Genomic DNA, 118,583 nt, shown 5'->3' on the forward strand with positions numbered 1-118,583 from the left:
ATTACTGTGCTTTGAAAAAAAACTGTTAGTGAGAATAAACGGTTGGGCTGTGAGAATAAACGGTTGGGAAATAAATCAGCAGAGTGTTTGGTTAACTTTTTTGTAAAAGTGCTTTTGGAAAAAAAAAACAGTTTGATAGTAGATCTTTTTCATTAAAAGAGTATTATAGCTCCGTGTGCTTTGAAAAAAAACTAGTTTTCCAAAGCTGCAAATAACAGCTTCAACTTTTTCCTTTGATTTCAGCTTATTCTCACAGCAGTTTCCAAAATAAGTTTTTTTTTTTTCAGTTTACCAAATATCTAAAACTCTCATGGGTGCTTTTTTTTTTAAGCACCTCACTCCTAAACCACCCCTAAGTATGTTCTATATAAACAGGGAAGCCATGTGTTGTTACTCCGTGTGAACCTGGCATACTAGTCTTTTATATGCATCGTTTTCTTAACAAGTTGAAACAAACGTAACATGTTAAGCTAACGAAATCTTGTGACTGTTTTTGAGGAGTTAATCTCAAAATCTTTCATGTGCTGGTAAAATTGATGGAAGGAACATTTGAGTCCACTGCAATGTCGATAAGACTTCTGAGTTGTTTCGGGACCCCTTCTATGATTGTATTGTATATCTCTCCGCCGCCGTGTGCGGATAACAGTGAGCTCCCTTTCAGCCATCTGGGTGGCCGCAGCTGTATAAACGTAGGCCTCCCTTTCAGCCTTTGAGGTGGCCAAGTGCGCAGATCTTGGGGGCTCCACCACCCGATTTTTATTCCTCGACAACGGGTGACGGGACTCTCTCGCACAAAAACACTCACATTGTCCTGCTCAATGGGACTCCGACACGTAGCGTTCGGCATGTGTTGCTGGGCCTCGTGGCGTCAACATCTCATAGCTGGCCTAGATTTATTTAGATTTTGATGGCGACGGCCACGGACCCAAATGCTACCCTGAAAATTAAGGAACAAGAAAAAGGGAAAGAAAGTGAAGGGGGTGTGATTGTTAGTGCATCCTTTCTTAATTAAGAGAAATCGGAGAAAAATAAAAACGTTAAATCCTCGCCTGTTTTATATACGTTGGGAGAAATTTGCACGCAATTGGAAATTTATGTTTGTATCGTATTGATTACGTGACAGTTTTGTGTTTGAAAACACGCACGTGAATACATTTCTTGCTGACCGCCAACAAATTCCCCTCGCATCATACTAAGTATTTATAGGTATGATATTTCTTGAGTTTCAAATGCATGCATTCTAAGTCGATACATATATGATGGTCAAATTTTAATCCAATGGTTTGAGTCACTTAGAATGGATCGCAGATAAAAGTCTAATAGTTGAAAAGAATTGATGCAACTAATAAACGTTATGTCTCTACTTTTTTTTGTAGAGAGTACATAAATTCAAGTTTTATGCGTAATAATTATTGAATAACTTATCATGTGACCGAAAGCATCAAACTAAGAAAGTAAAAATTGTAAGATGCTCGTGTATATATTTGATCACTAATATTTGATAGGTGACCAATCTTCTAGATTCGTATCATTATCGATTCTAAATTCTGATAATATGATTCTAATTAGTAGGTGTTGTCAACTGCAAAATTATAAAATTCCACTTTCAATTGGTTGGTCTTATGAAAATTTAAATACTACTCAAATCTTAGGAAACTATGTTCCTTCTTGCTTCCCAGCAAATTCTTTGATCCAATTTTCTAAGGGCTTGGATTTAGTTTTGTTCCCCTTCTCAATCTCTGACCTAATTGCATTCTTTTGAAGGGAGGGGTGAAAATTCGTTGGGTGAGTTCATTATTTGGTTTCCATCTTTAACATATTCACCATTAAATGGGGTTTCAATCTAGTAATGCATTGTCATGTATAAGTTTTTGTAGTTACATTACTAGAATAGAACATCAAATGACGGAAAACTCGTTCTATATAAGTTGTCGTTTACAAACACACACAAACTTTTATGCTTTTTGATTAATCATGTTTCTCTCGTATCACTGTGACAAACGTCTTAGAGCTTATTTGAATGTGTTTTTAAAATGACTGAAAGCGCTTTTGATTAAAATGTTTTTAGAATTAATCATTAGTAAAAATACAAGTAAATTCTCGAAAAGCATTTAAAGTGCTTCATGAAAGAAGTACATAACTAGTGCTTCTTGCATAAAACACTTCAAGTGCTTTTGGAATCCAAAAACATTTTATCTAAAAACGCTTTCAGTCATTTTAAAAGCACATCAAAACAAGCCATTATTAGTTTGCCCCAAAGTTCTAAAAGACAGCAGACGCTAATCGGGCGGTGGACTAGGCATGACCTAGGCGAACTAGACGAATTTAATTAAACTATTATATATAGTATAAATAAGTGTTTGTTTATATTAAAAAAATACATAATTGTATTGGGATACATAAATTAAAAATAGAATGATATATAGATTAGAAAATATTGACAACATGAAGAACCAGAATAGAATGAGTGTTCATCCATGTATTCAACAAGTCTCTTACAATTTATTAAAAAAAAATGCAACATGAAGGTTGTATATTTTCTTTCTAAGTGAGTTGTGACATAAGTGGATGCTTATGCAGTTCTAGGTGTGTTAGGCGAGCGGATCGACGGGCTAGGCAGGTAATTAAGCAGGTCTAAGTGTCTTATCTTAATTTTCAAACTTTTAGAGATTAAAGAGGACCGTTTCAAACGCTTAAAAATTAATTAGGACAGTGGTCAACCATCTAGATTCTAAACGGGAAATTTTAGAACAATTTGCCGAACATATCATTGCTTGCATATTATACTATGAGGAGCAGCACCAATCATGATAAAAACGCATTAGGGATTTTGACTCAAACCATATTAAATTAAACCAATGGTCTGATCTGATGGTTACAGCTGAAAACCACGTCGCTGCTTGGGATGAAAAGTCAGAAGATCGATGATTCATAGACTTGAAAACTTCTATTCAACCTGGTATTGCAAAACCATGGATGGAATATTTCAATGTGGATCGTGCGGATCGTTTTGTTATGCAAAATTGCAAAGGGGGATGCATATTTGTAGCCATCAGCACAGTGCATAGGGGTCGTGACTCAAATGTCACATGCAATATTTCCTATAAGTCATTCTGGTTCGAGGTTGTGGATATGTTTTGGAGGTTGACACTGGTTGTGAGAGTGATCAATCTCCTCTAAACTTTTTAGTCACCAAACAGTAAAGAAATCTAAAATAACGTATTTTTTTTGGGCCAAAAAGTATTCGGATTAGATTAGATCAAGAGTTCGATTATTTTTTATCAATCGAGAAGATGTGTTGTATTTTGCAAAGGTATAGTTAAAAGCACATTCTCTGGTTTATCTTAGACGATTAAGAATTTGAGACAAAAAGAATTTAGGTTTTATTAGACAAAGCATATGTTCCGATTCTATAAAATAAAACCATGCAGATAAATTAGAAACATAAGTCAGACAACTACATGCTTTCAAGGGGAAGCTTTCTGATCTCCATTTTAATTGGAAATGGAATTTTAGCAGGAAAATCTCTTTGGAATAAGATGTTGACAAATGAATAGAGCCAATAGAACTACATAAACAACGGGCTCGATGGAAATTCAACCCATTGAGTCCGGGCTAACTCATTTTGGCCCATGTTGCGTATAAAATGATGACGCTCAACTAATCCACACTAGCACCTTGAGAGTTGGCCCCTTTTAGAATTGGGTGAAATCGAATTTGGGTTGCTCTTATTGTAGCACTTTCAAGTAAGCCTAACAAACGGGTCATGTTGCTCATTTTCTTGTTGTATTCGTTATTTTAACTGGTCGTGTCGTGTTAAACTCGTTAGGTAACATGTTCTTATCAAGTGACTTGATAACGATCGATTCGTTAACATGTCGTTTAATTTTCTGTCAGGTTAACGGGTCATGCAAAAACGTGACATGCTAATGTCTAGATTTGAAAAAGGGTATCTTATAGGGTCTTAATGGGAAAAGAAAAATCCACATAAAGAAAGTAACAAAATTCTAAAATGGGAAAATAAAAATCCAGCTTTCGACTCAAAAGGAAGAAATCAGGTCCGGTTTTATATTAGGCGAGCCTGAGCATGCCAAATAGGGCTAGACCGAAATTGACCCATTGGGCCTGCAACTCTTAATAAGCAAGTGACCCTCCTCCGCTACCGTCGGCGGAAATAAATTACCATTTTTTTAGCATGAATTTTTGAAATATCATATGAACTTTACGTTTTTTTTTTTTTATTTGTCATATGAGCTTTGAATTTTTAAGCAATTTTTTTATATAAATTGTCAAAAATTGTTAATTTTTCATCTCACTCGAACTAAGTCTTCTATCCAAAATAAGCAACGTGCTTTGCACAATTTATCTATGCAGTCTCGATAATTTTTGTTTACGGAATTTATTACTCTTGCTTAATATTTTCTATATACTTGGGTAAAAACTTATTTAATTTTGTAGTATAATACAGTGTTTTTCATTTTTAATATATAAGTGTATGATTAAATATGCCACTTAATATTATGGTTTAGTAGTATTCATCTTCACTTATAAGCGAGCGGTTTAGGTTCTATTATCGTCAAAGGTGAATTTGAATCATTATTGCTAGCAATTGTGAGACTTGGCTAACTCTGACACATTGCGACCTGGAAAGGTCGAAACATGTTGGGCATCACCGTGAGTTGACGTAACCATAACGATAAGTGATGCAAAAAGTGAATAAGATTAAAACTAATTAGAACTAAACAGTGAAAGAGTATGCAATCGTGGGTTGAACCCACTATGATTATTCAGAGCGTAATAGACATTGAGACTACATAAGAGTAGTCAAAACAGCCAAAGTACACTTATTTCATAATAGTGATAAGTTCGTACGTCTAAAACAGAAGGAAATGTCAGAACTGCCGGGATTCCTCGTGTGCCACAAAGAGTACAGCTATCTAGGTCTTGTAGGGGCGAAAAACAAAGTTGAGTGGGTCAGCAAAACAATGCTTATAAGAAAACCTTTAACTTTGAAAATACTGACCCCTCGCCGTGAAACAAGTATGGTTTCCTTAAAACATACTACTCAGGTATATAAACAACAATTTGATAATATTATAGCAGTACTATAACCAGGAATATGCCAAGTAATGATGTATCAAATGCCACAGTAATAATCATGTGATAATCAAGTATAACTAAGTGCTCATCCATCTAAGCTGACACACAAGTTCGAACACATAGTTTTTGACACGAACAGGATTGGGTGTAATCAATATGTTATAATACTATGATCAAGTGAAGGCTGGTGCAGAAGCACGGTCACAAACAAGTCAGATTGCCTAATACAATCTACTCGACATGACTGGCACCTAACTTGGATCTAAGGTGAGCGAACGGTGCGATGTGCACATACACGTGAAGAACTGGCCCTGACCTTGGGGCGAGTACTAACACCAAGGTGCAGCAAGATGAGCATGTACACAAGTATGTATGAATATCATGACAGTAATATATCAGCTATATAGCAGCATTTATCACCATATATATCACAATAACGATACTTGGCAATATAAGCGTAAAAGTGAAGTAAATACGCATTTATGGAAATTATAAATATGTATAGGTATAAAACAACTGCCCACTCACAAGTACGTTGCTGGGTCGTAGCCCCCGAGCCTATCTTGGTCTCGTAAATCCTCGGGATAAGTTTCCCCTATATGTGAAATAACTAAAACAACATTAATTAAAGCACATAACGGAAACCTAAATAAAACCCCCATAGTTTGCTCAAACCTAGGGTTTAAATATATGAAATTGATCTACTCGACGATACGAACACACACGTGTCGACCACATGCCAGCTGGAGGTCGGACGCGTCATCACGCGCTGCCCAAAGGGGCTGCACAGATTTGTCATGCGTGCCCACGCGTTAGCGAGTATAGGTGTACTCTCCATCCTCATGATTTTCTGCAGTTTTGCAGAGTTTTGGGCCAACTTCCAGAGCTTCTAACAAGCTCGATTCTCAACCAAAAACACTTCTACAAAAGAAAAATTAAAGCTAGGAATATGATGTATCGATCCCAATTCACATAAAGTTCGAATATGGTCCATGTTATTAAAAAATTTGGCCTGAAAGTGGCCAAATGACCACGGTTGTAAATTTCCAGAAAACTGAAATTTTCTTCCTAACTTCTAGAGTTGATTTCTAACTCGATACTTAACTAAACTTGGTGATTCAAAAGCCATTTTCAAGTTAAGAGTGTAGAGAACAAATTTATACCTAGTAGGATTCCAGTTGTGGTCGAGGTTGACTGGAAAAATGGGTTGAAAGTGACCAAATGGTCACAGTCCTTGACTGAAAAACGTGCAAGTTTTTCTTCTTCTCGAGTTTTCTGGGTAAAACCATACGTTCAAAACACAAACAAGAGATCAATACCAACCCATAGAATTGAAATGAAGGTTCTAAGGGTTTCTTGAGACTTACCTAAGCCATGAATGGCCTGAAAATCATTATATAGAACTCGCTGAGTCGAACCTTCCGAGTTGGTGAGTCAAAACCTGTCTACACCAGATTTCAAGGACATGGTTGTGATCGTGGGACTGAGATGAACACAATGGTGTAGTTGGTTTGTCACATTTGTGTGTTTTGATATGTTTTTGTGAAGGTTGCAGAGAGGAAGAGGGAGCTCGACGAGGGAGATAGAGAGAGAGGAGAGAGTTCTTCTTTCCTTTATTTTTTCCTTTTTCTGATTGGTGACAGAAATGAGGGAGAGCATGTGATGTGATTGGTTGCTAGAGTGTAGGGATAGATGAGATTGGTTGAGTAAATAATGGCGGGGATGCACGGGTAGGATAAAAAAGGAATTCAAATAATATGATTTTAGATTTCCTACAGTAAAAGGAAATCGAAATCTATCTGAAGTAGATATTTTTACACTTTAAAATCTATGCCGACTCGAACTAGCGTGTACAATTTAAATGCGGTAACGATAAATAAAAAGGAAAGTGATAAGAATAAATCCACGTCACTTGCCAATAAGGGCATAATCGTCAAATTACATACTCAGAGAGAAATTACATATAAAAATTAGGGACGGGTCGTCACAAACACCCTTACTCTCGTAATACATGTAATATTGTTTGTTAAGTAAAAACCTAATAATAAGGGAGTAGAGAAATTAAAAAGTGAAAAAGTAAGGCCTGTAACCACTATTTCAAAGAACCAATAGGATTTGAGAATGCCTAATCTCCATGTCTTGCTTTTTCCCTACCCATCTTCTCAGCAAAAACCAAACGTTAAATGGTTTAATGAGAAGGGCATCTCTCCTTGTATATACCCCTTCAACAACACACAAACCAAATAATAATATTAAGGAATTACAATATAAAAAACAAAAGCTTTTATTTTTAGATTTTAGAAACTGTGCTTAATTTAATTTGAAACCAATAATTTTAAAAGTAAATTGTAGCTATGGTCCCTTAACTTTAACTTAATTGGAACAATGGTTCATCAACTAAAAATTCATTACCATTGGTCCCTCAACTCATCAAAACGTCCCTCAACTTTAATTCAACTGGAGAAATTATCCCTTAACTTTAACTCAATTGTAGCAATGATCATTTCAACATAACTTGTTTTTGATAAAAATTTTGACGTAGTTGATGAAAAAGACCATAGTTACACACTTTGATGAGTTGAGGGACCCTAATTATATAAATTGTTATTCCAACATAACTTATTTTGACAAAATTTTGACGAAATTAATGAAAAGAACTATAGCTACACATTTTGATAAATTGAGGGACCAATGGTAATGAATTTTTAGTTGATGGACTATTGCTCAAATTTGATTAAAGTTGAGGGACAATTGCTATAATTTACTCTAATTTAACTTTAGTTTGGACAAACTTCTTAAATTTGTGTCATGTTACTGAGTTAAATAATACAACTATGCATCACGTAGAAAAAACTAGATGATAATATTAAGTTAACTAACAATCCAAAAAAAATGAAAGAAGAAAACCTATTACTTTTGTGTATTATAAATGGTACTTATTTTAATTTGAAAATAGTAATTTTAACATTAGTTTAGACAATTTTTATGAGTTTGTGGAGTTTCTAAGAAATCCGAAGCCACTGAGCTCCCAAAAGGTCTCGTGTTATAGGAGGTGAGCATGTACATACAAGGTACATCACCCCCTTTCCGTTGGTCAATATGGGGAGTTACAATGCATCATTAGAACAAACTAGATAATAGTATTAAGTCAAATAACAGTCTTAAAAAGTTACTTAGTATTACGGTCTAGTGGTATTCCTCTTCATTTGTAAGTGAGAGGTCTTGGGTTCGATTCTCGCCTAAGATGAATTTGAACCACATTATTGGTAGTTCATTGTGAGGCTTAGCCTATCCCTTTCCCTTTAGTGTAGATAATATCATTTGTTAAAAAAAAAAAAGTCCAAAAGAAAAAAAAAATTGCATTAAATAATACAACCATGCATCATTTAGTCTAAAATACTGCTAAAAACATAGAAAAATTTGACAGTAATCGTCAGTGTATTCGTGCGCGACTCCGAAACGGAATCAATCGAGGTGGGATCAATGCATGCTGCAGTGGGCGATGAAACCCCATTTTTTGGAGCTGTGGCAACCTTTAATGGTGGAGTTGAGGTAGCTACTCGGACTCCCAGTTGAATAATCTCAGAGACGGAGTAATTCAGTTTGCAAATAACTTATGAAGAACTAGATGCTCATTTTGTGGAAGAAAAAGGTATGAAGAAAAAACTTCGCTAACATCTGTTAGAGGCAAGAGGGCAAGCATTAACACAACAAAAATGTTGCTTTTTCGTGACTGAAAGTCACGAGTTCGAGTCATGAAAATAATTTCTTTACAAAGCAAATGTAATGTAGCATACGATAGACATTTCCCCTTGACCCTTGCAAAGCGGGAAGTTTTTTTTTTATTTTTGGAAACTAGCGGGAAGTTTTGTTGGCTTGAGATTGTCTTGTAATGTCCATTAGGGGCAGGAGCTGGAAAAAGAAAAATAGAGGGTTGGGTGTTAGGTTTTGGTTCCAGTCCATGGTTGTTTTTTTTGTTTTGTTTTGTTTTGTTTTTTTTTTTTGTAAACTTGGGTACCAGACCAGAGGGATGGGCAAAATACCCGCGGTTACCCGCTCATTTAAATTTCACGGTTATGGGTATAACCGTTTACCCGTGAAATTTAAATGGGGTGGTTATGTGTATTAACCAATGTTATAAACGGGTGACCGTTTATCCATTTATTTTATATATGTAATGTTGAATATTTTAAAAAATAAAATTTTATATATATGCGGATGTTTGACAGGGAATGGGAAGTTGTGTTATTAACCCAACAATCACATCTCTTCAAGTTGAATGTTGTATCTTTTGATTGTTGCCGAAAAGTCATGCTTCATGGTTAACAAGTGTAATCCTTCTCCTAACCATGTTCTCTATCAGACAAAACTTAAATCAATGCTATTGACTATGGTGCATGGTTTATATAGCTAATTATAATATAATGTAGCTCATACTACTTTATAAACGGGTATTAAACGGTAAATGGGTAAATGGGTTAAAAAGGGTAAATGGGTAAATGGGTTAAAAAAGGTAAATGGGTAAATGAGTATTAAACGGTTACAGTTAAATGGGTAAATGGGTTAAAAAGGTTAAATGGGTAAATGGGTATTAAACGGTTACAGTTAAATGAGTATGCTGTTATGGGTATGGTTAACCGTTTATAAACAGTTATGGGTATGGGTATAACCGCTTAGGCAATTACCCAAATGGTAAACGGTTATGCGGGTATGAGCATAAACGGTTATGGGTAAATAACCGTGGTTACCTGCTCGCCATAACCGTTGCCCATCCTTAGTACCAGTCCATGGGTTTTTAACATTTAGGTTTGTTGTATGTAATTTTTCGTCCCTTTCATTAAATTTTTGTTTTAATGCTTTTGGTTAAGAAAAGTCTATAGAAATTATTTTCATTAAAGCTCTTTTAAATATATTTGAAAATTAAAATTCAATGGGATAACAATACAAAAATTAATTTGTAGTAGATTTTGAAAAAATAGAAAATGTTGGATCAGAAATTTAAAAGTTTTTAAATCTTGATAGGCTGTCACATCCCGGCCCGGTCCACCACATCCCGAGCCTGTTCCACCACGGTAGCACGATATTATTCGCTTTGGACTTACTATTCCCTTATGGTTTTGTTTTTGAGAACTCACGAGCAACTTCTCAGTGGGTCACCCATCCTGGGAGTGCTCTAGCCTCCTTCTTGCTTAACTTCGGAGTTCCTACGGAACCCGAAGCCAGTGAGTTCCCAAAAGGCCTCGTGCTAGGTAGGGATGAGAATATACATTTAAAGATCACTCCCTTGGCCGATGTGGGATGTTACATAGGCAACTTCAATATTCATCCAAATGTTTTCAAATATATTAGGATTGTGATAAAAAAATTCAATGACGGAATGAAATTCTAATCCATCATGCACCCATAAATTCGGACTTGGATTGTCTGCCCTCCCCATCCCATACCCTTCCCATGCTTTCCTATTTTTGTGGTCACAGTTAAGCCATGTCAAGATTTTATATTTCCATTACATTTTGTCTTATTATTTCTATAAAAAAAATCAATATAAAATGTTGACGTAACTTAACCGTGACCACAAAATATAGGAGGGCATGGGATGGGAAAGGCAGACAATCCAAGTCCCATAAATTCATGGTAAACCAATTTAATTAGGAATTCTGGAATCCAAAATTAAATTCATGTAACTCTCGTTTGAGTTTGACCAAAAATTGATTTATCATGTCCCCACATAAAAAAACAAATAAATAAATGAGAATATTTTTTATAATCATTTTTTAAAATCCGCTTTGTGAATAGACACAATTTCAAATTTAAACTCATCCGACCGTAATATGTGGAGCCACTCGTAGTAGAGAAATTTTCTATTGTGATCGGAACACGAGTAGTATATCATGTATTTTTACGTAAGTGATGAGAAATTTACTTTTTAACATACAAATCTATCATTTGTATAATGACATGTGATGTACCACCTAGTATATCGATCACAATGAAAAATCACTCCTCGTGGCGAGGAAAAATGCACTCAAATAAATTACCAAAAAGAAAAATTGAAGGGAAAATCCTTGTCAATTTCCGGGAGCTTTGGTTTTTTGACTCGGCATCTCATATATTTCCACGGTCAACTAAACCTATATTCTCATCTTCCCACCGCTCCCAAACCCCCTCCATTAAGAACCCGCCACTCCACTCACCGGGTTCAAACCCAAAACCCATGACCCTGCGTTGACCCCTTTTCTTTCCCGCCATCCAATCAGAAAAGCCGCATCACAAAAGGGTAAACAAAACCCTTGTCGCTAAGCAAAGCAGTACACTTCTACTGTTAATCGCTCTGTGTATATATATGTGTGTATATATGTTTTGTTTGTACAAAGTTTTGTGCTTTCTGGAAGAACAGAAGGCAATGTAGGCGATCAGAGATCAGGAGTCTTCAAAACCCTACATAACATTGCAGTTAATTGCTTCTGTTGATTTTGACTGCTGGGTAATCGGTATTTAAGGTAAATTCTTTCAGTCTTTGATGTTTCCCATCAGTGAAAGTTTTGATCTTTGGATGTTTGTGCGTCTGGTAGAAGTGTTTTCAATTGTTTGGCTTTTTTTTTCTCTTGATACTGGGAGGAGGAGAATTGAATTCGGACCTCGGACGCTGGGTTGAATGCTCTTAACCAACTGGGTTACGATCCCCTTGCCAACTGTTTAACCTTTAAATTATTGATTTTTGGGGGTTTATTGCTTATTTTCCAATTGGGTTTATGCTTATTTATTATTTAGTGATTTGTATTGTATGTACTTTTAGTAGATTGCTTGGATACTCAGGGCTGTGTAGGTTTAGCAAATGTAGAGAGAAATTAGCAAACAGTTCTCAAAATTCAGATTATGTTGGTTTCCAGAAGGGTATTTACTATTTGTTTGATTGATTGAATCTTGCCGGGAATTTAGTATTCGGACCTTGTACTCCGCTTATGTTATTAGTGCTGGAAGCCATTTTGTTCTAGAGATTTGACATTCTCTTATGTGAAACAGTAGTGAATAATGAGTGCCCAAAGTGCATTGGATAACACCCTCAGGGAAATACTACATGTTGTCCAACCCTTGCCCAAGGATTGGACAGCACGGTCGCAAATCATTCATGAGTTACGAGAAGCCATTGAATCCATGGAATGTTTAAGAGGTGATATGTGTAACAGTTTCATGGTTCTACATTTCTACTGTTCGTCGTTGATTCACTATAAATGCTCATTCAGCCTACCTATTTTTAACGAGCTGCAGTTTGTAATGAGGAAAAGAATAACACAAATTTGGTTTTGACATAATTGGCATATTAACAGGTGCAACTGTGGAGCCATTTGGGTCATTTGTGTCTAATCTTTTCACAAGATGGGGGGACCTGGATGTTTCAATTGAGTTTACCAATGGTTCATTTGTTTCATCTAATGGAAAAAAGCAGAAACAGCGTTTACTGGGAGATGTTATGAATGCTTTGAGACAGAAAGGTAGGATTGTTGTTTTATCTTTATTAATTGTTTATATTTTTATTTTCAGGCCTCCTTACTTAAGCATATATCCTAATCATCTCTAGGAAACTTAATGCGTTAATTAAAAGAATATGTTGGCACAATTGAGAAATATTTCCTGGTAATGGCAACAAATTATGCATAGGGGTTGGTCTTGGACTGTCATTTATGTATAGGTTTCCTGAGTATGAAAAAGAAACAAGGAGTGTGTGTATATGTCCGTATATCTGTATTTGGGGAGTTTTGTTTGTTTAATTACAGCCTCTCCAATTTAATTTTGAACGAATATTCATATTCAGGTGGATGGAGGAAGTACCAATTGATACCCAATGCAAGAGTTCCCATTTTAAAGGTTGAAAGTCATATCCAAAACGTCTCCTGTGATATTTCAATCGATAATCTGAAATGTCAAGTGAAGTCCAAACTCTTGCTCTGGATCAGTGAGATGGATACACGCTTCCGCGACATGGTTTTACTGGTATAGTGATACTGCAGATTAGAATTCGCTTTCTAAAGGAGAAGTGTATGTATCTGACATAATCTTCTAGCTTTTGTAGGTAAAGGAATGGGCAAAAGCACACAAAATAAATAATCCAAGAGCCGGGACTTTCAATTCATACTCTCTCACGTTGCTTGTGCTATTCCATTTTCAGGTAATCTTAAATCCTCATTTCTGCCTTCTGGTGTTGATTTGAAAGTAATTTAAATTGTGAGGGATTATTTAGACTGTTTTCGCTGCACTTTAGTATATCTATGATGGTTGATATCAACCTAAATTGCTGGAGGTGGATTAGCAGCAAATTCTGTAATCTTTAAGATGGTTCAGTCTCTTGTCACTTCCATCATCTGTTATCAATATATATGATTAAGTTGTGTCTTGTGTGTAATATATGCTCCTAATTTTAGCTTATTATATTTCTCATTTGTAAATTTTCTTTTTCAGACATGTTCACCCGCAATTTTGCCACCTCTTAATGATATATATCCTGGAAATATCATTGATGATCTTAAAGGTACTTTTCATCTCTCAACCGGTGACCCCATTTTCTATATTAATTGGCCGTTCGTTGTTGGTGAAATTTGAATAGAAGTTGTTCTGATGGACGGTTGTGTGTACAATATGAGAGTAGTCTTCTCCCTTTGATGTCGTCGTTGAAGAAGTACTGGTTTGTTAGTTGAATTATTGTAGTTTCAGATTGCTCTTCTATGCAGCAAACTAAAACAACCAAAAGAAGTTCTTAGTTGTAGACAAACCAAATTATAATTTCAATCTTTTAATTGCTCTGTTCCTTAAGTTGCACCGACATAGTCCTTCTACTCAGAGTAGGGACGATTTGGGTAAGAATTAGAGCCAGTGTATGTTCTCTTATTAGTAAGTTTGCATATGCTTTAGATAATCCACTGCGGTGAGATTGTCGAGTTAACTCTTATCTTCTTTTTTCTAGTTATCTCTAGTGTATACTGTTAGTTCATACATTTTTTACAATATTGTACGAGAAGTATTATTGAGGGTCTTTTAAACCACGTTGATTTAGTGTTTTGTAGTATTTTAATAAGAATTTGTTTGAGCATACATAATGGTACCTAAAATGCGTCGGACAGAGAATTTGTAGATCTGATTAGAACAAATATCTTATTACTTATGCTATATGCAGGCTTGAGGGTTGATACAGAGAGACACATCGCAGAAACATGTGGTGCAAATATAGAAAGGATAAAAAGAGCATACAGCATGAGACCAAAAAACAGAAGTTCTTTGTCTGAGCTTTTAGTCTCATTCCTTGGGAAGGTATTTTCTACATTCACAAATAACTTGAATACATTCACCTCTCCCAGACCCTGCGTAAAGCGGGAGCCTTGTGCACTGGGTACGACCTTTTACAAATAACTTGAATCGTAGTTTGTCGTGTTTTTAATAGAGATTGGTATGCTCAAGAATTCCACTCCTGAAGAATTTGCCTTACCCTTTCCTCAGGAACGTTTGGTTAGACATTTTTCAATTTGATGATGGTTTTTTCATAAATTTGCAGTTTTCTGACATTAGTACGAGGGCTTCAGAGTTTGGAATTTGCACTTATACCGGACAATGGCACGCCATAGAAAGCAATACGAGATGGTTGCCGAAAACTTCTTATTCCCTATTTGTAAATCCATCCCTCTCTCTTTATCTTTTTTAGGACTTGATGATGGCCTTTTTGTTAATGATATTTATTGCTGTAACCACTGCTGATTTTGCCACTGGAATTGGTGCATGGATAGATTGAAGATCCTTTTGAGCAGCCAGAAAACATTGCCAGGGCTGTTAGGACCGGTGAACTGACAAGGATATCAGGAGCATTTGCGATGAGCCACCACAGACTTATCTCAACCAATCACAGTTCATTTTCTAACATGCCTGATCAGAGGTCTCTTCTTGCCACCCTAGTCCGACCACAAACTTTACATCTTATTGTAGGACCACCTGTTAGGAATCCGGTATACAATCCTGAGCACCGCCAACCAACTCAGCCACAATGGTTCAGGGCTGAGAGCTCACGTTGGCGAACACCAACCAGCAATAATGGCGCTCGAAAACCAACTCATCCTCAGGTGAACCAACTGGTGCCCTCACCTTCACCAGTGCAACCTCTTCTGGTGCCCATGCTAGTGCACTCACGCTCACAAGTGCAACCTCCTCGGGCGCACAAGCTAGTGTACTCACCCTCACAAGTGCAACCTCAATTGCAGACGACGGAGCCAAAATGGTCTGACAACAGGTCAACCACGGGGCCAAAACAGTATCGCAACGGGTCAACCACCAAAAAACCTCCTCCGCAAACACACCAAGATCGACCACAGCAAATGTGGAGACCAAGATCTGATACAAGCTGAATGTGTGATGTGAGTTTTTCCATTCAAACATGCGTTGCCTGGCTTTTGGTTGATAAGTAAGAAACATTTCAAGTATGCAAGTTGGATCGTCACGGCTGGTTCGATGCAACCTAGAATTCAAGTGAGAAACAAGTGATCGAGTCTTTGTTCTTTTGTTTTATCGACTGAAAGATTACGCTGGTCCGAAGATTCCCTCGGATTGGTTTAGGGTTCATCAGTCACTCTCCTGCACAAATGAAATGTGCATGATATGTGTGTATAAGAGAATATTGATGTTTGGTGTAGAGTATGACTTAAAGAAGCAAACGGGTTGCTTCTGCTCAATTTCTCTACCTACCATTTTCAGGGATGTTTGGACCCGAGAAATTACTTTTCCGCACCTATTTCAGCACACCCTTATTTATTTATACGTCTATTGATTTTCGTTAGACATAAACAAATGCGCGTGTGAAAATCACTTCCAGACGGACCCTTTTTTTTCTTTGCTGTCACCCTTTCACTATCTAAAGAGCTTCACTGAATGAGTTTCTTTCATCTCTGTAAAGATGTCAATTAGAAATGAATTTTAAAAATCATGATAAAATCATAATCTAAAAATTGAAGTTCTTGTATATTGATACGACCAACATTTACAACATGCATAAAAAAATTGAAATTCTTGAATACATAAATCATAATCTAAACTCACGACTATGACGATTCTGTGTGTCAAGTACCAACTCCAATCCTCATTATCCGCCCCGGACGGAGTTTTGATCTGAGGTTGCCCTACCCAATCTCTGCTACTCCAATCTACAACACAATCAAAAGAATTCTATCAATCTCTCTCAGTACACTTGCACCGAGTCTGTCCGATCCATTGCATCGTCAAATGATGGTTTTAGACAATCTGGTTTGTTCGTTTACCCCTCCAGAAAATTAGTAAGATACAATCTGGTATCATGTCCCAATGCTTCAACTATGCAAGAGGCGTTTTTCGCCAATAAAGAGTCTATAACTTGCATGAGGCCCCTCAGATGTGTCTCGTAAATTGACGCGCCAGCCCATGGCATTTCCGATTGCTTGAAGTTCATCCATGACAGAAATTGAGTCACGGATGTATGCACGACCACCAGGTCTTAGCATCCGGTCCATCTCAAGCATGATTGTGGAGATATCACATCTGTTATAAATGTATGAATCAAATCAGGCTTTACAGAAAGAACAAAAAAGGTGTAAAACCGCCACTTTACCCCCAATGCATCTCACTCCCACCCCCAAGAACAAACATCAAATTAATGGAATGAAAACTTTAAATCAAACAATCAAGCATCATCATGGTGTTAAAACTCAACCTCAAGCCAATGGAACAAAAAGAAAGAATGTATGTAGGATGATCCCGACAAACCAAATGTAATTCTGCATTTCATTTCTTTTCCGGTCATGATTAACTATTACTGAACAAGAGAGAGCCTTTCCATTTTCCCAACCTTTATATTAACAACTTATCAGAAGTTAAATCCAACACTGTTCTAGAGTACTTTGTTTCAAATTAATCATAACTACTAATATTTTGAATATTGGTTCTCGGTAAAATGTAACTCCCCTAATTAAGCAAATATTCTTGTGCGGTACCATCTAAAGCACACAAGGACAAGATAGTGATGGGAAATATATAAAAATCATTAAATAATGAAAATTTTCAGATTGGAGGGTAAGAGAAAGAAGAGAAGGGGAGAGATCACCTTTTTTTCTCAATAGAGAAAAGGCTGGCTGCATGCAATAAATCGTATGTCCGTGGGTATGTATCAAATGGTTCACACCTGATACATATAATGCTAATGAATAACTTTTAAACCAACTGAACTTATTATAAGCAGAAAACAAAGAAAAACAGTTGGTAATGTACCAGTCATGCATTACTCCAATGAGTCCACGGTCATATATAACAGGTAATGTGTTGGGGCCGCTAACAGGAACCACATTCATAACCCAGCAATTTAAATCATGTTCAATTAGTGCAGCTGCAAATCTGCCCACCAATTAAGAGACCAGAAGCAATGAGAAAAATTTAGCAAAAAAATAGAAACGGAAGACCAGGAGAGCACAAGATAAATACATTACCCTCCAAAGCCAGCTCTCATGTCCATTACGTTTCTTAATCTAAACTTCTTCCATTTTAAACCACGAACATAACCTCCAACTAACTCATGGCAATATCTGGATTCTGCTTTAAATAGCTCCTTTCTGGATATAAAGGCATCAATTTGTATGCTCTGAAGCCTATCAGGGGGAGTTTGCAAACGGTCCGGCCATGCTGTGACATTTGTTCCATAACCATTTTCAGGAAGTCTTGTGATGCATGCCTTCAGATCAACATACCTGACTCATCATACAATAAATACCGTAACCTTATAGAACAAGAGGCAAGTCCTCTACGTGCACATGAAAGCTCTTTTGAAATAAAACAATACAATTATCCGCAGAAATAAACTTAAACTATGAAACTAGACCTCAAAGAAATGGTATTTCATTCAGAACTAAAAACAAAATATAAAAGGGAGTCCAACATTTTCAAAGAGTTCTTTACAGGTTTATTCCAAATTTATCTCCAATTAAAAGTATGTATGGCTTTAATGCAAAGGAAGGTGGTAGGAGGGAAAACAGTTGGTATGCATTTAATTAATATCTGAGTTTGATGAACAACCTATCTTACTTCAGAAAATTATCAAACATTGTTAAGAGAGGAATCACGGACATACCAAACTTTGTCTGGGTCATCACTTGGATCACATAATGGAGGTTTGGTTCCTTCATCCCGATTCAGATAGCAGCTGTTGTTAACTGGCTTTTTCCATATTGCAACATAGCCCTGCTTTGACACCAATTCCCAGCAAAGCCGCGTGGTGAGGTTAAGCATCTCTGGAAAAGGAAAAAAAGAAAAAAGATTTTATTTTTCCCAGGCCCAGACATGATTGCTAAACCAACATAGAGGATATACTCTTGTCGGGTCATGGACCAAAAATTAGGTTGCTTCTATTAAACCAGTGATGTTATCAAACAAGAAGTTAGTACACAAGGTTTAATTGTTTCCCAGGTCCAGATATGATTACTAAACCCTTGTGCCCACTTCTCTTCTTGATCCTTCCACATTCTTGAAACTGGGGACAGAGTCATATATTATGCCTAAAGGACAGCTAGACTGGAAATTTTCGTGTGCACCAAACAGCATTGTTTAACGAAGATGGTGCTTTGCTGCAGTGGCGGAAAGCAATCGTGTGCACCAAACAGCGTTGTTGTTGTTGTTGTTGTTGTACAGTCAAACAGAAATGATAGGTTATAGTTTTTTGTGGGATAGAGAATTGATTAAGTGGAGGCACAAAATGTTGTTTTGCTCTCGATTCATCTGGGTCAGGAAATGCTAATACAAAAACTGCAGAACTTTCAAACACTAACCAGCAAGCAATACACTAAAGTTTCACCAAACAAATCTTTCGCAGTAATACCTTGCCACTGCTCCTCTAGAACTTCTTCGTGCTTATAAACTGGCTGTGCTGCCCAAGCGAAGTATCCTCCTGCCCTGAGCATCCTATTAACCTCAAGCAACAATATGCCATCTTCAAAACAAAGAAGTGAACGAGGTAAAGAACACACAATCAGAAGATATCCCCCTACCTAAGTGACCATCATGTAACTAAGGCAGTTCACTGGAAAATAAAAAGTTAAATATAAGTTTTGCATACCATCACGAGTCCAGTTAATCCTACATCGTGAGCAATGTATCAGGTCAAATGCCTGACTTGGGTACAATAAACGGTGAGTTGCAAATGCTGCTACCATTGCAGGCACACCGCGCTCAAGAGCAAATTGAATCTGGTTCTCATGGACGTCTTTAGGTGCAACTGACATAGTAAGGACATCTCGCGACAGCAGATACGCACCAAAACTCGCAACACCACATCCGACATCCAAAACAACTCGGACATGCTGACCGAAGGTGATGTCTGGGACCGCCTGCACGATTTATACTATGATCATCAGAAAAAACAAGATATAACAGTAATCGAAAGCTCAAATTACACATTTCCCAATCACGTCGAAATTAAACAGTATTAACCTTAGAAATATCAGTCAAGTAACCATCTGCTCCATGTATAAACTGTGTACCACCTCCCGGAAACTTAAACTTGTTCTTCTGTCTGATAATCCAATTCTGACCCCCTTTATCTTCCACTAATTTTGTATGAGGTACGTTGAAGAACCAAACCTGCAATGAAGTGACATTTTCATTAACAAAGTTCGAAAAGATTAATGCTTTAATCTCCAAAACAAACACATACATAATAAAAACTTTAAAATCTCCGAAATTACCTCATCCCGGCTTTTAGGCCATGGAATTGGGCTCTTGTAGCTCTTGGGCGCCGGAACCAAGCAATTCAAACCCCGACCAGCCTCCGGGCAATGCCGCTCAAACCGCTCGCCTTTCGCCGTGGATTTCAGCCTCTTAACCACCTCCACATTATCCAAACAAGGTATGTACTCGCTCATACTCTTCGGGCAGAGCTCGAACCTCTCCACACTCACCCGACCCGACCCGCTCCCCTCACTCTCCGCCACAGTCCCGTTCTGGCCGCCCCAATTCTCCACCACCTCATCGGGATCGAAATCCCCGACCTCGAACTCGTCAGACATGGTGCCGTTCTCGTCGACGATCCCGAACCTCTGGACCACATCGGGCGGCGGCGGAGACGGAAGCAACGGGGGTGGAGCTAGGGTTTCGTTTATGAGGGCGGAGAGATTGAAAGGCTTGTCTAGGTTGGGCGAGACGGAGACGGCGGAGGGTGCTCGGCTCGTGGTGGTGGTGAAGAAGAGTAGCTGCTGGGACCCATCGGACCAGTGCTTCCCGAAGTAGAAGAAGGTGACTGCCATCATCACAATTCCGCAAACTTTCAGGATCAACGGGATTCGCAGCCAATCGCCATTGCCCAAAATTGTCATGATTTAATTTTTGGGATAATTAGTTTAATTCGATTGGGCGGAATCGGAAGCGAAGAACGCCGTCGAAGCGAAACGAGACGCTGCGTTTTGGTGGGTTGAGGAATCGGAATTGGGGTGGTCTGAGAGTGAGAGTAGCGAGGATCTGAAGGTTGAGTGTCGGTGCGGTGTGGCCGAGGAAGAAGACGGACACTGTTTGACTGCTTGCTATTGTCACCGTCACCGACGGAGGTGTAAAATTATTTTGTGGAGGGAGTGTGAGATGGTGACACGTGTGCATTTGGAAGGAGGAAAAAAAGGATTTGGATCCTCTCCTAAGCTAATGGAGGGAATCATCCTGACCAGTTATCATGGGCCGTTTGATTTTTATCCAACGGCTACAAACAGGGGATCCTTTTAAAGTTATAATAATTATAGCCGTTGGATTTTTATCCAACTGCTCATGATAACTGGTCAGGAGGATCCTCTCCATTAGCTCAGGAGAGGATCCAAATCCAGAAAAAAATCCAAACAAACTGTAAAAACAGATTAGTTTTGCACTTTTTATGTTAATCATCTTCCTAATGTTAAATAAGCAAGGTGATGAACGCTAGGGCTGGCATTTTAAACCCGATCTGACCCAACCCGACCCATTAAAACTAATATTTAGGTAAGTGCTTAACGGATTGGGTTGTTAACGGGTCATTTTGGGTCAACCAGCGAAACTCGTTAGCACCCGTTAAGAAGGACTTTTGTGTAATTTCATAGTTGGAATAGAAAACCTAGCTCTCTCTGTTCTTTCACGTTCGAAACCGACTGAGTGGTTGCCATTCTCTCCCTCATCTTCATCCTCAAAGTTGGCTGTCGTTCACTAAGTTCTGCCACCCTCTCTTCGATATGTTCTGATTCCCTTTCACCTTTTCTTTCATGGTGCTTTATGTGTGTGATTGTGCTTTTGTTCTCTTCCTTCGCAAGTTAAATAGAGAGAGATCTTCCCACTTCTTCATCCCATCACACACTCGATTCATACACACACAGATACATACGTTATTCTTCTATCATGGGTTTGATGGCGATTGAGGAGGAGAAGCAGGCGGCGGCCAAGCCCTTCGACGAATTGGGTTCTGATTATTCTGCAACCTATAGTTTCTTTTGCCTTTTGCCTTTTATGGGTCCTTTGTTGTTCACAAAATCAAGAATTGGTGGAGATAGATAGGGAATTTAAGAGAGAGATGCTCTTCTTGTTACTGATAAATTAGAAAGTGAATGATTGATTTTAATGCCATGGCTTTTCAGTTAATTGTATTTAAATGTATATGCGAAGGAGTTTTCTCACTTTAGATCATTGTGAACCCAACTCGTGATTAAACAGTAGTCCTACAAGTCTACCGTCTTGATTAATAAAGATAGGAACAGAGGAGGAGTAGTTGCTTTACATGTTTATCCAAATGATATAGTTCTTTGATCACCTTGTAGAAATTTTGTACTTATAATCTCATTTCACCTTGTAGGTTTATATATATGAATAAAACCAAGTTTGTAGGTAATTAATGTTGAATTCATATTACTTCTTTCATTCATGTATCTAAAAAAGGCCTAGATTTAATTGAAAAGGTGCAAAAGAAACCGTAGGCTGCAGAAGTGTTAGTGCTATATTTCTGTGAAGTCAATCATTAATTCACTCTAGCATGAGAGGTGTTCGTGCACGGGTCTTCCTGACTTTTTAACCCATTTTCTCATACTTATTGTTATTTATCGTCGATGTTCGTGAGTGCATCAAATATACAAAGTGTTCAAAAGGGAGAAAAAATAAGTGTTTTGCTTGCGTTGCACAAGTAGGGCTGGCAGGTAGTAAAAGTGGGTTGAGACAAGATGTGCCTACTAGATGGAATTCAACATATACAATGTTGGATAGTGCTATTTTCTATCATCGTGCTTTTCTCAATTTGACACTTGTTGATTCTAATTTTAGTTCATGTCCTTCATTGGAAGAGTGGGATAAAATATAGAAGATTTCCAATTTCCTGGGGTATTTTTATGAAGTTACTTGCTTATTTTCCAGAACAAATTACCTTACATCAAATTTGTTTTTCCCAAAAGTGTTCAAAGTCCATTATTGTATTCAAGATGCCATGAAAGATTGTGATGATTTCATGAGACGGATGGGGAATTATATGAATTTGAAGTTTGAAAAATATTGGTCAGAGTATAGTTTGATCCTTGCCGTTGAAGTGATTCTTGATCCTCGCTATAAATTGGAATTTGTAGAGTGGGGTTATAACAAGCTTTATGGTAAGGATTCCAGAGAGTTGAAGGATGTTAGTGGCACATTGTTTTCACTCTATGGTCGTTACATAGACAAGTTCTCTCATCTTCTTGTATCCAACCCAGTCAATCAAACTCCTACTCAAATAAAAGTTGGAGACAAACTTTTTGAGGTAGTATTTATATTTGTTATTCCTGTTTTTATACTTTTTATATGCATCTTTATATTGTTCGTTGACGTCATTGTTTCTATTTTGTTTTTATATGTAGGAATTTGATAATATTTACCTAGATGGGTCAACTTCAAATGAAAAAACTAAATTACATCTATATCTTGAAGAAAATAGACTTGATAGAAAACAAGAGTTGGATATTCTTTCATGGTGGAAACTGGAGCAATTTCGTTATCCCGTACTTTCTCGTATGGCTTCTGATGTGTTAACAATTCCCATCTCAACTGTTGCCTCAGAATCAGCATTTAGTATTAATGGTAGGGTGCTTGATCAATATCGAAGTTCTTTGTTGCATGAAACCGTTCAAGCCTTGCTATGTACTAGAGACTGGCTTTTTGGCAAAGGAGGTAAATTTTATATTACTTTGTATTTTTTTTCTTACATAATAGATTATAATCGTTTTCCTTTTTTAACTTTTATGTTTAGCTTCAGAGAAAGAGGGAGCTGACTTGGAAGAACTCATTGAATAAATTTTTGACATGAGCCTTAACGAAAACTCAAGACAATGCTCCAATAGTATTAGTCTTGATTAAGCATGGTATGTATTTTCACTTGTTCTTTTAAAGATATTTTATGTGATGTTTAATAATTAGGATGGATTGTGCAAGAGTAATGTCTGATTTTGTATACTTGCTCATTGCTCTTGATTTTTTGGGTGTGTTGTGGATTTTTGGGTCTTCGATATGCAAATTCTTTCTTGAAGTAGCGATATAATTGGGTGGTACATCTTGGTGATGTTGAATACGGCATTGCCCCTTGACGTATAACTATGCTTCACATTTTGTAAAACCCTTATGGAGTTCTATTAATTAGTTGATTTGGAAGATTGTAGTATGATATATATATATATATATATATAAAATACATCTTGGTGATGTATATACCTCAATTATGAGACCCAAAGTCACAAATCTTAAGGTCACAATTTGCATTGAGAAGTAGGTTACTCGGTTTCAGGTCGCGGTGCAAAACATTTGCAGAGTGTATGTACTTCAATCCCCGCAGATATATATATATATAATGTTTGTAATTTTGGGTAAAAGATGTGTAATTTGTATTGGAATGTAAAATGTTAAAGAAAAAACAAAAAAAAATTGTTAACGGGTGACTTATTAGGCTTAACGGGTTGGGTTTGGGTCATTCGTTAGCTTAACGGGTTCGGTTCGGGTGACCTGTTAAATTAACGGATCGGGTTGAACCCAACCCAAACCCAATAAACCCGTCCCGTTTACAGGTCTAATGAACGCCACCTTCACTTAAGGACGGTGAGAAAAAAAAAATCCCAAATAAATAAACAAATTTAAGATTTTGAGCAAATAAATAATCATCTAAATATCCATCACGTTGAATAAATGTTAAGGGGACTATCTAAAAGTATGACCCACGTTAGACTATTTGCCACCTTATGTTTTTGGCATAATGTTATATAATGTTGGCATGATAATCATTAAACTATGAGATGATAGAGAGTTCATAGAATGTTTCACTTTGAGATAGTTCCCTTGATATTCCTCATGTTTCGAATGCAATGTACTTAATTTTTAATTTTGTGTGTGTTGTTCCAACTCTTGACATCCAGTCCTTTGAAACTGATCCACTTCCATTTCTACTTTACGTAAGTGGGTTTAGACTTTTTCCAACTAGTCTAGGGCCCTCTTGGGTAGCCGTTAGATTTGACGACAATCTGCTAGTTATATCGCGAATCTTTTAGATAAACCTTTTAAATAATTAGAAGGCCTAGTATTTTGTGATGTGTGATTTGTTCGAGTTCAAATAACATGCATATGAAATGAAATTTTGATTCTTTATTCGTAAATCAAAGCTCAAAAAGATGGTTGTTCATAAAGTCTCTTTCGTCGAATTCACCTCTCCCACGCCCAATCCTAGACTAGAACAGGAACGAATCTTTCAATTGCACACATGTTGGTTCGTAGCATTATTTGTGTCCATGATACACGTGATTAGTGAAGATAATTGGCGCTAATTTCGTGTAATTATGTTGCTAATTAACCAAATTAATACACACTACTTTCAATCTATCTTCTTCAAGTCTATTCCGACACGTCAACCGAACCGAAAGATCTATAAATTCGAATCGAGCCCCAACCCATTTGGCCCGTCAGATGGTAAAACGACCCGCCTAACCCCAGAAACGACGCCACCAACTTCCCCCTTAGTCTTCTCGAATCTTCGTCTCTTCCGGCGTCGCATCGTTTCTCCTCCCAATTCGCCCCCCAAAACCCAAAATTAGGGTTTACCTTACCCAATTCTTCCTCCCAATTCGCCCAATTTACATGCTATGCCAAGGCCGCGCCATGTCCGATCGGACTTGTAGGGTTTCAGCTCGGACCGGGCTGTCCGATGCCGCCGATTCGCAAACATTATAGAGGAGCGAAATCGGGTGAATCCATGGGGAATTCGAAGCCTGGGTCCGACCAAGAGTCGTGCTCGAAATCGATCAGCGAGACCGTGAACGGGTCGCACCGGTTCACGATAAAGGGGTATTCGTTGGCCAAAGGTATGGGCGCTGGGAAGTACCTGATGAGCGATACGTTCGCAGTGGGCGGATACGATTGGGCAATTTACTTTTACCCCGACGGTAAAAACCCGGAGGATAGCAACGCCTACGTCTCGGTTTTCATTGCTTTGGTTAGTGAGGGTACGGATGTGAGGGCTTTGTTCGAGCTGACGTTGGTGGACCAGACGGATAGTGGGAAGGACAAGGTACACAGTCACTTTGATCGCGCGCTCGAGGGCGGACCGTACACGCTGAAGTACAGAGGCAGTATGTGGTATGTGTTTTAATGGGTTAATTGGCGGGTTTTTGTGCCGTAAAGTTTTGATTTTTATGATAAAATTGAGTGCATTCCTGTTGAATTGTGGGTTAGGGATAGGTTTTAATGTGTTTTATATGAAAGAATGGTAATTTAGCAGCTTGGTGATCAATTGGGTAATTTGGATTTGAAGGTGACTGGTATGGGTGTTGAATTGGGGAATGTAAAGATGAATATTGTGTTTTTTCAGTGGGTCTGTATGTGATTACGCTAGATAAGCATGCTTCTTGTTATATTGGGGGCTTTTCGCTTAAGTGGTAGAGAGCTCTGCAGCATAGGTGTCCAGTCCTTAGGCTTGCTTTGAATAAATGAGAGAGTTAAAAATTAAAATGCATAAAACTGTAGGAAAAAACTTCAATGGATACTAATTTTGTTAGGTATATCATTGTTTAGACTGATGTATGAATTTGTATGTTCATCCAAATCTTAAAATGAATCATTCTACTTCGGTTTTCTTTTCACATTGTTATTAGTAAAACTTTGAATTGTACATTTATTTAATAAATCACTTGGAAAATCAACACATCTAAAGAACACAGGCTGATTTAGATTGGGATTTTTTTTCTCCGTAGAAAATGTAAAACAGAACCAGAGATTGAATTCAGGGGTCTGATTGAGACCCGAGACACACCACTTTAGAAATGTTATTTATAGATAAATTATTTTGTTCGATGATTATTATTCAGATTAAACATTATATTTTGGAAAAACCTAACATTTCATTATCTGTGTCTACACTATTGTTTAACAGAAGACTACTTGTCAACTGTTTTTGCAAAGTTCTAATTTGAGAAGTTCATCATTTATCGTTTATCAGACTGTCTATAGATTCCTTGCAGTTTCTGTAACCTATTTTCCAATTTTGGTTCAGCTTACTAATTTGCGAATATTGGGAGTTTATGTTCAGGTAGGAACCCTCTGCAAGTTTCTGTAATTAGATTTACTCTTGTCATTTCAGGGGTTACAAGAAATTCTTCAGAAGATCACTCCTAGAAACTTCTGAGTTCCTTAAGGATGATTGCCTTGTATTGAACTGCACTGTTGGAGTTGTAAGAACTCGCCTTGAGCAACCAAAACAATTTACAATCACTGTTCCATCGTCAGACATGGGACGAGACCTGAAGGACTTTCTAGATTCTGAAGCTGGTTGTGACATAGTTTTTCAGGTTGGTGATGAACAGTTTAAGGCTCACAAGTTGATACTTGCTGCTAGGTCTCGTGTATTTAGAGCGCAGTTTTATGGACTTGTCGGGGATTGTAACGTACATAAAGTAGTTGTGGAGGATGTTGAGCCCTTCATCTTTAAGGTAATGCTTCATGATCTTGTTGCTTCCACTTGTTACCATCTGAAACTAATAGAAAACGATTCTAGTGCATGATGTGCGTTAACATTTGTGCACTTCTATGTCTCTCCATAATTGACATTCACCTTTTACTCTGTTATTAGTAGTCAAAAGTTTCTTCTTGAATTCAGTTATCAAATGAACAAATAAGAAATCTTGGGATGATGAAAAAGCGTGGCAGATGCTAGTTTTATTTTGTAGATTGGTAGCTATCAAGACCAAGTAATAATGATAATAATTACAAGTTCTCATATAATGTATAGAGTTGTTAAATTCACGTAAATATAAACACTTATTTATAGGTTAAAAAGATTTATCTGGGAAAGTGATCTATGTTTCTTTCATGTTCCCTTTAGCACTTAAACTACAGTGCATGTCGGGGTCTGCTTTTTTGGCGGTATAATTATTACAGGAAGCCCCTAATATGAATTAGGAGTCATCTTAAGGTTTGAGTTTACTACTGTTGATGTTCGAGCGACGACAGACATAATCAAATGTGATAAATCAAAAGGAGATGACGGCTTGTCTGTATTCAGATTCAACAAGTAATTAAGGGTACATGTGGAAGTTGATTGCTTAGAACTGAGCTCTAATAAGTGAAAATTTGAGCCAGTTTGAGCTTGTTTCAGTAACGTGTAACTGTGAATATTACACCGGTCCATTTGTCTTTGTTTCATTAGTTGAGATTTAGACTAGAAGTTCGATTCCAATATTCACAATGATTCCTGGCAGATGATGCTTTTTTACCGTAGTGGCGGAAAGCAATGATGCCTATTCACCTTGGTGCGGGTTTGATCCTACCGATCCCCATCCCCGTACTAACAATTTAACCCACTAATGCAATCATGTGTAAAAAGAAAAAAAAAAAAAACGACCTTTCCTGATAAGTTTTATCCGTATGGTTTTATTTATGTATGCTCTTATTTTGAACACGTTTAATGAATTTAATAGAGATCTTGTCCTTTTTTTATTTCCAGGCAATGCTTCTCTTTATTTACACAGACAAATTTCCTGATATACATGAAGTTATGGGCTCATCACCTTTGTGCACATTCACTGTCATGGTGCAGCATCTGTTGGCAGCTGCAGACCTGTATAATCTAGATCGACTGAAATTGTTGTGTGAATCAAAGTTGTGTAAAGAAATCACTACTGAAACAGTGGCGACTACACTTGCTCTTGCCGAACAGCATCAATGTCGACAGCTCAAGGATGTCTGTCTTAAATTTGCGGCAAATCCGTCAAACTTGGGAGGTGGGTGTTACCCATAGATTCTGATGCTGCAAGGTTTCAGGTTATATCAGTTTTGAATTTTCTGTTTCTTAGTAGTCTCAAGTATCCTTGATGCAGTACCATGCATGCCTGCCTCATCATACATGTTGCAGATGTCCTTATCATTCTCTATGGTTTCAGGATGTCAATAAGGATGTTCCCTTAAAATTTATGATAATTCCATTTGGGACGGTGGGACCTCTGGTCAGCCTTTCCGTCTGGGTCCTCTGGTCAGCCTATGGTGACAACTTGATATCTGGCTGATCGAGGGGCAGCATTCTGAGAATGGTATAGTAGGATTTCTATTTTGGCTGATTGTATATAGGTTCTTCCCCTATACGTTCTTTCTCCATTAAGTTAAAGAAAGGAAAGAATTACAAGGAATTTCACTGTTTCTCTCTCTAATGGTAGAAGAGTGATTCAAAGAGTTGGACCTGCATGAGATTGTCACAATTTGCCATAATTTAGACCCTGGAAACTGGTTTTTAAGTTTAAACCAGAAGTGCTGTTCATCGGTCTTAACAAGGCACAGACCTTTCTCCCCACCCACCTTTTACCATATTCATTTATATAAATATCGAATACAGTTATTTTGTTCTTAGTTTTTAGGAATTAAACGATGAATTCCATATCGGTTGGTTAATGATTGAATGACCATTTTGAATTATCTGAAACATGAGTTCCCATAATGCCATTAGTGTATTGATTCAAGTTTAACCGTAGTTCCTTATCCTCATGAGGTTGAATGGCATGGTGTTCTGCTGAAAAGATTGATTGACATTATCTACCTGTGAACATATCCTAATTTTCACGCGTTCTTTCTCAAAGCTTGTATTTTGCACATCCGTCCGGCTGCAACAATTACTCTCATCCTTTCATAGAGGAATTATTTTTTATTTGCTTTGCATGCAACTGTTTTCATTTCGTAGTTTATGTTGTAAAACTGAATGTTGGACTCATGAATCCTCGTGTGTTTTGCAGCCGTAATGCAATCAGATGGGTACAAGCATCTCGAAGAGAGCTGCCCATCAATGTTGGTAGAGCTGCTGGAGACATTTGCATCGGTGGATGACAATTCTAGTCTTCTGTCAAGCCGGAAGAGGAGTGGTAGCAGCATATACGGGCTAGATTTGCCAGCAGATGGGGGTGGGACCGTAGCAGAATCAGCAAATCCCAATGGCAGGCGCGTGAGGCGACGGTATTAGTGTATGTAGTTTCCTTTAGGTGCCACAAGCCTGAGAGGAGTGGTAGTCATGAATGGCGATCGTGTATTTGTCACTTATCGCCTCTCATTGTGTTAGGCACTCCTTGTATAAAGGTTAATTGTAATTTCTTATCAGAATATCAGGTCCTGTGGCCGGCACTGTTGTTGGATGTGAAACTGAAATTTGTATGGTTACGTTGTGCGTTATGTAGGATTTGTAGGTAGACTCTCCTTTTCAATGGAATGTGAAATTTATTAGAGAAAAGCATAGTGTCTGAGTGTCGAAATTTACTTATTCAGTTTTTGCTTATAATTTGTTGAAGTAATGAACAACTCCGCGATCCTTTAGTGATACGGAGATTGCTGCCCCGCGGTTGATGATCTTCGGTTGTTTTTTAAGGAGAACATTTTTGAGATGAACGGTTAAAATTCTGTGATGTTGCGCACACGGTTTTGATACCAACAATGATGAAAATGTATGCGCTCTTCTAAAGTTCTTGTTTGACACTGACACGGTAATGACTTCAACAAATTGAGTTCATTTGGGGTACATTCTTACTGTTCACCATTATGCTTGTGTTTGATTGCTCTGAAAAATCGCTCTTGTGAGAAAAACCTTAAACAAGACGAGCCATGCATGCCCACCATTTTTTCTACGAATCTTAATTGAATATTGTAGCGAAAAGCAAATTCGTTATCTGTTCTTAGAGTAAGAAGCATGGTAGAAAAAAAAAATTACATTAAATATGTAGTAGATACTGCAGGAAGCAAGCTAGCTATTTGAACTTTTTGTCTTGAAGAGAACTTGAAGCATCCTGGACGGTAGTATCGGGCCAGAGAAAGGCACCCATTGCAGACTTTCGCTTGTGAGCCAAGTCACCCTGCATGGGCAACCCATATTCGGCAAGAAGGTGGTCGAGCTTCCACTCAGGCATGTCCTGGTAGTCCTTTCTGGTGTATCTCGGGTAGTGAAGGGGCATCTTGAAGAAGCTCACGCTGCTGCTTGTTTTTCCGCTTTCCATCTGATCTTTTCTCTCGTACGAGCTAATTGATATGCTCGAACGAGATTTTCTTGTGTGTTTAGTTGGTGTTTATTAGCTTAGTTTATAGAGTTTATGAGAGTTAATCCTCGAGGCAGGCTCCATAGGCATGATTAGGGTTCACAAGAATTGGTTGGCATACCTTCTCACAGCATGATATTTACGTGCATGTGTGCATCTGCATGTCGAGAGAGAGACTCTGAACGCTAACAGCATGACACTACCCCAATGAATTAGCTTGCTAGAAATTTTCAGAAGGCTAAACCAAGCATTGGCGACAAGGTGCACATACAACATGCCTCTACACACACTTTATGTTATTACAGGTCGGTTCTTTTTTTGGTTATGCTGGATGGATTCAAACCTCGGATCTCTCCTAAATTTCGTTGACTTTATAAATGAACACTTCATATTAGTATTGAGTAAGTTTATAAGGATCGATTATACATGGTAAGTTAGGAAGGATTGGTCAAGATTCAATACAACACTACATTTTCTTCGTTTTCCGTTGATTTAGCCCTTGATTTAATCGGGCATGTAGCACAATTTTGCTCGACGTGACCGTCTTGGCATGGCCCTTCGCTTCCCCTTTCAGTGTAAAATTGTGTTCATGACCTTTCCTAATTGTAGTCACACTGAAATGGAACCAAGAAAACTAACCACTCTGATGCATCATATAGCTTTTTTGTCATCCTTCACTTCATCCTGGGACAACATATAGCTTTTTTATCAAAGAAGTAAACAGACAGTGAAATCTTTGAAACTTAATTGTTTGTGTTGCAACTTCATAATTATTGGAACTTGGTTATCATCTAAAGGATTGCTTTGTTTTGACTACTGGTGTATGTGAATTATGGTAATGAAAAAACTAGCTTTTAAACTGACGGAGCTAATTGCCTAGAGCCTGGAGTTGCCAACTAATAGGTTTGCAAGCCACTTTCAAGAGCATACATATGAACACAATTTTGCTCGATGCAACCGTCTTGGCATGGCCCGTGCTCTCAGAATTTTGACACGATCAAGCTAATTGACTCACGAACGTCCTCCAAAACAAAAGGTTCACCAAAACAAAACGAAATGATTCACCAAAACAAAAACCCTAACAACCTGAGGAGGACATACCTACAGGCCCTAGCAACGGCATTTGGCCCCTACCATGGAGCTTCACCAACACAATTTCAACTTCCAAGTGACCCCATAAAATGATTTCAATCCAAAACTAAATTAGAGGATGTGAATCTGCAACCTGTACGTGTTGCCAAATGGTGCCTGTAAACCAAACAGTACGAGTCCGTACGACTATGTGTTTCGATAAGAGTCTCTAATTCTGCAGGGCCGCTGCAGGGGATCAGATGAACCTCCATCGTAGCCACACGATCAGGTATTGCATGATTAAGTGAGAGGCATATAATTGGAGGGCCCGGATTTGGTGCATAAGGGGTAGCATGTCGTATGGTACATGAGGCTCAGACATGAAACATGTGTTACCTGTATGCATGATCACTTGAAAAATAGTGACCCACCTCTTGATTGTGGGGACTTTGGGACTCTTAGACCCAATCATCAAACTATATTCCTAGCCTCATGATTTGCTTCAACTAAATTGTGTCACTAAGTTAACCATACGATTCAGGGTGAGGCTCTACTCGTAATTGCTGGGGACAGTGGCAGAGTCAGGATGAGAAAGTAAAAGGTTGGAGAGTCGATTAATGGGGAAAATTTGGACTAAATTGAGGTTGAAATAGGTAAATCAATATACGAGATTTTTTATCGGATAACGGAATTCGAGCTCGACTAGAGCCTGATCTAACCCTTCACGAAGATCTGCCTCTGTTTGGACATCGCTTACAACAAAATTATGTAAAAGTTTAAGCTTGTGCGTGGTGTAAAGTGCTCTTTCAGTAAAGACATACTCAAATTAGTGATGCAACAACCTTATAAATTATGATAAAGTCGAGCAAATCCTAATATAAATTTTGAATCTTGATGTATAATGTGGAATATTTTAAACACAATTATGCATGAACAACTAACTTAAGCGTTGTGCAGAAATCATTTCTCTTATTTTCACTGTTCTCTAGTGTTTGGTTTGAGAGGGGGGCCAACGTGAGGGAGATGGGGGTATAGCCAAGAGGGATTGTGTCGTACACAAGGCCTAACGCGTAACGAGTGGTTTTACGGATCCGTACTCAAACCACCCCTCAGAAGTAGTGGTTTGCAGTCTATCCAACGTTCCTCATGTGTTCATTCAGTCACTTCAGGCATTTGTTGTTTTGGCCTGGGGATTGTGCCACTTTTGAGTACATTAATATTTTTATACTAAGAGGATGAGGAGTTCGGCTAAGTCACACAATAAACAGTCTAATTTGGTATCGAATTTGCTATTCACGAGATTCGAACCTAAGACCTCTCCCTTCCAAACGAAAAATAATATCGTCAGACTGTAATACTAAGTGACTCTATGCCAGTTGTGCCACCTGTACCACTTGTGCCAAGAAGAAATTGGTCAATGTCCGAGGGAAGGACAGTACTAGGGCACACTTGTTTGGATTCCAAGTTAGGTTTTGTGGTGGGCTCTCTCTCTCTTGTATGGATTGCATGATTGGGGAATATAATATTATTGGTAAGGATGAATGTGCATATTTAGGAGAAATAGAAGGTTATCCATACACATTTATACCAATAGTACTATAGCAAGGAAAACTAATGAAAAAAGTTTGAAATTTTTTAATTTTAATAAAAAAAAATCATGTTATAAGTTTTGTTTAATGATTAGTACAAGGGCCATATTAACTAAAAATGGCCTAACTATAATAAATTATGATTTGTCGATTTTACCCCAAACTTTTTTTGGGTTAAGTTCCAGATTTTCATCGTTAATGGAGTTCATCGTTAATGGAGTTCATCGTTGTTTTGCAGACCTTCTTCTTTTTCTTTGAAACAAAAATATAGATCATCATGCTATTTAATTTATATTTTGTATTATTTCGTTGAAACGTGATTGTCGTTATTATTCATAAAGTATTCGAGGTACTGTTTTTCAATTTTTCTTCATTAGTGGAGTTCATCGTTTGTTTCTCTAGAAAATAAATTTGAGATCTGCATGTTATTCAATAATAACGAAAGGTCACTGTTTATGGACCGTAAAAATAAACTATTTCTCGATTTTAAGTAACACTGTTTCTGGAATCTAAGTCACTGTTTATGGATCCAAATGAAATAGACACACTGTTTCTTAAATGTAAGCTAGAAAAAGAAATAGTGAAATTCATTGTATTTGGATTCAAAGCAAAATAAGCATCATGTTTCTTAAATATAATCAACTGATGTATGAAAGAAAAGAAACAATCAAAGGTTAAAATATAGATTGTTTCTGGAATTTAAGTCACTATTTCTAGAATTTAAATCACTGTTTCTGGATTTTTGTTCTTTTCTTTTCAGATACAGTGTCTGTTTGTGCACAAAAAAAATAAACACTGTATCTGATGTTTTTTTTTTTTTCCAGAAACAGTGTTATGTTTTGAGTTCTCCATAAACAGTTTTATATTTTGGTTCTTTTTTTTTCTTCCTATTTACAGACGCCTGACATGTACATACATCACCGAGACCATAGGTCCTTATTGGATCTAATTGGAATAAAATACTAACACTATAAATTGTTCATGGTGCAGATAAGAGGATGAGGATGAGGATGATGACGAGGAAGAGGAGGATAAGGGCACGAAAAAGGTAGACAATAGTTTTGGATGATTTTTTATTAACTTTGAGCCATTTTGGTTAAATAACATTTTATGATGATTTTTTGTTAAATATTTGTTGGCTCAAGTCTTTTTCATTAAAACTCTCTTATTTTTTTTGGGTAACAAAATATTTAGAGGGAGGGAAGGCTACCCATCAAGAGCCAGATATACCACTAACCTCTTTGAGGACTTACAGATGGGGTCTTACTTTAAAAATTAGGAGATTTGAGTTAAGCTGCTGCTACGATAAGTATTCCATAGTAACAAAAAATCAAATAACGACCAATTTGCATGTTTTCAAGCCAATTGCAAAATTCATACCGGGTGGGTGGTCCTTATAATAGCTTATGAAAAACTTGTCATTTTACTGAAAATTCTTTGTAGCGTGATGTGTACGTAAGTACTAAAAAAAAAAAGTAGCCAACCAGCCATCTTTACCAAACAAATAAGGAAAAATGACTTATATAGTTATATTCCAAAAGTTAATATGTTAAAGTTTTGGACATATCATGCCAAGTTGTTAGGATATTTCTAAAAATAGAATAAAATAAACCTTAAATAACATATAGTTATAATAAATTATTCTTACACGATTTAAAGTAAATAGAATTATATCAAAGAAATGTGGCTATTAACAAGACATTTAATCATTTAAAAAAAAAATAGAACGTCTCCAATTTAAATTATTAATAACGATTGCAATACTTAAATATAACTAGTCAATTGTGACTTATAGCAAATTCTGACACACCCTGACCCGAAATGTCCACTAGGACTCCGAATCGAGCTGTGCTGGTCGACACCAGGAAGGTGACGCAACCATAAAGTGTGATGATGTCGAAATATTGTGAATAATTTTAAACCTAAGAGTGCCTAAATACCAGAGTGCACAGGTGACCGGAAATGAACTCACTTCACACGTGACGTTAGAGCATAAACAATTATAGAAGAGTGAATTAAGAATTGTACCCTCGAATAATCTCCAATACGAAGAATCGCCACGATTCCTCGACGATAAGAAAGCTCACCTGGAGGGTGAAGACAAGACAAAGGTGAGTGGCCCAGTAAATAAAATTTTGGGTAAATTACATAGTAGCCCCTCAGGTTTGAGGTCTATTACAACCTCATACAACATCTTTAAAACATTTCACTTTCATACCTCAAGTACTATTTTATTTCAATTTCATACAACCGTTAGATTTTCCATCCATTGATCTGTTAAGTGCTGACATGGCTGCCACATTTGTGCCACGTGGTTGCCAAATGTGTGCCACGTGGCAATTTTTTTTTTAAAAAAAAAAAAAAAAAAACCTAAATCTTCTAAAATAAATTATAAAACTAATAAAAAATAAAAAAATAAAAAACCAAAGCCCACTTCGTCTTCCCTCTCTCCTCCTCCCCCCCCGGGAACCTGCAACCCAGAAGAAGAGGAGGAAAAAAAAGAAAAAAAAAAAATCATCTTCATCTTCCCCATGGCACCCATCGCGCACCCACCCCCTGCACCCACCCTCTTACCTCCTCTACACACCCCACCACACTCATCTTCTTCCCCATCTTCATCTTCTCCGCAACCTAGAAAGAAAAAAAACACCCTTTAAGTTCGTCTTCCCCCCTGCAACCCAACCCAGCCCACCCCCTGCAATCATCTTCCTCATCCCCATCCCCAGCCGCATTACTTCTTCTCCCTCCCTTCATCTAAAAGCCTACAAAACCCTAATTTTCCCCCCAAATCGACTGCTCTACTCAGAAGACGACTCCCGCCGCCATGGCCGTTGTCAATAGATTCGACTGCACTAGCTACTGCGGCTGCAGAGGCTCCAGATCCACCTTGAAATGCCTCTCAAGCAAATATCCGATAAAACCAAAAATCCAATTTCAATAAAAGAAAATAAATTTTGGATTGTTGTAATTTTCCAAGAAAATTCAAACAAATTTCCAAAATAATTACATAAATTTTCAAAAATCAATAAAAAGAACAAAGGGTTTCTGTAATTTTCGAAAAAGGCAGATCTTTCATACCTTGATTTGGAGAAGACAACGGTTGGGGGGCGGCGTTTCTAATGAATCTGTCGTGCCTCATCGATGCAAGCAAGAAAGTGTGGTTATAGGAAGAGTCGAAAACGAGGGAATGGGCGAGCTGAAAGAGGGCGAGTCCTGTTGCCCAGAAACCCAGTGAAGTGTACCGGGTCTTCGACATCCTCCTTCTTTTCTTCGACTTCTTCTTCTTCTTCTTCGACTACTTCCTGTGCTGGTTTGATTTGGGGTTTGGGTATGACCTGTTGTTGCTTTTTGGAGGGTTTGGTGGAGCTGAGCTTTCTCTTTTTCGCCATTATAAGAGGGGGAGCAAGGCGTCGTGGATAAAGGGAATAGGTGGGGCCGTGGGGGTGGGGTGGGATGGGGGATTTGGGTTGCAGGGAAGGGGTGGGTTTTTTAGATGGGAGGGGAGGTGAAGAGAGTGGATGAGGGTGGGGGAATGAGATTCTGGGTTGGAAAATGTAAACAGGGTTGCGGGTTCAGCTTTTTTTTTTTTTTTTTTTAAATTTATTTATTTATTTATTTTTAAATTTAGAAGATTAAGGTTTTTAAATTTTATTTGCCACGTGGCAGACATTTGGCAGTCACGTGTCATATATGTGGCAGCCACGTCAGCATTTAACAGATCCATGGATGGAAAATCTAACGGTTGTATGAAATTGAAATAAAATAGTACTTGAGGTATGAAAGTGAAATGTTTTAAAGATGTTGTATAAGATTGCAATAGACCTCAAACCTGAGGGGCTACTATGTAATTTACCCTAAAATTTTAATAGAAACCATATAAATTTCTATAACCTCTCGCTACAACATCTGTATAATTTCCAGACTTAGAATATAAAAATATACATTTACATATATATATATATATATATATATATGTATCAATTCAAGTCATGCTTCACATATTTATAATCATATGCTAACTTATCGCATATTCATCACATCTGCTAGCTCATCACGTATTCACCACATATGCTAGTTCATCACATATATTCATTATATATATGCTAGCATTTCATCACATATCTCATCATAAATATATGCTAGCAATTCATCATATATCCCATCATAAATATATACTAGCATTTCATCACATATCTCATCAATTCAACTAATACCGTATACTTACTTGAACTTACCTAAACTTACCTGAACTTACTTGTGTGTCCTGGGTTCACATTTGTACTTCAGAGCATTCACAATAATTATGTGCAAGGAATATACGTATGGATATGCCATGATGAAATCTAAACTTAAAACATTTCATAATATTTCCAGATATATAAACATATAAACAAATGGTCTAGAATGCATAAACTGTAATGCCCCCTTCCCAAACTATTTACTTTTGGGAGTAATCATCGATGATAAGTCTAATTAAACACTAGTTAAATTAACTATCAATTAAATTTCTTGATTATTCACGCAATGATTTATGATCAACATTTAACCACTAAAACATAGGGTCAAATCTTATACTCTTTCCACCAATGTCCCTCAAACTACTCAATTTACCAAACTAGACTATTGTCTTGATTATTCGGTCTCATTTATTATATGGCTGCATCTAACGTCTTGTTAGACTGCCTACGTACCCTAAACAGGGATCAAGCCATTCGTAGTTCGTATTAGTATTTCAAAATATTCATAGAATCATATGCAATAATTAATTTATAAACGTTTGTGGAATTGTCAATTATATATATATATATGTATATATAATATACGATAGAAAGGAAAATACCCACCCACCTGGAGTCCACGCTATGATTCTCTAGCACGCACATCAAGGCGTCCCGAATGATGGGTGCATGTGACCAATTATCGAATCACATCTCAGAACTCTTACTAAAAGAATGCGTAATTCACATAAAGCACATTCTTAAGGACATCTCAAAATAGTTTGAGACTCATTGACCATAAGTCAACCGTCGATCAAAGATCGACGGTAGGGTCTACAACCCTGTAACTCGATCCGGAAGATCCGCATATCAGGTTTCAAATCCGAAACTTCCAAAGATCCAAATTATACTTCTAGAATAACATACTAAAATTTCATTATGATCCAACAGTCGGATTTCCGTCAATTGCCCAAAACTAAGTGACGGTTAACATTTATTTTATAAACTTACAAATCCAAGCCGGGAAGATCCGTACGTCGGATTCCCAATCCGTAAGTTCCTATGATCCTCAAATATTATGAACTATAATTTATTAACGTTTTGTGACGATCCAACGGTTGGATCGTTGATTCATATTTTGACCTATTCACATGTCGAAATGAAACTAAGTCCAGATAATGAAATTACGTCATATGGATATCAATTATGAACCCAGGGAATCTAAAAGTACTTAAACAAAACATCTTTGGCCCACAGGCCACGTGCCACCGCACGCGCCGCCAAGGGTGGCGGTCGGCCGCCCCGACTTGCCGGAAAATTCAACTATTTTTAAAAATTCTCACAAATTACAGAATTGAAGATATCAAAGAGTAGAGTAAACTTTATACCTGTGGCCAAGTCCAATTTGTCCTAGAAATGCTCCAATTTTGCTAAAACCGTACGAAACCCTAGAATTGGGTGTGATTCGATTCGACCTCCAAACTTGCTTCGACGCCTCCACCACTGCTTGGGCTTTGTTCCTGGGTTCTAGGGGAGTGTTTTGGTAGTGGTAATTGAAGGAAAACATTTCACAAATGGGTGGATTTTGAGTAACCTTTCCCGTGGCACCCATGGTGGTTTTTCCACTAAACTTCAACCAAAATCCTTCTAATTTTGGGTGGAAATGGAAGAGATATAGGTTAGATGATGATTGCAGGTGTTGAAGAGCTATGGTTCCCTTCAATTTGCTCCAGCCCAAGCCAGGCCACAAGTCGGCCTAGAATTGACAGAGGAAGGAGACGGCCCATCTAACGCCATGTTGATACCAGCGTGGTATCGTCGGGCGTTTGAAATTTTTTTTACGCCAGGCGCGGGGGAAACATGAATGACTGGGCACGCGTCGTTGACAAGATTCAAAGCAGGGGCACGCATGCGCAGACACACCCAGCGAACGAAATGGAAGGCCACGTGGCCCGTCCTGGGCCATTGGATTTCCAACGGCTAGTTTTTTTGGACTGTTGGATTTTCAACAGTAAAAAAATTTTGAATTTGAATTTTGATCTGGACCGTTCGATCACAGATCAACAGTCCACTTTTTTCCACAATTTTTTTTTTTATAAAAAAAGGCACAACAGTCAAAATTATGATTGTTGGCCACGTGTCAACTTATAGTCTGTTGGATTTGAATATTTTTCAAATCCAACGGTCCAGATTAATTAACTACATTAAAATTAATTAAAAATTATGAAAAAAATATAGAAAAATTATTGTAAATAGATAGTGACACGTGACGCGTCGGGTTTGGTTGAAAATCTTAGAGGAAATCTATTCACAAAATAGTACGTTCGGATAATGACACGTGGCGTGACGAGATTGATTAAAAATCATATCCGAAATTAAAAGTATTTTATTTATTTATTGTTTTATAAAAAATTTTAAAATTTTAAAATAGGCTGGGTGCCAGCTCATTTTATAGGGATGAAGATCGTTTGTGCCAGCGTATTTTTTATACTGGGTGCCAACGCATTTGTTTAGGGGTGGAGATGCATTTAGCCTATTACTGTTCATTAGGGTCTATCACTGTTCATTGAGTAGATTAAATGGGCTGGATGCTGACGCATTTTTTTTGGGTGGAACTGCTCTTAGTGATCGCATAAGATTCTACCACGTGGTGTGATAGCAAGGCGGCCACGCCAGCCCCGAACCATGCTCTCTGGAGTTTAGGGAGCCGACCTTCGGAAAGTTCCGGAAACTAGTGGCTCGCAGCGGCCGATCCATCTGGGGGTCCAAAACGCGCCACGTGTTCGAAAAACCACACGGGAATCCGACGTGGCGTCCCCATTTTCTTGAATTTGATACGGCCCCATGTTTTGGCGCGACCCAGCTGGAACTAGGGCACTGTCGAAATCTTATATAAAAAGACCACCGAAACTCAAAAAACTTCAAGAAATTTCTGAAACTTCCGAAAACGAGAAACGAAAACTCGGATTTGGAATCGGTTTCCTGTTTTTCGGATATTTTCGAGCGATGAATGCGGAGGGGAATACGGAAGAGGAAGTGAAGATGGAAGAGGGGAAAGAGAATGTGGTGTTCATGTGGGGGTATCTGCCCGGAGCTCTGCCGCAGAGGTCGCCGCTTCTGTCGCCGACGGTCGTGCGGACGGCCGGAGCTGAGTACGCGTGGAAGGATGTGTGCGGTGGCGGCTGCGGCTTCGCCATGGCCATTTCAGGTACTTTCTTCGAACTCTGCCTTGGTTTCCTACTCTTTATGACTGCAATTTATATCTTGTTTGGTTGCCGATAAAATGTGGGAAAATAAACGGAAGTAAAGCTTGAAACTTTATTTTTTATGCTAATTTCTTGCTATATAAGAAAACACACAGCTTAGTAAAGTTAGTGAATTTAGTTACAGAGTTGTTTTTTTAGTCGATATATATTCTAAACTGCTCTAATTTATTGCGAGGCGGAATTTCAAACTGGTTGCATCGGGGATGCAAGAACCAGCTAGCTCTGGGTTCGAGTGGCATTTCACCCCTAACCACAACTCATTCGCTGATCGGGCACACTGTCTTGGCAAACCGGCTTTAACCCGCATTTGCTTTAATTTGTGGCAGTTGATACACTATTATTTTTCTCCCCAATGCTGTTTTACCATATCTGTTTGTGTATGTTTTCTCTTCAAAGTGCATTTCTTTTTGCTCTTTTACGATTCTTTACTGTTACATTTTGACTCAGAACCTGGAAAGCTTATTACATGGGGATCAACAGATGATCTGGGCCAAAGCTATGTGACATCTGGGAAGCACGGGGTACGGTAGTACTACGCCATACGTAGTCATTTCATTGATTTTTTTTTTATTTTTGTTTCTTGCTGCAAGTATTTGACATTGTTCTCAATTTCACATGTTTAAGGAAAATCCGGAACCTTTTCCTCTTCCAAATGATGCTTCTATTGTAAAGGCGGCCGCGGGTTGGGCCCATTGTGTTGCAGTCACAGGTAATGCTGATTTCCCAACTGCATTTTTCTCAAAAGAGTGGATTTTATTCAACCTAGTGAGTAAAGGTAAAGAAACATCTGAACCCTTTTCTGACAACTAAGTTCTTTTGAAGATGCCAAGGGGGTTCGGAATTAAGTGTAAAAAACTAGGGCGACTGAAACAATTAGTTGGTAACTAATTGAATTGTGGAAAGAACTTCAGTTTCTGTGTTCCAACGTTATTAAGCTATTATGAGTTGGAGCCAGTCAATAATTTTGGGATTTAATGCAGAAAATGGACGAGTTTACACTTGGGGATGGAAAGAGTGTGTTCCATCTGGGAAGGTCTTTGGGGAGCAATCTATGGGGCCAGACGGTGAAAAGGATGCATTTGAAAGGCAGAGTTCTTTTTTGACCGAGCAAGGTAATTTATGTTTGGCCTTTTTTCATGACAATGGCAAAAGCTTGTTTTTCATTCACTGCTGACTTATTTATGTTTATGATATAGTTAGCCCTCGCTCTCATGGCTCACGATCCACTGCCGCGGCAGTTTCTGCTAGTGAAGAAGGTACAAAGCGAAGAAAATTATCTTCAGCAAAACAAGCGGCTGAATGTTCATCATCTGGTGATGAACCTCCGTCTGCATTGCCATGTCTTGTGGCATTGAATCCGGGAGTTAGAATAGCCAGTGTAGCTGCTGGAGGGCGCCATACTCTGGCATTATCAAGTAATTTTACCCTGTTCTGATTTATAGTTATATGCGATGCATAGTGTCTTTGCGTTGTGGTCATGAAATGAGGTGCAGATTGGAGTATCAAGTTAGAAACTAGAATATTTAATTTATTATTATTTAAAGAAGAGAGGTCGCACTTGGTGCGATGGCAAGTGCCTTCGCTCATGAGCGGTAGGTCTCGGGTTCGAGACTTGGGAGCAGCCTCTCCATAAATGGGGGTAAGGCTAGCCGACATTCACCTCTCCCAGACCCTGCGTAAAGCGGGAGCCTTGTGCACTGGGTACGACCTTTTATTATTATTTAAAGAAGACATGATGTATCCTGATTTCCCAAAACTTCAGATGGAGGACAAGTGTGGGGATGGGGCTATGGAGGTGAAGGGCAGCTTGGTCTGGGCTCCCGCATACGTATGGTGTCCTCTCCTCATCCTGTACCTTGCATTGAGTCCTCTTATGGAAAAGATGGATCTGCAGGACTGTCTAGAGGAACCATAGGTTCAGACGGATATGGTCTTAGGGTTCCTGGGAATTATGTGAAGGGGATTGCCTGTGGAGGGCGACATAGTGTAGTAATCACAGGTACAAATTTTAAGTTCTTTCTCCAATTATGTATAAAGCATGGGCATCCAAGCTGGATAGTACTGTTACTGCCAAGGTTTTTAATTATTCTTAGATACTCAATTGCTACTTCTTGTCTTTAATATGTTATATGTAAGAAATAGTCGACTAAATACTGAAGAATCAGTCACCACAGCACAGACAGCACATTTGAATGATAGAAGCCGTTTTCAAAACTTCATAGTTATCGCTGTTTATAAGTGGGAAGTTAGAATTGATTTGTCACAGGAATGTCATTCCTGCGGTTAGTGTAGCATGTGGTACAACTGAGATGTTAAACGATCGTATGCCTAAATTTTAGCATTTTAGCTTTTATGCTTTGTATGCGGTTTATCTTTACATGTCTGTTTTTTATTTCTTTCTCGCACTTCAGATGCTGGAGCTGTACTTGCTTTTGGGTGGGGGCTGTATGGACAGGTGAGTTTTCTGTATTGTACTCTTTGCCTCACGCTTTATCTTCTTGAAACCATAAGTGCTGATCTGCATTAATTCTTTTTCATCCTTATGCACAACAGACTTCTTGGCTTGTTGATGGTAAAACTGCTATTAATCACAAATATAAAAAATCATCAACTATAGTACCTAAACAAGAATGAACTGGTGTTCCAATCAAGCTGGAATGTCTAAAGTTTTAATCTTTGTATCCATCCATACACAAACAACTAGCGGGAGTTCCCCAAATTTAACCATTCTACTGTACAACATGTAGGTAATGTAGGAACGGCTGAGAAAAAATATTGTAGATGCTCAGGATGAGGTTCACTCAAAAGGGATTAATCTATTCTATTCCTTCTTAACATTACCTATAATGTACTGTTTCTGCACTATTTCTATTATTCAAATGGTGTAAAACTGATTTCCTTGTCCCTTTTGTTTTGTTCAAGTGTGGGCAAGGAAGCACAAATGATGAATTACGCCCGACTTGTGTATCTTCATTACTGGGTATCCGGATAGAGGGTGTTGCTGCAGGACTGTGGCACACTGTCTGCATTTCAGCTGATGGTGATGTTTATGCATTTGGCGGGAATCAGTTTGGACAGCTGGGTACCGGAACTGAAGAAGCTGAGGTAAGCCTTGAAGTTGACTGAAATCTATCCATTATTTCGCTAGAGGCCATGGCATTCTCATCAGCTGAGAAGTTATCAACTTACTAGAATGCTATACGATTTTTTTATTCATAGATTTTGTCGTTCAGGCAATGATAAAACGGGACGATAACCATAAATTTCGCCCTTACTTTGTCATATAATGTTGCTAGTATATTGGTAGGGTTACATAAATTAGTTAATCAAATCAATAAACATGTCGCTACTTTTGTAATATTTTCATATCATCATTGCCAATATAATCGATATCAGAGAAACTGTTGAACTGAATTTTCTTAAATTGTGAACCAGATTATACCAAGACTTTTGGATGCTCCAGTTCTGGAAAACGTGAATGCAAAGATTGTTTCCTGTGGGGCGCGTCATAGTACCATAATCACCGGTATGCTACTGTCCGTTTTTACAAGCTTAGGTACTCTTTTATGATAAGCGACTTTATCTTCTTTACCCTAAAGAAGAAATGGTATCCAATCTTAATGTGGTTATGCAAATATGAATATCTCGATGCATTTGGTTGCTTGTGAGCGTCTCCGTCAGTCCAGGAAACAGGAAACGACAGATGGAGAAAGAAATACGGAAATTTGGTCAGCTCATAAGAGCCTTCACAAGTCCTTATAAAATTCCAAAGTCTGTGTATGGATCGACTAGCTAAACAAAAATTAATGAAAGTGTAGGAACTTGTAGGTATTAAGGACAAAAATATCTATTCGGGTGGAAATATCAGTTGCTTCGGTTTACAGGAATATCAAGTGATATCATAATTTTAGTTTAGAAGATGTTGAAGTTAAACTTATGAGAATTTTCACCTAAAGAGATTCTTAATTTTTTGTGTTTCATGTAGAGGATGGGAAAGTTTTCGCCTGGGGATGGAACAAGTATGGTCAGGTATTCAGCTGTCATCAACAGTTCATGTCGATGTCGATTTATGAAATGTATTTTGCTCTGCAATGTTCCCGTTTCTCGTATTGCCTTGCAAGTCTAATACTGTGGTTTTCTGTTTTCTGTTGCATTTTCCAGCTTGGCCTGGACGATGTGATCGACCGCAACATTCCGGCTCAAGTCACAATCGACGGATGTGTGCCGAAAAATGTGGCGTGCGGCTGGTGGCACACCTTACTGCTTGCTGAACCTACTTGAGTTCCCCCAGTCCAAGGGCAATCGTACAGTTTTGTTAGGTAGCCGTGTTCAATGTCCATTGAAGTCAGTAACTTATTGGTTCCATGTACATACTGTGGTTTGGAACTGTATATACATATACGTATACATATGTATTTATGTATGTATATGCATGTACTCATTCTTTCACAGCGGACGTCCTCCACGATTGGCGTAATCTCGGGCACGGTCACGATATCGTAATACGTATCAGTTCCCATATGTACAACTAAGGCTGTGTAAATTCTGGTTTATCCAATTGGAAGTGGCTGTGATGTAATCAGACGCCTCGAAATGTTATGTAATCGTTCTGTATTTTCTTAGGAAACTTGCAACTATGTGGGGAATGCTATGGAAATTTCCTTGATTCATTTTCTAGGAGAGAGACTTACATGCAACCAGGACGTTGGTGACGATGTTTCAAACTTATTATGCACTGTGTTTTAACTCACATGACATTGCTTGATTAGTTCAGAATACCGCAACTTGGAGGATGGCGGCCCTGTGTGATTTTTTTCCAATAAAAAGCTGTTGGAACTTGCGTTTTGTTTGCTATTAATCCAGGATTTTCAAAGTCCTCTGTATTTGACCATGCTGGCATGAGGAAAGAGAGACTTTGTTAGGTCTTCTAGATGAAACCTCAACCTCACCACGTTCTCATCTCTCTCTCGACAACTTCCTCTTTTCTTTTTTATTTCTATAAATTATAAGAATTCTTGTCGTTGACTCACCGAAATTTACGTTGTGAGGATGTAACACAAAGTGGGAAAATGCCAAAGAGATAATATTGTTTGACTTATATAAAACAATGTTTCTAATATTTTTATTCATGTGTTATAGTCCAACTTGACGTAAATTATTAGATTTTTTGAGATTCCTTAACTCAAAGAAAAATCTATTCTCCTGTCATTGTCTTTTTATTTTATTTTTTTATTTTTATTTTTTATCCTCTCTAAGACTTTAGATGTAGACTTTTGACTATAAGAATTTTCGACTGCAGAGATGAATATGACAAGTCGATTAGTTGAATTCAGGTATAAAAGTACAACTGAACAATGTTCCTAAACTATACTGAGGTCAACTCCAACTCTTGGATTAAAACCTCAAATTTAAGTTCCAAAACTTGCTTCAATTTTTGTGCCTAAAATCAGTTTTGGGTTAAAACTAGTTTTTGGAGCAAATTCCAGCCAAGATTTCAGCCCGAGTTAAAAATCTTGGCCCTCTATGCGTGTAGACGCTTCGAGAAATTGGACATCTCGCAGAATTGACGCACTAAACAAAAGGCAAAGGGGACAACGCTGAGCAAGAGTGGGGCCTGCCCTGATGGGGTTATCGGCCACCCATGTGCAATCCCAACGACTCTATTAAATCGGACATCACGGGTTATTAGAACATTGGTTGGTCCAACGGTCCAAATAATCTCGAGCTAAAAGTTAAATTGAACACCATTGAAGCAGAAAACAATTTCAGATTAAAATATGATTTTTTTTTTGGGTTAAATTTTTTAAATTTTAACCTAAAATTTGAAATATAAAATGAAATAGTTTTTCCCACATCTTTATTTTCCTTTTGCATGCCCGTATTTATCTGTTTTAATTCTTTTATAATTTATTCAATTCTAGTGCAATAAATTAAATATAATTGTGCGAAATCACTTGCCAAACTAATTGACCCTTGATTTCTCTCATGGTAGTTTTCTTTTTATAAGACGATATTCTACCATAAGGGATGAGATATTCTGCTATAAGAGCAAGAGAGATTATACTAGTCATTTAATGAGCTCCTCATCTAACGATATGAAATAAAATGACGAGCATCACAGTTAAGGGTGATGAACAAAAATATTTCTTCGCACAATGGTTAGAGAAGTATGAGAAATTTTTAATTGTGACAGAAATACAAGTGGTACGCCACGTGTTTTAATAGAATTGGTGGGAAATTTTATTTTGTAACTTATTAACATTTTAGCACACATATTTCATAATTTATATAATAACATATGATGTATGTATCGATTACGCTGAAAAATCTCACGAGAAGTGGAAAGTCAAAAAGCAAAAACGTGTCAAGCCCAACTTGCATTTTGTCAAAATGTCAGAAAACGACAAAAATTTAACCCACCAAAAATAATTCAAAACAAGGAATCTTTTCCATTTCCTACCAAAAATCCACCCCCTCACCTTACAAAACCCCCATCACTTCCCCAACCGCATTTTCCACCGCAATCACTTCTCAAAAACATGGCCTCTCCGCCCACCCTCCTCCTCTCCGCCGCGCTCCTACTAACCTCCGCCTGGTGCGTACTATCCCTCCCGCGCTGCCCAGACTGCGGCACCACCACCGTCCCTTACCCCCTCAGCACATCCCCCACGTGCGGCGACCAGTCGTACAAGATCCGCTGTTCCGCGGGCTCCCTCCTCTTCGACACCCTCAACAACTCCTACCCAATCGAATCCGTCTCCCCTGCCTCCCAGCGACTGGTCCTCCGCCCCTCCGCCTTCCTCCCCAACACCTGCATCGCAACCGATATAGTCCACGAGGGCCTCCAGCTCAACAACTCCCTCCCCTTCAACGTCACCAGCAGCAACACCATCCTCTACCTCAACTGCACCGACACCCTCCTCCGATCGCCGCTCAACTGCACGGCGTCGAGCCTCTGCCACACATACATCAACGGCACCGGATCGGTGGGCTCTTGCAAGGAATCGCTGTGCTGCACGTTTCGGGCGGGCGGGTCGTCGACGTCGTACAATATCCGGGTCAGAAACTCGGGTTGCAGCGCGTACACCAGTTTCGTGAACTTGGATCCGGGCTTGCCCGTTGACCGGTGGCCCGAACCGGGAGTGGAGCTACAGTGGACATCGCCAAGGGAGCCCGAGTGTGGGACGCAGCCGGATTGTGAGGGGAAGTCCACTTGTAGGTCCGACCCGGCTGTCGCTGGGGTCAGGAGGTGCTTTTGCGACTCTGGCTTTACGTGGGACCCGGTTCAAGGCTTATGCGTTGATGGTGAGTTGCGGTGTCGTTTTGATGTATTGCATGGCTGCTCAGCCTTTGACTTCGAGGGTCACTCAGATTTTTGAACTTTGACTTTTTTTTGTTGGCAGATAGCATTGGTTCAAAGGACCGCACCGGACTAATAGCAGGTAAAGAATACTGATCCTCCATAATCTAATTAGTCATTAAAACTAAAGTTTTTAATTTGAAAGGAATTATCTTTTATAATGTTATTTCAAACACGACACATTACACAACTTGAAATTCACATGACATAAGACTTGATATGTGTGTCATAACTTTTTATTTCTCTCATGCACAGTAATCAAAAGGTCTATTTTTTTAAAGTTTCAAACGCTTAGAGATTAATCGCGGTGGTGATCAACTACTTAACGACTAGACAGGACCTTTAAGAACACTGATAAAAACAAAACGAATTATAGTAAAATCAAAGTTATTTTCCTTCTTTTGTTACAAACGATATTGGAGGAGAGAGAACTGAACTTAGGATCCGAGACGCAGGCGTGAATATTCTCAACTAAGTGAGCTACAAGCCCTTGCGAAATCAAATTCGTTATATGCAAGAGAAGTTGTGACAAATCATACCTGAGGTTTATTTGTGGTCCAGACATTAAAACCTAGAGCACATTTTACAAACTCTATATTTGCATCACTAACAAGAAGGAAATCGAAACTTCCGCAGGTTTAACTTGTGGGATTGGTGCAACACTAATCGCAGCCACCATAGCCTTTCTACTCTACAAGCGCCACAGGCGCATCAAAGAAGCACAAGCGCGCCTGACGAAAGAGCGCGAGGATATCCTAAATGCCAACGGAGGCAGAGCCGCTAAAGTCTTCACCGGGAATGAGATCAAAAGAGCAACAAACAGCTTCTCCAAAGACCGGCTCCTAGGCGCTGGTGGATACGGCGAAGTCTACCAAGGAACTCTTGTAGACGGCACTGTCGTGGCTGTCAAGATTGCTAAGATTGGAAACACCAAAGGCATTGACCAAGTTCTCAACGAGGTCCGAATTCTGTGCCAAGTTAACCACAAGAGCCTTGTCCACCTACTCGGCTGCTGCGTCGAGTTAGAGCAGCCTATTCTGGTCTACGAGTACATCGAGAATGGAACCCTTCTCGAACATCTGCAGGCTCGAAAACCTGGTGGCTGGAAACATCTTTCTTGGATGCAACGTCTCCAGATTGCGCTTGACACGGCCGAGGGTCTTGCTTATCTCCATTTCTCAGCTGTCCCTCCAATATATCACCGTGACGTGAAGTCTAGTAACATCCTGCTTGATGAGAAGCTGAATGCCAAGGTTTCGGATTTTGGGTTATCGCGGTTGGCTCACACGGATTTAAGTCACATATCAACGTGTGCTCAGGGAACCCTCGGATATCTTGATCCCGAATATTATAGGAACTATCAATTGACGGACAAGAGTGATGTTTATAGCTTCGGAGTTGTGCTCTTGGAGCTGCTGACATCTCAGAAAGCTATAGACTTCAACAGGGAAGCGGATGACGTGAACCTGGCAGTTTATGCGCAGAGGATGATGTTGGAGGAGAGGTTGATGGACGTGGTTGATCCGTTGCTGAAAGAGGGAGCGAATGCTTTGGAGCTGGACACGATGAAGGCGCTGGGGCTCCTTGCGTTGGGTTGCTTGGAGGAGCGTAGACAGAACCGGCCTTCGATGAAAGAAGTCACCGAGGAGATTGAGTACATTGCAAGCATTGCCACTGCTAAGGCTGTAGATGCCTAGTTTTTGTTTACCAGAGTTATGCTCTGTACAGCTTGAGGAGAGGATTTTGCAACCCAAATAAAGAGGCAGTTTTGCTTGCTGAAATATGAGTGTGTTTTTTTTTATGATTTGAAGGTTTAGGGTTTAGTGACGTGTCTTAAAGAAAACTTTTGAAAGTTTTGAACATGCTAGAAGTGGGCATACCCAAAAAGAAGAGAGAGTATGGTATTCGTCTACAACACTCGTCATCCATGTGTCAATAGTTTACAACACAATCAGTTACGTGATAAGTGTTGCTTGTCGAAATAAAGAGATGGGTTTGTTTGTTGAAATATGAGTATGTTCATGATTTCAATGTTTAGGATTTAGGGCTTAGGAACGTGTCTTAAAGAAAACTTTTGAAAGTATTAACATGCTAGTAGTGACTAGTGGGCATATCCAAAAAGAGGAGAAAGTATATTATTCGTCTACAACACTTGTTATTCATGTATCATTACATTATAAACAGTCAATCACGTGATGAGTGTTGTAGACAGAATAGAATAATAGAGCATATTCTCTCTGAAGGTCAATCATATGGGTGGCAGCAGGGCAATTCTGTAGTTGGGCTTTTTGGGTGGACTTATGCCCTTAAAGAAAGATTAGCACTAATAATGATGGGCCTTTATGGGCGAAGGATTTTTTTTTTTTGATTGTTTTGTTTTTATTCTGAAAGCTAGCATTGATCAATCTTTGGTTTAGTTTCTAATGAGTGATTAGCTCGAGCAGAGCTGTTGTCAACTCTTTCAAATGATTTCTGTAATGAGTGGAAGTGAGGCCTAAAATAGGCTTTGAACAACCTTTTCCTCAATTTTGTCACTTTTTTCACACTAGATTTACTATGAATTCGAGTCATATGGTTTCAGAAAATCGTATGATTTTACTGATCTAAATAAAATAGGTTTTACATGAAAAAAAAATTGGTTCAACATGTTCTATTCTATACGGTAGGGGAAGAGTCCGACTCAGTATTCTTAAAAAAAATAGAAAAATCAGAACCAAGTCAAGAAGGTACGAGTCAACTCCTTCATGCGCAATGACGGAGCTAGGATTTTTTCACCGGGTGAGCTAGGTTAAAGATTTGAATCTTTATAAAAAGAAACTTGATACTACAATTTTTCACGGTATTAGCTCACTTAAGAAAATTTTCATAAGGTGAGCCAATAATTTTCATTATTAAACAAATACATGAAATTCAAACAAATCCAAACTTGTACGTGTACAAGAAGCGATGAGAAAAATGATGTAAGAAAAAGAGACGTTTTGTAAACTATATTATATACTTTTATATAATTAAACCGAGAGAATTCGGATCAGTGACTAAAAATATGGTGGGATACATTCGAAAATCAATAAAAATTACATGTAAAATTTTATTTTCCACCGAAAGCTACCTGGGATATAGGCCACGGTAGCCCTGAACTTGACTCCGTCAGTGTTCTTGCGCCAAAGATCTTGCCGAACGGACGGCCATCGAAAACACATTTAGACTGCTCATCCACACTTTAACTTGTGCCTGTAACTAATTCACTCATGTTATAATATGAACATACGACAAATTTATATTTTAGCGTATGATTTTAATATTCAATACACTCGTTACGAGTGAGTTGGTCATGCTACGAGGCGGAGTTCGAAGACCACATTATAATTTCTCGATAATTTCTTGACATTCTAAAAATGGTAGCTTAATTGTCCTGCCTATTATTTCTTGACATTCTAAAGATCTGGACCCATAAAAATAAGATCAAATTCTCACGTGATTTATGCTTTCTTGCAGAAGACACGTGTTGGGCTGACTTGTCCTTTACTAATTTAACTAGCATTCCACTCAAAGGTTGCATGAAGAAAAAATGACACACCCCAAAAGGTTTCATTACTAACGTTATTGAAAGGGTAATTTTCATTACAGCAAAAGTTGAAAGCCCACGAAGTGGATACATGAAGCATACAGATAAAGGCGGTGTAGGGGGATACATGAAGAGTGACGTATTAACGATTACAAAGGCGTCATCCCGTCTACACCACACAAAACTTAGATTGAAGGGGAATAAAGTAGACCATCTTTGTTGAGAATGTACGCCAACAAAGATACGGGTCTGTCGACTAAAGTGTAAACCCTCGTCTCCGAGAACTTAATCCACGCCACCTTTGGTTTGTTTGGTTTAATACACTAAAAGGTTAAAGGTTCGAACTTGAGGCCGGCCACAGGCCACAAGGCCAATTACTTAGAAGTGGAGCATAACCAATATATGCATGCATGACTTGCTATTTTGTCAAAGGGATCCAACGCCAAAAGGTGAACGAATCTTTTAGGTCATTTGTGTGAAGACGGCAAATTTAGAACATGCTCATGTTGACCAACATAAGTAAGCCTTAGTTTTTGCACAAGATGATCGAGTTTTTTAATTGTATGATTCGGCGCATAGATAAACACTCATAACTGTTTGAGTTACAAACTTCTTGTTATGACGTATTCAATGTAAAATTTATATAAAACTCGCTTGTATTTTGTTAAAGTTTGAACTTTGCTTTGTGGTTGAATTTCTCATAGTTGTATTTGTACGTACTTGTATTAGAAGAGAGATATTATTTGAACCATATTGACTAATTGGAGGCGGATTCATGGCATCATTTTTTTACACAAATTTTGACACTTTTTTGTGTGGGATCCACTCTGTGATGTATTTGATCATCAGTGCCGTCTATCTTTTAGAATATCATTTATAGATTATCTTTGCAAAAAATTAGACAAATTCAAAATCATTAAGACATTCATTTGTAGTGAAGAAAATGGACGAATACGATTCTGCAAAGAAACCCTAAACCCTTAATCCAACGGTTATATGGTTTCTAATTTGTGTGATTTTCGGTAGACATATGATCTTTGGTGGAAGACCTAAAAGATAGAATGTGCGAATCATTAAAATACATTACGGAGTGGGCCGCATAAAAACATGTGTCAAAAGCTGTGTAAAAAAGTGGTGTCACGAATTCGTCCCCTTACTAATTACCTTGTCAATGATCTCTCAAATATACATGAGTCTCACATGTATAGATGGGTTCCACCTTTGTTATAAAGTTGATAAGATGGACAGTAAATGTGGTACAAATAACATTGTTCGTAATTAAGACAGACATTTGTTTTGGTGCATATCAATGACCTTTTTTTCAATAGCCAAGCAAAAGTTTAAGGCTGAAATTAGCTGGACCTTGTGCTTATATACTATTTGGGGTTTATTTAAACCTTTATGTGGATCTTTCCCTGGAAGCAAGCAAAATCCATGTGATTGGTAAAATGGTGCATTGAGGGTGCATCTTTATCCGGAATATGCTTTTTTTTTTGCTGCCTTTTTGGCAAATCTGTCCGCAACTTGCAAGTTGATTTAAATGAGGAAACTTTAACGAAAAGCTTTAGGTACTGTTCACTTTAACGAAAATTTACATTTTTACACTAAAAAAATCAATCATGGTACTATTCACTTTACCTTTTATTTTGTCTTTATCGTTAAAACTCAAAATTTTTAAGCTATTTTTATTAATTTTCCTTTAAACTAATAGGGATTGGTGGATCTCAAATTAAATATGTCACACATCGTCTGGGACCTCTTCCACAATCAAATCTTCTCCATTTAAAATAGATGTGAGGTTTTTGTGTTTCTAATTATTGACTGATATATATTAAGTTTGGGTAAAAGATTGTTTACTACCCTCATATTTCGTGGTTTTCAATATTTAATACATCAAATTTTTTTCGTCTCAAAGTCATACATAAAGTGTAAATTTTGGGACAGTCTCATACATCCGTTAGTCAAACTGTTAAATGTGCCGTTAATTGTGACGTGGCGCCTATGTGGACAATGACTGGGCGCCACGTGTCAGCCACATTTTTTTTTTCTTTCTTCTTTCTTCTTTTTCTTCTTCTTCCTCCGACTGCAACTTTTTTTTTCTTCTTCTTCCTTCTCCTTCTTCCTTCCTCCTTCTTCTCCTTTTTCCTTCTTCTTCCTTCTCCCTTCTCCTTCTCCTTCTTCTTCCTCCGAATCTGGGGAAGTTTTTTTTTTTCCTTCTTCCTTCTCCTTCCTCCTTCCTTCTTCCTTCTCCTTCCTCCTTCTTCCTTCCTCTTCTTCTTCTTCTTCCTCCGAATCTGCCCAGATTCGGTATTTTTTTTTTCTTCTTCCTTCCCCCTTCCTCCTTCTTCCTTCTTCCTTCTTCCTTCTTCCTTCTTCCTTCTTCCTTCTTCCTTCCCCTTCTTCTCCTTCTTCCTTCTTCTTCCTTCGAATATGGGGAAGATGAAGGTTTTTTATTTTTTTTATTTTTTTGAGGAAGATGAAGAAGAAGGAAGAAGGAAGAAGGAGAAAAAGAAGGAAGAAAGAGGAAGAAGGAGAAAGAAGAAAAAAAAAAGGTTGCAGTCGGAGGAAGAAGAAGAAGAAGAAGAAAGAAGAAAAAAAAAAAACCGAATCTGCCCAGATTCGGAGGAGGAAGAAGAAGAAGAAGAAAAAGAAGAAGAAGGAAGAAGAAAGAAGGAGGAAGGAGGAAGGAGAAAGAAGAAGGAGAAAAAAAATTCCCCAGATTTGGAGGAAGAAGAAGAAGAAGAAGAAGAAGAAGAAGAAGAAGGAGAAGAGGAAGGAAGAAGGAGGAAGAAGGAGGAAGAAGAAGAAAGAAGGAGAAAAAAAAACCGAATCTGGGCAGATTCGAAGGAAGAAGAAGGGAGAAGGAGGAAGGAGAAGGAAGAAGAAAGAAGAAGAAAGAAGGAGGAAGAAGGAGGAAGAAGAAGAAAGAAGGAGAAAAAAAAACCGAATCTGGGCAGATTCGAAGGAAGAAGAAGGGAGAAGGAGGAAGGAGAAGGAAGAAGAAAGAAGAAGAAAGAAGGAGGAAGAAGGAGGAAGAAGAAAAAAAAAAAAAAACTTCCCCAGATTCGGAGGAAGAAGAAGGAGAAGGAGAAGGGAGAAGGGAGAAGGAAGAAGAAGGAAGAAGGAGAAGAAGGGGAAGGAAGAAGGAGGAAGGAAGAAGGAGAAGGAGGAAGAAAAAAAAAAGTTGCAGTCGGAGGAAGAAGAAGAAGAAGAAAGAAGGGAAAAAAAAACGTGACTGACACGTGGCGCCCAGTCATTGTCCACATGGACGCCACGTCACAATTAACGGCAGATTTAACAGTTTGACTAACAGATGTATGAGACTGTCCCAAAATGTACACTTTAGGTATGACTCTGAGACGAAAAAAACTTGATGTACTAAATGTTGAAAACCATGAAATATGAGGGTAGTAAACAGTCTTTTACCCATTAAGTTTTTTACAACAAAATTTAAAAAAGTTAAATTTATAATCATGTGTCAGTCAATGATTGAGGCCACAGAAATGCCACAACTATTTTGGATGCAGAAAATTTGATCTGGCTCATCCCTAGCTTGAGAAAATAAATTATGCTTAGCATGAAATTTATGAATAATAAGGGAATTAGAATTAATTTATTAATAACAAAAAAATAATTTTTCATCTACAAAACAAAACCCTATTTATGTAGAGAGAATATTCTTTTCAATAAACGATTATTCTATATTTAAATTATTTAAATTACAACGAGAGAGATTTTAACTTGCGTGAAAAGGCGAGGAGTGTAGCACTCGGCTCTAATCTTGGAGAGATTTTTCAGTGTGACCGTCACACAAGGCGGTACACCACGTGTCTCTATGTAAATGGTTGGATATGTGTGTTAAAAGTTAATAGCTTAAAAATTAAAATTTTCTACCACTTACATAAAAACACATGGTGTACCATTCGTGTTCCTGTCACAACTAAAAATTTTCCCTGATCTTGGCTAAGCCCAAAATTTGCAGTGTTTGGTTGTGCTTGATTGAGACACTATCATCATCGTCATTCCTCATTACTGATTGGCTAACTCCATGCAACATAATCACAGCCATTATTAACTCTTAAAAAAAATCAAATACTGACTTGGTCACGGCAGTTTATGTGTCAGGGTATCGGAAATACTCACAACATTTATTGTATGATTTTTTAGCGCCGAGAATTGAACTTAAAAAATGCCGTGTTAGTTATAAAAAATGAAATAAATCACCGTAAATTACGATTACTATAACTATTCACACCCAAATCCCCTTTTTATCCTTTCCCAATAGAACTCCCTCCCTTTCTAGAATCCATAATTTTCGCCAAAAACAAAAGAATCATACTTTCATACTTTACAGTACAAATTTATCCACAACATAAACAGACGAAAGTACGAAACTACCCCGAAAGTGCGCGTAAGAAAGCCTTAGCTTAGCGCCAGGAGGACGTGGGCCGGTTCCTTTCCACCTAATCCATCTAATTCGTAATTCGAGCAGTTAAAATTTGATCAAACGATTACAAATAAAGAGTTTTTTAAAAATAATTGTAACCGTTTAATCAAATTTTAACGATCATAATTTCATACTAAATGAATTAGGTGGAGAGGGATCTAGAGAGGTCCTTTCCGAGGACGAGACCCAAAATTTAATAGAAAAACAGAATTAATATTTTAATTTGAGATCCGCCAGAAATCCACGTTCATAATATCTCCCCTCAGCGCGTATAAGTACAAATCCGACGCGGCTGGAAAAACAATACCACTAGCGCCAACTCGCTCTCGACGACCCGATTCCCCACTCGTCCGAGTCCGAACTCGATTTGCGGCGGCGGACTCCGTTCGGGTTCTGATCTGCTGAGATCCGAGGTAATTCAGTGTTCATTGGGCGTCGATTTTGATCGGAAGTTTTTGGCAATGTGTTCGCAATTTTGGATTGAATTGTTCAAAAAGTTGATTAATTTGATTGCTTCGATTCCTAATTTTGCGAATTTCTGGGGTATTTTGAGCTTTGAATTCTTCGTCGAAGTATTTTTTGGATGAATTTAATTTGTAATGTCAGATCTGGTGAAGTTTATGTGATTAATTGCGCTGGTAATGTCAGCACATAGAGTTTCTATGATTTTTGTTGGAATTTTCCCGATTAAAGTTGCACAAGCCATACAAAAGTCGCGTATTATATTTGGTTAACGGGGAATTATTTAGCTAGAAAGTAGCTTCTATGGTAGCTGAAGTCTTGAGCTTTTCGGGTTTTCGGATGTCGGTGAACCGGGAATGTGAATTTTTGTGATGATTAATGTGTTTGAGAGGATAAAGAAATGACCTGAATGTTGAACTTAGAGTGTATTATTACCTGAGTTGAAGTTGCCTGTAAGATTTTCTGACTGTATTAGTATTACCAGGGAAAGCAGAGGGCATATCAAAATGAAGGCACTTATTCTTGTTGGAGGTTTCGGGACGCGTCTGCGGCCATTGACACTCAGTTTCCCCAAGCCACTTGTTGAGTTTGCTAACAAACCCATGATACTGCATCAGGTACTATTTCTCTAGCAATTGGGAAATGTTTTCTTTTTTCGTTTGATCTAGTGGATTTCCTTTTGTGGAATTATCAAAAACGTCAAATATAGTGCGTACATCAAATCCCTACTCTTTGTGTTGTATGTATGCGTGCTTTTGTGATCGTATAAATCATGAAATGTTACAATTTTTTGTTTTTGTTTTTGTTTTTGTTTTTGTTTTTTTACTTTCAGATAGAGGCGCTTAAGGCAATAGGTGTGACCGAAGTGGTTCTGGCTATCAATTACCAACCAGAGGTAGGCGAGGTCACCATTTTGTGAAGAGATTCATGCTACCGAAGGTTTCTTTGAATGCTTATGCTCGTTATCATTTCTGCAGGTGATGATGACTTTCTTGAAGGAGTTTGAGGAAAAGGTTGGCATCAAGATCACATGCTCCCAAGAGACCGAGCCCCTTGGCACTGCTGGGCCTCTGGCTCTTGCTAGGGACAAACTGATTGATGATTCTGGCAAGCCCTTCTTTGTCCTTAACAGTGATGTTATCAGCGAGTACCCGTTTAAGCAAATGATTGAATTCCATAAGGGCCATGGAGGAGAAGCTTCCATAATGGTGACCAAGGTAACACTAATTTGTAATTCTACCCGATACTTTGCACCCAGCTTCCTTGGAGCCTTGGAGGCATTTTTGAGACTTTAAGACAAATGTCACTGAAAATAATTTCTTCTTTTCATATAGGTGGATGAGCCATCAAAATATGGTGTGGTGGTTATGGAAGAGTCTACAGGGAAAGTTCAGAAATTTGTAGAGAAACCAAAGTTGTTTGTTGGTAACAAAATCAATGCTGGAATTTACCTGTTGAACCCCTCCGTTCTTGATAAAATTGAACTCAGACCAACCTCAATTGAGAAAGAAGTATTCCCGAAAATCGCAGCAGAGAATAAGCTCTTTGCAATGGTCCTTCCAGGGTTTTGGATGGACATTGGGCAACCAAGGGATTATATTACCGGTCTGAGGCTATACTTGGATTCGTTGAGGAAGAACTCTTCATCCAAGTTGGCCGTAGGCGCCCACATTGTGGGAAACGTTCTGGTGGACGAGACTGCCAAAATTGGCGAGGGGTGCCTGATTGGACCGGATGTTGCAATCGGTCCAGGCTGCGTTATTGAGTCAGGAGTCAGGCTCTCTCGCTGCACAGTAATGCGTGGAGTCCGCATCAAGAACCACGCTTGCATTTCCAGCAGCATCATCGGATGGCACTCCACCGTTGGACAATGGGCTCGCGTAGAGAACATGACCATCCTTGGAGAAGATGTGCACGTGGGCGATGAGATTTACAGCAACGGAGGTGTGGTATTGCCACACAAAGAAATCAAGTCGAGCATTTTGAAGCCGGAAATTGTAATGTAGGGTCGGTGAGAGGTGGTAAGCTACGTTGTTCGATATGTATTTGTTACTTTTATCCTTCCTGTTTCCTTTTTATACAGCGCAAAGGCTCTGCTGCTCCTTCTTTGTGTGTTTTTTTTTTTTGAAGTTTTGGGGTCGTTGTTGTCCTCTGTTACTTGAATTGCTGTGAATTGTGTATGTTTAGTGTATAAAGGAATGAATTTATGAGTGCCTCTCTGGCTGTGTTACTTGTCAATCAAGCTTGAATTCTTTGTTATTATTAATATATGATTTTTTTTTGGGTTATTAAATTAAGTGGCACTTTGATCCGGGAAGATTCCATGATCAAAGTGTCGGCGGCATATATTATGTGAATTGTTTCATTGGCGGACCCAAAACTTGTTCTGTCAAACTCTTTCATATGTGGGGTTTATGCCAGTTGGTCAAAGCAATATGCGGCACGGTTGTGCCTTCCTACCCCCGTTGATTAGAGTAGTTTCGTACCAAGCCTTGCCTGGTGTTTTTTCTTTCTTTTGTCATAGATGATACTATAAAAGAAAAGAGGAGAACTAAGGACAGTTTCGGGTGCATGGGTTAGTGCTCTTAGTCGCTCGATCCTCTGCGGATTCGAATATTCTTCTTTTTCTGGTCCGATCAAACGAGAAAGAGATGTCATGGACCACTTGTCCGTTTCCTCAAACACAAGGCAAATCCTATGACTCATTGACTTGGTCCAAAACTGCAATTATTCTATTGAGCGAGACAGAGAGGCACATAAGTGGAAGTTTAGGCCTTTTTTAGAACCAAATGAAAAGGGAGTTAGGTATTGAAATTATTGTCACACATTTATCTATGACGTGGATGAGCAGCTCACCCATCTAAATCTCCCAGATTTTGACAGACAATGATGCCCTTGATTAAGTGTCACTAATTAAAAGAAAATGCACTAATCAGGGGCAAAATGGGAAATTAAAAATAGAAAAAGACAAAAGGAGAAGCAAGTGTGGTAAAAAACCATGTGAAATTCCACCACACTTTCCGAATTTTCAACCAAATAAAATAAAGCAAAGCAAAGATAACCAATAATATAACGATATGGTTACACTCATGAGAGCTACTTCCATTGCAAAAATTAACACACACGATCATTTTCAAGTCATGGACCCCACACCTGAAGACGGAGAAGGACTTCCATGCAACGGAAATGTCGTGCAGTATCTCAAGGCTACATGCGCGGCTGACTTGAGATACTGCCCAGTGGCATCCCCTTTGTACTGGATTTCGCTCCATATAGGGGCCATAGTTCTCAGACATATTTACAGGGGAGGATTGAAGAATATGTAGAGTTTTGTCAAACTCATACTGCGCCTAACAACCGAAACATGACAATTGACGAAACAGCGAGGAGAAACCATGAGATGAAGGCGAAGGCAACGGCGATTTGGAACTTGCTGCACGGAAGATGCATTGGCCTGCAGTAATTCAAATCTTTTGAGTACAGAACTGTCACCCCCGCTGATGAGCATGCAGCCGCCAATGACAGCGTAGACGTCACCTGCAATTTTCATTTTTGTTAAACATGAATTAATTGATACAGAAATCGCTTCCGTATTTGTACACCGAACCATAAACAGAATCAGAACTCAAAAGTAAACAATCTGTTTAGTAGTGGTAGTGCAATAGCTACAAGAAACGATTAAAGCACAATGAATCTTTATCAATGGCTCCGTACTTGCTGAATGGAAATTTTGACATTCATGCATCAGACCCCAAGTATTAGGATTTAGGAGTTAAAATTATGCCCTCTTAATTTCCAAATATCAAGACATTTTACTGTGAAGGTGATACTTTTTCCAGGAAATGTTAGTAAATATTATGTATTGTATTAGTTTCAAGTGTAGTGAAGGATCCCCGAAAGCTTTACTCATTTCTAAGTTAATCAGTATCCTGAAGATCACACATCAGAAGTGAAGTTTTCAGCTGACCATGTTTTCTCAAACATTTTTAAGCTACTTAGTTGTCCCCGATGATCCAACATTTGTTCCACGTGATCAGGATAAGTTTCAGTTTATAAGTGCATAAATTCTCTGAAAACTTCTCCAAATCACTGGTCCAACATCTCCAGTCCATAAAAAATATGAAAATAATGCATAACCCTTAAAATTAAGGATGCCACACATACTTGTTTCTGAAAACCAAATGCCAAAAACCAATGACTAAATCAGTGCAGAAACTTACCGGATGCCACACATACTTGTTTCTGAAAACCAAATGCCAAAAACCTATGACTAAATCAGTGCAGAAACTTACCCAATCCCCGACAACAAATAGGCTCACTAAAATAGGATTCTGCAAGCTTCTCTTTGACCTCAAAGCATGTAAATCAAGGCAAGCAAGTCCAAAACTCCAAACAACTTGAAGCCCCATTGATGCAATCAAATAACTGCATCCAACAAATGCAGGTAAGAATTTACAACTATTCAAACATTGGTAAAAGAGAAGCTCGTAAACTTCTAACTGTTTATGGGAAAGGACAAAAAGAAGAATCTTATGCCTTGCAGGGACAGCAACCAATAAATTAGCAGATTATAAGTCCTAACACAAGTATGCACCAACGGGTACATAGTGCATGGTATTCAAATAGGCAAAGATACGTGACTCTATTCACGTTAGAAGTTAGACTCGCAAATAACACTCCCCAAGTTCAATGAACACAATTGATCAAGCAATTGAGTTGGGAAGAATCATATTACTTATCAGAACACACAGAAACTAAGGTATGGCTTTATGCAGAGAAAATCAAGTGAATCGCACATGTTAACAGATGAAAGCTAGAAGAAAATTTCCCCGGTTACAATTTCTCAAGAAAACCTCTCTAGAAACGGGAGAATTGAAATCATTTGTTCATAGGGGAAGAAAATCATTCATTGTCCAGAACGATAGGAATGGCTTCATTGACTTGTTGTTAAGTGAGAAAGAGAGAGAGAGAGAGGTGTTATTGGGATGACTTTGAAGGAATGCTGCAAACATAATTATAACTTAAATTCGCCATTGTCACCCTACAAAGATGCCTAATCATGTTCAGGTTTCTGCAAACAAAATAAGTGGAGCAGTGTACGATTTTAGACTCCTATGTGGAAGGCATAAGTTCAATAGGAGGAGATTGTCCGGAATCTCTTATCTTATCCTTAAAACTGTACAGATTTAAGCTCAGAGGTCAACAAAGGAGGGTAGACGAATTAAACAAATGCCAAGATTAACCATAGAAGAACTCAAGAACCAAGCATACATTGGGAATATTTTTGCTCACCATCCTCAAGTGATGGTGATGCTCACCACCCTATATATCACTGTCAAACGAGTCTAAATTTCGAGATCAGTGTAATGGATAGACATAAGTCTTAAAATTTAAACTCATCCAATGGTGATAAATAGGATGATATTTGAGGGTGGTGAGCAAAAATGCCCCCTTTATTCATCCCCATTAATTTCTATGTAGTTGGTAAAACTGAGCAAGGGAATCCAACCCACGTCAGTGCACCACTTTCCTTTCTAACTAAACCCATTTTTTTTTTCCATCAACGGAGAATTCCAGCTTAGTGAAATTTTGCTACAAATTGAACCAATCCGAAATCGATCAATAAAAACATAAACCATTTCCACGTACCCACCAGAGGAGAACAAATTCCATGAAATTTTTAGTTAAAAATGTAAAACAGAAAGAAGGGGGCAAATAATATTTACCAAAATGCAGTGGCATTGAAGAAACCATGAGCAGAGAGCATCACCCCAATAGCAGCAGCAGCAAAACAGCACTGCCCAATTCTCAGTGCCAGCCCACTCACCTTCCCTGGGCTCCCAAACAGCTTCTTCATCCCTTCCCTACCCTTCCCCTCCCTCTCTAGATTTCTCTCTCTAGCCTAACTCAAAAGGACCCTTTTCTGAGTCCTACAAATGAGCCCTAACTTTCATATTACTCCACCATTAATGCAATAAGAGCTCAAGAACTCAACTTTTGGAGGGGAGGCTTAAAATGTGGGACCTTCAGAGATAAAGTTGGGATTTTTAGCAGAAGAAGAAAAAGATGTTTGACATGGGTTGGGAGAAATGGAATGCTCTCATCTATCTCATGAGTCAAAGTCTGAGAGACTGCTTTCCCTCTCTCTCTCTCTCTCTCTCTCTCTCTCTCTCCTATCAAGTATAAAATATAGTTTTGTTGGTTTTCCTTTTGATTTGGGCCCTCAAATGTGAAGAAAGATGCACAAATGAATTGTATTTTTATAGGAGCCCATTGGGTAGATTGCATTTTTTATTAGCCCACACAAAATTTATCTTCTTGTCCCTTTTCCTTGGTGGAGAAGAAGAAACCAAATTTGGGACAATGAATGTTTTTTTATCCAAGTAATAAATTAATGTAACACAAAAGATTAGGACGATTACATGTGGATGGAATTCTATTGGCTTGAAATGAAGAGGTTGCTGCTAATTTTATTCACATAGAATATTTAGTAGATAGCCACTTAGTACTACGGTCTAGTGGTATTCACTTTTACTTGTAAATGAGAAGTTTTAGGTTCGATTCTCGCCAAAGGTGAATTTGAACCATATTATTGCTAGCTCATTGTGAAACTTAGCCCACTCCTCATCTCCTTGGTGTAGATGATATCGTTTGTTAAAAAAAAAAATTAGTAGCCTATAGTTTGAATCCAAAGTTAGTCACATCAGTGTACTATCTCTTTTGCAGTGAAATTTAATTTCTCTTTTCATAGCTGATTAGATTGAAATAGCACTTGAAATAAATAAAGGTATTTTAGCTAAATGGTTATTAAATTGGCACAACTCCTCACTTTGGTCTTAAGATTTGAAATCAAGAGTAGTGGTCCCTAAGTTTGTTCATCAACAATCATTTTTGTTCTTCCGTGAAAATTCTCCATGAAATAAGGATAAAATGACAAAAATACCCTCAATTTAATTAAAGATTAGCCATAATGATTTAACTAAAATGAGGGTATTTTTGTCATTTTATCCTCATTTCATGGAGATTTTGAACGGAATGACCAAAATGAGGGGACAAACTCAAGGACCACTTTTGTTGATTTAAAATCTCAATGACCAAAATAAAAAGATATGACAATCTCAAGAATCATTACGACTAAAAAGCCCTAAATAAATATATTCAAAAAAATATTGTAAATAAATCGACAACCATTTTATTTTTAGTTTTCAACTTTCGTCAAATTATTTTCTGTAACATTTCATTTTGTTTTGTTCCAACTCTCAGTCCTTATCCTACTTTTCCCATTTTTTGGCCATAAATTTGTAGTATAGATATATACTCTAATTTTGTTTTAGGAGTGAAATATTGAATAGCCATTTTGTTGTTGTTAAATGCGGACCTGGATCCTCTCCGAGGCAAACCCTCGGGATCCTACTGAGCGACAAACACAGGCCGTTGGATTTCGATTCAACGACTACAAACAGGTGGTCCCTTTTAAAGTTATAATAATTGTAGCTGTTGGATCAAAATCCAATGGCCCATGTTTATCGCTCAGCAGGATCCTGAGGGTTTGCCTCGGAGAGGATCTAGTTCCGTTAAATGCGATCAATAAACAATAGACTTTTGGTAGATAAGAAGTCATTTCTCCTAATCATAATTCCATATATGTACAAAAGTAATTAATTTAATCATAAAAAAAAGAAAGTGGCTTTTTATTACCGTGGTGAAAATGTGTTGAGTTATTGCATGACGGCGTGAGTTCAAACTCCATCCGTGACTAATTTAACATCTATTCTAACAAAGGTTCTATCAGTGGCTAATCTAACATTTAATCTAATAAAATCTATCGTTTGACAAAATAAAATATCATAAAAAAAGAAGAAGAAGATTTCAAATATCATGTCCGTTTAATGTACATCGTGCGGTCAGAAATCATTTTAAATATTTTTATTTAAAATTAAATACAAACGATTTACGAATTCCTATGATCCTCACCAAAAGGATCCGGAAATTATTCTTGTTGGCTTGCATGCCAAGTATTTTTCTTTAAAAAAAGTAATTATTGAAACGAAACCCTACTCAAATGCTGACATGTCCACAAAACATTGGTCGCAAAAGTCCATACAATAGATGACACCACAGAGAACAACACCCGCGTCAGTATATAAACTGCCCTAAAACCCCAGAGAGAGAAAGCCCTGTTTCTAAAACCCTAGCTAAACCCTCAGGTCCCTCATCTCTCTTCTCCTCCAAACCAAATGGCTTTCACTTCAATTCTCCGCCGATCGGCCTTCTCCCTGGCCCCACTCGCCAGCCGCCTCGCTCGCGGCCAGAGATCTTACCACGGCGCTGTTGCCACCGCCGCCAACCACTTCAATTTCTCCCGCAAGCCCACTCAACCGAGCCCTTTCGTTCCCACCCATCGATACTACTCGAGCCACAGTTCGGACCAGTCTCTGATCAGGGTCATCGAGTCGGAGATCAAGTGCGCTGAGGAGACCGATGATCTCGACAAGGTGAGGTTTTTTAGTTAATTTTCTCTTGCTTTGTGGACTGTTTGGTTTCTGAGAAAATTTTGGGAAATGGGCAAGAATGAGGTTATAGTCGCTCTGTTGTGTTTGGTTTCGTGGATTATGAAAAACTCATATCAATTAAATTGAATAATTGTTTTTGGGAACTGCTAATTTGAAGCGCATTGCAGATATTGTTGGATTTCTTGAGTTAAGAGTTCACATTTTCTTAATTTAGTTAACTTTTAAATTAATTTTGCAATACATCTCATACTAATGATGGTAAGATTGATCATAAGTTTGTCATCTGTGGCTTTATGTTATTTTACTTGGTTTTGATTTGCCTGTTGAGCGGTATGTTTTTCGAAAAATGGCTTCTTGTGAAAGAACCACATGATCTTCAAATATTAGTAATAGATGTTTTGTGTGTGTGTTTGGATAATCTATTGTTCATGTTGGAATTTGTAAGAAGAATAGGAACAATGGATTATGTGACTGTTTGCACTCGTGATTCGATTCCCGATAGATGTTTGTGTGCATATGTGTAGTTTTGAATGTTTTATCGTTCTGTTTCTCTTCTCGAGCAGTCGGGAAGTGATTTATTACTTGTACTTGAATTATGTGATTCGTTAATGATAAAGTATCACCATGATTACCGCTACTCAAGTGCTGGTTTTGTAGGTTGAGGAGGTTCCATCATCCTTCCCTTTTAAAATTGAAGATACTCCCGGAATCCAAACAGTGATGCTGAAAAGAACATATCAAGGTGAAGACATACAGGTTGAAGTTCACATGCCTGATCTAGTAACTGGTGAGGACGACGACGATGATAACCAGGATGATGACAACGATGAACACGCCAACAAATCCAGCATCCCGTTGGTCGTAACTGTCTCCAAGACTGATGGACCAGTTCTCGAGTTTAGCGTCACTGCTTACCCTGATGAGTTTCAAATTGACAGCTTGGCAGTGAAAAATCCAGAGGATTCTGAGGATCAAATCGCCTACGAGGGGCCTGACTTCCAGTAAGCATCCATCAATTACTAATACTTTTGTAGCATTGATCAAAGATTATTGTTTCGTAATTTTTCTGTGATTGACGCAAATGTCTGTTGTATTGCAGCGATTTGGATGAGAACCTTCAGAAGGCATTCCACAAGTACTTGGAGGTGAGAGGGATCAAGCCCAGCACAACCAATTTCTTGCATGAGTACATGCTCAACAAGGACAGCAAAGAATATGCAAACTGGTTGCAGCAACTTAAGAGCTTCGTCGAAGCGTAAAACTTTTACCCTAAGACATTATCTGGTAGAAGAGATCGGGAGCACGGTTTGGCCTGCACTTCTGAAACTCCAACTGTTTTTAAGTTAACAGATCATATCAGTAGTTGTAAGACGATTATTATGTAGTTCATTGAAACCTTGAGGATGTGGTCTTTTTGTTGGGGAGGCTTTTGTGCAACACTAATTGCTTTTCATATGAAAATTTCACGCTCGACATCCGGTTCACGTTCTGATCAACGGAATTCAGTTCCGACTGCATTCATCATAGCCTCGCTTATATTTTCTACTGATGTTCTTCTTCAACGACTTAAAATTTGGATAAAAAACATTTGTGACTTGATGGACGAAAAGAGTGCTTTCAAATTGGCTATTAACATTTTTCAAGTTGCGCGATAACTAGAGAAATATATCGTCGAAAATTACTTTTTTCAAGTGCCGATAACAATTTTAGTAATCCGGAAGGATCGCCAAAACCTTGGAAAATAGCATTAGGTGTATTCAAGACGAGATGAAAGAGCAAGCAAGGAAATGATTTTATTATTTTTCTAGAAGAAAAAAAAAAAGAGAGATTTTATGAATTTGCGCTGATGTGAGTGGGGATAAAATACACATTATACCAATACATGGTAATTTATTCTCTCCCCCCTTCTCTCTCTCTCTCAAAAGTAGGAGATGGGAGATGGACGGTTGCGATTGATGGCAAATTTAGGGCTCAATTGGGAGGTCCTTGTGGGTGTAAGTAACCCCCTTATCACCGTCCACAATTTGTCCATGTCCTCTCAGAATCCTGCACGTCCAATAAAACATCAAAACTCAATATTTTTGTTTTAGGCAAAGCGTTCCTTCAATGTGCTTTTGGTACTTCAAGTGAAAATGTAGTGACATAAACCGAGGTTTCTTACCATCGAGTTGTTAACAGTCCTTCGACTCCTACCGGACCCCGAGCATGAATTCGACTTGTGCTTATCCCGACCTGTAGAGCAAGGGAAGAGAATTAAGTACAAGACTCAAAGCCTTGACATATAACTGTCTTTCACAGTCACTGCAAGATCATGTTTTACCTCTGCACCAAGTCCAAATCGAGCCCCATCGCAGAATCTTGGGCTTGCATTGTGGAAAACAGCAGCACTGCCAACATATATAACAAGCAACGTCATGTGCCAACGTTAAAGAACGAACAATTAGGACCATTTTTCTGTTCAACCATTTTAGTCGGCCTAAGTCTGTGTAGCCTTTGATTACGGAATATTCTGATTGACATGGAAAGCATAGAGCCTCAGGTGAAAAGACGGGAATCATTCATACCTGTCAACTTTACCTAAAAACGCATCCACAGCTTCTTGGTCTTCTGCAATGACGCAATCAGTGTGTGCACTGCAAAACGAGGAAAGAAAAGATAAATGACAGCTTCATACAAGTGATTGACATGTAATCCATCTAAAAAAGGAAATTTTAACGTGCCTTCCATGTTCATGTATATGATCAATTGCTGCATGCACATCGTCAACAAACTCAACAGTGCAAGCCATTGAACTGTACTCATGGTGGAACGAATGTGCCTCAGGAATCCTGAGCAAGACGCTTGCTCTTGGTCCACCATATAAAGTAACACCTGCAAATGATACCCGAGTTTAATTTCTTTAATCCTTCTGATGGCATGTTTCACTAAAACAATTTTTCTTGGCGTCTCTTTAAAACTGCTTCCCAAGCTTGGGTGGGGAGTAACAGAATATTGTTCTGTTACATGCCCGTGATTGGAAATTTCAGTTATTCTAGTTCTCAACCAGCAAAGGGCAAATGAACAGTATCAAGTATCACCAGGAACTCTGATTGAAAAATTTAGTTACTCTCACCCACCTCAATGCCCTTTTTTAAAAGAAAATAAGTTTTCTTCATGAAAATTGTACCTGCAGTGCGAAGCTCAACAACAAGATCATTAAATGCGGCTGTACTCTTCAAATCATTATGGACTAGAAGTGTTTCCTGAGAATAACACACAACAACAAACTGTTACAAATGATAAACGTGCAACTACAAATGTAAGTTCATAACTGCAGTGGAAAGATTCTGAGATGCCATCAAAAGATATCATCCAGAAATTATAAATTACAGATAAATTACCATTGCATTACACGCTGCTGGATAATCTATTTTTGCATCCAAAACAATTCTCTTTGCCATATCCATATTAGCAGACTTATCAATATACACATGGCATATTCCATCTGCATAGAAAACATGCAGTTGTTCTCTTTACTACAGCAGCCACCATCACATTTTTTCTCACAAAACAAGAATACAGGAAAAATCAGATTGTATATAAATGAAGAATAAAATAAGTATATCTAACCAGCATGACCAAGAACTGGAATCTTGGTCGAATTCTTGACTTGAGAAACCAGTTTATTGCTGCCTCTTGGGATCACAAGATCAATCACGTCATCATGCTGGAAATTAATTTTTTAGTTAGTCCTAGTTATCATCTGAAATTGACCAAGGAATTGGTTATCAGTCTATGCTATACTCACCTTAAGCAAATCTGGAATCTCTTCTCTTGAAGTCACAAGTCCAATTAGTTTTCCACCAACACTCTCTGGGATGGCTTCGGTGATAATCTACATATTTTTTTTTTATGAAAAATACTTTTAGTATATTGATTCTTTCACTGACAATGAAAAAGGGAATGCAAACATCATTTGTCTATATATTTTGTACAAACCATTGAAGTGAAAGAAAACAGACCTTGTGCAAAATTGCATTTGATCTCTTAGCCTCCTTTCCCCCCTTCAAGAGAAGCCCATTCCCACTTCGGATTGCTAATGAAGCTATCTATTCAAATCATAAAACAAAAATACAAAAACCCTTAGGTGTATGATGAGGAAGAAATGCAAGTCTTCCCCAGAACATAAAAGTAATGACAGAGACTCAATATGAACTTCGTGAAATATTTAATATAAAGAACCAATAAATTCTTTCTCAAGGTTCTCGTATAAGGTTCTTAGATGAGATCTGATTTCCAAGCTGTTAGATTACAGATGGTATTGAGCTGCATCTCTCCTGCGATGCATCTCAGTTGTCCACATTTATTTTACACTTTCCACACAAGACAAACAAAATTCATATGAAATAAGATAACATGCAGTTTGATATTCCAAAGTTTCACTGTTTACCTGTACTAGCGCTTCAGGACGAGACTCAAATACAATCAGGAGAACACCCAGTGGGCTTGATGTTTTCTCCAAGACAAGACCATCTGCAAGCTGGAAGGCAAGTGTAACCAACAGAAGCATCACTTACTCGTCAGCACAACAACCGATTACGGTGCTCCATTTGACAAAAGATAAATGATTTTGGTTGCAGATTCTAGACTATGTATTACAGATATGTCAATGACCGCAAATATCTCTAAGTAAGAAATTGATTGTGGAGTGAATACTTTGAATTTATTCTTTGTCTCTCTCTCTCTCTCTCTCTCTATTGTTTTATTTGTTTGTTTTATATCGTTGTCCACACTCTTGAACCCTGAGCAATGTTGTGTAAGAATATCATAAGCTAGAAATAATGATCCTTATACCGCATTCCCTTACCTCAGTTTTTTTCAAAACACGACCAATTGGATCTTCCATGTTTGCAAGCACGCGAATAGACTTTGCAAGGCTTGTAATCTACAGTATGAGCACATGACAGAAAAAAAGATGAAGGGAACATCAGTTTTGAGAAATAAATACAAAAAGTCTAGTGAGCACATTGTACAGAAAGGTAGTGACCAGCGACAATAATAAAAAAACGAATGTAACTAAACATTTATCTAAAATAGCAAAAGAACTTGGCTCTCTTGCCTTCCCAGGCTTCAGAGCCAGCCGAGATATCAATGATTTTTCATATCCTGCTCGTTGTGCCGCAGAAACATCAGCTTCATTTTCAATGTTGATCAATTTTACATTTGCTTCAAGGGCATCAGCTACATCCAGAAGAATTTTTTTCCTGTCTTCTGAAGTCATGGTCTGTAGAGAAAGCGTCACCAAGTTACTTGTTCTGCTGAACTTAGAGAATATCCATTGCTAAACAATTATGTGAATAAAGAGGGCCAGCGACTGGAACAGTATTTATAAGCAGTAGTAAACATATTTAAACTTTGTAACGGAAGTAAACAAAGCTACCTGAAGCCTTCTGGAACTTTCCCTGGCTGCAACTGCCATCCCTCTTGCATCAATTTCTTTAACTGGTGTCCATAAATGAGCATCTTGGTGAAAGAGGGTACCAATACGTTGCCCTTGAAGGACTTTAGAGATGTTTCCAGCAGCAAACCCACTTAACAAATAAAGAGATTGGTACACGGTCAGGGGAAACATATTGGATTCAGATTGCAACGACCATTAAAAACATAAATAAAAACTACAAGTCCAATTCGATTTAATTTGAAATTTGGAGTATGTGGGACTCTAACTTCTAAGAAAGATGTGGTTTCAACCACCCTCTCTAATCTCATTATCATAAAGTTAAAATAATGATTTTTCTTCTAAACTAGAACGGAATTTTTAAAATATATCATAAAATTATATAGTTAAACTGACGCAACAGAATAACATAGTTTAGCACTCCTGACACAACCAAGTATTAAAACACACCTTGTAATAACAACAGGGATGCCAGCATAAGCTGCATTGACAGCAGCTTTTACTTTAGCAGTCATACCCCCTCTTCCCACTCTAGATTTGTCTCCGAAAGTAATTTCAGTCTGATGCTTCTCCTTTACGTATGTATGGATAAGCTTTGAACGGGGGTCACTTGGAGGCCCGCTGTATAGACCATCAACGTCACTCAAAAGAATAAGAAGATCAGCCTTTAGCTCCAAAGCCAGTAGAGCTGCCAAACTGTCATTATCCCAAAATATACCAGAAGAATCCTGCAATGAGCGGAACACATACCGTGTAAAAACATTTGAGTTCCTTGGTGTTTCGAAAAGGAAAATAAGTATGAGATAGTGTATGTAACATATTGTGTTCATAAGTAGTCCCAATATTTCTTGTCTTTCTTCGTAATCCATAGTGGCAAGGCTAAGATTGTGATAGTCCTGCCCATAGAATACCATTACCACAACAAAGTGATATCACACACCAATCATGGAAGAGTATTATACCTCATATGGAGCTTTCCTTGTACTGACTGCGTCGTTTTCATTAAATATAGGAATAACCCTCAGAGATAACAACGATTTCATAGTTTCACCTAGTTGCTTTCTAAAATCTCTATCCCTAAAATCGCTATCTGTTACAAGAAGCTGAGCTGACGACACATCCAACTGCAAGGGAGAACAAATGAGGGTTAGGAAAAAGCAAAAGAAAAACTGAATTGAATGGGGAAATAATTAGAAAACTCATATATCTTAAGATCTATGAGATATAAATCTTAAGATATATATCTTAAAGTGGGAGCCTTGTGCACTGGGTACGACCTTTATATATCTTAAGATCCAGCATTGCTTGTAAGAACTTAAATAACCAAACGTCAAGTCCAAATCAAGGGTTCGATACAGCTTGAGAACAGATTTAAGAGAGGATCTTTGCATTCACCTGACTAAACAACGTATCGTAGAGAGCCATCAGAGAGTTCTGTCCAACAGCTGCACACGCCTTCCCGTCAAGTTCAACTTGTGGTTTCTGGAGATCAGCAAAGCTGCAGCAATTCAATAACTATCAATTAGAATCGAAATTTTTTCGGACATAAGAGCCTCTAAAGAACATGTCTTTAAAGTTATCCAAACAACTGGCAGCAATGTCAGTAGTTAAGGACACGATACGAACCTGCTGTTAACTAATTTCCGGTATCTGAGCCGCTGACGGCCGAGGCCCACAGCACCAGATGACACCAATATAATCTCATATCCTTGAGAGTTCAACTCCTTAAGCTGCATTTGGTATCAATTTAACAAATTCCAACCCGCAAAACGCCCGATCGCATAAGCAATCAATAAAATGGTAAACAAAAGAGCAAAAAGGTAAATCAAAGTGCACTGCTGCTCGATTATCATACCTGCTCACAAAGCGCGCCTAATCTTCCAAGAGCAATTCTTCCGTCGTTTCGAGTCACAACGGCAGTCCCAACCTTCATTAATCCAACCAAAACATCAAGAAACATTTATCACATTACTAATCACACTACCAAAACTCTCAAGATATCAAATTTTCTGCTATAAATGTTTGGGGGAACTAAAATTTCAATAAATATCTACCAAAAAACTTCAAATTTGCCAAAAAAAAAGGCTCATTTGAAGCTCCATTTTAGTTGAAATGGAAATAAAATTACCAATTTTTCGAAAAAGACGACAAAAATTAATTCAGAAATGGAGGAGTTTAGAGAGAGAGAGAGAGAAAGAGATTAATGCGGGAAAATATGTACCTTGAGAACGAGGCGCTTAACGTCTTTGAGGAAACCTCGAGAGCTATCCACTTCCTCCATTTCTGACTCGTGGAGGTCGGCGGCGGCGAGTCAAAACTCAGTCCTGAGAACGAGGCGACTCGGAAGCGCGCTGTTCCCCCCCTTTTTTCGGTTGTCTGAAAGAATAATTTTGGGACGCAGACGTTGCTGGGAGGATATTTATATACGAGAAAAAACTAAAGAAATTAGTTTGAAAATTTTAAGATTTAAAATAAGAATAAAATAAATAGTATTATAATTAATTTTTTAATCTAAAAATATAATTTTTTATTAAAATAAACAATACCGTAAATTTTCATTAAAATTCCTTCTACGGTGAGCAGTAGAGTTGGGGAGGAAGTCAAATAGTCAACCCTCAGCCCCTATCAGCTTTCGCTGCCGCCAATGAGGCGACGTCGTGTGATGGACGATGAGGGGTAGAATGGGAAGTTCGACTAGAAAAGAGAGACGTGTCGGTTTCTGAGGGTCTAGGGTTTGTGAGCTTAAAATAATTAGGCGGCGCACGGACGCATGGAGAGGCGGGCAGGAGGCGCGGACAAGACGACAAAAGATGACGAGTACGCCACTGTGATTAGATCCACATTTCGTGCGGTTCTAGGTGTTGCAGGCAAAAGTGTACTACTAAAGGTCATTAATATTGTTCTATTTCAAGAATGACCATGCTCTTTGGATTCTCTTTGTAGGATTTTATAAGTTTTCAAATTGTTTTCGTTTATCATATATTGTGTAATCAGTTTTCGTCAGGTACGGTTTATGTTTAAATTAAATAAAAATATTTAAAATGATTTCTAACCGCATAATGTATGACGAATTGACACGATTTAAGGATTCTCAAGATCCTCATTCCTATTTCAAAGCATTCCAGTTAATATTCTGATGTAATACTATTTCTCTTTATTTGTAAAAACTTTCAAGTTTGGTATGTCCGAGATTAATTTATATAGAATGAGTTTATTGATATGTGTTGTTTCATTTCAATAATTGCCTCGTAGAGCAAAACTGTCTTTAAGATTTCGGGAACCTTGCATAAATTATAAATAAGATTGTTTTGCTTCGATACACTAAACAGGTATTTATTACTTAATCTCACAGAAGCACACATTCATAAAGTTTATTTTCTTTTAAATCAAACACTACTATTATATTACATATGACATTTTATTGCAATAGCGAAAATCAATAATGGTTATGCAATTTTGAGTCGTACAATCCCCACTAATGTTCTTTTTTCCTAACAATTAACTATTTCTCTCTAGTGATGAAAAATATCAAAATGATTAAGATTGACCTAATCATGTGGCTAGTCAGACAATCCTACTAAAGTTTCTCTCTTATAAAGTGCTCACGAAATCATACTAAATAGTAAAAATTGAATCCATAATCAGTTTAAACTTATTTTTCTGACAGATCAGAACGAAATAAAAATTAACCGTTCTAAAAGCATTCCCAAATTCACATCTAAAACATCTATCACCCACAAAACACTTGCCTTGTTTTACTCCACCAAAACAAAGTCATGAAAAGTGGATTCTCTCATTGACACTTGAGAAAAGTTGTCTCCACCAAAATCAAAACAAATACTGAGTTTGTGATCTCAACGAAACTGACACCAACCATGTGTAAGTAACTGTGTACCAATCAAACCAATCTTTCCAAACACGGCCGAGTTCCCACGTCCCACCTCCACCTCTGTTCCCATCCAAAACTACTTTGTACGATCAATTCGACCTGCAAAGCATTTTTAATTTTTTTAATGAGTGAGGATTCTCGTCCGATTCTATTTGTGAGGATCCCAATGATCCTCAAATCATATTCGTTCATCGTACATTATGCGGTCAGAAACCATTGTAATTTTTTTATTTAAATTGGAGGATCCTCTCTCAAAATCCAAACAAACATGTAACAGTTTTTAAAGGGGCTTAATATCTTTGCAGTGCAGAGTCGACAGGGAAAGGCAAACAGCTGTGGAGCTGCATCTGTTGCGAACTGTCTGCTTCGATTCACCAAAGGTTGCTCACTCCTCATGAGTTTTGTTTATGTGTCGTGTAATTAGCCGTAAAAGTCATGCGTTAGATGGTGGCACGTCTCAAAGATTCAACGACAGCAAAGTTTACCAACCATTGAACGAACTGTATTGTGGGTTCATGATCGTCTGGCTGAGTGGCAATGTGGATGTGTTTGTGCATGTGTGACGTATATTCGTCCGGTTTTCTCGAAAGAAAGATAAGTGCTTGAGGGAAGTGATGTCCGTATTTCATCCCTTTCTTATGCACTCCGTTATTTTTCTATCACCGTTGGATTTAATAAATCAAAGAAGAATCAAGAGATGTAAACAAAAAGGAAGGGTTAAAGGAGAAAACGAGTGTGTAAATCAACTCTTAGTATGATAGTACCATCATCCTTGTTAATTTTTGGTATATTCTTTAACTCATTCGATCTGACATCAAAAAATTTAAAGGAGGCGGGACCCACTTTGCAAGGAGCCGAAAAAACAACGAAAAATTGGTTGAAATGATAAATTTACAAAGCTTACTGTTGAAATGATTACTTTTCAATCGATATATCATGATAAATGATTCAATATCTTGTTCATGTTTAATTAATATGTCGTCATTATTTAACTTAGGTCAATTCAGTAATTAAGATTTGTAAATTAATCATTTCAACCCAATTCCCAATAATAAATCAGGGTCATTTTCTAAAGAATGGATAAGAAATCAACTTAAAGTGTAAATACCATAATAACCTCTCTGAAGACATTTATTTACAAACTCAGGTTTGAAGGGGAAAATTGAGAACTTTAACGAAAAACCATATTTTTACACTCAAAAGTCAATCATGTAACTATTCACTTTACCTTTTATTTTGTCCTTATCGTTAAAACTCAAAGTTTTCAAATCATTTTCATTAGTTTTCCTAAAATTATAAGATCAAGGAAAAAGCGTGAAATACAAACACCGATTTATGATCTACTTAAGCCAATACAAAAGCAGATAATAAAAGCTTAGTCCTACTCATTAGGGCCAAAGTTCTCTCTTCCAAAGAATTTAATCCACGCCACGGCACTCGCTCTTCATTCGACTCCAATACAACCAAGTGAGTAGTTTGCGGAATATGAACACACAGGAAAACCCCAACTCCAGAGAAGTACTACTCCGGCCGACGTCAAAAATAAATACCCCAAATCATGTAAACACAGTTGGTTGAGGTTCATAATTCAGAGACTGACCGCACTTAGTAACGCTCATGGAAAGAAGTAGACCTTAAAGAAGATTGCCAGACCCAGTTGCAAGAGAAATGCAGCGATCACCACAATTGAGAGTTCATTCCCCTCCATATTGGACCTGAGATTAAAGGCAACAAAGCAAGCAGAGTACCCGCCAACGAGAAGTATAAAGATCCACCGAAGAGCCTCAACTGGGATAAGCAACAGAAACTGAAAATGTTCCGGTGAAATAGTATCAGATGACGGAATAATAGATTTTATGATATTAATTAGTATCAGATGACGGAATAATAAATTGTACGATATTAGCTAATAACGTTCCAGCTAAAACAGTGTTCTGCTTGAGAATGAATACACACGTGCCTGGCAGGAAGAAATTCCCCTGCCGAACATCATTTCCCAAAATGTCAATTAATCAGCGCTCAATATCCCCAAGAACCAGGAAGTTGAAACGTTTTAGCCTAAACAGATCAATTTGAGCTTAAAAGAACTTTGGACTAGTCCAGTTCAGCACAAATATTTGAATATTATCGAGAGAGTATTTGCAACTCATCCCAAGGAAGATTACTTATTTCTGCTTTTGGCCTTTCAATGATTATCAATATTCCAACAGAGTCAAAAAAATGGGGTGGGGGAAGCAATACACAAAAACTAACAAAAGGCAGGTACTTACAGAGGCTGCAATGAAAATGAAGAGAGAGTATCCCCACATACACCAAAAGCGAACTAGGCTGGCATTGGAGGTGCCCATATACTGTATCAAGAAATAGAATGCCAATGGCACCAAAATTGCATAACCGTAGACTGAAAAGGCTGCCATATTCATATAACTGACATTAAAATCCCAAGCAGTACTGCTATCAGTGCGCTTGTCCATGAGGTAGGTGGCACAGTTTCCAAGTGCAGCAAGCACAAACACTAACGTAGTGGAAATCCAGACTAGCCCATATCTACACATTACAGAAACTCACACGAAGAAAGCGAAATGTTAGATGTTCACGTTCCCTCATTTCTGTGCCAATACAAAAACATATTGCCTTCAGATTAGCCTTTGCACAATTTCCTTCATGTGATTACATAACTTTTTCTGATGAGACAATGCAAACTTAAAACTCAAAATCCAAGCTTGCGATGTTACAGAAGAGGACGTTGCATATGTATTTCTCAATTTGTACAAGACACAATCTGACATAATGTTACCAGATTTTAAAACTGAATAAAGCATAAGAGTGACAGTGAGCTCCATTCAAAAGCCTACATGAGAATATCAAACTCTTCAAAGAAACTGAGGCTCATGGTTCTTTCTTTTTTAATATAGAAGTGAAAAAACATGCACACGAAACAAAAGATAAAGAAATATGGGAAGTAAAGACCAGAAACTCACAGATCAGGGTTGGCATCAATTTTGCTGAAAAAATCTCCAGTATGGGGATATAGAGAACTAAGCATTCTGTTTAAGACGACGTCTGTATCCACATTGAAATATTGTGTGTATGATGCGATATTAAATACTCCCCTCCAGTTGTTGGCTGGTTGTTGCTCAAATGTTTCTGCGTGGATAGACAGAAGAAGAGATCATTAGATACAAAGTAAATAAAGTAGCTGGCATTGCAATTTGCAAATGAAACCTATAACGAGAATTTACAGAGTTAAGAGAAACAAAAAAGGCAGATTAAATAAACATAGAAAGATAAGAACATATCTTGGGGAAGATAACATGCCAGAACTGTTTCAATCAGTCATAAGAAAGCATAATAACTTTGATCATGTACATAAAAACTCAGGTGCAGTGTCACAAAGATACAAATAATAACATCAATCTGCAATGAAAAAATCAACTAGGGGTGGAAGGAGGTTCAAATCCTCCCACACTCCCCACGAACGGGGTGCAGTTTAGGAAATAGAAAATTACTCCAGATTTTCTTCCGCTGAAAATTAATTAGGTTTCATGCTTTTATAGCACTCAAATTTGACACTCTAGTTTATTCTAGTCTGTTACACATTTGTTCTAGTGTCCCTAAAAATCAACCAAAATACAAAATTCACCAGAAAATAAATGAGGATGATTGGTTGACTAAGTTTTGCTGTTTTCTTAAAAACTAAATCTACATATAAAGCACTTGAATGTAAATTGCCATTTGAATGCCATACCACTTGTACTTCCAACAGTTTGATAACCACCCCCTTTCTCTCCTCGATTATAATTTGGGGGGAAGATTTGCAAATTCGCTTCAGGTGCTGCACGAGTTCAAAGAAAATTCTTTCAAGTAGGAAATAAATAATGATTCCGGTGAACCTTTACTTTGAAGAAGAAAATAGAAAATAATTTAAAGTATAATACCTTCATAACTTGTGGTACCCTTTTCTTTATCTTCAGTAACAGCCTATCAAACCCAAAAGGCAAAAAAAAGAAGGTAATGCAAAGATATGTGATTTATTCAACATTTCGAGGGAAACCAACTACTACTACTTAAAGAAACTTAGTATAAGCACATCTAGCAAGTTTGTAAAATGTGGGTAGTTAAATAAGCTTGTTCAAAAGGACATGATCCCGAAACGCTTCGAGGGATTCCGCACAGAAATAGTTCCACAGAAAAAAGCTTACCAAACAAATTTCAGCTTCTTTCACAATTGTAAGAAACTAGCTTTATGGGATCATATCCTAATTTCCTAAAATAATCCATGATAATTATAATTAAAAATCGCAACTACTAGTTAGAGAACGGTTGCTCAAATTGGAAATTAGATATATTTAAAAATGGAAATGCATCAAGAAATTATAACTAATTGTAAGAAATTCCTCAAATTCTAAGCTACATATTGCCAGCACAGAAAAGGGGCAAAAATTTAATAAAAAAATGTCGAAACCACTGATTTTCCAGACCTCCAAAATTTTCTTTTCCTTCACTTCTCATTTTCTCGGGAAACAAACAGACTCCAAGATCACTTGGCTTACAAATTACACTCATGCAAAGCGAATCTAGATACACCCAATCAGCCATGTACAACCCTACAAGTCCGATTCGACGATTCGCGAATTGGGGAAAAAAATAACACAAAAATCAAAAGTAAAATCGATCGGAGAACTTACAGGGACAGAGCCGAGCAAGTGGCTGGTGGGGAGGCCAGCGTAGGACTCGTCCATTTGAGACGGAAACCAAAACGCTGCGTTTTGAGGCTCAGAAAGTCACTGGGCTTGAGATTCCGAGTACGAGGGATTCGAGTCGGGAGCTGAAACTGAGTCGGAGAGCCGAGTCCTAGAAAAGACGTTGCTTTTCGTAATTTGGAAGGAACGCAGAGTACAAGACGACTGGCCGGTATTAACTTCCCTCCACGCGTTTCTGTGTGCGCGTTTGCTTAGCTTTCCACCTGTTGCACGTGACTGGATCATCGATACCACGTGAGCTGCTTTGCGGATGGGATTGTGTTTGATTGGGCTAAGTTTAGGCCCATATATGAGGAATTGAAAAAAAAATTATAAAAAAAATTTAATAAAAAAGTGTCTGAGCCCGGGTTCGAACCGGGGACCTCTAGTGTGTGAGACTAGCGTGATAACCGACTACACCACCCAGACAGATGCCTATTGGTCATCAAACTAATTTATATGTACTCATGGAAGTCATGCATCAAAATTTTCGGCACCTTAATTGGATTCAACTTTTTATACTAGAAAACAATTTTTGAATCGCAAACTAATAATTCTCGTTTGGTAAATAATTAAAAAAACTGATCTCAAGAATAACAAAAGAAAAATTGCCTATAGCTCATTAGCTTGGAAACAAAAAAATGTTAGGCTTTAAAATTTTAAACTCTAGAAAATGCAGTTTCCAAAACAAACCCAGTAGTTTGATCCTCACTATGCCTTTCTCTCTCAACCTCTCGTCTCTCTCTTCAACTCTGACGCTAGCGCTACTCCGTTGTTGTGCCACCCCGTGTCGATGTGATAGGAGTGAGGTGCTAGGCTCTGTTAGATATGGTGGTGAAGTGGAGAATTTGATTGACTAAATGTGGACTAGAGCTTAGAGGAATTGGGGAGATCAATGGAAGGGGAAGGGGTTTTCGGGCGTGGAAGGTTTCAACGCCGGCGTAGAGAAGGTGGGGAAGGGAGCCGCGAATGGAGGTCACTTACCTGACCAAGACCATGAAGCTTATAGGTCTAGGTTTCACATCCCAGTCTATTGCAATTTGAGATCGGCATGCTTGTCTATGATTCTTTTTTAATTTCAATTTTGTAGTTGTCATCGTTTAAAATCGTTTCATACCAAACAAATTTTTGAGTCTTCTGAAAAATTATTCTCGAGACATGTTTTGAAGAAATAGTTTTTGAAATGGCGAAGATTTTCAGTAGGATACCAAACAGACCCTTAGTCCTCTATGCTCTTGTTAATTAGTTTTAGAGTTAAGTATACATTATTCCCTTCATGTTTGATGAAAGTTGTAATTTTCTCTTTTTGCACTATAAACTATTGAAAATATATCAATTATGCTTTTGATTCAGATTGATTGTTTAATCCATCGTTATGACATAATGAGCATGAAATCCTTATATGAGCTAATGTATAAGCCACATTTGTATGGTTGTACCGCATTGAAATAGTGAGCATGAGATCCTTATGGAGGATTCGATGTTCCAATAGACAAAATGTACGAATTGATACAATTTCAAAATCTCAAAGTGTAATGTGAGAAAATTAAACTTGATCGTCTATTTTAAAAACAATCTCAAATTAGGTACAAAATATAATTGCCCCTTAATTTTTGGGAATTTTAACGAAAAGCTCTCGGTGTTGTTCACTTTAACGAAAAATCACATTTTTACACTAAAAAGTCAATCATTGTATTATTCACTTTACTCTTTATTTTGTTCTTATCGTTAAAACTTAAAATTTTAAAATCCTTTTTATTAGTTTTCTAATGAGCAGTTGTGGTCCTATGGAGGAAGAAAAAAAAACAATGGAAGGGCCCTTAATTTTTCTTTATATTAATTTAGAATGAAATTATATTATTTAATGATATTTATGATGATCTCGTTAAGATTTCATGATTTTATGGTTGTTTTTACGTGGTGTTTTTTGATTGGACACATTGCTCCCATGCCTATGCAATATCGAAATACTAAAAAGAGTAGTTAAAGAAAAAGTACGGATATTGATTTGGAGCACTCACATTCACAAAATCATTATGAGGGTTAATCTACTATTCTGCTATTATAATATAAATAATATTGTTTATTTAAAAAAAAAACTCTTTATTTAAGTTACATGCTTACATAATACTAACAATTTTTGCTCATTAATAGATCGAATAACTCAACAAACTACAATGCCACCAAATAAGAATTGTTTATGCATAAGCGCATGCCACGCGTAAAAGTTGATGTTGTCAGCGGTCCACATTAGAGATAAAAGTCTAGATTAAAAAATAGGCACGTTAATTAAATCATTAACTTTTATGTCATTTAATTTACAAAATTTAGTTTACAAATTTAATTTCTCTAACAATATTTGACTAATCTCTCAATTAACAATTAACACAAACAAGCACATTCTTATAAATCGCTAATCTAGTTTTATATTAGTACAGTGATTATCTCAGCATTGTATTAATCACCCACTCATTGTCCGAAATAATAAATAAATGGACCACGCCTTGCTTCCCGGTGGGACGCAACCTTGCCACCACTTTACAGTTTAAACCATTTCGTCGCCCTTTAAACAATTGGCATCTTCTCCTCTTCGTCTTCAACCTCACGCATTACCAGTGAGAAAGAGTGAAGTTTCACAGTCTAAAGCCCCCATTTGGCCGTTTCAAAATGTCCACCGCCTCTATATTCCGGCTCCTCCTCCTCCACTTCTCTCTCTCCACCGTCCTCGCCGCTCATTCCCAACCCCTCACTTCCCCCTACCTCTCACCCAACACAATTCACCCAAATTACCAAAACATGTTCAATTCCTTCAAAATCTTCATCTACAACTCAAACAGCACCTTCCCCTTTACCTCCCCATCCCAATCGCTCTTCTACACGCGCCTCCAGGACAGCCACTTCCCCACCGAAAACCCCGAAAAAGCCCATCTCTTCTTCGTCCCCTTCCCCTCGGACCTCCCCCCGCGCTCCGTCTCGCGCCTCATCAGATCGCTCCGCACCGAGCTTCCCTACTGGAACCGCACCCTCGGCGCTGACCATTTCTACCTCTCATGCACCGGCATCGGGTACGAATCGGACCGGAATCTCGTCGAGTTGAAGAAAAACTCGGTCCAGATCTCGTGCTTCCCGACGCCGGCCGGGAAGTTCATCCCTCACAAGGACATTTCGCTTCCGCCGGTCCCGAGCACTCCCGCGCCGAAGACCAACACCACGAGTTTCTTGGGCTACGCCAAGTTCGATTGGGTCAAAGAGTCAACGTTAGTCAAGGAACTGAGCAGCGACCCCGATTTTCTGATCGAATCCAAGCCGTCGGATCTGAATACTTTCGCGGACAGACTCGGCGGGAGCAAATTCTGTCTGTTCGAGTACGGAGGAGGCGACGTGTCGGGGATCGGGGAGGCGCTGCGTTTCGGGTGCGTGCCGGTGGTGATTACCGACCGTCCGATCCATGACCTGCCGTTCTCGGACGAGCTGAGGTGGCAGGAGATCGCGTTGTTCGTGGGACGTCGTGGCGGGGTAGTGACGGACCTGAAGCGCGTGTTGGGTCGCGCGTGTTGGGAGCGGCACGAAAAGATGAGACAATTAGGTGTGGCTGCAAGTCGGCACTTTATGTGGAACGAGACACCGGAGCCGTTCGATTCGTTTTATACGTTGATGTATCAGCTGTGGCTGAGACGGCACACCGTCAGATACGTCAGAAGAGAATCACCGTTTGTCGTTTGATATGGTTGTACGGTCTTACCTTGGGCCTAAAGCTGGTAATTGGGTTTAATATTGTATTTGGATTTGCCATGGATTTGATACAAATGGAATTTGGGGTCTGGATCGGTTTTTACGCTAAAATTGCGGCCTAATCAAGATATTATATTATTTGGTTCGGTTTAGTTTGCTTCGATTTATTTTTTCATAACAATCATATCAAATTGAGGATTTGATTTTTTTTCTTTAAGAAATAATATTATTTACACTAAATAGAGCGTGGACTAAGTCTTACATTTAGCTAGCAATAATATAATTCAATTCGTCTTTGACGAGAATCGAATATGAGACTTTATTTTTTCGTCACAATCATTTTTTTTTAACTCGGACGATTTTCACTCAAAAAAACTTGGACGATTTGATTTTTTTTTATTTTTTTTACAAATAATATTATTTACACTAAAAGGGCAAGGGATGGGCTAAGTCTCACAATGGTCTACCAATAATGTAGTTCAATTCATTTTTTGCGAGAATCGAACCTGAGACTTCTCGCTCCTAGCTTTACAACTAAAGAAAAATACCACTAGACCGTAGTACTAAGTAACATTCGGACGCATGGATGGAGCCAATGAAGGCTCAATGGGGGGCAGATGCCCCCACTCAAGTAATTCATATGTTTAGTTGCAGACTATAATTATATAATATACACAGTTATCTTTGAAGAAAATATGTATCTAATATCCAATATACATTCATTCTACTTATACTCCAAATCAAATATTATATGAGCAATAGTGCTCTTGTTTTGTCATTCAAACCGAAAAAACCATCCCCTGCCTATCATGTACTTATATTTTTTTATCACTTTGCCACTTTCTACTACTATGTTGAAATTTTTGTAACATTGGAATTGTGATACATCACTATTTGAAATCATCCTTAATATCATATTGCGTATAACCATATTATAATAAAGTTTTCTTAATTATTTTCGGTTGCCCCACTAGAAAAAATTTATAGCTCTGTCCATGTTCAGACGGTTTGATTTTGGTTTTGGACTCGAAACTAACTTAGGACGTTTGGCATGGCCTCCTGCATGGGTGTCCAAGTTCCCAGGAGCGGAGTCCGTAGCCCGAGTCACGGGCGGTTAGGTCTTTAACTAACCATGACAGGCTTGGCAGAGGGTATTTGCGCACAGCAGAAAAATGTTTGGTTTGTTCGTTTGCTAATCCATCACGTCACCATGTCTTTGTTCCTTATTTTTTCAACCTTTCAACCCCAATCCCTTTATCTTTTAGCGCTTAAATACTCACCTTCTATACATATTACTCTCCGTTCGATTCAGATCTAAACCAACCACTCCGCTCGCCATGGTGGAAGCAGGTAAATACGAAATTATACGACCCCCTCCTCCTCCTCCTCCTCCTCCTCCTCGTCCTATCTATTCATTCGTTGTTTTGCATGCAGGCGGCAATGGCTCCTCGGCGCCGCCTCCGGCAACTCCCTACGAGAAGGCATTGGCCGCTCTATCCTCCTTGATCACCAAACGCAGTCGTGCCGATAAGAGCAACAGGGGCGACCGCTTCGACCTCCTCTTCGACTATCTCAAAGTAAATTTTCTTTCGCTTCTGAAAAATACAGGAGCTTTGTTCACTGGTTAAGCGACGTCGTATTTGAGCTCATGTGTTTGCAAATTCGAGTATTAATGGCGTTTATGTAATAACATGCAGATTCTGGAGTTGGAGGAGCCAATTGCACAGATGAAGATTATTCACGTTGCTGGCACCAAAGGCAAGGTATATACAGAATTTTGGAGTTTAGTAATTTTCACACTTCTCTTGTGACTTGCGAGTGCGGAAAAAATTGTAATATATTCAGTTTAGAGCGCAGATGGTTCAAGAGAAGTGCTAAAATCGCTACACTTTATCGTTAATATATTTGAAGTTACAAACTTTTCTTTAGTACTGTGACTCTCTATATATACACTGGCCTTAGTTACTTGTTTATGTATGATGTGGGACTGATTGCTGTTTTCTTGTTTTGGGGGATTGGAAAGGGATCCACCTGCACCTTCACAGAGTCGATATTACGCCATTGCGGTTTTCGCACTGGACTTTTCACTTCTCCTCATCTCATTGATGTTCGAGAAAGATTTCGGTTGGATGGGTGAGTTTAGGGTAAGCGTAGGCCTAGTTGCTTTCATATAACTGCCATGTTACCAAGTAAGTTTTGTAAGTTTTTATGCAATGTGTTTGCCTTCAAAAATTTAAATTTTCTTGTTTTGGTTGATTGCTACAGTGTGGACATCAATGAAGAGAAATTTTTAGCATATTTCTGGTGGTGTTTCGAGAGACTTGAGGTAATCCGTGCTTGGTTTTCTTTTATCTTTGCTGGGCGTCTTTCTAATCTTTCGATGCCTGTGTTTGTAATTGTGAATTAGCACTTTTTCGTTCTGCTATGTATTGATCAATGTAAAACTTTGTATTGCAAATGCAGGAAAAAGCTACTGACGATATACCAATGCCTACCTACTTTCGCTTCCTTGCCTTGCTTGCCTTCAAAATATTTGCAGCAGAACAGGTTTGATGCATATCTTCTTGGTTGCTTCCATGTAACATCCTTCCTCTCCAGAAATGCTACTGATATCGATGATGTGAATCAGAAATGTTGCTTTTATTTTAATCTTCTATGCAGGTAGATGTTGCTATCTTGGAGGTTGGGTTAGGCGGTAGGTTTGATGCAACGAATGTGGTATGTGAAATGGTATTTGAGTACGAAATTCATTAATTCGCTTACTTTGACAATAACCGAGTACGGATGCATTAACGTTTCAGGTTCAGGCACCTGTTGTCTGTGGTATATCTTCCCTTGGATATGACCACATGGAGATTCTTGGTTAGTGTTTTCTCAAACCTATATATTTACATGTGAGTAATTGAGACATTTTAATTGAAAATATAAATACAAAGAACATATGCAAATGTTTTCTGTAGTTGAAATGCGATACAATTACTAGCTGGCATGTTCTGGTGTCGAACTGTCATTTTGGGCCATTGATCAAGTGGATTATTGCTTGAATGTGCAGTCCAGATTGTCTAGCAACACGATATACAAAGACTAATACATGTCCACAGATGTCTAATACGCATAATTGATTTTGTTTTCTTTGTTGAATGCTATAAATAGGAAATACTCTGGGAGCAATTGCGGGGGAGAAGGCTGGAATCTTCAAGGTTTTCGTTAAAATTACATTTTTCAAATGCATATGATGACTGGTAATATGTCTCACAGAACTTAGACTCACGTCTGTTACTGTACCCATTGTTTTTGCTTTCAATTCAGTCTAGGGTTCCTGCCTTTACTGTGCCTCAACCTGATGAAGCAATGCGTGTACTGGAAGAGAAGGCTTCTCGGTTGGATGTAGGTTGCATGACATTACCCTTCACTGATTTTGTTTCCCTCAGAATTGAAAATGCATGATACAGAATGTAAGAAATTTGATGTCTCTTCTAGAAAAACTGTAATATACAACCGGTCATCTAATAAGTAGATGAACTCCAAACGAACAGATAATCATATCAAAGTTTTGAGATACGTTCTGTGCACATTGTTGTTTTAAGAACCCCTTTAAGTGCTGACATGCTCTTAAACCTTCACTGGCACCCTTTGCTGCTTAAGTCTCAACTTGCATTCTTCTGCAATCCTAGGATACTTATGTTTTATCGGAAGTCGTAGGATTCTGAATTTAGGTTCTTTATTATGTCATAACTACCATGTTGGAAGGAGCATGAGCTAAATAGAAAACTCACAGAATATGTCTTCAATGAACTGAGAGATTATGCTGGTTCCAGGTACCCCTTCAACTTGTACGACCGTTGGATCCTAATATGCTGAATGGCTTAAAACTTGGGCTAGAAGGCGAGCACCAGTATGTTAATGCTGGTCTTGCTATTGCACTGTCCTCTACATGGCTCCAGAGGACCGGTCACCTTGAATACCCCGAACATAGTGTAAGTTCTATAGCAATCAGTTCTCCGCTTTATTCTTGATATCTATGTTGATGGATCTATATGCATATCCAAATGGAACAGACCTCTCTGCCGGAGCAATACATAAAAGGACTAACTGCTAAAGTCAGTTTACAAGGACGGGCTCAAATAGTCCCTGATCGCTTTATTAACAGCGAAAGCCCTGAAGATCTCGTGTTTTATTTGGACGGTGCACATAGCCCAGAAAGCATGGAAATATGCGCTAGATGGTTTTCTCATTCTGTTCAGCCACCCGGTACTTCTAGATCATCACATGATTGGGTACAGAGGCACCCTATTGAAACAGTCAGGAAGAATTCAGAACAGGTAGACGCTTTATTTTACAAGCCTTGGAGATATTCATTTTCCTCTTGCTGTTACTGAGAAAAGATGATGATAAATACTTGCAGATATTGCTGTTTAATTGTATGTCAGTGAGGGATCCTCAGTTGCTTCTTCCGAACCTGATGAAAACATGTGCCAGTCACGGTGAGCATACACATTACTTGATGTAATCCCCTGAATTTTCTTCTTTTGAAGATCTAAAAGGAATTTATAGGTTCAGATTCATTCTTTATATTTTTGATCTACAATGAATTTTGTGAGGATCCGTGATTGGAAAGTTAAGACGGGTTTATAAGGAATTAGGCCACTCCCCTATTGCCAATTGGTTTTATGGCGGTACCTCACCTTCCTTCAACTTTCTTGAACTATTTTTTGAAGGAACTTATGAGATTTTGGTTTTAGGTGTCTACTTCAAGAAGGCTCTGTTTGTACCAAACACATCAGTGAATCACAAGGTCGGATCGCATTCCTTGCCTCCGACTGATTCTCAGGTGGATTTGTCGTGGCAGTTCGCTCTTCAAAAAGTGTGGGAAAATTTAATGATGGGTAACAAAGGTATGTGGCTTATAACATAAAATGTCAATTAAGTTAACTTGGTCTTCAAACAACATATGTATACACACACACATATATACACATACCATATAATTCAGGAGTGCACTGTATTTCCCAGTTGGAAGTGTTTGTATATTTTGAGTTTAATAGGAGGCGAAGACAATAGCGCAGGCACTGTTCGTGAAGAACTAACAGATGATAAGGAAATCGCCGTCAAAAGTTGCGAAAATAGTGCAGTTTTTCCGTCTCTCCCGTCAGCTATACAATGGCTCAGGGACAGTGTCCGGCAAAGTAAATCTGTCCGTTTTCAGGTAATGCCGGTTTTTAGGAGGTTGGTATATTTTGTTTTTCACTTTCATGGAACCAAAGTTTATATATCAGGTCCTTGTAACTGGTTCGTTACATCTTGTTGGCGATGTGTTGAGATTCATCAAGAAATGAGGCGTACTACGAAGCTGAAGCCTCCTATTTGCAAGTCTGTCGAACTTCACGATTTTCTGTATTCGCTTGGGAAAAGCCATGAACGGTTCTAATTTCCCAGGGACTCCGAGGTGGTCAAGTGCCGACTGCCTCAACGTGCTTCTGCTACATATTGTATGTTCTCAACTGCCACATATTTCGCCTCGGCGTTTCTTAGCGGCTACAGTTTAAACAAGATACCGGCTTAGACTTTATGCCGGCGTTTTGTTTGAGGGTGGGGCTATTTTCTCACCCCTGTATCGCTATAACAACACGACCTTATTGAGACGTTTCATTTCTTTGTCGACGGATTTGTTTGTATGAAAGACAATAATATCTGCAATTTCAGTCATGTTTTTCAGAAAAGCAAATCATTTTAGTTAACATCCCTCGAAGATCTCTCATAACCTAGCTGACTTAGCGCTCGTTTGAATGTGCTCTAATACTCGATGCGAGTGGGGATCTTCTACCCTGAAAGCATGTCCAAGAGATTTGAAGACGAGCTCGATTGTGTAACAGTAGGAGTGGAGTAATATGAGCTGAAACATCATAATGCTTGTAATTTTCACCCGAATCAAAGCCTTCATTCTGTACATGCTTACAAACTCTACTTCCTATAGCACTTGCATTTCTACCTGTTCTTTAAACCTCGCCCCACCGGCCGAGAGAAGCAATTCTAGTCTACCTATAGAACAAACGACCGCTGATGGAGAGCAAATTACAACACTGAACAACAGACGTATCCCAAATCCACAAAAAATAATCAAAACAATTAACAATCGTCACCGATGCTCAAAGCAATTGCCGGAGCTGCTGGTTTTCTTTCCGGAGAGACTTAACTTCTTTCATCAGCTCAGCTTGGTTTTCCAGCATTGCAGTCATCACATTTGACATTTCTGTCTGTGAAATGATTCCAGAAAATGCATTAGGAACTACATGAAAATGAAAAGGGAACTACAACATAGCAGATGCGTACCTCTTGCATATGAAATTGCCTTAAAATTTCTATATGAAGGTTCCTCATATCTTCATGTATGGATTTCTGAAAAGAATCGAGAGTTTCTTCTAGAGTACGTTGAAAAATCTGAAATGTAAAGGAACTTCCCTGCTGTGCATCTTGTTGGGGTGCATTTTGGAGATGTGAACTTCCACCCTGTCACAATCATCATCGTCGAGTTAACAATAATATTCTAGTATGACGGTAAAGGGCAACATGATAAACATCGGTGGTGGCTTCTCCTAACAAATTTCATCACTGGTTTCCAATTTGAATGACAGCATAAAATCAAGAGGTGAAAGCATGTAATATGACCAAATCAAAGACGATGACTTATCCAATAAATCTGTTACCCATACATTCATTGCTGGAAGAACCCCTGATTCTGTGGCAGTTGATGTATCTGACTTTGACAAGATGCTATTCAACAGTTCTTCTCTGCCTTCGGCTCCTGTTTTCTTTGTTTTTGGCGAACTCACTGCTAGGGACGTTCGATCACTGAAGTTCGATGTAGTGCTTATCCTCTCTGCATAAGTTGAGAATCTCCGAGGCAGGGTCAAAGATGTTGGTGAATCAAGGTTAGCCTGTCCCAAGAGGGCTTTGTTACCAGGGGACATAGGCATAGCACTCGAAGAAATGTGTTCTGGAAATCCTAATGAAGTCTCCTGAATGGAAGACAAATCTTTGGTGCGCAAATTTGCAAACTTTGCTGTTAAAGACATATCTGGCAGTCCAGATAAAGTTGATCCTGATGTCTGAGCCGACATCCCAATGCGAGATGTAAAAGTGATTGGCTGGCGGAACTTATCAGAAAATCTCTCACCACCCCAAGCTTCTGGAGGGGTGATGGATGGGTCTTCGCTCTTGGAAGATGGTGCAGGAGTTGATTCTAATAGTGCAAATGACGATTTTATGTCATCCTGCACCAAGGAATAACACAAATTATCATTCAGAACAATGCATATGAAACAAAGGCATCATGAAATTTAACACCCCCACCCCAAAAATAGCAAATGAATTTACTTACATAGGAGTAACTACACTCTAGCTGCCTAGCATACATGGTTACGTTCAATCTAACATTTCATTTGGTTTACCATTTACAGAACAATAAAGACATGCTAGTCCAGAAATCTAATGGTAAGAACTGAACTTGTTAAGTTGTTAGTCGAAAAAACAATTGTTAAGAAGATTAAAATAGTTCTACTTAGTGTAGATAATATCGTCTGTTCAAAAAAAAAAAAAAAAAAAATGGAACATTTCACATTAAGCATTCATCCAAGAAAATTAAAGATATGGATAACTGAGACCTGTGTAGATGTTGAACTGGGTTTCCAATCAAATATTGGATGATCACTGGCCCCATCTTCTGCAAAAGGGAATCTCCTACCGGACAAATTATCCTTCTTTGATTTGTCATCATCCCAAAGTTTGTCAAGTGAAGGTGTGATTGGATGAACGTCCACAAGAGGGGAGAACACCTCCATATCATCCTTGAAGTTATAAGTAGATCGAGGAGGATGCAATCTATGCAATGTTCCACCAGGCCATAAACGACCTCGTTGCGGTGTATCCTCTCCAGTAGATACACAAAGTATGCTTGATGTTAGTCCACTGCCAGCTGCTGTAACTGAATTTGTCTCTGCAGATAAACTTGAACGGCCTGAATTTCGAGAACTAGATACTGCCATAGATAGAGAAAGACTTGATGAAGTCACAGAAGGAAGTTGGTCTGGCATAAGGATTGAATCTTCAACAGCATCTCCTAAAAGAGCAGTCTCAACAGTACAATTGCTTTCGTTTACAACGACAGGTTTTGACCTTTGCCAGCATAGACTTGTAACAGCCTGATGAATGCTATAAACGATTAGTACAAACAAAGTGAAACACCCTACTGAGTCATACATGAAGACTGCTTGTTAAAAGCTAAACACCCTAGTGTGTGTCCCCATGAGAACATCCTTGTGATATATCTACCTAACCAAGGATATCGAAAGTTTGAGCCCGACCCCTAATCCTCATGATGAGGTATCTTGATCCTTAGTAATGAAAACGACACCTAGTGTTAAATAATTTGGATTTTATAAAGGATAGGAAAATAAAAAATACTAGAGACAACACAAGTTTTTCCAAAATTCAATGTTTCAAGGAACAGTGCAGAGAGAGAGAGAGAGAGAGAGAGAGAGAGACCTCTGAACTACTATAAGCACGAATACCAGTGAAGGGCTCTGGTTTACCACGGACATCGTAGAACACCACATCACCACTGCTTGTCCCAGCTGCCAATACCCAACCATTACCTCTAAATGCCAATGAAGAGAAAGGTGCTTTATAGGAAATGCAATGTGAAGGTTGTCTCGACCCTGTGTCGTAAGTATACAACTTCTTATCAAGCCCAACTGTAGCAAACACCTATCAAGAGGAAAATATTTTGAATATCAGAAGGCTTAGTTAATACGTCTCTACATATTCTGACTCTAAGAAAAATCTTCACAATTTAGTAGCACTTGATATATAGCCTTCTTGTCTTATAAAAAATAATGGACTACAAAATGTAAAGTTATATGTATTTATGAGACCTTGTCATTAGATGGAGAGAAACTGATACCAGCAGTTGGTGCAGAATGCTGCTTCAGCCAAGAAACCTGCGTAAAAGAGTTTGAAAAAGGGAAGATAAGAAGAAAGAAACAAACCAATTCAATTACAAGTAAAACATAAACTAAGAGAAACAAGACTCAATGGGGGAATTGAGTATTTTTCAACTTAACAACAATGCCTAGATTTAATACAGCAGAAGTGATAAACAAGAAAGGTAATAAAGGGATAATACTTGACCATTACTGCTATCAAAGATCAATGCTCTCTTTGGGTTTGGGGAGTCGGAAAGTTGTAAAAAAAAAAAAAGGGAAATGTAACTAATCTCTGTTTCAAATATGCCTGTTTTCCATGACCGGGAACAAAATTTAATTTCCATCTCCCAATGGGAATGCAAACACAAAAGGCCAAGACAGCCCAGCACAGCATCAATATTTGATTAAACCTACTACAAACCTTTGGGCTACGAGCGGTTGTGTCCCACAAATGTACAGACCCGCCATCACCTGCTGTCACAAGAAGGTGTCGGCTAATCCGGGAATAGTCAAGCACTCTTAGTACCTGGTCTTAAAAACCAGCAAACAACCAATTAGTTTGGAAACTAAGGACTCAACGCCACAAAGACCATGGTAATATTCAACGCAAAAGATGCAACGAGAAGACAACCTGTTGATTGGGGTCCTTGAGTTCAGTAGTCCTTGCACCAGATGCAAGGTTGTGAAGTATGACGTCCCCATTAAGACTGATGGAAGCCAAGTGCTCATCTTTGCAATTGTACATTGCACCCGTAATCGTACTAGAGTGACCCCTCAACCATTTGATACACCGCTTTCTCTGCAAATCCCATATTCTTACAACCTGACCGGTTCCACCCGAACAGATGTATCTAGAAACCTTGTTACCGAAGCTGAGAGCCAATATAGACTCCTGCATAAATAGTTCCACCAGCAGAATATCAACTACTAACCCAACACATTCTCTCAAGCATTTACCTTTTCACATTACTGTCACGCCAAATCTACTTCAATTATATAATTGTAACTGAATTACCTCAATGCCGTCTCCGCTTTCGGTTCCGGCCAGCGGAATGGTGCCCATGCTCTTCCCATTCTTATTCCACAACGATATCTTCTTGTCATCTCCAGCACTAGCCACCACCATATCTGCAAAACACAACCCACATTGAATAAACTAAACCCACTGTTTGGCAGCTAAGAAAATGCAGCAAAAATTGACCAAAATTTTCTCGTTTACAAAGATCCTTTTTTTTTTCAAAGCCTATAAACACAGACAGCAGAAAGCAAAACCCATCATCCAATTGAGGGGAGGGAGAGAGAGAGAGAGACTGACTAGTGTGATTCCACTTGAGCGAATTGACATGGGAACCAGGAGAAGGAGTGTAGCTCAAAACGAGGGGATCGGCGGACTTGTCCGACACATCGAAGAGCTTCACGGTGTCGCCGCCGCTTGCTGCCAGCAAAGTCATCGACGGATCCAACCCAGTACTCATTGTCCCCCACTTTCTTCCCAACTTTTCCGATTTGTGTTTTCTTTCCTTCTTTCTTCGAATCTACCAAGCTCCAATTCCCCGGAAAATTCAGTTGTAAGTATTTCTTGGATTGTTTTTGAAACTGAGGTCGAAGAAATTGTGAAACCAAATCACGAAAAGGAAGAGGTGGTTTTTTTAAATTTTGATTTATTTGTTTGAATTTTTAAAATATGGGTTTTTGTCGAATGGGAAAAACCCTACCGAGAAATTGAAAAAAAGAGGGCGAAAATTTTAAATCTGGCAGAGAGGTAAATAAGTGAGCGCCTTTACGGCCCACATTACGATGACGTAAATTCAAATTCAAGCTAACCTAACATTTAATATAATATAATAAAATCTATCGTTTGATAAAAAAAAAAATTAAAAAGAACAATCAATACTCATTTCTTATCTTCGATATCCAATACTACATACTTCATTCATTCCAAATAAATAAACATATCTAAAACAGAATTGACCACAACCGTTTGATTCTATAAGTTCCAAAACACTGCCCCGTACACCAAGTTCATAATAAAAATGGTTGAAATTATTTTTTTCAGGTATCCAATCATTTGTATTAGAACAATTGATGTACCAGATTGTGTTTCTAACACACCAAACAGTTTCTCCTTCCATGGAAGGATTCAGGTGTTTGGCTCCTTGATGCAATGCAAATCGCAATCTGACACGTGCAAAAGTAATTCGTTACAATCACGAAAAGAAACGATTAGATGCACGTGTCAAACTGTGATTCATATATTTTCTTCACATTAACGGCCATGTATAAATCAGCAAGATTGGAAAAGACATAATTAATGATGCCTTGACCAAAATAATAAGATGCAACACACACAGAGCCACCAGTAGCAACTGACCATCTCTTAACACCAAAAGTAAGCTTAAAGCGTCGTTAACAAACCGTTCAATCAATGAGTTATATTGCTAATACTCTAAGAAAACTGGAGACGTCTTTGGGGAGTGAAATGACGCCATTGCTGTTGGCCTCCATGGAAAGCACAGCAGTGCGTCGACAGACCAAATTATATGTACACAAACGTTGCGGAATACGCATTACAGAGAAAGGGGAACGAGGAAATATAAAATGCTTCTGCCTCAGGCGACTCCAGAGTATTTCTCCCAACAACCAGCTTCCATAGCTTCTCCCCAGCTTAAGTACTTGGATTCTACTAGAGATGAAGGAAGGTTCTGAGGCTGGCCAACCTTCATTTTCCGCCAAGTTGCCCCACAAAAGAAGGGAAAAAATGCCTGCAAGAGGACAAACAAGTAAATAAAGAGGGAAATGGCAGAAAGTTAACAGACTGATGTGTTGCAATTAGCACATAGACTAGCATTGCAATCGGTCAACAGACGATAAACAAGTCAAAGTTAACAAGAATCTGCATAATCACAAGGCTAGCGCCAGAACTACAGGATCTTTTCTACGAGCACTGTTCAGGATAGTAAAAAATCAAAGGGGGTTGAAATTGGGCTCATTAAGATAGGGCCAAAATGACTTGCATCAATGAATTACAAACCAATTACACTATGCAATACCTCAGTTTGCTCGACTCAAAATGTGCATCTTAACTGTAAAAAACAACCCACTCATACCATACTACTGCTTAGTAATGGACAATGGTTGGGACCTGACTAACCAGGATCAATGATATCATAAAACATGTCTTCTTGTTTTTAAACCAATGCTTGTTGAGTGCGTTAATTTATTGTGAAAGTGTGAAAAGTTCATTAAATTTTAAAACTCAACAGGAAATGTGTGGCAGTATTACTGGTCCATATGATTGAGAAAGGAAATTTGGTCCTGACTAGTAAGACCTAATTATAGTAATGACTTCTACCAGATCATGAGGCAACAAGCATGTAGCTAGCAATACGACGAAGTCTGAAACAATTTGTTGTAGCAGGGGAACATCCGTCCATCGATCCACACAAAACAATGTCTTCAAACTGACAACTAGCAACTGTAAGGTTATTCAAACCACATAGTTTGACACTAGACAACCAATGATGAAGACATGATCCAATGATTTTGCCAAGCAAAAAGTGCCTTAACAAATGACTTGTGTACAACTGGAGAAATCCAAATTATATTCATTCAAAAGGCCAGTGTTTTCCTTCTGTTCTTAAAGAAAGACAACAGTTCAAGTCACACTAGAAAATGTACCTCCTAAAGTTGAGAGGAGGGGGAGAGGGGAGAGGGGAGAGGGGAGAGAAAGAACCCTTACCGAAAAAATATGAAGTTCCAGTGAAATGGCAGAAAAACTGCTGAGATATGTTAATTCCTAAAGATTAAATAAAACCTACCTTTTTCAAAGTAAAAGCTCGAACGTGCATCTTCACTGTTTTCATGTTTAAAGAAATGTGGTCCCAAATGCTTGAAGACAAATAGGAAAAGTAAACAACATAACTAATTGATGACCATATAAGAAATCAATGGAGTTTGAATTTATGGATTAATAAATTAATTAACAGAGTTTGTAAACTACACAAGCCTTCCAAGGATAAGAAGAATAACATATAATTAATAACATTCACATATAGGTGCACATGAACCTTCACACATCTGGAAAATTAAAAAAAGTAAAGCAATAACATAGATGGCATATGGCATGGCACACTCACACCCAGCTAGTGTAATAAGTAATAATTCCCATATAGCTGCACATTCACTTACACAAATTCAAAAGAACTACAACAATAACGTAGATAACATGACGCAGACACACACACACACAGAGCTAGTGAATGCAACAATAATCAACTGACCTGGTTCAAGACTGGAGCAGTGGTATTGCAATCATCACATTTTTGTTGACATCATGAACTTGGCTTTTTTCTCAGCCGGCTTAAGAATCTGGAAAGAGCACATTAAGTTTTCATCTACACTCATCATTGCACCAGCATTGTCAAACTCACCACAGTAGTTGGGAGCTGAAAAAATTGTAACAAGTTGCCTGTCCGCAAAGAACTCATAACCATCTTCCACAACCTACAGAAGAAGAACTTGTTTCAGTTCCAAACGAAGTTAGCTTGAGTAGAACAAAGGGAAGCAGAATAGTCACTAACCTGATGAGCACGACAAACAAGGTCCAAATCATGTTTCGTTAAGAATTCTGCCACCTTATCAGCGCCGAATGTATACGAGACACCTCTGTCATTCATTCCCCATCCCTTAACATCTCTACCAGGATCTGACCATAGCAAATCGCAAAGCAATCCAGTATCAGGAACAGCAGTCGGACGAGTTAAGTTTCTGATCTGATCCAAGTTTGTCAAATCAGGGGAAAGACCACCATGCATGCATAAAATTTTGTCATCTATAAGAGCTGCCACAGGAAGACAGTTAAAGCTGTCCGTGAAGGATTTCCAAAGTCTCACGTTAAATCGTCGCTTGCACTCGTCATAGAATCCATATATACGATTAATAGAAGCACATTCATGATTTCCTCTCAGCAGAAAGAAGTTCTCAGGATACTTAATTTTATAGGCAAGCAAGAGGCATATTGTTTCTAAACTCTGCTTGCCACGATCCACATAGTCACCTAGGAACAGATAATTTGCACTGGGAGGAAAACCACCATATTCAAATAGCCTTAAAAGGTCACTGTATTGTCCATGAATGTCACCTGTAGATAAAATGGAAAACTCAGGTCAGAAACGTAAAGCCTGGGACAAAAGGACAAGTATAACAGTGAACTTAAAAGAATAGAAACAACCACAAACCTATGGGCTACAGTGAGCAAACTAGCCACTTTATCTAGAGATACAATCTGGAATTTTTTTTATATAATTAACTACCAAAACCTTGACTGATCTACTCACTCACTAAATACAGTCATAGTAAGATGCATAAATTTTTTAATCTTCAACCCTTGTACTGTTGTCATACAAGACCTAAGTTCAGATTGCACCAAGTCATCTGTGTCAATGCTTTATCATGGTTACATGATAACCTTATTTCCCCAAATGAAGGTAAAAAACACCAATAGTTTCAATGAACACAATATTGAACAATGCACACCAAGGATTTCAATTCAATTGGACAAACAGTTATAAAAAGAAACACACATGATAGCTTGGCATCTTAAAATTCCAAGCTCTTACTTCTATGAATGCAGTATTAGCAATTAAACACCAGAGTTGGATATCCAGATTTTTTCAGGAAATGGGAATAAACTAAAACGAAATGGGTTATTGACCCCAACTTAAACAGCACATAACATCATCAAAAAGCCAAAATCTTGTCATAACTACATTAAATACAAGACAACTATCAACCCATTGTACAAGAAAAACGAGAACTTGTTTATCAGAACATCAATAACCAGCAAATGAACACGCATATTCACCGTATGTATATAATTTACTAATGTAGTTTGCCACTGATAAAGCTAAGCTGAGCCACTTCTGCAGCATATTTTATGTTTTCCCTTTCAAAGTAAAACTTTGATAATCGACAGAAAAATAAATATGGGTACTCCATAAACTACAATATCAACCGCAAATAACTTCAAATCTAATCTGCCACAGTATTTCCCACAAGTAATTTCATATCAGACAAGTAATAAAAGAAAACCCATCACAAAATCACACACAAAAAACCCATCAAAACATGCAAAATCACAAAAGGGGGAAAAATTCAAATAGAATTTAGTGCCAGTAAAAATTTCAGGAAAGTAAATTATATACTATATCGAAATGTATGTGGGTATGTAAAAACCCTACCGCAAATTTTGATTGGGGCTTCAAGCTCGAGCAAATTGGGCTGCTGAAGAAAGATTTCCCTGGAAGCGCCACAGAGCTGTTTGATCTCCGCCTCCGAGAGCTGAACCTGCTTACCCGGCCTGGCCAATCTGACCTCCGTGAGCCGCTTGATTATGTCGTCGAGCACGGCAGGGTCCATCCCTCCCTGCCCCTGCGATGCCATTCGGTTGGGTTCTCAGATCCTCCCTCGAACGGCTCAGATTTCTCCTCGAAAGAAACCCTAGAAATCCCAACTGCGAAAAAGGTCGCTCCTTTTTTTCCCTTGGACTGAGCTGTTATGTTATGGAGGTTTCTTTTCGAATTTTGGCCTTTTGGATTTGGTTGGTGGTTTTTTCTTTTTGGGAAATATAATTTTGTATAAAACAGAGAAAAAGTGAATTTTCTCGGGAAAAAAGAGTGGGAACATGGGAAGATAAAGAAGAGAGGTATCTCAGTGTGTCGGGAATACTGCTCAGTACCACAAGTATAATAATATAATTAGTTAAATTTTTAATTTTTAATTTTTCAACCAATTGTATATAACATTTGTTATATACGTTGTGTTCTCGACGCACTGAAATTTTTTCTAGAAAGAGAAAGATGAGGATCAAAATGGGAATAAAAAATTAGGGTTTTTGATTGGGGAGAAGAAAGCGTCAAAAGATTTGAGGATGCGGGCGGCTGCAACCCTACGTGACGGAGGTGCCTATAAGAATCTGAGAGATGAAATGGAATGTGTATAGCTGGGGTCGACGTCGTTGTCTTGTACCTCACACAGTTGTCAACAATTTGGTAGGAAAGAACATGGGCTCAAGTTGTAAAGCCCATACAAAAGTGTAATTGGTTTGGTGGAGGTAACGAGTTAAGGCCCAAAAACATTGTTGAAATATTAATTTTGATGAAAATGTTTTCGGAATCCGTCCTTATTCAAAATGAAAGTCAATTATGAAAAAATACTTGAAATGCTTTCTACAAGAAGCATCAAGCACTTCATGCACTTTTGGAACTTAAATTTTTTTTTTAAATCGCTTTCAGTTATTTTAAAACTTTCCAAACGAATATTTAGTCATAAGTATCAAACTCGCTCTACATTAATTAAACTTAAAGGATGACAAGTTTTAATTCCAAACATCGTTAGATTTCTTCGTTAACGATTGATTTCAGTATTAGGGAGTTATTAACATTCCTTAATACAAATCGTTTGCTTTTTAAGCTTATTAACCACCTGTGGATATGGATTAATTTATTAATTTATATTTTCTGAGAAACTATTTTCCGAGAAACTAGGATCAAATAGTTTAAAAACAAACGATTCGTAACAGTACAATTATACAATTCGGACTTGTGTTTTTGTCCCCAATACTCCATGGAAGGCTAAAATTGTTTCAGAAGTGACAGGCATCATCTTAAACTTGGACAACTAAAAGCACCGATGCCACTTAGTACTACGATCTGGTGGTATTCCTCTTTACTTGAAAGTGAGAGGTTTTAGATTCGAATTTCGTGGATGGCAAATTCAATACAAAATTAAGTTGCTCATTGTGTAACTTAACCAAACTCCCCCACCCTCGGTAAACATATCGATATACTCAAAAAAAAAAAAAAAAAAAAGCACCGATGCCTTTGTTACCCCCACCGAAGAATTTACAATGACAAATTCAAATCTTAAAGACGATAGTTGTTTACTAATAAGTATGAGCATACAAGATATAATTCGTAATCCTTTTACATGTTCTTTATCAGAAGAGAGAGACTTACCTACCGCTGGAATACAACAATGCTGTTGTAGACACGAGGGGTATATATCCGTGACAGGTAGTTACTTACGCTCTATCTGGCTGTTGTAGACACTGCCAAGCTAGTTCATTTCTTTGTTACCCAAGAAGCCGGAAACTGCACATTACGGTTTCGTTTATATTCATCATCGCACCACCATTGTCATATTCATATATTCACCGCAGAAATTAGGAGCAGAAAAAATGAGTTGCCTGTTGGAGAAGAATTCATAACGGTCCTCCACGACCTAAACAACATTAAAGCATTTGTTTTGACGAGTCTCCAAAACGAGTGAGCTAATATGGTGTAATGAATGGTTCGATTTTAATTGTACCGAGGTCTTTTGTGATATAATCCAAAATCCGAGAGCCGGTGTAATAAATATTAATATTCCCATATACCTGCACATGTACTTACACAAATGCAAACAGAACTACAACAATAAGGTAGACAGCATGACTAGTTTGCGCAACAAACAATAATCTGCTGACCTGGTTCAAGACTGGAGCGCTGGTACTGCAGTCATTACATTTTTGTTGACATCAAGAACTTGGCTTTTTTCTCAGCTGGTTTAAGAATATGGAAAGAGCGCATTAAGTTCTCATCTACAGTCATCATCGCAGCAACATTGTCGAACACACCACGGTAGTTGGGAGCTGAGTAAACTGTAACTAGTTGCCCGTCCGCGAAGAACTGAAAACCATCTTCCACAGCCTACAAAGAAGAACTTGTTTAAGTTCCAAACTAAGTTAGCTTGAGTAAAACCAAGGGGGAAGAAGGATAGTCAAGAACCTGATGGGCGCGGCAAACAAGGTCCAAATCATGTTTCGTTAAGAATTCTGCCACCTCATCAGGGCCAAATGTATATGAGACTCCTCTGCCATTCACTCTCCATCCCTTAACATCTCCATCAGGATCTGACCAGAGCAAATCACAAGCAATCCATTGTAAGGAACAGCAGTTGGGCGAGGTAAGTTCCTGATCTGATCCAAGTTTGTCAAATCAGGGGAAAGACCACCGTGCACACAAAATATCTTGTCGTCTATAACAGCCGCGACAGGAAGGCAGTTAAAGGCGTCGATGAAGGATATCCAAATTCTCACATTAAATCGCCGCTTACACTCATCGTAAAATCCATATCTACGATTTATAGATGCGCATTCGTGATTTCCTCTGAGAAGGAAGAAGTTTTCGGGATATTTGATCTTGTAGGCAAGCAAGAGGCACATTGTTTCTAAACCCTGTTTCCCATAATCCACATAGCCTCCTAAGAACAGATAACTGGCACTAGGAGGCAAACCCCCATATTCAAAGAGCCTCAACAGATCAGGATATTGCCCATTAATATTGCCTGAAAGTGAAAGGCAAGTAAAATCATGTTCAGGAAACTTTCCCGAGGTGGGATCCATACTGTCAGCACTTACAGCCAAGGAAAAAAGACGTTAGAAGCCAATCTAGCAGTACCATTTTGTGAACGTAAAAACGAAAACTGAAAACTGATACATATGCTTGATGTGTTACAGCATACCGCAAATAGTGATAGGGGCTTGAAGCTCGAGCAAATTGGGCTGACTAAGGAAGATTTCTCGGGAGCAAATGCAGAGCTGCCTTACCTCAGACACGGAGAGCCAAACACGCTTGCGTGGCCTTGATCGGACCTCCAGAAGCCGACTGATTATGTCATCCAGTACGATAGGGTCCATCGCTCCACCCCATTTCAAAGTGGCTGCAGCGCAGTTTGGATCGTCTTCCAATTGCTGACCTCTCTCCTGTTCAAATAACCACGATGAAATCATTCTTATTCACTGACTTGGCTTAACTAGGCTTTTCTATAATTATATATACAGCTCAAGCACTAGTTAGTTAGTAACTTGGAACGGAGCTACCTACTCGTTTAGTCTCACTCCATAATTTAATGTCGTGATCTCTGCCGTTCATTTTTCAAGGCCATATTCAACGATTACATGTATACCTATATATATATATATATATAAAATAAAGCACATAATGATGGTGGACATGAACGTACCTTTGCAGCAGGGCTCAACATTGGCAAGCAAGGACTTTCACCATGGCTGACACTTGGCTCAACAATTGCAGCCGGCCTCATCTGATCCACGCCATCAGCGCCAGCTTGGAGAGCATTCCGATTGCCATTGATGGTCTCATGCACTGTGTCTATGTTCACAGTGATACGTTTCGCAGTGTACCTCTTCACGCTTGAGCGAATCCCACCACTCATGATAGTGTCTAGTTAAGATTTTAAACGACCGAAACCAACCCCCATCGTCAGAAACTCAAGCAAAATTACTAGTCAAAGAAAGAAAAAAACAAAAATTAATCACTTAATATTTTGAACTCTATACAAATCACCACGTTACCACTTTGGATCACTAGCACTGATGCTCCAGTTCTTCAAATAGACGAAGAAGACAGAAAACTCACGAGTTAAAAAAATTTTAGAAGAAAAATTATCAGAGGATATAAAACAAATAAAAACAATTAGGAAAAAGTTGACAAACCCTAATTCTTAAGAAACTGTATACATGCACGAATGAAAAGAAAACTCACCAACTATCATCAGATCAATAGCAAGTTTGCCAGATAACAAGAGAGCGAGAAAAAGGAGGGTGAGAGGCTGCTACTGGACAGAGAGAGAGACTTTGCCGGCCGTAGACCGATGACCACATTTTATTTAGCGCGTTTTCTAACTGCGATATGAACTAGAAATTTGTAATAAAGGCTGCCAAAACATATAGAAATTTATTTATAGTCTACTTTTTTTTATTAGTATAGGGAGATAGGTAACAACAGTACAAGAGAATATATATCCGTGATAAGTAAGTTTTTCCGCTCTATCGGGCATTTTGTGGACATCACCAAGCTAGTTCTTTTCTCTGTTACCGTACAAAGCCGGAAATTCGGCAGCTGAAGTTCTCATCATTGCACTACCATGTCATCCCAATCGTACCATTCATTCTTTGCCCTTCCATGGATATCAATGCAAAGGGGGTGACCAGAAAAAAAAAAAAAAAATCACAAAGCATACAAGCCAGAATCAGAAACATCAGTTCTGATCAAAGTTTTTCAAATCGGAGGTGTTACCATCCATAATCGCCACCTGCACTCATCATAAAGTAGTTGTCTGGACTTGGGCTTATTTTTTCCAAGAGTAATGTCTCTTGAAACTTGACCAATCTCACCTTGTCCCCTAAAACCCAAATTTCGTTACGTAACACCGTGATCTCGTTTCACTTTGGCGGGATCTGTTTATTCCGTTAAATTTGCTGACGTGGCTACTTATGTGGCGTTCATGTGGCATTAATAGAAAAGGTTATTGGTCAATTCACCCTTTATTTATCTATTGGTAACAAACTTAAAAGGGAAAAATGTAAAAGCCAAACTTCTCCTCTTCCCCTGCCTTCCACATTCTCCCCTCAACAGAAAACCACTCAAAATCAAATGAACCCAAAACTTCATCAAAATTCATAATTCGACCGTACATATTGAACATTAAGAAGAAGGCGGCAATGATTGTCCATCAAAATTCAACAGAAATTTCACCTTGTTTATTAAGAACAATCAGAAGATGAACTATAGTATCATGGTTGGTAAAATAACGAATGGAATGCCGAATCAGTATCCTCACTCTTAAACTTACTTGTCCTGACGAAAGGCTGCCTTTTTCTTCATAAACAATTCCGTAATCCTGCTTGAGTTAATATTCTTTTTCACATTAATCGCCGATTTTTTATTCTGACCCTTGAATGATGCCCTTGAAACCTGCACGCTTAATTTCGGATTCTTGAGTGCAAGGGCCTCAAATTGAGCGGAAAAAACTACGTCACTCATGTTTATGGCAATGTAGTCCAGCACACTGTCCTTCAGTGCTTGGTAGGAGCAACCATCCGCAACCTCCAGAGCATCGAGAGCATTGGCGGAACTCAGAGAGTTGTGCATATGACGCACACAAAATCTGCCCAAGTATGGTATTCCGTACTTAGTCGCTGCGACTGACAAGGAGAAGACATGCTTGTTCATTTGATCTTCAAGCAGGTCCGCATTATAGAGGAAATCCACGAGAGACTTGAGCTCTTCGTGATTCAACTCAGGCAGTGTTATGTTGTCCACCTGGTTTGTTGGAGCTTTGGAGCATCCTTCCGTGTTTGGAATGTTCAAGATTTTCGATCTTGTTGCCTACAGTCAGAACTCAGAATAACAATGATCAATTGACCTAGTACAAGTTACGGATCATAGTCTAGACTCCAAAGTTAAACACACTCTGTAACTACTAGTAGAAGATACATGATCGGATACATATTCCAATGCAATTCAATGTCCATCTTGTGAAATACACAAAAACCGCACAACTTTTAAATGCAGAGGATCGGGATTCGATACCGAGAGTGAGATGGAGAGTGTATACCAATAAGAGTTTATGTGCAGGTATAGTAGGCCCATTGTCACCCGGATGAAGTAGTATATCAGTGGGAGCATGATCTCTGTATGCAGGAGCAAATCCATTTAAGTATTCAATCTTTTCATGGAGTTCTTCCAAATCTAATGTTTCAAATTTCCTTTTTTGGAGTAAACCTTCTGATGTTTGTTTAGCATTACTCGCCTCCCTGAGATCCTGAGGAGCAAAGGAAATTAAAAGGATATCGCAAAATGATAAAATGAGAAGCCAATCAACGAGGTGCAGACATCGATCATCATAAATGATTTTTTAGGACTTGGAGAAGTGATTTCAACACGTTTATCTTGTTCACATTCTTATTTATTTCTCGATTTTGAATGAGTCAAAGGAGATTCAAGAAACAAAAACAAACATGGATGTACAAAGGGGAAACAAGTGTGTTGGTATTATTTTCCTTTCTTAATCTTGTGAACACAATATGGAAAGTGATTAGGAAGTTAGAGAATGAAGTTAGTTTAGAAAGTAAGAAATGGACCAAATGGTGGGTTGGATTTGATGGTATTGTGTGCGTGAAATTGAACTTTTTTACAAATATTAAAAAGAACAATGCTTTGGCTTCGCAAAATTGTGATGGAATTCTCAAAATACTTGGTGGCCAATTTGTAAAATTTCGCATTTATGATCGGAAATGTTCATGTTATAATTCATTTTGTAAAGATCATCAATCAATTAAAACTATTATCGTTTAGCTAACCAATTGTAATAAATAAATAGACTGTTCGTAATGTTTTTACCAATTCCAACCATCATATTTATACCAATATGTCCATATGATCTCACATTTTATTGATTTTTTTATAGTAAAAGTCTTGACGTAGTCTCTATAATACGTAATGTTTTGATTATAAGTACAAAGTTCCATTAATATAAAAGCATTTTCAAAGGAGATGTCAAAATGTACACATCAGCAGCTATAACAGTAAAAAAATATCACACTAATATTCTCCAACCGAAGTGCCAAATCCTATGTGGCGATGACATGGATTGGCAACAAAAGAGGTTACTGTCAAATTTTACAGCAACTTCAAATGTTTTTTTTACTAATTATTAAATGTATTTTATTAATTTTTAATTAGTTTAATAATTTAATAAAATTAATGTTAAGTTGACCGATGCAATTATCCTACTTTTTTTTTAAATTTTCAATCAAGGAAGGTGAATAGATTACTAATTAAATTTTAAATGTCCTTTATTAAATTTTAATTGGTTTAATAATTTATTTTATAAAATAATAATTTTATTTAACATATCGGTTGAAGAACAAAACTTTAAAATATGTCAAAGTGCCACATAAGCTATCAAAATTTAAATTTTATGTTCAAAATTTGATATGTCCTTTGAAAACGATCAAAGTGTTTTTGAGGGGGAATTCATTTCCCAAAATTTGAGGAACCAAGTATAATTGTATAAAAAAAGGAACCATAAATTCCTCCTGAGTTTTTAATAGAAGTGAAACGAATGTAAAGAGATAAATCAGTTAACATTGGCAAGCATTTATATTTTGTGGCTTACTGGACTTGCGTACCTTTGCAGTAGAGGTCAACATTGGCAAGCAAGGAACTTTACCGTCGCCAAGGCTCGTCTCCGGAAGCGAAGATCCATCTCGCGGTTTCTTATCCGCACTATCAGCATCTCGGGGGTCGCTTAAACTGCTACTACTTTTTGTCTCAGGCATGGTGGCTCCGCCCAAATTGAGGCATTTCACGGTGTACCTCTTGACGTTTGAGCGAAGCCCACCAGTCATAGTGTCAGGCACTGATACCAACAACATAATCAACGTTTGAATTAATCGCTAATCAGTGGTTAACTAAAAGCAGTTTAATCCGATACTTGTAACAAATATGCATAAACTTACCAGGTTTCCAACTTGGGATCACCCAGTTCTTCAAGTAATTAAACGGAGAGGATGAGAGGTGAAGAGAGAGTGAGAGGCAGAGGGAGCTATTGGATAGAGGTAGAGTCAAAAGTGGGTGTGGCAAACGACCGAAGACTCGCCCGCTGAGTCGATGACTACTCAATTTTAAAAGGATAAATTGCCGTTTGACTTCCTGAACTATTAGTTCAGTTAAAATTGATTTCATAAAATTTTCTTTTGATAAATTAACCTTCTAAACTATTTGAAATAAGTCAATTGACCCTTTATGTTCGATTCCGTCCACTATCTATGAAATTCAAGGGCAAATTAGTATTTTTATCACCAATCCAATTCTTACATGTTACTTGTAATCACTGTTAAATTTTGACATGTGGACACATAAGAACGTGTAATGATTATGTGAAATGGTACATTATGCAAACGTTTGATTTCTTTATGTTTCTTATTACTGAAAATATGACTTTAGCCCTTAAAATTTAATTTTCTCTACATAAAACCCGACATAAGTTTTTTTCTTGAATAAAACTCATTGACTACACATCAGCAAATTCATTAATTATGTTTGACTTCACATATAAATTTTTTTTTGGATGCCTTAAATACCCCTATTTGAATTTTTTTTAAAACCCTATTTAAATGTTTGATGTACATAATTAATGTCATGCGGATGGATGGTAAGGGAGAATTAACGATTTTACAAAAAAAAAAAATATTAATGTTATAAATTCATTGCCTAATATATGTTATTATACATGCTTAATTAAGTCAATAAAATTATATTTTACATATTAATGTAGGTAAATTATTTCACACACACACACACACACACACACACACACACACACACATATAAATGCCTGATATATGTAAAATTCATGCAAAATAATTTACCTACAAAAAAAACATTTGATTCATGACACACCCCGACCGAGATCGAGGCGTGTTGGCCGTCACGTGAGGGTGACATAGCCATGTGCACAGTACAGAAGCAATAAGGATAAGAAATATACGAATTATGTGCACTAATAAGCAGGGAGTGCTAGGAGTGAGATACAAGTGTAAATACACCTAATCAGAGCATAGAAAGTCTAAATGCAGTCCAGTAGGACAAGTACTAGTTATACAATACCAGAAGATATCCTACGAATATTTTATTCTATCAGAACCACCGAGATCCTCAATGTCACCAACAACAAGTCTACCTAAAACCTAGAGGGGCGCAAAACATAAAATGTGAGTGAGCAAAAACAAAGCTTTTCAAAATCATTTCATTATCAAATGCTCTAACCCCTCGCCGTAAAACATGTATAAGTTTCCCAGAAATAGAATATGAATATAAATATATATAGATATATTCAAGTCATGCTTCACATATCCATAATCATAAGTATGCCATGCCAAAATATAAAGCAGAATGAGTAACTCAGGTGTGTTAATGCACAAAACCGGAGGTCTTGGAACAACGTAAATCCGACCGTGAATCTGCAAGAAATGTAAATAACACAAGATGTATCGTGGTTCACCCTAAGGTTTGGGCTACGTCCACACTGATATTGTATTTCTCTGAGAAGTGAGGGGAGTGAGGGAAAAAGCTTCTGAGGGTGAGAGAACTCTTCCCATGGCCTAAGAAATGGTCTCCTCTAATTGTGAAGGTGAGGAGTCCTTTTATAGAATAAGGGCTCCTCACTTATTACATATTTGCCCATTCCTTTATTACATAATTACATTTAAGTCCCCCGAGTATTTATATGAGATCTCAATACGGAGGCTCTAAGTATGGTATAAACAGTAGTCCCCCAAGTCTTCAGTCAAGAGAGTCTTTTGGCTGGAGACTTGAAATTCAGTTCATGTGTGGGCCGAAGTAACTAGATGTCGTCTTGAACTGATACTTGATATGAGGCGGTGCTCAAAGTGAAATGATGCTCAACTATAAATAGCACATGTTGCGAGGCTGCTCGGCTTGTGGCTTATGTTGCCTTGGTTGACTCGGCTTGTGGCGCTTGGAGGTGAGGGGTCCCTTTTATAGAATAAAGGCTCGCTCCTCAATACATAAATGATGGGCTAGAGTTGATGCTCGCGGTAAGGCGGTTGCTCAGTGGGCGGTAATGCTCTCTAATGGTGGTAAGAGAGTCCCTTTTATAGAATAAGGGCTTGCTCCTCAATACATAAGTGATGAGCCGGTTGCTCAGTTGGCGGCGTTGCTCTCTAATGAAGGTGAGGGAGTCTTTTTTATAGAATAAGGGCTCGCTCCTCAATACATAAGTGATAGGTTAGGAGTGATACTCGCGGCGAGCCGGTTGCTCAGCTGGCAGCGTTGCTCTCTAATGAAGGTGAGGGAGTCCATTTTATAGAATAAGGGCTCGCTCCTCAATACATAAATGATGGGCTAGGAGTGATGCTCGCGGCAAGGCGGTTGCTCAGCTGGCGGCGTTGCTCTCTAATAAAGGTGAGGAAGTCCTTTTTATAAAATAAGGGCTCGCTCCTCAGTACATGAATAATGGGTGCTTTCTAATGAAAGTGAGGGAGTCCCTTTTATAGAATAAGGGCTCGCTCTTTAATACATAAATAATGGGCTAAGTCCCCCAAGTATTTTTCATAAGGCCCAGTTGAGGCCCAATATATGGTACATAATGTAGTCCCCCAAGTCTTCGGTCAATAGAGTCTGTTGGCTTGAGACTTCAAATTGAATCCATGTATGGGCCGAAGTGTCGGTTGTTCGGAGATGGTATTTGTATACCCTGCACTGAAGCTTTGTAGGTGAAGTTTTGTAAGTGAAACTTTGAAGCTAGAGCTCTGTAAATGAAGCTTTCGAAGCTGGAGCTTTTGTAAATGAAGCTTTTGAAGTTAGAGCTCTGTAAATAAAGCTTTTGAAGCTAGAGCTCTGTAAATGAAGCTTTTGAAGCTGATTGACATGAGTGATGCTCATGAATGTTTATGTTGATTGAGATGAGTAATGCTTATGGATGTTGTCATGAGTGATGTTCATGAATGTTAACATGAGTGATGCTCATGAATGTTGACATGAATGATGGTCATGAATGTTTATGTATGATTATCATGAGTGATGCTCATGAATGTTTATGTATGAATGACATGAGTAATGCTTATGTATAATTTGGAGTACTAGGCATACTTTTGATCACCTGGTTGGTGGCATGAAGGAGAGTACAGGTTGTACATTTCATCACCTGGTTGGTGGCATGAATGGCTAGTTGCCAAATGATATTAGAGTACGGGTTGTACATTTCATCACCTGGTTGGTAGCATGAATGGCTAGTTGCCAAATGATATTAGAGTACGGGTTGTACATTTCATCACCTAGTTGGTGGTAATAGCGGCAGGTTGCCGAATAATTTTGGAGTACTGGGTGTACTTTTGATCACCTGATTGGTGGTAATAGCGGCAGGTTGCCGAATAATTTTGGAGTACTGGGCATACTTTTGATCACCTAGTTGGTGCTATTTTGGGCTTATGGGCCTTTGCCCTCCACACAACATTTCAACCCATTTATTTTGGGCTTTGCCGTTTTTTATTTATTTTTTATTTTTTTATTATTACCCTCTGATGGGGTTTATACATATATCTCCGAAAGATAAGAAAAATAAATTACATCACTCAAAAATAAATAAAGCAGTCGTTGGTGCGTTGCTTTTGCTTTTGCTTTTGTTTTCTGCTTTACTTTTGCTTTCGTTCTCTGCTTTGCTTTTGCTTTCTTCTTTCTCTTTATCGAACCAAGGATGCTTTGCGAGCATGTGGAATAGCAGAAGCAGACAACATCGTCAGTCTGCAGCGTCACCAGCATCTTTCTTACAAAAGACATGCCCACATGAACTAAGGACCAAGAGCGACAACGTGTTGGTCAAAGTAACCTTACAGCTCAGACAGATAAGTGTCTTACAGCTCGTACAGATAAGTGTCTTATCCTGAGACCCACGTAGCCTTTCAGAATCCTCAAAACGGGTCCCCTTTTGACACCTAAAGCCTGATATGTTTTTCGGTGTTTTCTATCCTCTTGCACTTTGAAATCTCCCTGAAGTTTGCCACGACTACCACCAAAGCTCATCTGGGTATCAAAATCTTTCTCCCAAGCCTTCAAATCCTCAACAATTTTGGTAACCATGGTGGGAACTGGAGACGCAATGCCCCAACCTTGCCATTCCGTGTTAAGAGGTAAACAGAGTGTGGCAGCAGTAATTCCAGCTGCAGCGCCAGCAACGAACCTCTCAAAATTTGTGGTCTCCTTATTTTCGGAGAAGCAGAGCAATTGTTTTCTGTAAGTATCATAAGCATAGAAATTGATTGCTTTAAATGGAGCTGTACGAAGAATATTGACTAGGTTCCCTTTCCAAAAGCCCTTCAACCCCTGATTAGCCGCAATTGTCTTAACGAGCTCAAATAGATGCCTCTGTTCACCGCGCACTAAATACTCCAGCTTTAGTCTCTCAAAAGGTGCAACAAAAGTTCTGGAAACCATGACGGCTATAGCACCAGCCCACAAATGCTTAGTGGTATTCATGGCCTTACCACTCCTAACCCCAACTTTCTTTCTCTTCTTCTCTGTAACCACCGCCGCAGCTGTCTCATCCGAACTATCATCTTCGTTCTGCACCAAACACCTCTTAGACTCCCGAACAACCCCATCGCTATTTAAGCTCACGGACAAGAAAATGGCGCCGATCTGGTTGCCGCACCGGCCTCCCATTCTGCTCACCAGCCGGTCGTATGTAAAGCCTCTAACAAGACTGGATAATCCAACTGCAGACGACGTCATAATCTGAACATCTGACCAGGTAGCCGAGCGGCGCTGCAAGACGTATGTACTTTGGGCTCATGCTTGTGGAGTCTCCATATGTACTCCGCCTCTATCGAATCACCATCCCCGCTGCTCATTTTTTGATCTGGAAAGGTGATCAAAAACCTAAATCGCAGATTTTGACATCTGAGGGCGAGAGGGTGGATTTGGGAGGTGGGTTTGCGAGCAGGGCGGTGATGGCGAGATGGGTTGCCGTGTCGAGGTGGTTCAAGAGGCAGAGGAGCGGGAGTAGGAGGTTGATCTTTGTGAAATCTTCTTGGGTTAGGCTATCAGGTTGGGGTTGCTTGGTTGGTTTTAGTGCAGTGATTGGCTCAGAAGCTGAAGAGGAGATGGAAAACCGAGAGCGGTGTGGTTGTGAATTTTGAGGCACGGGACATGATTTGCAATGGTTTCTGAACTGATTTCATTGTCTTTTTTGAAACCACTGTGTGTGCGGAGGAGAGAGAGGGAGGAGAGAGAGTAGCGAGATGGATATGGGCAAGGTTCTAAAAAACGCTAGGCGCTAGTCAGGCGGTGGGCAAGGGCCTAGTGCCTAGGCGGCTAGGCAGGGCCTAGGCGGCCTAGGCAAATTTATATAAATTTATTATATATCTTGTAAATAAGTGCTTATTTACACTTAAAAAAAAATTATACTTGTATGGATGATAGAAAAATAATAAAATGCAAAAATAGAAGTAGAATAATACACAAAATACATTCATCCCACAATTGGATAAATTTGTAGTCAATTCATCATTTAAAATTTAATAAGATTGTAAGCATATATAAATGGGCTGGCCCAGCCCAGCCCAGCCTAACCCACCCCACACTTTATTTTATTTTTCTACGCATGTCTTCTGCCGCATTAGCTTTGTTTCTCTATTATTGTAGTCAACTCTCTACTTTTTGGTTTTCTCTATTATTGTAGTCACCTATCTCTCTACTTTTTGGTATACAACTATCTCTCTCTCTTTCTTCTTGCAGTCAGCTTTGTTTCCATCGCCTCCTCTCTATCTTTTGGCGCTGCTTCTTCTTCTCTCATATCTCCCATCATCAGACCTCTCCCACCATCTCCAAAAGCTACTTCAAACCCCTAACCTTCAACCCAAAAACCCGAAAGAATTCCAAAAAACCCAACTATCAAGCAACATCGATGTGGCTCCGACGAAATTTTCAGTTCGTCCTCTTTCTTCTCGCCAGATCGCAGTAGAACGGAGAACAGCTGAGGCTCCCACGAGGCCGCCTAGACAGCCGCCTAGACCGCCTAGGCGGCCGACTAACCCGTAACTGATTTTATGAACGATTTGGCATTAATCCCGGCGGCACTCCACCGCCCAGCGCCTAGACGTTGCTTAGGGCGTTTTTTAGAACACAGGATTTGGGTATCTTTTCTGTTTCTGGGTTTTTGTGATTTTGCAGATTCACGAAGGACAGTGATGAGGTCTTACGGTGGTGAGATGAAAAAATGAAAGAGAATCGACATAGTTTTTCGTGTCGTTTCCCACAGACGGCGCCAAATGTTGATGCACAAAACTGGAGGTCTTGGAACAACGTAAATCCGACCGTGAATCTGCAAGAAATGTAAATAACACAAGATGTATCGTGGTTCACCCCAAGGTTTGGACTACATCCACACTGATATTGTATTTCTCTGAGAAGTGAGGGGAGTGAGGGAGAAAGCTTCTGAGGGTGAGAGAACTCTTCCTATGGCCTAATAAATGGCCTCCTCTAATTGTGAGGGTGAAGAGTCCTTTTATAGAATAAGGGCTCCTCACTTATTACATATTTGCCCATTCCTTTATTACATAATTACATTTAAGTCCCCCAAGTATTTATACGAGATCTCAATACGGATGCCCTAAATATGGTATAAACAAGGTGAAAATAGATTTATGGAAAATAATATTTTAGCCGGAACCCCTGCAGAAGTCTATACGGTTGAATTTATAGCTCATTAGTCAATCTAGTCAGAGTCACTACAGGTGACCTATATGGCGCTACACTGCACACGAGTCGGAACCACTGAAAGGGTCTGTACGACAAGATTGGGTGTAATATAATTATGCTCAATACTACGTTCTCATAATAGCTGTGCGATAAATCGCTAGTTACCTACGAGTCGGAACCACCTATGATGGTCTGTACGACAAGATTGTGCACCTAAATTAGATCCAATGTGAACATATGGTGCGGGAGGTGACATTATAAATAGGCATGTGCCATATCTCTGGCTAAATCACTAACACCGGGGTGCAGGTTTATGAGCTCAATGTTTCTCAATTAATCACAACCGATATTCACATGCACAATTCATAAACTCACCTGGGACTTACCTGAGCGTCCTCAGCACCACAATTATATATATATATATATATATATATATATATATATATATATATATATATATATATATGCAAACATCATATGCATATTCTAAATATAAAACATTTGGCATGACAATTCAAATCATAACTTATTTAAATGCATTTTCTGGAAAAATATCAAGTATTTAAGTATATACTGAAAACCAAAAGCCCACTTACTAGTATGTTGAAGGGTCGTAGCCCCCGAGTCGCCTTTGACTGCGCTTGTCATTGGGATAGGTCTCACTTATATGCGAAATAACTGAATAAACGTTATTTAAAGCACATAACCAATACTAGCTAATAACGTCCCATACATTGCTCAAATGAGATGTTTGAATATACCAACGTGATCTACACAACCTCATGAACATCCCCATATTTTTAAAATAATTTTTGGACGTCCCACGCACCGCCACTCGCCGGCAAGGGCACGGCAACACACGCGGCCACGCGCAGGGACCCTAATGGAAACCCTTAACCCCGTTAGGAATATTTCGTTAAAAAGTAACAGGAACCGTTAATTCTACCTAACAACGTCAGAATATTCCATCAACTTTGATGGAATATTCTATCTTCTTCTCCGGTTAGCCTCATCGGTCGCCATCGTCGTTCGTCGGAAACTGGAAAAACACGAAAACCTTCATATCTCGTCCAATTCTCAACCAAATTCCATGAAACTTGAACCAAATTGAAGCAGAAAAAATGAGTTTCCTGTTGGAGAAGAATTCATAACCGTCCTCCACGACCTAAACAACATTAAAGCATTTGTTTGACGAGTCTTCAAAACGAGTGAGCTAATATGGTATAATGAATGGTTCGATTTTAATTGTACCGAGGTTTTTTGTGATATAATCCAAAATCCGACAGCCGGTGTAATAAATATTAATATTCCCATATACCTGCACATGCACTTACACAAATGCAAACAGAACCACAACAATAAGGTAGACAACATGACTAGTTTGCGCAACAAACAATAATTTGCTAACCTGGTTCAAGACTGGAGCGCTGGTACTGTAGTCATTACATTTTTGTTGACATCAAGAACTTGGCTTTTTTTTCTCAGCTGGTTTAAGAATTTGGAAGGAGCGCATTAAGTTCTCATCTACAGTCATCATCGCAGCAACATTGTCGAACACACCACGGTAGTTGGGAGCTGAGTAAACTGTAACTAGTTGCCCGTCTGCGAAGAACTGAAAACCATCTTCCATAGCCTACAAAGAAGAACTTGTTTAAGTTCCAAACTAAGTTAGCTTGAGTAAAACCAAGGGGGAAGAAGGATAGTCAAGAACCTGATAGGCGCGGCAAACAAGGTCCAAATCATGTTTCGTTAAGAATTTTGCCACCTCATCAGGGCCAAATGTTAGAGATCTCAATAATAAATATATAAATTATTATTATTATATTATTCATATATATATATATATATATATATTGGTGCAGTGCACCAGCAATATTTGACAGATGATGGGATTGGGTCATTAACCCAACAATCACACCCTTTCCAATTAAACGCTGAACCTTTTCTCTGTTTTGACGAAAAGGTATGATGCATCCAAATGCATTTTTTGCATCAGACATATCCATTAGAAACATTGCTGCAATGTTCAGTTGTATCTCTTGGTGAGAGGATACACTTAAAACCAAATGATATGTCTAAAGGCGCAATTCTCTCTATATATATTGGTAACATTAGTAGAAAATATTCATTCAGAAATTTGTTATCTACATAATTTCTTTGCTCTCTTTTCTCTCTTCATCACATTCATACAATTTCTTTCTAGTTATTTCTAAGAGAATATAATTTGGTTTTGCTAATCGAATATTCCATACTTTGTTGTATCCTGGAAGTGATTTGCCAAGAACCCTTTAGCAAACTCATTCTAGTGGGGGCAAATAACACTTTAAGGAAACGATTCAAGTCGTACCTCGAAGTCATCATTCGGATTATTTTCTATATTTCTATATTTACTCTAACAATCTTAAAGTGTTATTTTCGTCATGGATAACAAATCTGATAACATGGCTTTGAAGATTATCAATCAAGATGTCTACAAGTTAGACAAATTTGATGGATCAAATTTCACCCGATGGAAGGACAAGATGCGTTTCATGCTTACTGTTCTAAATGTCATATATGTGTTGGACCCAAAATTGGAGCCTATTTGTGAACCAAGTGACAAAGACTCGGACAATATAGTTGCCGATCGAAAGAAGCGTGAAGAAGATGAATTGGTATGTCGAGGACACATCTTGGGCACATTATCTGATCGTTTATATGACCTGTATGCACACATTCAATCTCCAAATGAAATTTGGGAAACACTTGAACACAAGTACACAACGGAAAAAAGAGGTAACGATAAATTTTTAATGCTTAAATATTATGAATTCACTATATTTGATAATAAACCCATCCTAGACCAAGTTCATGAATTATTGGTCTTGGTCTCAAAGTTTCGTGAACTTAAAATAGTTATTCCGGATCCTATGATAGTTTGGGCTATTATGGCAAAATTACCCCAAACATGGAATAACTATAGAAAGAAACTTCTACACATAGTGGAAGATATTAGTTTGGAGAATTTGCAAAAGGGTATTCAAATTGAAGAGGAAACTCGAAATCGTGATAAGAATTTTGCAAATCAAGATTTCTCTAAAGTTCACATTGTCGAAGGAAACAAATATAAAAAGAACTTCAAAGTCAAAATTGACAAAGGAAAGTTTAAGAAGACCAATTCCAACAACAATAAAAAAATGCAAATGGTGTATGCTACCATTGTGGAAAGAAAGGCCATTACATTCGTGATTGTAGACACAGAAAAGCAAGTGAGGAATATGCCAATAAGTCCAATAGCGCAAATATGGTGGAAAACTCTGAAATTGATAACATTGTTGCAATGGTATCAATGATGCATATTGGTATGATTACCGAACTGAATATGGCAGCAGCAATAAAATCCTCTGATTGGTGGCTTGACTCAGGGGCTACTATACATGTGTGCAATGACAAGGCACAATTCAATACATATGAAGCATCAACGGACAATCAAGAAGTTTTAATGGGGAATCATAATTCCGCCAAAGTTCTAGGAAAATGAACCGTTGAACTTCAATTTGCTTCTGGGAAGAAATTGACATTGCTTAATGTACTGCATGTTCTAGAAATTAGAAAGAATCTTGTGTCTGCAAATTTATTATGTAAGAACAGTATAAAGACTGTTCTAGAGTCCGACAAGTTAATAATGTCGAAAAATTAGATGTTTGTTGGGAATGGGTATTCTTGTGATGGGATGTTCAAACTAAGTATTAATAATAAAGTGAATTCTTCTGCTTATATTGTTGAATCTTCCTCTCATTTATGGCATTTACGTTTAGCACATATAAATTTTAGATCTTTAAAATATATGCGCACACTTGGTTTAATTGCTTGCAATGATGATTATAATGATAAATGTGAAACATGTATTCAAGCGAAAATGACTAAGAAACCTTTTCCAACTACCGAAAGAAATCCAAATTTATTAGACTTAATACATTCTGACATATGTGAATTTAATGTTGTTTTAACAAGAGAGGGAAAAAGATATTTTATCACATTTATAGATGATTGTTCTAAGTTTACTTATGTTTATTTATTATCTAATAAAGATGAAGCTTTTGAGTGTTTTAAACGCTATAAGGCTGAAGTTGAAAACCAAAAGGGAAGGAAAATTAAATGCCTTCATAGTGATAGAGGTGGTGAATATTTTTCACATGAATTTGATATTTTTTGTGAAGAACATGGTGTTGTACATCAAAGAACTGCACCCTATACACCACAACAAAATGGTTTGGCCGAAAGAAAAAATAGGACACTCACTGAAATGATTAATTCTATGATGATTAATGCTAATACTCCAAAATATTTATGGGGTGAAGCATTGTTTACTGCATGCCATATACACAATAGAATTACATCTATGAAAACACATGTGTCACCATATGAAATTTGGAAAGGAAGAAAACCAAATTTGTCATATTTGAGAGTATGGGGTTGTGTAGCTAAATTTGTCATATTTGAGAGTATGGGGTTGTGTAGCTTTTTATAAGGCACTAGATCCTAAGAGATCCAAGTTGGGTCCAAGAGGAATTAAATATTTGTAAGATATGTAGAAAATTCAAATGCATATATGTTGCTTAATTTAGACTCGAACACAATAGTTGAGTTTAGAGATGTCGAATTTATAGAAAATAAATTCTATAATGACTACTCAGTGTCTGGAAAAGAGAATGATCAAACACCTTTCTCTAATCCGTCTACGAGTCATTCTCAAGGTGAGAAAAGAAAACAGTCTGAAACTGTTAATGAACCAAGGAAAAGCCAAAGGGTAAGAAAAGAAAAGACTTTAGGCTATGATTTTATTTCATCTCAATCTATTGTATTTTTAGTCGAAGGAAATAGAACAAAGGTTCTTAAGAAAATACTCATATTGTTGAATGTTGAGGATGATTCTAAAAGTCTAAGCGAAGCATTTACTTCAAGAGATGCAGCCTTTTGGAAATAGGCTATAGATAATGAATTTGAATCATTAATATCTAATCAGACATGAGTTTTAGTAGACTTGCCCCAAGGATCAAAAGCAATAGGTTTTAAGTGGGTATTTAGAAGAAAATACAATACAAACGGGTCTATTCAGACATTTAAAGCCAGGCTAGTTGCCAAAGGTTTTAAGCAAAAAAAAGGGAATAGACTATTTCGATACATATGCACTAGTAGCTAGGCTCACATCAATTAGAATATTGTTTGCATTGACATCTTTATATAATTTGCATGTGCATCAAATGGATGTGAAAGCGGCATTTTTAAATGGTGATTTAGATGAAGAAGTTTATATGGAACAACTAGAAGGGTTTGTTCTCCCTGGGAATGAAAAGAAGGTTTGTAAATTAGTAAAGTCATTATATGGATTGAAGCAAGCACCAAAACAATGGCATGAAAAGTTTGATTTTGTCATTTTATCATATGGATTTAGACATAAAAGTGCTGATAAATGCATATATTCTAAATTCACAAATGATTATGGTGTTGTTATATGTTTATATGTCGACGACTTGCTAATTTTTTGTACAAACATG

General features: G+C 38.3%; 15 protein-coding genes, 2 long non-coding RNA genes, 1 other non-coding gene and 2 pseudogenes across 28 annotated transcripts; 9 read left to right on the plus strand and 11 right to left on the minus strand.

Annotated features, from left to right (window-relative positions):
* Positions 1-5,543: 5,543 nt before the first annotated feature.
* On the minus strand, positions 5,544-6,787 carry LOC126623018 (uncharacterized). Its single transcript, XR_007623559.1, has 3 exons — positions 6,468-6,787; positions 6,264-6,375; positions 5,544-6,021 (listed from the first exon to the last, which is right to left on the minus strand). It is a non-coding gene; the product is annotated as an uncharacterized LOC126623018 (long non-coding RNA).
* A 4,480-nt stretch (positions 6,788-11,267) lies between these two features.
* LOC126621891 (protein HESO1) lies at positions 11,268-15,868 on the plus strand. Of its 2 annotated transcripts, none has more exons than XM_050290515.1 (9): positions 11,268-11,600; positions 12,127-12,271; positions 12,429-12,593; positions 12,914-13,092; positions 13,172-13,267; positions 13,558-13,627; positions 14,270-14,403; positions 14,645-14,758; positions 14,874-15,868. In XM_050290515.1, the coding sequence occupies exons 2-9, from the start codon at positions 12,133-12,135 to the stop codon at positions 15,483-15,485; spliced, it is 1,509 nt and encodes a 502-aa protein (XP_050146472.1). In that variant the 5' UTR covers positions 11,268-11,600; positions 12,127-12,132; the 3' UTR covers positions 15,486-15,868. The 2 variants fall into 2 exon arrangements, with proteins under 2 accessions (XP_050146472.1, XP_050146464.1); XM_050290507.1 differs by having other exon boundaries at positions 11,269-11,600; positions 12,124-12,271.
* A 208-nt stretch (positions 15,869-16,076) lies between these two features.
* On the minus strand, positions 16,077-20,744 carry LOC126621873 (probable methyltransferase PMT11). 2 transcript variants are annotated; one of them, XM_050290497.1, is made up of 10 exons: positions 19,836-20,744; positions 19,582-19,731; positions 19,208-19,478; positions 18,971-19,081; positions 18,227-18,386; positions 17,589-17,846; positions 17,374-17,496; positions 17,210-17,287; positions 16,392-16,647; positions 16,077-16,277 (listed from the first exon to the last, which is right to left on the minus strand). In XM_050290497.1, the coding sequence occupies exons 1-9, from the start codon at positions 20,460-20,462 to the stop codon at positions 16,440-16,442; spliced, it is 1,986 nt and encodes a 661-aa protein (XP_050146454.1). In that variant the 5' UTR covers positions 20,463-20,744; the 3' UTR covers positions 16,077-16,277; positions 16,392-16,439. The 2 variants fall into 2 exon arrangements, with proteins under 2 accessions (XP_050146454.1, XP_050146448.1); XM_050290491.1 differs by having other exon boundaries at positions 16,077-16,647; positions 19,836-20,743.
* Positions 20,745-21,238: 494 nt separating this feature from the next.
* Positions 21,239-23,468, plus strand: LOC126629617 (zinc finger BED domain-containing protein DAYSLEEPER-like). The gene is made up of 3 exons (XM_050299699.1): positions 21,239-22,876; positions 22,974-23,283; positions 23,363-23,468. Exons 1-3 carry the CDS (start codon positions 22,571-22,573, stop codon positions 23,404-23,406), a joined length of 660 nt encoding a protein of 219 aa, XP_050155656.1. The 5' UTR covers positions 21,239-22,570; the 3' UTR covers positions 23,407-23,468.
* A 1,563-nt stretch (positions 23,469-25,031) lies between these two features.
* On the plus strand, positions 25,032-29,854 carry LOC126623266 (BTB/POZ and MATH domain-containing protein 3-like). Of its 5 annotated transcripts, none has more exons than XM_050292116.1 (4): positions 25,032-25,728; positions 26,729-27,077; positions 28,184-28,367; positions 29,367-29,854. In XM_050292116.1, exons 1-4 carry the CDS (start codon positions 25,298-25,300, stop codon positions 29,588-29,590), a joined length of 1,188 nt encoding a protein of 395 aa, XP_050148073.1. In that variant the 5' UTR covers positions 25,032-25,297; the 3' UTR covers positions 29,591-29,854. The 5 variants fall into 5 exon arrangements, with proteins under 5 accessions (XP_050148073.1, XP_050148086.1, XP_050148079.1 ...); XM_050292129.1 differs by having other exon boundaries at positions 28,091-28,407; positions 29,367-29,501; XM_050292122.1 differs by lacking the exon at positions 29,367-29,854 and adding an exon at positions 28,527-28,673 and having other exon boundaries at positions 28,091-28,407.
* A 10,593-nt stretch (positions 29,855-40,447) lies between these two features.
* Positions 40,448-45,543, plus strand: LOC126623790 (ultraviolet-B receptor UVR8-like). 2 transcript variants are annotated; one of them, XM_050292779.1, is made up of 11 exons: positions 40,448-40,735; positions 41,241-41,314; positions 41,418-41,502; positions 41,774-41,905; positions 41,990-42,208; positions 42,556-42,792; positions 43,205-43,248; positions 43,716-43,898; positions 44,229-44,319; positions 44,779-44,822; positions 44,955-45,543. In XM_050292779.1, the coding sequence occupies exons 1-11, from the start codon at positions 40,534-40,536 to the stop codon at positions 45,072-45,074; spliced, it is 1,431 nt and encodes a 476-aa protein (XP_050148736.1). In that variant the 5' UTR covers positions 40,448-40,533; the 3' UTR covers positions 45,075-45,543. The 2 variants fall into 2 exon arrangements, with proteins under 2 accessions (XP_050148736.1, XP_050148729.1); XM_050292772.1 differs by having other exon boundaries at positions 40,590-40,735; positions 40,969-41,314.
* Positions 45,544-47,246: 1,703 nt separating this feature from the next.
* Positions 47,247-50,161, plus strand: LOC126623785 (wall-associated receptor kinase-like 20). The gene is made up of 3 exons (XM_050292767.1): positions 47,247-48,098; positions 48,197-48,235; positions 48,790-50,161. The coding sequence occupies exons 1-3, from the start codon at positions 47,333-47,335 to the stop codon at positions 49,848-49,850; spliced, it is 1,866 nt and encodes a 621-aa protein (XP_050148724.1). The 5' UTR covers positions 47,247-47,332; the 3' UTR covers positions 49,851-50,161.
* Positions 50,162-56,342: 6,181 nt separating this feature from the next.
* Positions 56,343-58,865, plus strand: LOC126621943 (mannose-1-phosphate guanylyltransferase 1-like). Its single transcript, XM_050290579.1, has 5 exons — positions 56,343-56,578; positions 57,112-57,244; positions 57,460-57,522; positions 57,605-57,844; positions 57,962-58,865. The coding sequence occupies exons 2-5, from the start codon at positions 57,134-57,136 to the stop codon at positions 58,631-58,633; spliced, it is 1,086 nt and encodes a 361-aa protein (XP_050146536.1). The 5' UTR covers positions 56,343-56,578; positions 57,112-57,133; the 3' UTR covers positions 58,634-58,865.
* A 748-nt stretch (positions 58,866-59,613) lies between these two features.
* LOC126621953 (CASP-like protein 5B2) lies at positions 59,614-62,794 on the minus strand. Its single transcript, XM_050290587.1, has 3 exons — positions 62,354-62,794; positions 60,920-61,052; positions 59,614-60,164 (listed from the first exon to the last, which is right to left on the minus strand). The coding sequence occupies exons 1-3, from the start codon at positions 62,482-62,484 to the stop codon at positions 59,967-59,969; spliced, it is 462 nt and encodes a 153-aa protein (XP_050146544.1). The 5' UTR covers positions 62,485-62,794; the 3' UTR covers positions 59,614-59,966.
* Positions 62,795-64,787: 1,993 nt separating this feature from the next.
* Positions 64,788-66,613, plus strand: LOC126620647 (uncharacterized protein At2g39795, mitochondrial-like). Its single transcript, XM_050288865.1, has 3 exons — positions 64,788-65,122; positions 65,798-66,141; positions 66,240-66,613. Exons 1-3 carry the CDS (start codon positions 64,865-64,867, stop codon positions 66,397-66,399), a joined length of 762 nt encoding a protein of 253 aa, XP_050144822.1. The 5' UTR covers positions 64,788-64,864; the 3' UTR covers positions 66,400-66,613.
* A 295-nt stretch (positions 66,614-66,908) lies between these two features.
* Positions 66,909-72,976, minus strand: LOC126620637 (delta-1-pyrroline-5-carboxylate synthase-like). Its single transcript, XM_050288853.1, has 20 exons — positions 72,799-72,976; positions 72,433-72,504; positions 72,204-72,307; positions 71,973-72,075; positions 71,540-71,701; positions 71,028-71,305; positions 70,560-70,710; positions 70,239-70,403; positions 69,987-70,064; positions 69,570-69,659; positions 69,142-69,228; positions 68,928-69,014; positions 68,750-68,846; positions 68,521-68,624; positions 68,307-68,382; positions 67,861-68,011; positions 67,705-67,773; positions 67,461-67,527; positions 67,302-67,372; positions 66,909-67,186 (listed from the first exon to the last, which is right to left on the minus strand). Exons 1-20 carry the CDS (start codon positions 72,856-72,858, stop codon positions 67,105-67,107), a joined length of 2,154 nt encoding a protein of 717 aa, XP_050144810.1. The 5' UTR covers positions 72,859-72,976; the 3' UTR covers positions 66,909-67,104.
* Positions 72,977-75,653: 2,677 nt separating this feature from the next.
* Positions 75,654-79,360, minus strand: LOC126629369 (uncharacterized). Its single transcript, XM_050299399.1, has 6 exons — positions 79,155-79,360; positions 78,405-78,447; positions 78,215-78,301; positions 77,448-77,613; positions 76,737-77,013; positions 75,654-76,273 (listed from the first exon to the last, which is right to left on the minus strand). Exons 1-6 carry the CDS (start codon positions 79,206-79,208, stop codon positions 76,082-76,084), a joined length of 819 nt encoding a protein of 272 aa, XP_050155356.1. The 5' UTR covers positions 79,209-79,360; the 3' UTR covers positions 75,654-76,081.
* A 203-nt stretch (positions 79,361-79,563) lies between these two features.
* On the minus strand, positions 79,564-79,637 carry TRNAV-CAC (transfer RNA valine (anticodon CAC)). Its single transcript has one exon. It is a non-coding gene; the product is annotated as a tRNA-Val (tRNA).
* Positions 79,638-81,875: 2,238 nt separating this feature from the next.
* LOC126614614 (probable glycosyltransferase At5g03795) lies at positions 81,876-82,931 on the plus strand. Its single transcript, XM_050282266.1, has one exon. The coding sequence runs from the start codon at positions 81,876-81,878 to the stop codon at positions 82,929-82,931; it is 1,056 nt and encodes a 351-aa protein (XP_050138223.1).
* A 1,200-nt stretch (positions 82,932-84,131) lies between these two features.
* On the plus strand, positions 84,132-88,665 carry LOC126631178 (folylpolyglutamate synthase-like). Of its 4 annotated transcripts, none has more exons than XR_007626319.1 (16): positions 84,132-84,290; positions 84,375-84,517; positions 84,638-84,703; positions 84,964-85,073; positions 85,206-85,266; positions 85,404-85,487; positions 85,602-85,658; positions 85,742-85,802; positions 86,094-86,140; positions 86,250-86,327; positions 86,759-86,917; positions 86,999-87,262; positions 87,346-87,424; positions 87,683-87,835; positions 88,002-88,146; positions 88,205-88,665. XR_007626319.1 is itself a non-coding variant. In XM_050301342.1 (16 exons), exons 1-16 carry the CDS (start codon positions 84,278-84,280, stop codon positions 88,274-88,276), a joined length of 1,587 nt encoding a protein of 528 aa, XP_050157299.1. In that variant the 5' UTR covers positions 84,132-84,277; the 3' UTR covers positions 88,277-88,665. The 4 variants fall into 4 exon arrangements, 2 of the variants coding, with proteins under 2 accessions (XP_050157299.1, XP_050157302.1); XR_007626318.1 differs by having other exon boundaries at positions 88,217-88,665; XM_050301342.1 differs by having other exon boundaries at positions 88,007-88,146.
* A 164-nt stretch (positions 88,666-88,829) lies between these two features.
* LOC126631177 (protein NEDD1-like) lies at positions 88,830-93,651 on the minus strand. Its single transcript, XM_050301341.1, has 10 exons — positions 93,237-93,651; positions 92,937-93,049; positions 92,553-92,813; positions 92,343-92,447; positions 91,871-91,936; positions 91,482-91,703; positions 90,602-91,138; positions 89,651-90,211; positions 89,271-89,447; positions 88,830-89,194 (listed from the first exon to the last, which is right to left on the minus strand). Exons 1-10 carry the CDS (start codon positions 93,394-93,396, stop codon positions 89,087-89,089), a joined length of 2,310 nt encoding a protein of 769 aa, XP_050157298.1. The 5' UTR covers positions 93,397-93,651; the 3' UTR covers positions 88,830-89,086.
* Positions 93,652-94,281: 630 nt separating this feature from the next.
* LOC126631202 (serine/threonine-protein phosphatase PP1 isozyme 4-like) lies at positions 94,282-98,550 on the minus strand. Its single transcript, XM_050301377.1, has 4 exons — positions 98,161-98,550; positions 96,502-97,061; positions 96,202-96,424; positions 94,282-94,683 (listed from the first exon to the last, which is right to left on the minus strand). The coding sequence occupies exons 1-3, from the start codon at positions 98,360-98,362 to the stop codon at positions 96,236-96,238; spliced, it is 951 nt and encodes a 316-aa protein (XP_050157334.1). The 5' UTR covers positions 98,363-98,550; the 3' UTR covers positions 94,282-94,683; positions 96,202-96,235.
* On the minus strand, positions 94,282-103,016 carry LOC126631192 (serine/threonine-protein phosphatase PP1 isozyme 4-like; annotated as a pseudogene).
* LOC126631219 (uncharacterized) lies at positions 99,836-114,335 on the minus strand. Its single transcript, XR_007626322.1, has 2 exons — positions 114,212-114,335; positions 99,836-100,201 (listed from the first exon to the last, which is right to left on the minus strand). It is a non-coding gene; the product is annotated as an uncharacterized LOC126631219 (long non-coding RNA).
* Positions 103,413-106,421, minus strand: LOC126631210 (BTB/POZ domain-containing protein At1g01640-like; annotated as a pseudogene).
* Positions 114,336-118,583: the final 4,248 nt, after the last annotated feature.

This window comes from Malus sylvestris, chromosome 1 (assembly GCF_916048215.2).
Source record: "Malus sylvestris chromosome 1, drMalSylv7.2, whole genome shotgun sequence".
In the NCBI taxonomy this organism is placed as follows: Eukaryota; Viridiplantae; Streptophyta; class Magnoliopsida; order Rosales; family Rosaceae; genus Malus; species Malus sylvestris.

Bases quoted from the DNA above. Each gene is read 5' to 3' on its own strand.
- LOC126621953 (XM_050290587.1), bottom strand. From the start codon at position 62,484: ATGAAGAAGCTGTTTGGGAGCCCAGGGAAGGTGAGTGGGCTGGCACTG. The intron at 61,053-62,353 runs GTAAATATTATT...TGTTGGATGCAG, and splicing joins TTCAATGCCACTGCATTTTG to TTATTTGATTGCATCAATGG. The intron at 60,165-60,919 runs GTAAGTTTCTGC...TGAAAATTGCAG, and splicing joins TATTTGTTGTCGGGGATTGG to GTGACGTCTACGCTGTCATT.
- LOC126629369 (XM_050299399.1), bottom strand. From the start codon at position 79,208: ATGGACGAGTCCTACGCTGGCCTCCCCACCAGCCACTTGCTCGGCTCT. The intron at 78,448-79,154 runs GTAAGTTCTCCG...TGGGTTTGATAG, and splicing joins ACTTGCTCGGCTCTGTCCCT to GCTGTTACTGAAGATAAAGA. The intron at 77,014-77,447 runs GTGAGTTTCTGG...TGTAATGTGTAG, and splicing joins ATTGATGCCAACCCTGATCT to ATATGGGCTAGTCTGGATTT.
- LOC126631178 (XM_050301342.1), top strand. The intron at 87,425-87,682 runs GTGAGCATACAC...TTTTGGTTTTAG, and splicing joins GAAAACATGTGCCAGTCACG to GTGTCTACTTCAAGAAGGCT. The intron at 87,836-88,006 runs GTATGTGGCTTA...ACAATAGCGCAG, and splicing joins TTTAATGATGGGTAACAAAG to GCACTGTTCGTGAAGAACTA.
- LOC126621873 (XM_050290497.1), bottom strand. From the start codon at position 20,462: ATGACAATTTTGGGCAATGGCGATTGGCTGCGAATCCCGTTGATCCTG. The intron at 17,847-18,226 runs GTATGTCCGTGA...ATGATGAGTCAG, and splicing joins GATGACCCAGACAAAGTTTG to GTATGTTGATCTGAAGGCAT. The intron at 17,497-17,588 runs GTAATGTATTTA...ATTGGTGGGCAG, and splicing joins ATGAGAGCTGGCTTTGGAGG to ATTTGCAGCTGCACTAATTG.
- LOC126620637 (XM_050288853.1), bottom strand. From the start codon at position 72,858: ATGGAGGAAGTGGATAGCTCTCGAGGTTTCCTCAAAGACGTTAAGCGC. The intron at 68,383-68,520 runs GTAATTTATCTG...TGTTATTCTCAG, and splicing joins CAGCAGCGTGTAATGCAATG to GAAACACTTCTAGTCCATAA. The intron at 67,774-67,860 runs GCACGTTAAAAT...CTCGTTTTGCAG, and splicing joins CATATACATGAACATGGAAG to TGCACACACTGATTGCGTCA.
- LOC126614614 (XM_050282266.1), top strand. From the start codon at position 81,876: ATGTCCACCGCCTCTATATTCCGGCTCCTCCTCCTCCACTTCTCTCTC.
- LOC126631202 (XM_050301377.1), bottom strand. From the start codon at position 98,362: ATGGCATCGCAGGGGCAGGGAGGGATGGACCCTGCCGTGCTCGACGAC. The intron at 97,062-98,160 runs GTAGGGTTTTTA...TTTTATCTACAG, and splicing joins AGCCCCAATCAAAATTTGCG to GTGACATTCATGGACAATAC. The intron at 96,425-96,501 runs GTTAGTGACTAT...CTTCTTCTGTAG, and splicing joins TTGTTTGTCGTGCTCATCAG to GTTGTGGAAGATGGTTATGA.
- LOC126621943 (XM_050290579.1), top strand. From the start codon at position 57,134: ATGAAGGCACTTATTCTTGTTGGAGGTTTCGGGACGCGTCTGCGGCCA. The intron at 57,245-57,459 runs GTACTATTTCTC...TTTTACTTTCAG, and splicing joins AACCCATGATACTGCATCAG to ATAGAGGCGCTTAAGGCAAT. The intron at 57,845-57,961 runs GTAACACTAATT...CTTTTCATATAG, and splicing joins CTTCCATAATGGTGACCAAG to GTGGATGAGCCATCAAAATA.
- LOC126623790 (XM_050292772.1), top strand. From the start codon at position 40,997: ATGCAAGAACCAGCTAGCTCTGGGTTCGAGTGGCATTTCACCCCTAAC. The intron at 41,906-41,989 runs GTAATTTATGTT...TTTATGATATAG, and splicing joins TTCTTTTTTGACCGAGCAAG to TTAGCCCTCGCTCTCATGGC. The intron at 42,793-43,204 runs GTACAAATTTTA...CTCGCACTTCAG, and splicing joins ACATAGTGTAGTAATCACAG to ATGCTGGAGCTGTACTTGCT.
- LOC126620647 (XM_050288865.1), top strand. From the start codon at position 64,865: ATGGCTTTCACTTCAATTCTCCGCCGATCGGCCTTCTCCCTGGCCCCA. The intron at 65,123-65,797 runs GTGAGGTTTTTT...CTGGTTTTGTAG, and splicing joins AGACCGATGATCTCGACAAG to GTTGAGGAGGTTCCATCATC. The intron at 66,142-66,239 runs GTAAGCATCCAT...GTTGTATTGCAG, and splicing joins TACGAGGGGCCTGACTTCCA to CGATTTGGATGAGAACCTTC.
- LOC126629617 (XM_050299699.1), top strand. From the start codon at position 22,571: ATGAAAGATTGTGATGATTTCATGAGACGGATGGGGAATTATATGAAT. The intron at 22,877-22,973 runs GTAGTATTTATA...TTTTATATGTAG, and splicing joins TTGGAGACAAACTTTTTGAG to GAATTTGATAATATTTACCT. The intron at 23,284-23,362 runs GTAAATTTTATA...TTTTATGTTTAG, and splicing joins CTGGCTTTTTGGCAAAGGAG to CTTCAGAGAAAGAGGGAGCT.
- LOC126631177 (XM_050301341.1), bottom strand. From the start codon at position 93,396: ATGAGTACTGGGTTGGATCCGTCGATGACTTTGCTGGCAGCAAGCGGC. The intron at 92,814-92,936 runs GTAATTCAGTTA...CTATTTATGCAG, and splicing joins AAAGCGGAGACGGCATTGAG to GAGTCTATATTGGCTCTCAG. The intron at 89,448-89,650 runs GTATGGGTAACA...TGATTGTGACAG, and splicing joins GGGTTCTTCCAGCAATGAAT to GGTGGAAGTTCACATCTCCA.
- LOC126621891 (XM_050290515.1), top strand. From the start codon at position 12,133: ATGAGTGCCCAAAGTGCATTGGATAACACCCTCAGGGAAATACTACAT. The intron at 12,272-12,428 runs GTGATATGTGTA...GCATATTAACAG, and splicing joins ATCCATGGAATGTTTAAGAG to GTGCAACTGTGGAGCCATTT. The intron at 13,268-13,557 runs GTAATCTTAAAT...TTTCTTTTTCAG, and splicing joins TTGTGCTATTCCATTTTCAG to ACATGTTCACCCGCAATTTT.
- LOC126623785 (XM_050292767.1), top strand. From the start codon at position 47,333: ATGGCCTCTCCGCCCACCCTCCTCCTCTCCGCCGCGCTCCTACTAACC. The intron at 48,099-48,196 runs GTGAGTTGCGGT...TTTTGTTGGCAG, and splicing joins TCAAGGCTTATGCGTTGATG to ATAGCATTGGTTCAAAGGAC. The intron at 48,236-48,789 runs GTAAAGAATACT...AAACTTCCGCAG, and splicing joins CCGCACCGGACTAATAGCAG to GTTTAACTTGTGGGATTGGT.
- LOC126623266 (XM_050292109.1), top strand. From the start codon at position 25,298: ATGCCGCCGATTCGCAAACATTATAGAGGAGCGAAATCGGGTGAATCC. The intron at 25,729-26,728 runs GTATGTGTTTTA...TTGTCATTTCAG, and splicing joins AAGTACAGAGGCAGTATGTG to GGGTTACAAGAAATTCTTCA. The intron at 28,368-29,366 runs GTGGGTGTTACC...TGTGTTTTGCAG, and splicing joins AAATCCGTCAAACTTGGGAG to CCGTAATGCAATCAGATGGG.